Source organism: Carcharodon carcharias, chromosome 6 (assembly GCF_017639515.1).
Source record: "Carcharodon carcharias isolate sCarCar2 chromosome 6, sCarCar2.pri, whole genome shotgun sequence".
Classification (NCBI taxonomy): domain Eukaryota; kingdom Metazoa; phylum Chordata; class Chondrichthyes; order Lamniformes; family Lamnidae; genus Carcharodon; species Carcharodon carcharias.
Genome location: NC_054472.1, coordinates 144,725,784 through 144,869,962, shown reverse-complemented (window position 1 = coordinate 144,869,962; position 144,179 = coordinate 144,725,784). Strand labels below are relative to the sequence as shown.

General features: G+C 43.8%; 1 protein-coding gene across 3 annotated transcripts; it reads left to right on the top strand.

Annotated features, from left to right (window-relative positions):
- The first annotated feature begins 54,566 nt into the window (after window positions 1-54,566).
- Window positions 54,567-95,505, top strand: LOC121279048 (myosin light chain 1, cardiac muscle-like). 3 transcript variants are annotated; one of them, XM_041189861.1, is made up of 7 exons: window positions 54,567-54,765; window positions 56,927-56,954; window positions 65,992-66,141; window positions 68,666-68,839; window positions 84,759-84,836; window positions 89,555-89,595; window positions 95,278-95,505. In XM_041189861.1, exons 1-6 carry the CDS (start codon window positions 54,658-54,660, stop codon window positions 89,581-89,583), a joined length of 567 nt encoding a protein of 188 aa, XP_041045795.1. In that variant the 5' UTR covers window positions 54,567-54,657; the 3' UTR covers window positions 89,584-89,595; window positions 95,278-95,505. The 3 variants fall into 3 exon arrangements, with proteins under 3 accessions (XP_041045795.1, XP_041045796.1, XP_041045794.1); XM_041189862.1 differs by having other exon boundaries at window positions 89,555-89,599; window positions 95,252-95,505; XM_041189860.1 differs by having other exon boundaries at window positions 54,568-54,765; window positions 89,555-89,599.
- The last annotated feature ends 48,674 nt before the right edge of the window (window positions 95,506-144,179 follow it).

Sequence of the window (144,179 nt, the reverse complement as noted above, 5' to 3'; positions counted from 1 at the left end):
GTTTGTACACTGGTCACATTCTGTCTATCCGTTCAGTCTATTCCTAGACTCTTTTCAACACTGACTCTTTCTGGGTTTGAGCTACAATTTCAGTTTGATTAGAAAAGTCATCATCTACTATTCCTATTGTGAAGATTACGCCTTCATAGTCATCTTCTGAGTGCTCGTGTGGTAAAAATGACAGTGTGTCAGTAATAGTATTCTCATAACCAACAATATTCAACATTGTAGTCATACTGAGAGAGAAGTACAGCCCACTGCTGCATCCTTGACACTGCCATGTCGGTATGGCAGACTTTGGTCCTAGGATAGGTCCTAGGGGTCTATAATCTGTTACCAGCATCAAGTTCAACCCACCAAAAACTGATGAAACTTTTTGATTCTGAAAATGATTTCAAGTGCTTCCTTTTCTATCTGTGCATATTTGTATTCATGCTTGGTGAATATATGTGATGTGAATGCTATGGACTTCTCTTAATCGTCATCCATGACATGACTGATCACTGCTTCAACTCCATAGTTTCAAGTCACATACTAGATTTAGGTAGTGATTTCTATTATAATGAACAAATATCATTGGTCAAGCTTCTTTTCCATGCATCATAAGTATCCTGTTGTACTTTCATATCTTCCTTTAATTAATCTTGCAGTGGAGCTAACACAGTTGCAAGTTCAGGCAAAAATCGTGAGCAGTATTGGACTATGCCTAGAAAAGATCCATTCTCAAACACACCTTTTGACTTTGGGACATTGACTAAAGCTTCTATCTGCGGCTGTAGCCCCTGCTTTCATTTATTTTCAAGTCAAGATACACTACCTCAAACTGCTTTAAAGCACACCTGCCCTTGTCAATTTCACATTGCAGTCATTGAGCCTTTTTAAAACTTCAGACAACACTTGAAGATTCGTGATCAACACATCATCCTCATTGCACAAGCAATGCGGCACTCCTTGTAAAACCTTATATCTATTCTATTTGGAGAGCTTTGTGTAGGAGTATAAACTAATGTGTGTGTTTATATTGGGGTATTGCTCTCTCAATCCACATTGAGCTGTGCATAAATGTGGGACAAATCCAACTTTGTGAATAGCTCGGATTCCACTAACCCTGCATACAAATTTAGAGAAGTTGGTCATGGGTATTGTTTATCATCCACTTCCTGTTTGATTGTGACTTTGTAGTCTCCATGTAATCTTATATTATTGTCTGACTTGGGCTCCACTACGTAAGAAAAAAAAAATAGGAGCAGGAGAAGACAATATGGCCCGTTGAGTCTGCCATTCAATATGATCATGGTTGATCTTGGGCTCTGATTTCACTTTCCCGCCTGCTCTCCATAAACCTTGATTCCTGAGAGACCCAAAATCTGACTATCTCTGCCTTAAATGTATTCAATAAAGGCACATCCACAACCCTCTGTGATAGAAAATTCAAAATATCCACAACCCGTTAAGTGAAAATATTTCTCCTCACCTTGGTCCTAAATGATCAGCCCCTGAAATTGTGCCCCCTTGTTCTAGATTCCCCAAGCAGGGAGACAATGTTTCACTATCTACCCTGTCAATCCCAATCATGACCTTGAATGTTTCAATGAGATCACCTCTCATTTTTCTAAACGCCAGAGAATATAGACAATTTATTTAGCCTCTCGTCACAGGTCAACCCTCTCATCCCGAGGACCAATCTAGTGAACCTTCACTGTACTCCCTCCAATGCAACTCACTTCTGATCCCCACTTTCATATGAATTCCGCGGAGGCCAGCGAGGAATGTGTGGCACCATTGGCGAATGCAAGTTTAGTGTTAATTAAACCCAATTAGCTCAGACCCAGTCCCTACCCCACCCCATCCTGGGGCTAGTATGTCTCTCTCTCGCTCTGCCTCGTAAGCAAAAAGGCAAAAAAAAAATTGTTGGTGAACTCTGCTGCTTGACACATTTTAATGGGCATTTTTATTTATTACTCTTTTTTTGAAATTTATTGCCTTGACACCGATATTTTTCAAATTCATTTTTAATGTTGTATGAAAGCTTATCTTACTGAAATTTTATCATCGGCCCCCTGAGTGAGAAAAAAATTGAAATGTGGCGCCCCCCCCCCACTCTCAAAAAGGTTGGACAAACCTGGTATAGCGGAACAATTTTATGGACCAAATGTAAAATTGAATAAATTCAGATATTATTGAAGTAATTAATTTCGTTGTATTTTTCAATGCAGGTTGCTGAGTGCACTTGATAGCTTTGAGCACGCTGGATATCTTTTGAGCGCACTGGATAACTTGGAGTGCACTATCAAATTTGATGTCAAATTCATTCCAAATTAGAACTTTTGATATCAAATTGTAATTGAAAGCATTAAGTACACTTGAAAGCAAAGGTGATGTTAAAATTTTCAGATAGGGAAATTAGGATTTTGTTTGTTCAGTAACTTCAACTGGATTCTTTTATCAACAAATCCAAACACAAATCTTGTAATGAATGGTCCAAGAATGTGCCAAAGTTGCAATGTAATGATAAATTATTTAATGCCACAATATACTCACCAACTGTTTCACTACTTTTCTGATTTCTGGTTCCAAATTTGTAGCTTTCTTCTATCTCTAGTGGCTTAGCATTGAAATTCCTCCAACTTGATAATGATTGTTTTGAATGGCACACCTTTTGCCTTGTTGGGAGCGTGCCATACATTTCCAGGCCAATTTCCATTAGCAGAATTGTTTTTCTGCGCTCAAGTAATGCCTTATTCTGAGTATTGACCTCTTCACTTTCACCTTTAAGTTTCAAAATGTTATGAGCTCTAAAAAACATGTCCATTCTTCCATAATACAAAATGAATACTTCTCAAGCTCTCTCATATGTTCTGAGCCTTCCAATGTATCCGTGGGTACAGCCTTATTGTCCTGTTCCAAATTCAAAAGTAACACAGTAAACACTTTACCGTCGCTGTCCATGCCAGTGATACAGAGTCTCATACACAGATACTGTAGATATGAGGCAAACAAGGTTCAACATGAGTGTTTGCGATAAAACGTCTTGGTAAATCAATTTAGGAAGAACAAATTCACCTAAAATCAAATGAAAACATCCCGCAATGATCCAATGAAAGTGAGTTCTGCTAGTTCTGTTGAGGAGTATTTAAACTAGTGTGGCAGGGGGATGGGATCCCAGGAGCAGGATAAGATAGGTCGGATTCAGATCAGAAAAATGGAGGTAGAGCATTAGCTAGGGACATTATGATAGACATGGAGTTACAGGGGATGCAAAGTTTAAAAAGTGTCCAGCAAGGGAAATTGACGGGGTTAAACTGTTTATACTTCAATGCAAGGAGTATTATAAATGGGGTAGATAAGTTAAGGGCACAGGTAGACACATGGCAGCAGGATGTTATTGCTATAACGGAGACCTGGCTAAAGGAGGGACAAAACTGGCAGCTTAATATCCTTGGTTATAGAATCTTCAGACACAATAGAGTAGGAGATAAAAAAGGAGGGGGGGGGTGGGGGTTGGTGGTAGCACTAATGGTTAAAGAATCAATTCCAGTGTGAGAAGAGATGATATACTAAATGGGTCAACAAATGAGGCTTTACGGATTGAGCTTAGAAATAAAAAAGGGGCAGTCACACTACTGGGAGTATACTACAGACCCCCAAATAGTGAAAGGGAGATAGAAGAATAAACATGTAGGCAAATTTCTGCTTGTAACAACAAGAGGGCAATAATAGTAGGAGACTTCAACTATCCTAATATCAACTGGGATTCAAACAGTATAAGGGGCACTGAGGGAGAAACGTTCATGCAGTGTGTCCAGGAAAATTTTTTCAACCAATTAATGAGAGGAGATGCAATTCTAGACCTAGTCTTGGGGAACGAAGAAGGGCAAGTGGGTGAAGTGACAGTTGGCGACCATATCAGGGACAGTGATCACAATTCACTTAGATTTAGCATTACCATGGAAAAGGACAGAGATAAGGCAGGAGTAAAAGTCTTAAACAGGGGGAAGGCAAGTTTTGCGGAAATGGGAAAGGACTTGGCTGAGGTGGACTGAATAGCACTGCTGGAGGATAAAACTGTTGGAAACCAATGGGAAGCACTAAAAAGTGAGATCCTAATTGTACAAGGTAGATATGCCCCCTACAAAAATAAGAGTGGTATGGCTAATTCTAGACCCCCCTGGTTGTCTAGAGGAATAGAGGGAAAGATCAAACAGAAAAAGAAAGCGTACAATAGGCACAAAGAACTAAGCACTGCAGATAGCCTAGATGAATATAGGAAGTGCAGGGATGAAGTAAAAAAGGAAATGAGGAAATCAAAGAGAGGGCATAAAAAAAGATTAGCAAGTAAAGTTAAAGATAACCCAAAGATGTTTTACCAATACATTAATGTTAAGAGGTTAGTTAAGGAAAAAGTGGGACCTATCAGCGATGAAGATGGGAACTTGTGTGTAAATGCAGAGGCTGTGGGAAGGGTTTTGAATGAATATTTTGTCTCCTTGTTTACAAAGGAAGATGTAGATATAGTAATCCAGGAGGAACACTGCGAGATATTGGACAGGACAGTCATAAAGAGAGAGGAAGTACTCGAAGGGTTGAAATCCTTGAAAGTTGATAAGTTAGCAAGTCCAGATGGATTGTTTCTGAGGCTGCTGAAGGAAGTCAGGGAGGAGATAGCAGATGCTCTGAGGATGATTTTCCATTCTTCACCAGATACAGGGGAGGTATCGGAGGACTGGAGAAATGCAAATGTAGTTCCATTGTTTAAAAAGGGATTAAAGGAAATGCCAAACAATTATAGGCCAGTTAGTCTTACATCGGTGGGGAACAAATTAGTCGAATTAATCCTGAGAGATAGGATTAACTGTCATGTGGAAAGGTATGGACTAGTCAGGGATGGTCGGCATGGATTTGTTAAAGGAAGTTCTTGCCTTACAAATTTGATTCAATTCTTTGAGGAGGTGACGAGAAGGGTTAATGAAGGTAGTGCAATGGATGTTGTGTACATGGATTTTAGCAAGGCATTTGACAAGGTCCCACATGGCAGATTGGCCAGGAAAGTAAAAACCTATGGGATTCAGGGTAACGTAGCAAACTGGATAAAAGGTTGGCTTTGTAACAGGAAACAAAGGGTAATGGTTGATGGGATGCCCTTGCGAATGGAAAGTTGTCTCAGGTGGTGTTCCACAGGGCTGGGTGTTGGGACCCTTGCTGTTTGGGTTATATATTAATGACTTGGATGTAAATGTGGGGGGTACGATTGGGAAATTTGCAGATGACACAAAGATTGGCCAAGTAGTGGATAGTGTAGAGGATAGCCATAATCTCCAAAATGATATAGATGGGTTGGTGGAGTGGGTGGTAAAGTGGCAGATGGATTTTAACATAGAGAAGTGTGAGGTCATACATTTAGGGAGGTCAAACAGTTACAGGGATTACAAAATAAATGGGAATATACTAAATATACTAAGTGGGGTAGATGAAGTGAGAGATTTTGGAGTACAATTACATAGGTCCTTGAAGGCAGCAGTTCAAGTAGACAAAGTTGTAAAGAAGGCATATGGAATGCTCTCCTTCACTGGCAGAGGTATAGAATATAAAAGTAAGGATATAATGTTGGCATTGTATAAAACACTGGTGAGGCCACAACTGGAGTATTGTGTGCAGTTCTGGTCACCACATTACAGGAAGGACGTAATAGCTCTGAAGAGAGTGCAGAGGAAGTTTACAAGAATGTTGCCAGGGTTAGAAAAGTGTAGCTACAAGGAGAGATTGGATAGGTTGGGGTTATTTTCCTTAGAACAAAGAAGGCTGAGAGGTGACTTGGTTGAGGTGTACAAAATTATGAGGGGAATAGATAGAGTGGACAGGATAAGATTGTTTCCCTTGGTGGAGAATTCTAGAACCAGGAGCCATAGATTCAAGATAAGTGGCAGAAGGTGTAGAGGGGACATGAGGAAGAACTTTTTAATGCAGAGGGTAGTGGATGTCTGGAATTCGCTGCCCAAGTTGGTGGTAGAGGCAGAAACTCTAAATTCATTTAAAAAGTACCTGGATCTGCACCTTAAGTGCTATAAAGCTGCAGGGCTATGGGCCGGGTGCAGGAAGGTGGGATTAGAAAGGGCACCTGGGTGTCCTCGGGCTGGCATGGAGAAGATGGGCCGAATGGCCTCCTTCTGTGCTGTCACTTTTCTATGGTTCTAAATCCCAATCTCATCGCCAATGTTGTCACATATTGGGTGCCACAAATAAAGGGGCCACAAAGAATGGCCAGTTCATTTGTGAGTTTATTGCATCATTGTGTACTGCGCATGCGCTGACATCTCTTATTAACATAATATCTGAATACATTACTGTTATGATAGCGACATTGACAGTCTTTCCAGGAATACATTTAATCACAGTTGGCATCCCTATTCTTGATGGTCTCAGGATGTGTGTAGTCATCTGGGATGTGTCCTTTTGTTTCTATTAGACAGTGAGGCAGTTTTTGAATGTACAAACCAGGTCATCTAACTTCTGGCAACTATTTTTGCAGCACATTGTCCCCTTTTTAAAGGAAAAATCAATTTCAAAGAGTTCACATTGAATAAAGTTCATATCCTGCAAGTTAGGAAAATTATATACCTTTACAGGGCATATAAACACATTATTCAAAAAAGAGCAAGATAGTACTTGTGTCCTGACCAATTTTTATCACAACCAAAACCTATAAGTAGATAATCTGCTCATTCAGGACCCAAGATGAGGAGGCATATCTTCACTCAAAAGATCTTTAGTTCTCTGCTCCAGAGATATGGGTGCCTAGTTGTTGTGAATATTTTAGACATAGATCAATAAATTTTTGGATAATAAGGAATTAAGCGATTTGGGGATAGTGGAGTTGATGTAGAAGATCATGCAGCCATGATCTTAATGGCAAAGCAGGCTTAGGGTGCCAAATGGCCTATTCATGTTCTTATTTCTTATGCTTTTACTTATTTCAAATATCAAAATATCAATGGGATTAGGCAAAGCCAACATGGACTTATGGAAGGGGAATCATGTTTGACAAACCTACTGGAGTTTTTTGAGGACGTAATAGCAGAATGGATAAAGGAGGACCAGTGGATGTGGTGTATTTGGGTTTTCAGAGATCTTTTGATAAAGTCAAGGTTAGTGTGCAAAATTAAAGCACATGGGATTGGGGGCAATATATTTGCATGGATTGAGAATTGGTTATTAGACAGGAAGCAGAGAGTAGGAATAAATGGGTCTTTTTCAGAATGGCAGGTGGTGACTGGTGGGGTACCGCAGGAATCAGTGGTTGGGCCCAGGCTATTCACAATATATGTCAATGATTTGGATAAAGGAACCAAATGTAATATTTCCAAGTTTGCTGATGACAAGAAACTTGGTGGCAATGTGAGTGGTGAGGAGGATGTTAAGAGGCTTCAAGGCAATTTAGAAAAATTGAGTGAGTGGCAGATGCACTATAATGTAGATAAGTGTGAAGTTATCCACTTTGGTAGGAAAAACAGAATAGCAGAGTATTATTTAAATGGTGATAGACTGTTGATGTACAAAGGGACCTGGGTGTCCCTGTACATCAATTACTGAAAGCAAGCATGCAGGCGCAGCAAGCAGTTAAGAAGGTAAATGATATGTTAGCCTTCATTGCAAGAGGACTTGAGTACAGGAGCAAGGATGTCTTACTGCAGCTATGCAAGGTCTTAGTAAGACCACACCTGGAGTATTGTGTGCAGTTTTGGTCTCTGTACCTAAGAAGGGATATATTTGCCATAGAGAGAGTGCAGCAAAGGTTCATCAGACTGATTCCTGGGATGGCTGAATTGTTGTATGAGGAGAGATTGGGCTGACTAGGCCTGTATTCACTTGAGTTTCGGAGAATGAGAGGGGATCTCCTTGAAACGTATAAAATTCTGACAGGGCTGGAAAGACTGATGCAGGGATGATGTTTCCTCTGGCTGAGGGGTCTAGAACAAGGAGTCACAATCTCAGGATATGGGGTAGGGAGATAAGGAGAAACTTTATTCAAAGGGTAGTGAACCTGTGGAATCCTCTACCACAGAGATCTGTGGAGACCAAGTCACTGAATATATTTAAGAAGGAAATAGATAGATTTCTGGACTCTAAAGGTGTCAAGGGGTATAGGCAGAGAGCTGGATTATGGCGTTGAGATAGATGATCAGCCATGATCATATTGAATGGTGGAGCAGACTCGAGGGGCCGAATGACCTACTCCTGTTTCTCTTTTTCTATATTTTTAACCGCTGTGTTTCCTGTGTCACAACACTTTATAAGTACATCACTGGCTGTAAAACTCTTTGGACATCCTGAGGTTATGAAAGACACTATATAAATGCAACTTCTTTCTTTCCTGGTTTGTGTTGACTTTGTTCATCTACAGTTGGCTTCAGAGCTCCTTGTCAGGAAGGGAAAAAAATCACCTAATGTTCTTGTCTGTGAAAGAAAGAAGTTGCATTTATATAGTGCCTTTCATAATCTCAGGATGTCCCAAAGAGCTTTACAACCAGTGATGTACTTATAAAGTGTTCTAACACAAGAAACACAGCAGCTTGTCAGTGATTCCTAACCAGTGATTAATGTATGTGAGTGTATCCCAGATGAGGACACAATAGGGACATAGCAAAATAGCCTGACCACAGTGACTCACGTGAAGAATATATTTGCTGGATAAGCAAAGTATTAAAATAGAGCTGCTATCTGTGGATAACCACAAAGGGGTGAGGACCTTCAGGAAAGGAAGGGAGAACACTGAAAAGTGAAGATTTTTTTTTGTCACTCTTTGATCCAATTATCCATAGAGTTTCTGCTCGTGGTGAATTTCCTCCTGCTCCACAGATGTAACTTTGGTGGAAACCTTGTTTATTCACTGTAAATGGGGTTTCTGCCTAAGTTCACTTGAACAGTAATGGAATGGAAGAAACTCCGGGGAAGATAAGCCCCCCCACTTCCTCCAGTCAGTAGTTTACAAGGAGTCTAGAAACTGGATCTTGTTGTTAATGTTGAACCAAATGTTGCAATTGTCTGGGCCACAAAGCAGAGGCGAGGGTCAGCAGACGAGATAAGCAAGGCAAGCAAGGAATTACCATGGAACCATGCACTGACTCTCCAAATTAAAGTCCAGTGATTTAAATTTAGGAACATTTAACTTTAATCGTCAGGCAGAAATGGACTGTCTGCCTGAGTTTCTGTTCCTGACTTACTGCATCAATCCAGGTCCCACTATCACATTATATTCCTGTTGACCTGCCTGATTTTCTTTATTGGCAATAATGCAGTGAGGGAAGAGTGTCCGGTGCCCAACTTGCCAGGCAGAATTTGGTCACTGTACTTAGACAAGCTGTGCAGCAATGTTTGTAAAACAGGCTGGTGATATTTCAATTAGCTACAAAGTTTTAAGTTCTTTTTTTAAATCTAAGGTTTAAAGGTTGTAAAGGCTTAAAGGAAAACAATCCATCGAGATATTCTATTAGAGAAAGGTAATATGCAGCTTGGAAGGTTAATGATGGGATTCCAATGGAATTAGGGCCAGTTGCTATGGCAGCACGTTGACTTGGTTTGGCATGTATCGCTGTTGTTAAAAAAAGTCACCAATCGCCAATAAAAACATGGTGCCTCTGTAAATTATCCGATCATATTCACAGGACTGGCTTTTGATTCAATTTTAGGGGATTAAGGTTTTTGCTTTCTTTTGAATTATAAATAGCTTGCTGATTTGTACTACAGATCCACACACACCTTAATTGTATTCAGCAGACCAGGCTTCAGCTTAACACCTCACTGTGTTGCAGAGTTTATGTAGAGTTGGTGGAGCATGGAATACTTTGCACAGGGAATTTTTGAGGTAGAGACCGTTGCATCTGTTAATGGAAAAGGGAATAAATATTTGAAGCAGTGGAATATCACAATATAGAAACATAGATCCAGGCGACACAGATTTAAAATAATTGGCTAAAAAACCAAAGGCACCACAAGAAAATATTTTTTACACAAGCAAGGGGTTAGGATCTGGAAAGCACTGCCAGATAGAGTGGCGGAAGCAGATTCAACTTTGACTTTCAAAAGCAAATTGAATAAGCAAAAAAATAGATTACAGGGTGGCATGAAAAGGGCAGGGGAGTGGGACCATCTGAATTGTGATGAGGGTTTCTGCCTCTACTATCCTTTCAGAAGTAAGTTCCAGATTCCCACCAACCTCTGGGTGAAAAAATGTTATGGCACAGCCGATGGTAAATGTTGAGTTGCTCAAATTCCAGAGGGAAACTTGAAACAACTGCCACCACTTGTTTTGCAATTTGTATAAATTTTGAGATGCATGCCTTGAATTCAGTAGTAATAAGACCACAAAGTCTTATTGGTTTTTACAAAACTAGATTAAACATTTATTAATAAAAAAAATGATTTTCAGCACATACACATGTCTACAACTTACTACTATAACAACATCTAAATCCTCATATTAATCTGACTCCCAGTTACACTTTCATTAAGGCAACAGTAAGACACATAGATTTTAAAAGACCCAGGCAAAGAAACATGATACCCTGATAATCCAATTCAAAGTGACTTTCCTTAACTTCAGTTCTTTGCAGACAGCAGCCTGAAGCATAGATGCTGAAGGTTTTTCACACTTGTTAGATCTTAAAATGCCTACCCTTACACACAGCCTTCACTCCTTTATACATATTTTCCCCTTTGAATGCAAATTCCCATTGTTTGACCATGTCTTTGGACTTTATCTTTCTGATAATAAAAATCTCCCATAGTACTAAGTTTTACCAGTAATCTTTGGGAAAAAGTAAACACACTTTCTGAACTTCACTTGTCTAGGTGACACATTCCACTCCCTCTTTTGAAAACCAGCTAGTCTGGCATATTTAAAAATGCAAATGTTCCCTTGACACCTATGTTTACCTACCTAACATTTCAAACCTAGCTCTTCTTCTACTATATCAAAGCCTTCAGACCAGCTTCTTTTAATCCAATTAAGTCACACACACACACACACACACACACACACACACACATACACACACACACATATAGGGCAGAATATTCCCCCTGTCGGGGGGGAAGTTTAGGAGTGGGCGCATGGAGGTGCGCCTCCGATCGGTGCCCCCAATTGGGGGCGAACTGCCATTTTACATGGGCTAAGCACTCCCTGTGCGGGTTGGGGGAGAGATTCCCTGAGCCAAGAGTGTGCTCTTTCATATGTATATCTCCCTTAGGGAGATCGGCTCCTATCTGAAAAAATTTTAAAAATAGAAGAGATAAATTTCCCTGACGTGTCCCCTTATATGACACTGTCACATGAGCTGGAACATGTCCATCACTTTCATTAACACTTTAATTAAAAATTTTAAAACCTACATGAAACCTCATCCCACCCGTGGATGAGGTTTCGTGCTTTTTCTTAAACCCGCCAGGACTCCTGGCCTGCCCGCCAACATTAAGGTTGGACGGGCAGATCCATTAATTACTTTAACTACTTTGTCAATGGCCTCAATTGGCCATTGACAGGTCGGTGGACGCACAGCTGATTCTGCTGAGTCCCCACCAACCTGAAAATTGAAATGAGGCGGGGTGATGTCGGGAGTTCCGCCTGACGTCATCCCACATCATTTTACATGTAGGCGAGTGGGCCCCGCCCCCCACTTGCTGACCGGGAAATCCTGGTCATAGACACAGATACCGCTATTTTACAATATATTCCAATAACATTATGTGAATTATTATATCTTCCTGACAATGCCTCTAATCCTTCTACCAATTACTTTAAATCTAGCTGTGTTCCCTGGTTATTGACCTCTCTGCAAAAGGAGATAGGTCCTTCCTATCCACTCTACCTAGGCCCCTCATAATTTAAACACCTCAATTAAATGTCCCCTCAGCCTTCTCTGTTCAAAAGGGGAGATGATGACATCGTGGTAATGTCACTGGACTAGTAATCCAGAGGCCCAGGCCATTGCCCTGGGGACACTGGTTCAAATTTCACCATGGCAGCTGTTGGCATTTAAATTCAATTTATGCACCTGGAATATAAAGCTAGTCTCAGTAATAGTGATCATGAAACCAGTGCTGATTGTCATAAAAACCCATCTGATTCACTAATGCCCTTTAGGGAAAAAAATCTGCCATCCTTACCTGCTCTGGCCTACCAGTGACTCCAGACCCACAGCAATGTCCTAACCACCCTTTGAAATGACCTTGCAAGCCATTCAGTTCAAGGGCAATTAGTGAAAGTATAAAGAAAAAAAATTCAACCCTAGGTTGTCCAATATTTCCTCATAATTAAAATTCATTGTTAAAATCAAAGGTTACTGGGGGTAGGCAGAATGTGGAATTGAAGCACAATCAGTTCACCCATCATTGAATGGTAGAGCAGGCTAGTAGGCTGAATGGACTACCTCTGCTCCTAATTCGTATGTTCTCCAGTCCTGCCAACATTCTCCTTAATCTCCTATGTACCCTCTCTAATGTGATCACATCCATCTTATAATGTGGTGACCAGAACTGTACGCAGCACTGTGGCCTATCTCAGCATCAACTCTGGACCTCATGAAGTCTCATGAACATACGAACAAGGAGCAGGAGTGAGCTATTTGGCCCCTTGACCCTGCTCTGCCATTCAATAAGATCACGGCAGATCTGATAGTAACATCAAATCTGCATCTTGCCTACCCCCGATAACCTATATACCCCCTTGCTTACAAATAATCTATCCACCTCTGCCTTAAAAATGTTCAAAGACTCTGCTTCCACCACCTTTTCAGGAAGCGAGTTCCAAAGACTCATGACCTTCTGAGAGAAAAATCTTTGCCCCATCCCTGTTTTAAATGGGCGACTCCTTATTTTTAAACAGTGATACCAGTTCTAGATTCTCCTGCAAGAGGAAACATCCTCTCCACATCCACCCTGTCAAGCCCCTCAGGATCTTATATGTTTGAATCCAATCGCCTCTTACTCTTCTAAACTCCAACGGATACAACCTTTCCTCATAAGACAACTTGACCTTTCATGGTGTTAGTCTGGTAAACCTTCTCTGAACAGTTTCCAACATATATATATCCTTCCTTAAATAAGGTGACCAACACTGTACACAGTACTCCAGATATGGTCTTACCGGTGCTCTGCATAACTGAAGCATAACCTCCCTACTTTTGTATTCAATTCCCCTTGCAATAAATGATAACATTCTATTAGCTTTCCTAATTACTTGCTGTACCTGCCTACTTGGCTTTTGCGATTCATGCACTAAGACACCCAGATCCCTCTACACCTCAGAGCTGTGCAATCTCTCATCATTTAGATAATTTGATCTATTTTATTTTTCCTGCAAAAATGGACAATTTCACATTTTCCCACATTATACACCATTTGCCAGATCTTTGCCCACTCACTTAACCTATTTATATCTTTTTGTAGCCTCCTTATGTCCTCTTCACAGCTTTTATTTTCTGCAATAGCCTTTGATGTGGCAGTTTATCAAATGCCTTCTGGAAATCTAAGTACAGTACATCCACCAGTTCCCCTTTATCCACAGCACATGTTACTTCCTCAAAGAACTCCAATAAATTGGTTAAACATGATTTCCTTTTCACAAAACCATGTTGACTGATTAAGATTTATCCAAGTGCCCTACTATAGCTTCTTTAATAATAGCTTCTCACATTTTCCCTTTAAGTTAAGTAATTGGCCTGTAGTTTCCTGCTTTTTGTCTCTTTCCCTTTTTGAATAAAGGAGTTACATTTGCTATCTTCCAATCGAATGGGACGTTCCCTGAATCTAGGGAGTTTCGGAAAGTAAAACCAATACATCAACTATCTCAGCAGCCACTTCTTTTAAGACCCTATGGTCACAGCATCCAGTCAAACATGGGCAAGGAAACCTCCTGCTGATTTCTAGCAATCACACTCCCCCCTCAACTGATGAATCAGTGCTTTTCCATGTTGAACACCCCTTGGAGGAAGCACTGAGGGTGGCAAGGGCACAGAATGTACTCTGGGTGGTAGACTTCAATGTCCATCACCAAGAGTAACTCAGTAGCCTCGCTACTGGCTGAGCTGTCCGAATCCTAAAGGATATAGCTGCTAGACTGCATCTGCAGCAGGTGGTGTTTATATGGATTTCAGCAAAGCCTTTGACAAGGTCCCACATGGGAGACTTATAAAGAAGGCAAATGCACATGGGATACAGGGTAATTTGATAAGGTGGATTCAAAATTGGCTTGGTTGTAGGAGACTTAGGGTGATGACAGAAGGCTGCTTTAGTGACTGGAAGCCAGTGTCCAGTGACGTACCACAGGGATCTGTGCTCAGTCACCTATTCTCCGTCGTTTATATAAACGACATAGATAACTATGTCGGGGGTAGGAATCGTAAGTTTGCAGATGACACCAAGATTGGCCGGGTGGTTAAGAGTGAGGCTGAGTGTCTTGGGTTACAGGAAGATATAGACGGGATGGTCAAATGGGCAGGTAAGTGGCAGATGGAATTTAACCCTGAAAAGTGTGAGGTGATACACTTTGGAAGGAGTAATTTGACAAGGAGGTATTCAATGAACGGCATGACACTAGGAAGTTCTGAGGAACAAAGGGACCTTGGCGTGTGTGTCCATAGATCTCTGAAGGCGTAGGGGCATGTTAGTGGGGTGATGAAAAAGGCATATGGGACACTTGCCTTTATCAATGGAGGCGTAGATTACAAAAGTAGGGAGGTCATGTTGGACTTGTATAGAACCTTGGTGAGGCCACAGCTGCAGTATTGTGTACAGTTCTGGTTGCCACATTATAGGAAGGATGTGATTGCACTGGAGGGGGTGCAGAGGAGATTCACCAGGATGTTGCCTGGGATGAAACATTTAAGTTATGAAGAGACGTTGGATAGACTTGGGTTGTTTTTGTTGGAGCGGAGAAGACTGAGGGATGACCTGATCAAGGTGTACAAGGTTATGAGGGGCATGGACAGGATGGATAGAGAGCAGTTGTTCCCCTTAGTTGAAGGGTCAGTCACGAGGGGACATAATTTCAAGGTGAGGGGCAGGAGGTTTAGGGGGGATGTGAGGAAAAACATTTTTACCTAGAGGGTGGTGACGGTCTGGAATGCACTGCCTGGGAGGGTGGGTGGAGGCAGGTTGCCTCACATCCTTTAAAAAGTACCTGGATGAGCACTTGGCATGTCATAACATTCAAGGCTATGAGCCAAGTGCTGGTAAATGGGATTAGGTAGTTAGGTCAGGTGTTTCTCATGTGTCGGTGCAGACTCAATGGGCCGAAGGGCCTCTTCAGCACTGTGTGATTCTGTGAAGAGAGAATCTAAACATCGCCTTTTGATATTCAATGGCATTACCATCACTGAATCTGCTACTATCAACATCCTCCGATTCACTATCGACCAGAAACTGAATTAGACTAGTCATATAAATATTCTGGCTACAAGAACAGATCAAAGGCTAGGAATGCGGTGAGTAACTCACCTCCTGACTCCCCAAAGCCTCTCCACCAACTACAAGGCACAATTCAGGAGTGTGATGGAATACTTTCCACTTGCCTGAATGAGTGATGCTCCAACAGCACTCAAGAAGCTCAACACCATCCAGGACAAAGCAGCCTACTTGATTGGCACTCCATCCGCCACCTACAACATCCACTTCCCCCACCACCGACACACAGTGGCAGCAGTGTCTGCCATCCACAAAGTGCACTGCAGCAACTCACCAAGGCTCCTTCGACAGCACCTTCCAAACCCGTGACCTCTACCATATTGCTTGTGTCAGAAGGACAAGGGCAGCAGATGCATGGGAACACCACTACCTGCACGTTCCCTCTTAAACCACACAACATCCTGACATGGAACTATGTCAACGTTCCTTTACTTTTGCTGGGTCAAAATCCTGGAACTCCTTCCCTAACAGCACTGTGGATGTACCTACACCAAATGGACGGCAGCAGTTCAAGAAGGCAGATGACCAACACCTCCTCAACGGCAATTAGGGATGGGCAATAAATGCTGGTCTAACCAGCGACACCTACATTCCGTAAAAGAATAAAAAATAGCAAATTAAATCTACAGTAGTTAGCTTTCTTTGAATAGAGAGCCTTAGTGTCTTCTCATACAATAGTGACAATCAAGCTGCGAGGTTTTGAAAAATCTCCAGGTCCAACCTGAAAGAAACTAGATGCATAAAAGTTCGTGGCCACAATCATCTTCACAACCACTGGCAATGCTGCCCTCGCCCTGCTCTGGGGTTGCAGGGAGGTGGCATATTTCAGTGAAGACCTCTTTATTGAAGCACAGATGACTCACACAATGTGCTTTGCTGAACTTCAGATAGGGGAATTGCTCCCTGAACATGGAATGGAAATGGCTTTCTGCTGTGAGCCCTTCTCCCCCCACTTACTTCTCCCTCCTCCAGCAGATTGGCCTGCTCTGTGCAGCCTTTGTTCATTCTTCCAGTCGTGCTTGATTCCAAGAGGAAGGCCTTGTGGTGCACCCATCTCTAGGAGCAATTTATTTGTGCAAGAGCCTTAAAGTCAGTAAAAAAAATCCTTCAGTACCTGCTGCACCATTGCCTGAAGATTTTTGCAACATGAAAGAACTATGGAAAGCACCCAACGCTTGTTAAAATCATAGCAGCAGCCAGAAGAAATCATTTAGCAAGTAACTTGTAAGTAGTTGATAATCCCTTTAAATATTACTGGGGGCAGAAGGGTTGGGGGTGTCCTTCCTGTTGATTAATGCAAATTTAGCTATGTGAGTTAAAGAAAATGTCAACTGGAACGTTGAACTCCAATATGGCACTGCAATTGCACACGGTTTATATTATGATATGTTTGCTCTGTTTACTTACTTATATGTGCGCTAATGCGTCATCAAAATGGTATGTTGCATGCTTAGTTCGCAGCAGAAATGTACACATACATATACATCAGATGCCTTTTTTGTCCTCAACACACAAAACATGTGAATTAGGAGCAGAAGAAGGCCACTTGGCCCCTCGAGCCTGCTCTGCCATTCAATAACATCATGGCTGATCCAAATGTAATTTCAACCCTACATTCCTGCATGCCCCAATAACTTTTCATCCCCTTGTTTTTATAAAATTAATTCACAGGATGTGGGCTTCGGTGGCTGGGCCAGCATTTATTGCCCATCCCTAGCTGCCCTTGAGAAGGTGGTGATGACAACTGAGTGGCTTGCTAGGCCATTTCGGAGGGAATTTTTTAAGAGTCAACCACATTGCCATGGGTCTGAAGTCACATGTAGTTCCGACCAGGTAAGGACGGCAGATTTCCTAACCAGGACCAGATGGATTTTAACAATCAACAATGGTTTTTATTGAACCCGGGTCCCCAGAGCATTATCCTGAGTCTCTGGATTACTAGTCCAGTGACAATACCACTATGCCATTGCCTCTCCTTAATCAAGAATCTATCTAGCTCTGCCTTAAAAATATTCAAAGACTCTGTTTCTGCTACCTTTTGAGGATGAGAGTTCCAAAGACACACAACTCTCTGAGAGAAAAAAACTTCTCCTCATCTCTGTCTTAAATGAGCGACACCTTATTTTTAAACAATGACCCCTAGTCCTAGATTCTCCCACAAGTGGAAACATCCTCTCCACATCCACCCTGTCAAGACCCCTCAGGATCTTAAAGGTTTCAATTAAGTCACCGCTTACTCTTCTAAATTCCAGTAGATACAAGCCTAACCTGTCCAACCCTTCCTCATAAGGCAACCCGCCTATTCCTGGTACTAGTCGAGTAAACCTTTTCTGAACTGCTTCTGATTCATTTACATCTTTCTTTAAATAAGGTCACCAGTACTGTACACAATACTCCAGATGTGGTCTTACCAATGCCCTGTACAACTGAAGAATAACCTCTCTACTTTTGTAATCAATTCCCCTCACAATAAATGATAACATTCTATTAGCTTTCCTAATTACTTGCTGTACCTGCATACTAACCTTTTGTGATACATGCACAAGGACACCCAGATTCCTCTGAATCCCAAGGTTCTGCTTTGGAAAATTAAAACCAATGCATCAGCTATCTCACTAGCCACTTCTTTCAAGACCTTAGGGTGAAGTCCATCCAGACCTGGGGATTTGTCAGCCCGCAGCCCCAACAATTTACTCAATACCTTCCTTGGTGATTGTAATGTTCCCGAGTTCCTCCTTCCCTTCCATTTCCTGATTTAGCTATTTCCGGGATGTTACTTGTGTCCTTTATGGTGAAGACCGAAGCAAAATATCTGTTTAATTCATCTGCATCTTCCTACTTTTCATTATCAATTCCCCAGATGCACTTTCTATAGGACCAACGCTCACTTTGTTAACTCCTTTCTTATTTAAATATCTATAGAAACTCTTACTATCCATCTCTATAGGCAGAATTTTACATTTGGCGTGCAGGTGCGGACCCAACACACCAGAACGTGAAATGATGCGTAATGACATCGGGCGTGCAACTCGATGTCGTTGCGCTGTATCACAATATTTCATTCGGCGGACGCATGCTGGAGTCAACTGCGCACCCGCCAATAATTGAAAGGCCTCTTAAGGCCATTAACTTGGTAATTAACCTTAACTTTATACTGCCCGTCCAACCTTACGGTTGGCGGGCAGGCGAAAAGGCCAAGCGGCCTTGAGTGGGATAAGGTTTCCTAAAGCTTTTACAAATTAAATAAAAAGTTTCTTTGAAAAATAAAAAAATGTCCCATCTCATGTGATACAGTCACATGAGGGGACATGTTTCATCAAATTTTTAATGTTTTCATTTATTTTTTTGAAAAGCGCTTCAATCTCTCTGAGGCAGCTCCGTGTCTCAGGCAGATTGAAGCACTCTTTCGCACGCATGCGTGAAAGAGCACTGGATTCAACTGTCCCTTCTCTCCCCGCCCACATAGGTTGTGCACTACCACTCGCTATCCACGCTGGGCGAGCCTTAATTGGCCTGTCCGCATAAAATCGTGGTGCCGAGTCGATCGCGGGCTGTGGTCGGCTGTGTGACCACCCCTGCCCGCTCCCACCAAGCCCACCTGACCAATGAAAAGTCCTTGCCCATATTACAAGCTAACTTTCTCTCACCTCTAATTTTTCCATTCTCATTAATCATTTCATCACCCTTTGGTGTTCTTTACATTCTTTCCCATCTTCTGACCTGCCACCAGTCTTTACATAATTATATGCTTTTTCTTTAAATCTGATACTGTCTTTAACTTTTTTAGTTAACTATGGATTGTGGGCCCTCCCCTTGGAATTTTTCTTTCTCACTGGAATGTATATATTCCGTGTATTCTGAAATATCCCTTTAAATGTCTGCCACTGAACCTCTATTGACATCTCCCTTAACTTTATTTGCCAGTTCACTTTAGCTAGCTCAACTTTTACACCCTCATAATTGCCCTTATTTAATTTTAAAATACTAGTTTTGGATGCACTCGTTTCTCCCTCAAAATAAATTTAAAATTCCATCATATTATGATTGCTGCTACCTAAGGGTACCTTCACTATGAGGTTATCAATTAATCCTATTTCGTTGCTCAATACTAGGTGTAGTATAGTCTGCTCTCTGGTTGGCTCCAGAACGTGCTGTTCTAAGAAACTATCTCAAAAACATTCAATGAACTCCTCATCCACACTACCTTCACCCATCTGATTTTTCCCAGTCTATATTTAGATTAAAATCCCCCATGATTATTGCTGTCCCTTTCCCATATGCTGTCCCATAATGGCAAGCTCCCATTATGTCTTTTTTTATACTCTGTGTATTTACAATTAGGGGGCCCATACACCACTCCCGCAAGTGACTTCTTGCCTTCATCATTCCTCACCTCAACCCAAACCACTTCTACAACCTGGTTTCCTGAACTTAGGTCATCCCTCTCTAATGTGCTAATACTATCATTAATTAACAGAGCCACCTTTTCTTAACTTCCTGTCCTTCCTAAATGTCATGTACCTTTCAATATTCAGGTCCCAATCTATGTCATCCTCTAGCCATGTCTCTGTAATGGCTATCAGATCATATTTACTTATTTCTATTAGTACTATCAGTTCAACTGTTCTGTTTCTAATGCTACATACAGAGCCTTTAGTTTTCTCCTTTCATTATTTTTGTAGTGTCTAGCCTTATCTGCTGATTTATTCTTAGAATTGCATTCTTTGTCCCTTTCTGTCACAATCTGTTTATCATTTCCCACATTAATATCTTTCTCTCTTGCCTTGTCTCTGCTCTTTGGTTTACCATATCTTCCCAAATTTGATCCCTTGCTCCAACTATACAGTTTAAAATCCACTCTACTTCCCTAGTTAGGCCCCAGCATGGTTCAAGTGTAGACCGTCGCAATGGTACAGATCCCACTTTCCCCAATACTGGTGCCAGTGCCCCACGAACTGGAGCTGACTTCTCCCACACCAATCTTTCAGCCACGCATTCACTTCTCTAATCTTATTTATTCTATGCCAGTTTGCATGTGGCTCAGGTAATAATCCAGAAATTTTACCCTTGAGGTTCTGCTTCTTGATTTGGTGCCTAGTTCGTCATACTGACTATGCAAAGCCTCCTTCCTCATCCTGCCTATGTCGTTGGTACCCACATGGACCTCGACCACTGGATCCTTGCCCTCACATCACAAGTTCCCCTCCAGCCCTGAGCAGATGTCCTGAACCCTGGCACCGGGCAGGCAACAAAGTTGTCTGGGCTCTCGCCCTTTGCTACAAAGGACAGTGTCAATCCCCTCACTATAATGTCCTCTACTACCACTACATTTTTTTTGCTCCCCAAACTTGGATGGCTTCCTGTACCACAGTGACATGGTCAGTTTGTTCATCTGCCCTGCAGCCCCCACTCTCATCCAGTCACGCTGAGAGAACCTCAAACCTATTGGACAATTGCAGGGGCTCACACTCCTGCCCTCTGGGTCCCCTTACCTGCCTCACTCACAGTCACACCCTTCAGTCCCTGGCCACTTACCAAATCAGAAGACTCTAGTGTGACTGCCTCCTGGTATAAAGCATCCAGATAACTTTCCCCCTCCCTAATGTGTCGCAGAGTCTGCAGCTCAGCCTCCAGCTCAATAACTCTGAGCCAAAATTCCTCAAGCAGCAAACACTTATACAGGCATTTTTGCCCTGGATCGCAGTGCTATCCAAGAGCTCCCATATGCTGCAGCCTTGACACATCACCTGTCCTGCCATCCTTTAATGTGTTTTAAACGTTTGCTTAATTATATTAATCACTTATTTATGTTGCTTTTTTATATATTTTATTAACTTTACCACTGATATGTGTACTAATTTAAACCTTAGGGATAGAATAGAACTTACGCACTTACCAGATACTCACCAAACAGCCAGCTACTTTCCCTGGAGTCGAGCAAGAACCAATTTCTATGGGGTGAGAAAGATAGAAAAAGGAAATGAAAAAATCCTTCTCCCCCTTCACTGAACTCCCCTCTCACCAAACTCCAAGTCTTCACTCAGTTATCTCAGCTGCACTCTGTTTGCCAAGGTTGCACTAAAGGGTCCTGAATTCATGATAAACTGAACTGCACCCATTGCACTCAAAGGCCAATTTCACACAATTGGGGGAAGATTTATGGGACCTGTAAGAGAAGGAAATGTGGTAGATTTCATTAGGCACGAGCCAAAATTTTGGCTTCCTGATGGCGGGTTGAGATAGAAAGATGAAGTCAGCGGCATGGCAGTGTTGGCTCAGGCCTCACACTGTCCTGTGGCTGGTTCCTACTTGTCGTACATTTGTATGCCAAGAATACTCACTATATTAAAACTTTCTGTAATTAAGTTCTACCTTCAAGATTAAGTCAATAGCGCATGGGAATCTCATGATATCCAGTTCATGTTGGTTTAAAGGTGGCATGCACCAGTTGGTTTTGTGCAGTTGTGTCTGAGGTTAGCAGTTTTCTTTGTTGAACTCTGTGGCACAAGAGAGGAGAGCAAGAGAATGGCGGCTTGCATGGAGGGTTGGGATCAGCAAGGGCAAGTTAGGGGTGAGGTGGGTATGGGATTGGGAGCATGGAGGACTGGAAGGGGGATCAAAGAGAGTACAGAGAGTGTAGCTGGGAGCATGGAGGAGTGGAAGAGGAATCCAAGGAAGGACAGAGGCTGGGGTTGGGGCATGGAGGAATAAAGTCGGAAGGGCCTGGAATTCTGGGTGTGGTGAGGGGGGTGGGTGGTGCAGTTAGCCAGACAAGGTAAGAAAATGAGGGGTCTAAAGGGCAGGCTAAGTACTGTCTAAATGTGAGTCCATCTCAGGGTATTGGTTAGCAAAAGGAACACTTACAGTCATAATGGGGAGGTGGAGTTAGTGAAGTGTGGGGGAGGCAGGTCCAATCTGAGGCTGGGATAATCAAAAGCCTCATAGGGATCTAACAAAAACTCTAAGAATGAAGCGAGGCGGGTATAGGATCAGAGGGGGAATGTCAATGGGGACGGTGTTGGCTCAAGGGAGAGAGATGGGGGGAGATTGAAGGTTTATAGAGGAAAGGCACAAAGTGATTTTGAGAGGGTAAAGGGTAATGGGGACAAGCATGAAGGTGACAAGAGGGGATGGAGGGTAACAGGTTTTGTAGTATAAAGGGTTAATGTTAAATATGTAAATATATCATCTACACATAAGATCACATGACAACAGAACATGGCGAGAGAGATAGTTCCATGTAGAGCTTCCTCTGAGTCTGTATTGTTAGCCTAAAGTTAAATAAAAGGTAGAGTTTACCAATAGTCTAGCCTCCAGTCAAATCTGTAAATCCAGATCCACGGCTACCACATCTAAGACCTACAACAATGATACCAGGTGGTGACAGCAGTTAAACACAACAAAAAGAGCAACTTGTGAAGAGCCCTGCGACTGGAATAAGCAGCAAGAAAAACAACTGCAGGACAAGGACAGCATGGGAAAATCCTTAACTGAGCTCCAGAGAAACTAACAGTATAAGGAAGACATGGAAAAAAGCCTTACCATTACTAGAATGCTTCAATCATGTGGAAGGCCCAGATCAAGTTGAGAAGTGACAGAATTGGCATTGCAAGTTTACCAAGTGCAGAACAGCATCACAACTAGCAGAGAAAACTAGCAAGGAACAGATCAGTACCTTACACTATGCCACAGGCAGAAGTGCAAATGACATAATGGTCAGATATATACAAAGACACAGCGTATGAAGAAGTTATCAAAGCCTTTGATACTTATTTTATTCTTCATAAAAAACACCATTATAGCAAGAGCATAGATTTCTTTATTAATGAGTTAGATTGATTAGGCAAAAATTGCAAATAAGAAAGACGAATTAATTTGGGATCGCATGATTGCATGAGTCTTAGAAGAGACATAATCGGATCTTTTGCAGTCAAGAGAAGATTTGACTCTATTGAAGGCTGAGCATATAACAAGGCTGGCAGAAGAGAGAAAGCAAAACAAAATTATTATTCAAGGCGAAAAAGAAATGTCCAAGAAAAGAACAGCTGAAACAGTCCAGTTTATAACACATAGAAATTGCAATGCATCTAATCCCAAACAGAGAAAAAGAGAGGTAGCCGCCATTATTCAATGTTCTTGTTGTGTCAGGAAAAGGCTGCATCGGCGTGAAGAAAGCCCTGCCAAAAATACGGAATGCTATTCCTGTAAGAAGAGAGGCCATATTAAATTGGTTTTCCGCAGCAAACAGCTCACAGCAAAACAGTTAAAGGAGAAACAGCCAAGATGAAGGATCAGTCAAGAAGCTCTGGTCTTCAAGAAGTTGAAGAAGAAAAAGAGACAGAAATTCTATTCTTGGGAGAAATTGCAGAATCAAATGAGAACTATTTCAGTGCAGACATTATGGACAACAGACATAAAACAAACTCCAAATTAGACACAGGAGCTGGTGTTTCAATTCTTTCAGACACTAATCAGTGGTTAAAACCAGACTCACTCCAGCCATCGACCATAAGAATCTATGATCCTGGAGGCATTCAGCTGAAAGTCAAAGGACAGTTGACTACTAAACCACAGTAGAAAGGAACAGAAATAACATAAACTTTGTATGTGATCTACAATCAAGAATGTTCACTGTTAAGTCAAAAGGCTTGCACAGATCTACAAGTCATACTTAAAGGAGATTGATTGGAAAATCTTGAGGAAACCAGACAGAAGATTTTCCTAGAACAGCAGGTGAAGGGAACCAGATGAATATGTACAAGGTAAGCAACAAACAACAGCAGATGCAGTGTCACACATTCCTGTTGGAGAGCCTAAATAGGGGGACATAAAACTCATTGAGGATGTAGAGTCATACAGCTCATTGAGTGCAAAATTCCTAAGAGCTACCACACAGAGGCTGAACAAAATACAGCAAGCACAGAAAACTGAAATTAGAGAATACTGCAAAAATGGATAGCCAGAATATGTTCCACACAAACTCATCCTGAAACAATACTTTGAGCAATGTAGACATCTCATAGTATAGTGAATGACTTATTAAGCTACATTGAGAAGTTCATTATACAAAGAATCCTCAGACTGGAGATACTTCAGAGGATACACCAGGGCCAACTAGGCATTACAAAGTTTTGTGCTAGGGCGCAAAATTCAGTTCGGTGGTGTTAGGAACCAGAGATAGTTTAAGTAAGTTATATTTGTTTTTGTGTGTATTAAGAATAAGGTATATCTTTAAGTTTAATTTGTGTTTCTGTATTGGTGTGTTAAGGGAGAACTTGAGGTTAAATTTCACTTTAAAAGTTGCCTGCATTTTAATAAGGTGTACAACTCTCAAAGGAGAGTTAAGATAGAAGAAAAAAACTAGCAAAGGGGCCAGAGAGAGAGGCCCCATACAAACACAAAGAAACTGAAAACAGTTTGAGCTCAGTTGGTCATTCTGCTCCAAGCTGAAAGGAGCAGTTTAAGTCTCTCTCTAGCTGATATACTAGCAGATTGCTGAGGAGAATAAGTCTAAGAATCTTAGATGAGTTACTCTAAAGTTAAAGTAACAGTGAATATCATGTGAGTTCTGGTTCTCAAGAGAGATACCAAGTTGTCAGCAAAATACTGGGAGAGGGAACGTCAGGGAGCAGGTCCTAAAGGAAAAAGAAAAAGGCCCAAAAAGTACTTTAAGTTAAGTCAAAGGACAAAGACAGGAATCTGCAAAAGGTCCTGTTAAGTGAAGTTAAGAGTGAGGAGCAGAGAAAGGCTCCAAGCTTAAAGGGAGGAAGCTGCAGGACGCAGACTTAAAGCAAAATGGGCTTGCGAGAATCCAGAAGATCCAAGGAGACAGCCGAGGATCTGTAACTCTTTACTATGGCCATGTGAAGCAGTGGTGTTCTGTTGACATAACTGGGCACTTGAGAGGGAGAGCGTGGAAGACAAAGCTTGAAATCTTGATCCAGGGAGAGGAACATCAGAGGGATAGTTCGAAATCTTGGAGGTGGACCCTTGTGGAAGATATCCAAGAGAAAGCGTCATTTGGAAGAAGATTCCAAAGTGGGTTCTTCGAAAGTGCAGATTGGAAACCATCATGTGAAAGACGGAGTTCAGTGAGACTGGTTGGCTCATGGTGTGACAAGCGTCTGGGGGGAGTTGATGAGGGATCCATAGCATCTGTTTGGTGTAGCATCTGTCACTTAGTTTCAGAGCTGCTGTGCCTGACCACAGGTTGCCTATTGGTTTGCATGGACTATGTACTTACTGTAAACATTAGAGTAAAGGATAGCTTTTGTAACTTGTGTTATCCATGCAAATTTGTAAATATCTGTAAAGGTTTAGTTGTGGGTAAAGGAGTATTGTAATATAGTTCACCTTTTCTTGTCTAATAAATGTTTTATTCTTTTGGTAAAAGTTAATCGGCTAACTCCTATGACTCTGTTCAGTAGCCGCCCTTAACGATTCTAAACAAAAAAATAAAATTTAGGATCTAACCAGCTGGGTTCCACCCTGGGATCTGGCTGAACATTGCTGGGAATATGAGCGATGAGGAGGGTGTTAAGAGGCTTTAAGGTGATTTAGACAAGTAACATCAGCTGGGATCATAAAGTGGCCAGGAATCTCAAAATCACTAGGGGAAATGATTTTGAGCTGAATCACCTTTACAATCCAGAACTTGGCCTTCTCTCTTCTGATCTCTAATCCAGACTGATTCACCTGGTGAACAAATTCTGGTAACAAATGCACTCTATAACATTGGTTCTTGTAAGTCAGGGGAAAACAAAGGCTAGCAGCAAATAGGACCATAGTACAAAAAAAATGTGTAAAAATGTTAAAGACAAGTCTAAAGACACTGTACTTGGATGCATAGAGAATTCACAATAAGGTGAACGAATTAACAGTGCAAATAGATGTGAATGGGCATGATATGATTATGATTATGGAGACATAGCTGAAGGGTGACCAAGGCTGGGAACTGAATATCCAAGTGTACTCGATATTTAGGACTGACAGGCAAAAAAGGAAAGGAGGTGGCGTGGCATTGTTAGTTAAGGACAAAATCAGTGCGATAGTGAGAGAGGAAATTGGCTCAGAAAATCTAGATGTAAAATCAGCCTGGATGGAGATAGGAAGCAACAAAGGGGGGAACATTGGTGGGAATATGAGCGATGAAGAGGGTGTTAAGAGGCTTCAAGGCAATTTAGACAAGTTGAATGAGTGGGCAAAAACATGGCAGATGCAGTATGACGTGGATAAATGTGAAGTTAGCCACTTTGGTAGAAAAAGCAGAATGGCAGAGTATTATTCAACTGTGATAGATTGGGAAGTGTTGCTATACAAAGGGATCTGGGTGTCCTTGTACACTAATCACTGAAAGCAAGCATGCAGGTGCAGCAAGCAGTTAAGAAGGCAAATGTTATGTTGGTTTTCATTGCAAGAGGACTTGAGTACAGGAGCAAGGATGTCTTACTGCAGCTGTACAGAGCCTTGGTGAGACCACACCTAGAGTATTATGTGCAGTTTTGGTCTACTTTCCTAAGAAAGGATATACTTGCCATAGAGGGAGTGAGGTGAAGGTTCGCCAGACTGACACCTAGGATGGCAGGATTATCATATGAGGGGAGATTGGGCCAATTAGGCCTGTATTCACTGGAGTTTAGAAGAATGAGAGGAGATCTCATTGAAACATATAAAATTCTGACAGGGATAGACAGACTGGATGCAGGGATGATACTTCCTTTAGCTGGGGGCTCTAGAATAAGGGGTCACAATCTTAGGATACAGGGTAAACCATTTAGGACTGAGATGAAGAGAAACCTCTTTACTCAGCGGGTGGTGAACCAATGGAATTCTCTACCACAGAAGGCTGTGGAGGCCAAGTCATTGAATACATTTAAGAAGGAAATAGTTTTCTGGACTTTGAAGGTGTCAAGGGATATGGGGAGAGTGCAGGAGTACGGCGTTGAGATAGATGATCAGCCATGTTCATATTGAATAGCGGAGCAGACTCGAAGGGCCAAATGACCTACTCCTGCTCCTATTTTCTTTGTTTCTACGGGAAAGACCTAAAGTCCAAGATAATATCTTGTAGAGACTGAGAATGGGATAGTGAGATGAAATAGAAGTGTAATCATATCTATCAGAAGAAGAGCATAAATGGAATGGACTAACTGCCCATATAATCAAAAAGACAAGCTGAAAAGAGAACCAATAGTCTTTGATGATTCACATTCTACTCTATTGAGTGCAACAGGGAACACAGACAATCTGAATCCTATGCAGCCTCTGACAGAGATGAGAGCAAAGTCGGGGAAATTGGTGAAACCGCCACAACGCTTACATCTGTGAAACGGAGATGAAGACAGAGACTTCGGAGCGAGATGTAGGATAATGTAAATAGCATTTATTGGAGTCAAAGACTCGGGGAAGATGTAGTGTAAAGGGTTAATGCCAAATATGTAAATATATAGACTACATTATCAGTGACATAAGATCACATGACAACAGCATGGAGAGCGATAGTAATATGTAGTATGTATTGTACATATTTAGCCTAATGTTTAATAAAAGATAAAGTTTACTCCAGCCTAATCTCTAAATCCAGATTCACAATTACCACTCTAAAACCCACAACGATAATAATAGAGTTTTATCGCAAACCATACAATGGCCATTTTCACAATCCAGTGTGAGGATTGGAGATCAAAGTGGGAGGAACCCACTGTGGTGAGTGGAGTTGTGGTTGTGGACATTGAAGGAGTTGAAACTCTCAGTCGTCAGTTCTATGGGAGAAATCCATGGACACCCATGTCTTATCTCACTGACTGCCTTCTTCGCACAGTTCAGTTGCTGGAATATCTATGGGTCTCATACACCTAATATTCCTGCAACCTTGGGAGCAGGAGAAAAAGATACAATGAAGGAGGGCTCTTGCTGGTCCACAACTGATGCCAGAATGTCAGCAGCAGGCACTAGAGTGGGAGGCTGGTCATGATGCAGCCATCCAGGGAAGGCATCATAGAAGACTTGGCAGGAAAATTGCAGTCATGATGAAGAGCCTCCCTCTTTGTCCAGGAGGCTCCTTTATAGCCCACCTGTACCCGCTGCATTGTCGGCTGATGGTGGGTTTCGCCAATGAAAGACTTCTCCTGCTGTGTTATTGCATGTATCTCCCCTGCACACTGTTGTGACACTTCAAATTTTAACTGGAATTGCGTGGGAACTGGCAAAAAGGAAGAGAGCGGGAATGCTGCCCACTTCCAATTCCGCTGTCGGGAACAGTATGCCACTGATAAAATATCTATCTTAATGTCTAAACAAGAGCATATACAGAGATCTGAACTATAATACACTTTCTGTTCCTGTGGGCAGAGGGCATAACATTTCTTTCCTCAGCTCTTCAAACCTACGTCTTTGCCCAGGCTTTTGGCTATCTGCCCTAATATTGCCTTACGTGGCTCAGTGTCATATTTTGATTTACAATGTTCCTGTGAAGCACCTTGGGACTTTTTATTAGGTCAAAAGCACCATATAAATACAGGTTGTTATTGTTGTCAATGTCCTTTGTTGGTGTCTCTGCACTAGATGCTGTTTTGTGCGTGTTTTTAGTCACACAAACCCAAATCGAACTATCAAAACTGTTGTAGTTAGCACCTTTGCAGTTTCTTCCCTTATTAAGCAGTGTGCATACTATCTGATTTATGACTTGGCTGCTAATCAAGCTAACCTTTATTTCCTACTCAGTATCTTGGAAGAACATGAGATATCTCACTCACAGCCGAGGCAGCAAATGTTATCAGCAGCCATCTGTTTACCAGTTTCTGCTTTTCCTATTGTTTCATATAATTGCAGATACTAGCACTTCCTTATCTAATAATGGCCTCCTAATGTGGTTAATCTTTGGCTAATATGTAAGTTCCAAAGGTCTTTTGTCCATCAGCAATTCTTTTAGGTTGAAGCAACGTCTGTTTGGATATAAAAACAAAAAAACTGCGGATGCTGGAAATCCAAAACAAAAACAGAATTACCTGGAAAAACTCAGCAGGTCTGGCAGCATCGGCGGACAACTCTTTTCTTCTCCGCCGATGCTGCCAGACCTGCTGAGTTTTTCCAGGTAATTCTGTTTTTGTTCTGTTTGGATATGCAAGCATTGGTGGTATGACAAGTTGTGAGGGGGATACAAAGAGCCTGCAAAGGGATATAGATAGGTTAAGTGAGTGGAAAAAAATAGCAGATAGAGTATAATGTGGGAAAATGTGAACTTGTCTACTTTGGCAGGAAGAACAGAAAAGCAGAATATTATTTAAATGGAGAGAGACTGCAGAATGGTGTGGTAAATACATGTCCTTGTACACAAATCATAAAAGGCAACATGCAGGTACAGCACATAACTAGAAAGGCAAAGGGAATGTTGGCCTTTATTGCAAGGGGGATGGAATATAAAAGTAGGCAAGTCTTGCTACAGCTATATAGCGCATTGGTCAAACCACAGGACTCGAAACGTCAACTCTTTTCTTCTCCGCCGATGCTGCCAGACCTGCTGAGTTTTTCCAGCTAATTCTGTTTTTGTTGTGGAATATAGTTGACAGTTTTGGTCTCCTTACTTAAGAAGGGATACACTTGCATTGGAAGCAATTCAGAGAAGGTTAATTAAGCTGATTCCTGGGGTTAGCGGCAGGTCTTATGAGGAAAGGTTGAGCAGGTTGGGCCCATACTCATTGGAGCTTAGAAGAATGAGAGGTGATTTTATTGAAACATATAGGGCAGAATTTTACGATGGCAGGATTTCACGTTCCCACTGAAGTCAATGCGATTTATAACGGCTCACCGCATTTTATGGCCCCGTCCCTGCCGAAACGGGACCATAAAATTCTGCCCATAAGATTCTTAGGGGTCATAAACAGGGTGGATACTGAAAGGATGTTCCCCATTGTAAGGAATGTAGAACTAGGGGACACAATTTAAAAATAAAGGGTCTCCCATTTAAGACAGATGAGGGGAAAGAGCATTTTTGCCGCTGGTCGCAATGTCAGGTTTTTGCACTGTATTGTCCCAATCCTGCCTCATTAATCATGCATTCCCGGGAAACACATTGTTTCAATACGGGCAAGCTCTCACCACGCCATCACCTTGCCGCTTCCTCACGTTGGGCGCCATATTTAAAGTGAAGCCATGTGCACATCTCTCAGTGCTTCCAGCCCAGGACTGCTGCACAGAAGACGTGGCCCCAAAAGGTAAGAAGACTGCAGCCCGCAATTCAGTGATGCGTCCCTCGATCGCCTTTTGGACGTAGTGGAGGCCCGCCATGATGTCCACTGACCTCCACTCTGGCTACAGGAGGGCCAGCAACATCAGCATTTGGGCTTAGGAGGCAGCGGCAGCAGTGGTCAGTGCCAACGCCTTGCAAAAGAGGACAACCACCCAGTGCCACAAGAGGATAAATGATCTCCTCTGTTCTGCCAAGGTAAGTCACTCTTCTCATATCTTCCAACTCACATTATCACAAACCCATCATATATCCACAGGGATCTCACTCACTGCCAGTTCAAGGGACAGCACCATTCACTCTCTCACACACATCTTCATTGTCCTCATCTCGTCTGTGGGACCACCCACACATGCCAGGCATACTTATCATCCGGCCTGGCAGACATCCTACTTACACTTTCCCCATCTGTATTCATGCAGACAAGCTGGCACACAAGAGGGAGAGTTCACAGACTGGTGGAGGAATGCTTGAAATCAAGGTGCTCATGTACTTTGAAAATAGAGTCATCCAGCTGCCGGCGAGGATCTAGACTGTTCCTGTGCTTACAGTGAGGTCGGCAGTGCTCAACCAAGTGAGGAGCCAGCAGTGCAACATCCAGTCACTTCCCCTGTTCTGCAGTCCCCTGCCATGCACTAATTTTCTCTCCTTGCTTTAGCAGGCACACCTGGGAAACAGCCACACAGAGTCCACGACCCAGGGCCTCCAATCAAGCCCTGAAGAAACCTCTGAACAGTAATCTGAAGGCACCTTCATCGAAGACCCATCACAGTGCTCATCCATATCCTCCAGCAAAGCAGAGACACGCACCTCGATGGGACCTAGCTTTAGAGTGCCTCGGGATCACAATCTGGGATGAGCACATCGCACTGTCTGATCCACAGCAGGCAGCGGCAGGGACTTCCCAGGTCCCAGCAGGACTGTTGGAGACCAGAAATCTGCAGTGTCCGAGTCAGATGATGAGACTCTGGACTCGGACATATCTCAGTTGCTGGAGCTGCAAAGGCAAGTCCAGGAATGGATGTCCACTGCAGTTCTCAGATTGCAAGGCATGATGGAGGAGTCCATTCGCCTTCAGTCTGAGGTGATAGCACTGCCATGCCAATGCACTGAGGTGAACACTGGTAGGATGGCGGCCACCATGGGGACCTTGGTCCAAGACATCGATCCTGCACTATGGTGTAGGCTGAGATCTATCACTGATGCCATAGTAACCTCCAACAGTGTGTACAATGGAGGGATGCTCGATCTCACTTCAGCTTCCCCTTCTCCTCAAGGAGTCAGCCAGGGGCTGTCGGGCACCCATAGGGAGGAGGACCAGTAACTCCACACCCCGGGCCATTCACCAGGTGACCCCAGGAATATCCATCTCATTCGAATGCCCTCTTAATGTGACCCCAGCGGCTCCAGCTCCACAGGCCAAGGAGGGTGCCACTGCCACACAGCAGGGCCCTGAAAGCAGACTGGAGCCCTCCAGGTCTTAGTCCTCCAGAGGACCACCTCATCCTCATCCCAGTCGATGGCCTCCTTATTGGAGGAGACATGCAGTTCCTCCATCTCCTCCTCAGCCAGCTCCTCTCCCAGTTGCAGCACCAGGTTGTAAAGGGCGCAGCAGGCAACGACATTGCATGATACCCTATGTGAACTATATTGCAGGGCTCCACCAGACCAATCCAGGCACCGGAACCTCATTTTCAGTATCCCCATGGTTTGCCCCACCAAGGTGCGAGTTGCAGCATGAGCCTCATTGTATTTTCACTCAGCTGCACTCTGTGGCCACCTCATGGGTGTCATCAGCCACGTCCTCTGTGAGCAGCCCTTCTTCCCGAGGAACCAACCCTGCAGCTTCAGTGGACCCTGGAAGACGTCAGGGATCTGAGACCTGCTAAGGATGTAGGGGTCAGTGACACTCCATGGGAACCGTGTGCACACCTGCAGGATGCATTTGTGGTGGTTACACACCACTGAACATTCAACGAGTGGAAGCCCTTATGGTTATCATAGTTGATCGCTTGCTGCCAAGGAGATCTGAGCGTCACATGAGTGCAGCCGATGGCACCCTGCACCTGTGGGAAACCTGAGATCTGGGCAAATCCAATCACTCTTGCATCCTGGCTTTCCTGGTCCGGAGCGAAATGCACAAAGTTGTGTGCCTTCGAGAAGATGGCATCCGTGACCTCATAAATGCACTTGTGGGTGGAGGCTTGCAATATTCCACAGAGGTCACCTGTGGAGCCCTGAAAGAAGCCACTGGTGTAAAAATTGAGCATTGCGGTCACTTTCACGGCCATTGGCAGTGGACGCCCTCCATGTCCCCATGGCACCAAATCCTGCAGTAGCTGGCAGATGTGACCAGCCAGTTCCCTTGATACACTGGTTCTCAGTCATCTGCAGGAATGAAGGGTGGCGTCCATGGACCCTAGGCTTAGCTAGGTGCCAACCAGTGTTGGCTCACTGTGGCTCTTCAACGGCATGTGCAGGAGCCCCAGCTACTCCTTCTTCCTAAGGATGCTGTTCCTCCCTCTGCCCAGATAGGTGCCTCAGTCAGTCTCTGCTCTGTTGTCTCTGCTCTCTGTAAGCTACAAGTCATACAGCTGGGTCACCAGTCTCCATGCTCATTATGTACTCCTGTAGGTTGAAAGGGAGAGAAGCGTGGGCTAGCTTGGGTGTTCTGAGAACATCTCTTGGTTTAGTCTGAAGGCCCCTTAACGCATCCCAGACAGTGCTGGCCATCACTTCAATGGCTAGAGTTTAGTGCGCTGCATGGCTGCCTGAATCCCTACCCACCTCTGCCTCACTCCACTTAACTGACTGGCGGCAGCTTTGCCCACTGGACTGTATGCTGTGCTCTCAGTTCAGGCACAGGTATTCTCCTAACCTGCACTGCAAGGCTGCACTGTTAGATTGAACAATGGGAGAGACTAGTCCAAACCTGAATGATGACGTTGTGAGGGGCTGTTAGTCAGTGACTGCTCAATGGCGAACTTTAGCAAGGAGATTGGACAACATGACCAATCGTCCAACTGTTCTGCATTCCACTAAGACACTCATTAGTTTGCAGTCTGTGCCCAAGGAGTGCAACATTCAGAAGCACTTGCTGCCACTTTCATGCATCTGTGTTGCTTGAGTGGGCAGATAAGCTAGAGGCCCGACTCCAATCTTGTCAATATGGCTGTGCCTGAACTGTCTCAGATGCGGAGGAATGGTCACTTTCCACCAAGATTTCCCTAATGCATGGCTACTTCCCTAACACCCCCCAACCCCATACTACCATCAAACACAGTGCAGCCCTCGCCTGCCCAACTCACCTTAGCTGCAGTGCAGCTTTTGACCCCACCAACTCGCTTCAACTGCAGTGCAGCACTTGCTCCCCCAAAATCGTCTCGACCACAGTGCAGCCCTTGATCCCCCACCAACTTGCCTCAACCACAGTGCAGTACTTGCCCCCCAAACTCGTCTCGACTGCAGTGCAGCCCTTGCCTCCAAAAACTTGCCTCGACCGCAGTGCAACCACCCCTCCCATCCCCAAACTCACCTCAACTGCAGTGCAGCCCTTGGCCCCCCTCCACCCACAAGTCGCTTCAACCTTGAAGTCCAACAGGAGACTCTGGCGAGCTCTCCGCAACCTTACTGTGCACTCACCTATGAGTTCCCCTCAAAGTGCAGCCCACCAAGTGCACACCTATATGTTGTTGTGAAACACATCCGTGTGCAATCACACCAACGTGCTCAGGTGATTCAGCGTAAGGGAAGAATTCTGGCAGGCTGGGCTTATGATGATATGCAGATGTAATACAATGAGGTTCACGGCATCCAACAGTGGGAAATGCGGCCCATCATTGAGTGGCAGAGCGGATGATTGCAAATTGGTTTCACAACGTTGTGAAACCGATTTTTGACCTTCTCACCATATTGTTTGCTCCACACTGCCGAACACACCCAAAGCCAGCAGGCATGGAAAGTTCCACCTATGGTCTTACACAACAGACAGAGCTTTTCAACCTGTCAGCCTGTCTGTGACAGCTGTTTGCGAGAGTTATCCAATTCAAACTCACACCCCAGCTTTCTCCCCAAAACGCGGCAAGTTAGTTCTCCTCAAGTATATATATTCAGTTACCTTTTTAAAGTTCCTATGGAATCTGATTCCATGAGCCTTTGTCCCAACATTAACAACCCTATGTATGAAATAATTTCTCCTAATTTCTCCATTAGTTCTTTTGTTAATCATTTTAAATCTACGGCATCAGGTTATTGACCTACTTCCCAGTGGAAATAGTTTCTCCTATTTGCTCTATCAAAAACCCTCAGAATTTTGAATACCTCTCTCCCTTTAACCATATCTGTTCTAAGGTGAATACTCCCAGTATCTAATCTCACCACTTAACTGAAGTCATTGCTTGAAAGGTGCAAGTATAGGTGGGGAGTAGAGGAATAAAGGGATCTTGAAATTCAAATACATCGGGCAGGATTTTACGTCCCACGGGCAGGCGTGCACCTGACCCAATGGGCTTGCCTCCTTGCCTTGCTTGTTGAGTGATGCCCCTCGAGCGTCCCGACGTCATTGCGCATTCGTGTAATATTTCGGTTGGTGGGCATGCCCGAGAGTCGGCAGCACGTCTGCCGATAATTAAGAGGCCTATTAAGGCCCTAAATCAATTAATTTAAAAATATTTATCACTGCCCATCCAATCAAACAGATGGTGGATGGGTGAATCGGCCAGGCGGCCTTTTGATCTTTTAGCAAACCTCATCAACGGACGGGATGAGGTTTCCACAATTAAATAAAAAATAAATATAAATTTTTGGAAAGAATTTTTATTCTGTTCATGTAATTATTAATGAGTCCCATATTGGGACATTTTTTTCAGATTGTAAAAATATATATTTTTGATTATAAAATTGTTCAGCTCTCTGAGGCAGCTGCGTGCCTTCAGGGAGCTTTCAATGTGCACTCCCCCGTGCATGCACAAACCTTTGCTCTTGCACTCCTCCTGCCCCCACCCTGGCTGCGCTGAGCTTCTCGGCACATCTTTCACACTGGCTGGCTGTTAATTGGCCAGCTAGCGTGAATTGCAGTCGGGGGCCGATCACAGGCAGTTGACTGTTTCCCGACTACTCCTGGGCCCGCCCACCCCGCCCACCCCGCCCACCCCACCCACCCCACCCAGCCGATGGCTTGATAATCCTGCCATCAATCACTGAAAGTTGCACTACAGGTTAGCAAAGCCATAAAAAAGCAAACAAAGCAATATTTCTAGAGGGATAGAATTGATAAGTAGGGAAGTTTTGCTAAACCTGTATCAAACCTTGGTTCAACCACACTTAGGGCAGTATTTAATGGAGGCAACAGCAGCCTTGTTTACCAGCTAGAGAGCAGACAAAAATCACATGTTACCTCTCTTAGGGAAGGCCCGCTGCATCATGTGCCACTCAGGCACTTGGCAGGCCAGCAACAGGCCTTACACCTTCCCCAGAGGTCAATGATCTTGGGGAAGGAAGTCCACCCGCCAAGAGCTGCCAGCCAGTCAGAGGTTGGCATCTCCTGGGGCTACCACAAGTTGGTTAAGCATCAGAAGGTAAAGGTTCGCTCCAGCTTGGAGGGCGTTACTTATGGCACTGGTCTGAGTCTTTGGCTAAATTTACCCTACCCCATGGTGACGGGTTTGATGGGGGGACAGGAAAGAATTTGAAATCCCAGTTAGAGTGATTAGTTCAGTTGGCTGGATGACTAGCATGTGATCAAGAATGATGCCAACAGTGCAGATTTAACCCCTATACTGGCTGTGATGGCTCATGGAGGCTTGCCGCCTTGCTTTGCTTGTTGAATGATGCCCCTCAAGCTATATGTATGCAGTTGTCCCCCTCTCTCTAATAGCAAGAAATGCCATTGGTCCTTTGTAGACTATGGCTAATTCCTCTTGCTACTCTAGGTCAAACCCATGATCTGTCTGTTGGGGCTGATTGGCCAATGTTGTGTTGTTCTGTCTTCTACAAAGTAGGCCTGGGCCCAACTTCTGCTATTTTCTGTGCACAAAAAGTGAACCTAGGAACATAATGATTGTTCCTTTAGTGGTGGTTTTCCTGAAAACATGCATTTGTGCTCAAGACCAGTGAAATTGAATTTGCCACTAGACAGTTTATTGTGTGTTACTCCCCATAGTGTTGACTGGCAACTTGTCAGGCCAATGTTTTATTATTCTTTCATATGATTTTCAACCAGAAAGGTCTGGCCTTCAATTATGGCTTCAGTGCTTCAAGCTTTAGTCAGAATGAAACCTTGCAGCTCCTGCTTTGAGTTCCTGAATGTGGACCAGATTAAACAGTTCTGCAGGTCAGACCCAGCTTGTGGACTATGCATTTCACACCCCTGGTTCAGTTCTTGGCCCTCCATCATCACAATACTTCATTACAAGATGAGGACATGGTGGTATAGTGGTAATGTCGCTATACCACCAATGCTCTCAGGATACGGGTTCAAATTCTACCATGGCAGCCGATGGAATTTAAATTCAATTAATTAAAAGGTCTGGAATTGAAAGCTAGTCTCAATAATTTGATTGCTATAAAAACCCTTCTGGTTCACTAATGTCCTTTGAGGAAGGAAATTTGCTGTCCTTACCTGTGCTGGCCTACATATGACTCTAAACCACAGCAATGTAGTTGACACTTAACTGCTCTCAAGGACAGTTAGGGATGGGCAACAACTGCTGGCCTTGCCAAGACACCCACATCCCAATGAGCAATTAAATCCTCTGTATTAATTGTTTGACTCCATTGTTCCCTCTCCTCCACCTTTGATGATCCAGTCCCCACCATTACATTCTCCCACTCCGGTTGTTTCCAGGCATGCCAACTCTCGCAAATTATCATGAGAAATGCAATTTCTGTCAAATTCAGCCTCCCTCATGATCTCCAAGCTGGAGACAGTGCACCTAGAGGACCTTGGGCCCCAGAAGTCCAGATGAGTAGCATAACATTTTCAGGTGCCAAGTACCACACTTTGATTTTTTCCAGCTTCTCCCCCACAATACCCCTCAGGACAAAATACTTTGCAGCTCCACTTAAGCTTTCCCTGTAGGCACCTTAGAGCAGGCAACAGACACACTCACTCTTGGCATACCCATGATGATAACCTTCCTTCCTCTCAACACAAATCATTGCAAATGCCTCACTGCTTTCTCTCCTTGCAAGACAAAAAACACACAATTTGGTGACAGGCACAGATGTAGGGGTGTGGGGGAGGGGGCCTGGCAGCGTGGGAGCAGTCACCTCCAATGACAGACACATTGTTGGTCACTGGCAATGTGTGTCCATCTGGTCCACCGGGAAGGTGGTCCTGTTCCAGAAGGCTCCAGATATTAGCAATGACCTGCCATGAGATCCGGAGCCTCCTGAGGTATTGGTGCTTAGACATGTTGAGAAAGATGGTCCTCTGCCTGCAGAACTTGTGTTGGGGATCTTGCCTCCTTCCAGTTGAAATCCAGTCTCCATCCCATCAGCCCTGTGGAGGGGCATGGCACTTAGAAGAAGGCAGCTGATATTGCTGCATTTGGCACTGATGTGGCCTCTGCTCTTAACCCTCAGGAGAAGCAAAAGGTGGAGCTGCACAAGCTGTTCCCATGCTATGGTGAAGGCTGGCAGCAAGGAAGTGCAGCAGGAGATGAGTGAAATGCAAGAAAGGTGAAATGTCTTCCAAGAAGTTGGCAATCACCTGTCAAACAGTGAAAGTATTCTCTGAGAGAAGAAGTGCTGTGAGCAGTAGCTTCCCATTGGCCATGACTGGAACTCTTCAATACAACAGATCAAAGCCTTCTCTGTTCATCATATTTACTGAAGAAGATCTTCACACTGCACACTTGCCTCAGGGGCCCTTGCAAGTTGCTGACAGATCGGAAAACGGGTTCCTTTGTTGAGAAATCCAGGATTTAGCGTTAAAACAGCTCATGACAATCTTAACCACTTAATTACTTAACCAACAGATCCAAGGGGTTTTCCTGCTTTCCTTCAATCCCATCCCAAGGAAAACTAGAAAAGGGCAAGTTCACATGGGAATCCCAATGCAACATCAATTTCTGGAACTTTCCACCCCACTCATCACTGAAAATTCTACCCAGAATTTCAGACCGATGACTTTTCATCAGGGAAAAGGTAGAGGTGTAACAAGTCTTAAGCAAGTAAGTACAGGGAAAGTGGGAATAGGAGGTAAAAACAAAAAAGAAAATCTGTGAGAGTGGAAGGCAGGAGAGTTTAAATGACAAAATGATAGTGAAAAGCAAAAGAAGATGGTAATGGGACAAGTAAAGAAATAAAAGATGGGTGTAGAGGAGAGAGAATCATTACCAACAGCTGCCTTCAGAAAAAAATGGAGGCAGAGGTTATGATCTTGAGCTATTTGCAGGATTTAGAGAGTTCAGAGAAATACATAATAGTATGTCAGTCGAATCAAGAAATGTAAAAAGCCTGGAGGAATCTGTTGGTGCTTGAGTTCTAAATTCTTTACTTTCCATCTACTTGAGACAAGACAGAACCTGTGCATACAGTAAGCTCTGGAATTTTCTATTTAAAAGAAAAGGTCATTTACAGTGGGGGTGGGGGAGTAACCACTGTTGCAATCAATCTCAATGCCTTTCAGAGGACAAATACCAGGTGCCTCCCAGGGGAAATGTCCAGAATTGGTCTGAGGATGTGGAACAAGCTATTTAAACAGCTTTCATCAGGCATGTCATAGACACCAAGGGAGGGGAAGGAGAGAGGAGGGGCATCTTGTGCCAACATTTTGATGATTCCAGCTGTCTTTGAATGACTTTGGTGTGACATCACATTGAGCTGAAAGAGACTTAACAACTTTTAGGTCTCTAGCTTAATCATGCTGCGAGAGGCATTAGCCATTGCAGGACTGGCTGGTTGAACCATTTGAAGTGTGTTTTTCGTCCTACAAGATACCAGGACATGTATATTTGAACATAATGTTCTGAATATTCTGTGCAGGTTTGAACGTTTTAGCCTTTGAGAAACCATTCTTCATTGGCGAAGGTTCAGGGACCAGGTGACTCCAGGATTCAGTGCTCTAAATTGTAAGGAGAGACTCACAGAATTGAACTGTCTAGAAAATAGATGGATGACAGGGGCATGATCCCAGTTATTTTGGTGTCTGAGAAGAATGTAAATGCAAGTAAGTGATTTAACTGGGTCTCTGAGCACAAAACAAGAGGACAGGATCTAAAATTAACAAACACTAAATGTAGCATGAAGATTAGAAGGCTTTTTTTTATCTCCACAAACCAACAAATGGAACAGAGTCTCAGATAAAACAGTTCTTGCCATGTTGATTAACAATTTCAGTAAAAGATTTAGATGAGTATCTAATTAGGAATTGGGTTTGATGGCAATAAGAAAAAGCACAGACAAAGGTGACTAAATATCACTTGGAACGTGTGGGTTGGAGTCAAATTTTGTTTGAGTATACTCCTGTGAAGTGTCTCAGGATGTTTTCATATGCTAAAGATACTTTTTAATTGCAAATTTTTGTTGTTATTGTTGCTGCTGCTGAGAGTGTAGAAATGTTGTGTCAAAGGCAAGAACTTGTCTGTGGCAAATAATGCAAGCTGCAAAGTTAGATAGGTATTCCTAAGTTTTGCTTAACTTGGTACTATATCGCCCGCCGTTCCTTAATCACTGTCACTGGGACAAAATCCTGAACTCCCTCCCTAAGAGCACTGTGGTTGCACCTACACCATATGGACTGTAGCAGTTCAATAAGGCAGCTTAGCAACTGTAGCAGTTCAATAAGGCAACCTTCTCAAGGACAATTAGAAATTTGTAATAAATGTTGGCCTAGCTAGCAATATTCACATCCCAAGAATGAATATAAAAAAATCTGTGATGTTTTCTTGGCATTTTCCTTCTTAAGAAGAAAACGTAGGTTGCTGCAGAGTCCAGATCGGAGTAGATGACCTTTGGAATTAGGCCTGATGAACCGTGTAGCCGTTTCTCATTCCTTGATTTATATTCAGACAGAATTAATGATCCAAAAAAGTTCAACATCAAATCCCAATCCAGTCCTACACTGTTGTAATATGCCTTTAAAGGATAGCAGCATGCCATCACTTCAAGACATATTACAATGTCCCCCTTTCGTTACTTCGGATGGCGAGATGGCATCTGTGTTTTCCACGATATTGATGGTGTGAAATCTGTACTCATCATTCTTCGTCTTGTGAGGTTGGGAGACCGGAAATGATGGTGTTGGGGGAGTTGAGGGTGGGAGGGGGGAATGATGGTGTCGGGGAGTTGAGGTTAGGGAGGGGAACGATGGTGTCAGGGCGGGTGAGTTTGGGAGCAAGGAATGATGGTGTCGGGGGGGGTGAGGTTGGGGGTGTTGGGAGTAGTGGGGAGGAGGCTATCGTGGGGGAGAATGCAGTAACACAGGCAATAGGCGTAAGGTGCGATGAAGGTGTAAGGGAAGGAGTTTGGAGGGGGCAAGGAGTTCGGAGTGGGGCAGGAATTTGGGGGGAGGAAGGAGTTCAGAGGGGGCAGGACTTCTGGGAGTTATGTGGACTTCACTGGCTAGGCCAGCATTTATTGCCCATCCCTAGTTGCCCTTGAGAAGGTGGTGGTGAACTGCTTTCTTGAACCACTGCAGTCCATGTGGTGTAGGTATACCACAGTGCTGTTAAGAAGGGAGTTCCAGGATTTTGACCCAGCAACAGTGAAGGAACGGCGATATATTTCCAAGTCAGGATAGTGAGTGACTTGGAGGGGAACTTCCAGGTGATGGTGCTCCTATCTATCTGCTGCCCTTGTCCTTCTAGGTGGTAGTGGTCGTGGGTTTGGAAGGTGCTGTCTAAGGAGCCTTGGTGAATTCCTGCAGAGTCCAGGGGGGGAAGGAGTCCAAGGGGAGGAAGGGGTCTGGGGGAACAAAAGGAGTAAGGGTGGAGGAAGTGGCAAGGGTGGAGGGAGGAGTAAGGGAGGAGGAATAAGTAAGGGGGTAGGAAGGAGTAAGATGGGGGGGGGGTGGTGAACGTGCATGGGAGGAGTCTGTGGAGTCGATGACTGCCTTCCGGGAAATGAAATGTGGGTGGACATGGTAGGAGGGAATGGTGAGAATCAGAGAGGTAGGATGAGCTGGTAGGGTGGGAGGGTGATGGCGCAATGGTAGCAGTAGAAGGGATGGCAAGGGTGGTTGGTGGAGGCTCGAAGGCAGACACGGACCATGGGAGTGGGAAGGAGGAGGTCGGGGAGGTCAATGTAGATGGGGGTGGGATTTTCAGGAATATAGAGAATGTGCATGTTCACCTGGATAACCCAGAAAGAAAAAGGTTCTGGCTGGTAGGTAACAGTGGGGAGGTGGAAGGTGATCCAAGGGGATCAACAGTCATGGGAAAAGGATATGGGTGACCGGGGGAGGAAAAAGGATTGGGTAGCTGAACACATATTTCACTACAACCATCTTGCAAATTCAAAAGTGAAAGAAACATAATGTTGGGCAGGAACAGGTGCTGCATGGGAGCACGATCAGTGGGTGGCCGGAGATGCAAGGTCAACTGAGATGAAAAACTGAAAGAGAACCCCAGCAGGCAGCATTAAAAATGCTCATGATATTGAGATGAGTGTGATGAAGGAAGGATCCACATGCATGGGAGAATGCTTGCACCAGGCTCCGAAAGGCCCTTCCACACACACACTTCTCCCTCCAGAATCACTCATGGGCCAGCTGCATGCAGCTGAACTGCTAGTGGTGAGGGGAATGCAGGTGGAGGACTTGCAAAGCCTGTAAATGAAGCTGAAAGACACCATTACACATTATTCAATGAAAGTAAATACATTTTTAGATTATAAAGTGACAAAATATGTTCACTCTTGCAACCACTTGTGATCAGAAATTCTTAAATTTTCTAGGCCTGCTACTTCAAGGTGTTCCCTGATATCCACAAGACGGGTGGAGACAGCTTGTGCAATGGTTGGCCCTGTTGCCTCTGATGATTTTGCCATGGATCCTTTGGAGACCCAAGGCCTTGGGGGCCTTGGCTTGCTTTGGCTGCCCTCCTGTGGGCCAACTCTGCAGTGAGAGAAGACGAGGTTGAGGGCGGGTCACAGGAAAAGGGGACTCAAATGGGGAGAACAGCCTCTGAGATTCCTGAGTGGGTGACCCAGGGGTGTCCAGCTGCCGCTCCTCCTCCCTTCAGGTGCCCAAGAGTGCGGGCCTGACTCCTTGAGGGGAAGGAACACCTGGAGGGACTTCGAGGTGCTCTGTTCCCTCTCGCATTGCCACTGTGGGAACTCACCCATGGCTACTGCGATGGAGTGTAGGTCTTCACGGATCTCCATGTTCTGCTGGACCAGGGTCTCCGTGGGATCTGCCATCCTTCCCATGGAGGCCTCCATACACGTACATGTGGGCACCACTTCATCAGAGAGCAGGTGGACGCACATGCCACTCTGCCGAGGGCTTCCAACAGCTCTGTGTGATGTTCCTGCGCCTTGTGCTGACTCTCCACAATGAGTTGGAAGGCTAATTCTAGAGGCTCATCATCTGACCTGGACTCCACAGATGCCTCTTCCCCAGCAGTGCACTGAAAGCTGGGGAGTGCAGCTGAATCAGCCTCCTCTTGCTCTGGACATGTATCCGTGCGGTGACCACCACATTGTGAACCCAAGCCTGCTATAGATCTAGGTCCTACCAAGGTATGTGTCTCTACACTGGCAGAGGGTGTGGGTAAGTGCTGTGACGGGTCTGCCAGGCTGCTTATTTCCAGCTCTTCAATAGAAGAGGTGTCCTCTTGGCTGGAGGTGAGGATGTGGATGGAGCTGAGGGACTGGCCGGCTGAGGGTTTCGATCACTTGGCAAGGCTCCCTGTGAACCAAAGTAGAGATGATTAGTGCATGGCAGCAGAATTAAAAGCAGGAGAGAGAGCACTTACAGTTGCGTTGAAAGAGGGATGATGTGGTGCAAGATCCTCACGTGGGTGTTCGCCGCCAACCTCACCATTGCCGCAGGCACGGTCCATGTCCTCACCAGTCAGTGCGATGGCACACTCCTCAAATGAGTGAGGGGCCTAATGTCAGCCACTCCACCCCACGATCTGGGACCTCTCCCTGCTGTTGTGCGTCAGCTTCTCCTGCATGAAAATAGATGGAGAGAGTGTGAACAGGACATATGGCACTGCATGGAATGTTTGTGCAATGAGCGGAGCCATGGACAGGGTGAGGACACAAGCACCAGAGGATATGAGCCTGATGGAGATGTGAGGGTGTGTGTGAGAATTAGTGGTGTTGTCTCTTGATGTGTGAGATCCCTGTGGATGTGTAATGAGTTTGTGAGTGTGTGAATTGAGAGTGATGAGAAGAGTGACTTACCCTGGCGGAACGGATGAATCCATTCGTCCTCTTTCTGAACAGTGGCGACCTTTAAATATGGCACCTGCTTTACTGAAAGATTGAGGTGATGGCAGGGCAGACGAGTCAGAGGGTGCACCGCCAGCGACCTGGCGTATTTCCCAGGAATGTATGATCAATGAGGTGTGATTGGGACAATATGACACGAAAACCCACCATTGCGGCCAGAGGGTAAAGCGTCCTTTTTCCCGCCCACTACCACACAGTGCAAATCTGGGACAATTCCACCCTATATGTTTTGGGCTTGTCTAGCAGATGTCTCTGGAATGCTTCCATGGGAGTTGCGATTGCCAACTCAACAATTCTGCCTGCTAGTTCTGCATTTGAAAAATCACACTATGTACCCTTTTCTTTGCATCTGCTGATGAAGTGGTCTATGGATTCTATAGGCTGCTGTTGAAATTACATGAACTCTAGTCGATGAATATGGAACAAAAACAGAAATACCTGGAAAAACTCAGCAGGTCCGGCAGCATTGGCGGAGAAGAACAAAGTTGACGTTTCGAGTCCTCATGACCCTTCAACAGAACTAAGTAAAAATGAATACTGAAAGATGAAAACGGAAGTTTAGCCCGATACTGAACCTGTCTTCCAATGTAGTCCATATCTTCTGGGGATCCTTTAGCACTTCTGCTGTTAATCCTGACATATTCTGCCTGTGTAGGCCTTTGTTTCCTATTGCTAGCCAAATTTTTATGGCTTACATTTCTGGTTCAGACACACGTGAATCAAGAAACCATAGCTCCATAAGCTGTTTAAACATTTTAAATTTGGTTACGAAGTCAGCTGTATCCCAATTTAAACTGGGAAATTTAGTGTATATTTTGACAATATCCCTTTGACCTTCCTTCTCCTATAGTACCTGAGAAAAATGTCACTTTTCCAAAGCTCCACCCTTTATAATCGCAACCTTCTCTGGCCTGATTTTTATGAGTTTGTTTGTTGTTGTTTTTGTTTGACTTTGCCTCGTTCGCTATCAATCCAGCCCACACCCTGATCACTCACCTTTCCCAACAGAGCTAACCCAGTGCTGGTTCACTCACCGTGCTGTCTTACTCACCATGAGGGATCCATATGCTTACCAGCTTTTTATTTGAGCACTATCTTGGCACCGTGTCCTCAAAGCTTTGCAGCGCAGTCACCACACTGCGATTTCAACTCTCCGATGCTGCAAGTCAGATGTGGACTGATCAAAATGTCAAGAGTTGTCCCATGTCAGCATGATCTAAGACTGTTCACCATGTCGTACCTGTACTGAATCTTGCTGCCAGGCCGAGCATTATGTCATTTATAAGGAGCCACTGTTGCACACCATGTTGTGTGCGTTATAATGATATAAAGAACACCAATCGCTCGTAAGGGATTGTGCAAACAGGTTGTAGGTTCATTATTGATAACAGGCACATGTGAACAGATATACATGGACAGAAAGCTTGAGGTTATCAGAGCTGTGTTCTGCTCCAGATTGGAATGAAACTGAAGCTAGATGACAGGACAGACTTTCCTCAAAGTGATGGCATGCCGCTACCCCTCAACAATATACTCATATTCAGATTTGAAAGTCCACTGACTGAATTCTGTCACTGCACTCACTATTATAACTTGGAGACTTTTAACCATTGAGAAAATAGGATCAACCAAATTCATGTGTTGAGTACGCTGACCTGCAAGTTGCCCCTTCTGCTACCCTGAGGTTGCTGGCTTTTAACGGGTTATGATTCGATGGGACCTGGCAAACCTCTGATATATTTTCCAAATGGCCATTCTCCATGTGTGAGACTAGATGTGTTGGCAGGATATTCAAGCATTGACGGAATTAGCTCTATTTCAGAACATAGGAACGGGAGTTGACCTTTTAGCCCCTCAAGGCTGTTCCCATCATTCAATGAGTTCGTGGCTGATCTTCCAACTAACTTCACATATTCACCTTATCCCTTAATACTACTGTTTAACAAAAATCTATCAATCTTAGATTTAAAATTAAGGCCTAATCTATAATCACTTGTCATTTGTGGAAAAATGTTTATAACTTCTACCAGACCTTGTTTATAGAAATGTTTACTAACTTCAATTCCGAATGGTGTGGCTCTAATTTTTAGAGTGTTCCTCCTAATCCTGGTCTCTCCAATCAGCAGAAATAGTTTATCGCTATCTATCCTGTGTTTCCCTTAACGTTTTAAAAGCTTTGATCAAATACCCCTTAATGTGGGAATGCAACCCTAGTTTGTGTAATCTCCTCATAATTTAATTTATCCAGATTTGAACCTGGATCCACAAATCTCTCTGGACCTCTACTGTTTCTAGCTTTTTGTCATTTAGAAAATACCTTGACCTACCCATTTTAATCCAAAGTGGATGATCTTACATTTGCCTAAATTGAAATCAATTTGCCACAGTTTTGATCATTCAATGAATTTATCAATATCTCTGTAATTTTATGCTTCAATCTATATTGTTTAAAATGCTGCCTATCTTTTTGTCATTGGGAAATTTGAATATGTGGCTTTCTATTCCATCATGTGAGTAATTTAATAAATAAGGTGAACACAAAACGCCACTAGTCACATCCTGTCAATTCAAGCACCTGCCCTTATCTGTCTCCTGCTCAGCCAATTTTCTAACCAGGTCAATAATTTACCTTCAATTCCATGAATTTCAACTTTAGCTAACGGTCTCTCATCCTATACTTTAGCAATTACCTGACAACAGATGTTAGGCTTACTGGTCTGTAATATCTTGGTTCTCCCCTCTTACGTTCCTTAAATAGTGGAATGATACCCACAATTTTCCAATCTAGATGAATGGTTCCTGAATCAACAGAGCTTTGAAAGATTAAACCCCTTGAATAGAGACCATCTGGTCCTGAGGACTTGCCACTCATTAGTGGCATTGTTTTCTTCATTGCTGTTACTTTGTTTACATTAATTTTGGTGCAGGCCTTTCCTGATTCAGTATTAGTTTCCTCATGATGTCTAGCATGCTGACCTCTTCCTCTACTGGAAATACTGATGCAATGTAATTATTTAGCATGTTCACCATTTCCATATTTTCATTGGTAATATCATTATCAGTTTTCCTGACCACCCTCTTTTCCCTAATATAATGGTTAAAAAAAATGTTGATTTTGATATTCCTTGCAAGTTTCTTTTCATACTCCCTTTTTATTGCTCTTATCAGTTTTGTCACACTTTGCTGCTATTTGTATCTTTCCCATTCACCATGATCTGTGCCTTTTTTTATATTTTAATATGCTTTTTCTTTCAGTTTTATGTTGTCTCTTTCTTTAGTTGGCTATAACTTTTTTTTATCAAGTAGAGCTATTGCACCTTAGAGTTGTAAACTGGTTCTGTTTCACCAATTAGCAGATTTGCCCAGTTTACTGTTGACATTAGAACCAAGATATTACAGACCAGTAAGCCTAACATCTGTTGTCAGGTAATTGCTAAAGTATAGGATGAGAGACCGTTAGCAAAAGTTGAAATTCATGGAATTGAAGGTAAACTCGCAGACACTTCCTCCTACCTCTCCCTGGACCATGACCCCACCACTGAACATCAAGCCATTGTTTCCAGGACTGTCACTGACCTCATCTCCTCTGGGGATCTCCCTCCCACAGCTTCCAACCTGATAGTCGCCCAACCTCGGACGGCCCGCTTCTATCTCCTACCCAAAATCCACAAACAGAACTGCCCCGGTAGACCGATCGTCTCAGCTTGCTCCTGCCCCACAGAACTCATTTCTCGTTATCTTGACTCCCTTCTCTCTCCCCTTGTCCAGTCCCTTCCCACCTACATCCGTGATTCCTCTGACACCTTACGTCACATCAACAATTTCCAGTTCCCTGGCCCCAACCGCTTCCTCTTCACCATGGACGTCCAATCCCTCTACACCTCCATCCCCCACCAGGATGGTCTGAGGGCCCTTAGCTTCTTCCTCGAACAGAGGCCCGAACAATCCCCATCCACCACTACTCTCCTCCATCTGGCTGAACTTGTTCTCACGCTGAACAATTTCTCCTTCAACTCCTCTCACTTCCTCCAAATAAAAGGTGTGGCTATGGGTACCCACATGGGCCCCAGCTATGCCTGTCTCTTTATGGGGTATGTCCCTCCGGGACACCCTGGTCCACTCCTCCATCAACCCCTACTCCTCAACCCCCTCCTATGGCACCACCCAATGCCCACGCAAAAGATGCAACACCTGCCCCTTCACTTTCTCTCTCCTCACCGTACAAGGACCCAAACACTCCTTTCAAGTGAAGCAGCATTTCACTTGCATTTCCCCCAACTTAGTCTATTGCATTCGTTGCTCCCAATGTGGTCTCCTCTACATTGGAGAGACCAAACGTAAACTGGGCGACCGCTTTGCAGAACACCTGCGGTCTGTCCGCAAGAATGACCCAAACCTCCCTGTCGCTTGCCATTTTAACACTCCACCCTGCTCTCTTGCCCACATGTCTGTCCTTGGCTTGCTGCATTGTTCCAGCGAAGCCCAACGCAAACTGGAGGAACAACACCTCATCTTCCGACTAGGCGCTTTACAGCCTTCCGGACTGAATATTGAATTCAACAACTTTAGGTCGTGAGCTCCCTCCCCCATCCCCACCCCCTTTCTGTTTTCCCCTTCCTTTTTTTTCCAATAAATTATAAAGATTTTCCTTTTCCCACCTATTTCCATTATTTTTTTTAAAAAAACACCCCCACTAGAGCTATACCTTGAGTGCCCTACCATCCATTCTTAATTATCACATTCGTTTAGATAATATCACCAACTTTAACTTTAACACCTATGTTTTCTTTTGTACCATTGTTGTTGACATCTTTTGATGATCTGCTTCTATCACTGCTTGTTTGTCGCTACAACCACACCGCCCCCCTCCACCTCTCTCTCTCTCTCTCTCTCCGCCCCCCACACACACACCTTAACCCAGCTTATATTTCAACTCTTTCTTGGACACGAACTCAAGTTCTGTCGAAGGGTCATGAGGACTCGAAACGTCAACTCTTTTCTTCTCCGCCGATGCTGCCAGACCTGCTGAGTTTTTCCAGGTAATTCTGTTTTTGTTTTTGTTACTGTTGACATTCTCTGTCTCATCCCATTGAAGTCAGCCTGACCTAAATCTAGAATCTTAGCAGCTATTTCACATTTCCCTCTTTCAAACACAATGCTGTATTTGGTCATATGATTGCTATTAGATAAATGTTCATGTGCCATTAGGTTGTTAACTAAATCTGGGTCATTATTTATTTCTAAATCTAATATGACCTGTCCCCTTGTTGGTTCTAGGACATATTGCTTCAGAAAACACTCAAGAGGTTCTCTACCATTCTGACATGTGCCAAATTGCTTATCCCAATCTAAACATAAGTTAAAATCACCCATTGAAACCACTCTGCCTTTACTACATGCTTGTCTAATCTCTGTGATTGTACAATTTAACACTTCACAACTGCTAACAGGAGGCCTATACATAACTTCCACTGCAGTATTAAATGCTTTTCTATTTTTTAATTCTGGCCTCTCCTGTATTCTACAGACATGTTTCCAAGAAGGGTCCACTAGATAGTTATCAGGAGTGGGAACCTTGGTTGAATCTTCGCCTCTCTTGTTCCAGTGAAGAACTCTGGCTATTGACTCCTTGGAGGACAATAACTTTGCACAGAGCATAGGACTTTTGGTCTGTGAAAATTAGCACATTAATCTCTCAGTTATCAAAGGATCCATTTAACCAACAGTTCGTATTTTGTTCATTGATGTTGCAGAGCGACTGATGTCTGGGTTGAATAACCATGCGACATAAAAAAAAACACTTGCAATAATCACATCAGAGGATCTTTCCACCTTTCAGAGTTTCAAACTATTCTACTATTAGAGTACTTTAGTGTACTATATATTAAAAATACTATTATTGAGTTAAATAGAGCTCTCAAAGAATTAAATATCATAGACAACAGGTCTTCCAGGTGACTATTCGATTTCAGGATTGAATGTCTGACCCAGTATTCTTGAGACACTGAAGGGTAATTTTACACTTAAAGAATTCTTTCATGGGATGTAGGCATTGCTGGCTAGGCCAGCATCTCTTGCACATCCCTAACTGATCTTGAGAAAGTGGTGGTGAGCCACCATCTGAAACTGTTGCTGTCATATGGTGTAGGTACACCCACAGAATTGGAGGGAGTTCCAGGATTTTGATATAGTGACAATGAAGAAACGGCGATAAATTTCCAAACAGGGAAGAGGAACAAAAAGAGGTATTAGTAATGGTGGATGACGAGAAAGAGGTAGAAGTGCAGGATTCTGAAATTGATTTCCCTCTAATCAAATTGGATAATGAGGGAGTGCTTGAAAATTTAAATGAAATATTGAATTACCTTCCAAGCAAGTGTCAAAGTGATTTGGAAATGCTATTGCAGTCACACAGACCTATTTGTGGGAATAAATTGGGAAAGGCAGGTTTGGCCAGGCATGATATCTCTGTACAGGTTTCATCTTCAATATGGGAACATCCTTATAATTTTGGTCTCCTTATTTAAGGAAGCATGTAAATACATTGGAGATGGTTCACAGGAGCTTTACTAGATTGATACCTGGAATGAATAGGTTGTCTTATGAGGAAAGGTTGGACAGACTGGGCTTGTTCCCACTGGAGTTTAGAAGAATGAGGGTTGATTTGATTGAAGTATACAAGACCCTGAACGGCCTTGACAAGGTGGACGTCAAAGGATGTCTCCTCTTCTGGGTGAATCCAGAACTAGGAGTCACTGTTTTAAAATTACGGGTTGCCCTTTTAGGACAGAGATGAGGAGAAATTTTTTCTCACAGAGGGTTGTGCGACTTTGGAATTCCCTGCCTCAGAAGGTGGTGGAGGCGGGGTCATTGAATATTTTTAAGGCAGAGGTAGATAGATACTTTTTAGGCAAGGGAATCAAAGGTTATCAGGGTTAGATGGGAATGTGGAAATCAAAATACAAGAAGATCAGCCATGATCTTATTGAATGACGGAGCAGGCTCGAGGGGCCGAATGGTCTACTCCTGTTCCTATTTCTTATGTTATTATGTTAAGTCAGGATGGTGTGTGACTTGGAGGGGAACTTGCAGGTGGTAGTGTTCCCATGCTTCTGCTGCCCTTGCCTTTGTAGGTGGTAGAGGTCGCAGATTTGGAAGGTGCTGTCAAAAGACACTTGTTGAGTTAATGCAGTGCATCTTGTAGATGGTATATGCTGCTGCCACTGTGTGTCAATGGTGGATGGAGTGAATGTTGAAGGTGGTGGTTGGGCTGCTGATCAAGCAGGCTACTTTGTCCTGGATGATGTCAAGTTTCTTGAGTGTTGTTGTAGCTGCACTCTTCAGGGCAAGTGGAGAGTATTCCATCACATTCCTGACTTGTGCCTTGTAGATGGTGGACAGGCTTTGGGGAGTCAGGAAGTGAGTTACTTGCCACAGCATTCCTAGCATCTGACCTGTTCTTGTAGCCACAGTATTTATATGGCTAGTCCAGTTCAGTTTCTGTCAATGATAACCCCCAGGATATTGATAGTGGGGGATTCAATGATGGTAATGCCATTGAACATCAAGGGGTGATGATTGGGTTCTCTCTTGTTGGAGATAGTTATTGCCTGGCATTTGTGTGGCGCGAATGTTACTTGCCACTTGTCAGCCCAAGCCTGGATATTGTCCAGGTCTTGCTGCATTTGGAACTGACTGCTTCAGTATCTGAGGAGTCATGAATGGTGTTAAATATTGTGCAATCAACAGCGAACATCCCCACTTCTGACCTTATGATGGAAGGAAGATCATTGATGAAGCAGCTGAAGATGGTCGGATCTAGGACACTACCCTGAGGAACTCCTGCAGTGATGTCCTGGAGCTAAGATGACTGACCTCCAATAACCACAACCATCTTTCTTTGTGCTAGGTACGACTCCAACCAGTGGAGAGTTTTCCCCCTGACTCTCATCTCTCATTGACTCCCCAAGGGCTCCTTGATGCCACACTCAGTCAAATGCTGCTTGATGTCAAGGGCAGTAACTCTCACCTCACCTCGGGAGTTCAGCTCTTTTGTCCATGTTTGAACCAAGGCTGTAAAGAGGTCAGGAGCTGAGTAGCCCTGGCAGAGTCCAAACTGAGCTTCAGTGAGCAGGTTATTCCTAAGCAAGTGCTGCTTGATAGCACTGTTGATGACCCCTTCCATCACTTTACTGATGATTGAGATCGAGAGTAGACTGGGGTGATAATTGGCCAGGCTGGATTTGTCCTGCTTTTCGTGTACAGGACATACCTGGGCAATTTTCCACATAGCCAGGTAGATGCCAGTGTTGTAACTGTACTGGAACAGTGACAGTAGTCCAGTGACATTAGCACCACCACCCCCACCCAACTCCCACCAACCACCCCTCCCCATGGCAATCCTATTCATTTGAATTCAGCAGGGGTCATTGCCAAGCTAAGGCTGGTGGATTCTGCTCTACGATAAGTGGAGGAAGGGGGAAACTTAGTTTTGAGTAAATGTTGACACTGAAGTCAGACTTAAAAAAAGAGAAAGAAAGCGAAATTTACTTAAGGTGAGGGGGGTCCCGCACACCGGTTGGGGAATCGACGGGAACCCCATGTTGCCTTTCTACAGGAGGCCTAACGTTATTTATGTCCAAGCAGACATTTATTTGGATAGTGCAGGCCTTCAACTTGATCAAGGTCCCAGTAAGCAGGAATCCCACCCACAAGAGCTGTTGCCAGCAATGCACTGAGGCCTTCATCGGGGATCACTGCTGGATTCCTGAAGGTGGGTAAATGAAGTGGGAGGGGGTTTGTATGAGGGGATCGCCATTGAGGGGAGTTGGATGCAAAGGAAGGGGGATGGTTTTCAGCCGGTTCAGCCCCTTTCGATTGCTGTGTACCTTGATCGAAAATTGAGTGACTGTCAACAAAGGAGTTCCCTATGAGGCAATAGGCCAATCTATCAGGGATTGCTAGGAAATTTTCAGGAGGCATGGGAGACCTGTACATGTCCAATTAAATCCCTGATTCACCATTAAATTTCAGCAGGGGATCTACCACTAGACCTCCCTCTTTCAACTTCAATTTGCAATTCCCGCAAATCTTTATATTTGAAGTATTTATCCAATTCCCTTTTGAAGGCCAATATTTGCATCCACCACCCTATTAGACAGTGCATTCCAAATCCTAACTTCTCATTGTAGAAAAATATTTTTTTTCATATTGCCTCGGTTTTTTTGGCAATCAGCCCTTCAGCCAAATGAGACATTTTCTGTTTATTACTCTAAGTAAGCCCTTCATGATGTTAAATAACTCTATCGAGTCTCATCTTAGCCTTCTCTGCTCTAAGGAGAACAATCACAGCTTCTCCAGGCTATCCACCTTAATGTAGAATACAGCAGCTTTCAAATCAAAACAAATGTTGCTTTCTCTAGTGTCAGTCCGCCTTTGGACAAACTGAAGAAACATACATGTAAAACTGTAAGGAAATGTTCTTGTTACATGCCTGAGTCACGCAAATGAGCAAGTAGATGTGGGGCAGTGTGAGTCAACTACTATAAAAGTAAAACACTGACACCGTCTAAGGGAGCAGCTAATACTACTGAACCCAAAAAGGTATCTACAGCAGAACTAAATTTGGAACAATCTTACACAACACACAATGAATGTAGTAAAGACAGCAGCATTTTACACACTGCAAGATCCCATAAATTGGACTAAATTGAATGGCAGTTAATTTTGTTTTTTGTTGGTGCAGGTTAAAGGAGGAATGTTGATCCATACATTGGCAAAATTTCCCCGCTCTTCTTCAAATAGTACCATGGGATCTTACATCTACTGGAACTGCTGGAATAGGCAACAGATATAAAGGCGTGACCTAAAGATGGCACTTCTGAGAGTGTTACACTTCCTCAGTATTGCACTGCATTTTTGACCTGGATTATGTGCTAAATTCCTGGGCCTGAATCCACAACCTTTTACCCAGAGAGGTCAATGCTACAAACCAAGATAACACTCACAGTATAGTCTTATCTGAAAAGAATGGCCAGGAGGTACCGGAAAGGGACTTTCTGAACTGTGGAACTGTACCCTAGTTAAATCAGGAAAGAAGGGGACAAAAACTAGAAAAAAAGCACCATTAGGTTCAAACTTTACTTTGCAGGATGCTGCTGTTTAATGAGTACCATTAAATCTAAAAGGATCTGAATGGTCTGCTGTTTAATCAGTATCTTTAAATCTAAAAAGATCTGAAGAGGCTGCTGTGACTGACAATCTGGATTGTGACTTTATCATCTCTGTGATTTGCCGACTCAAAGTCTTTTCTATCCCAAGGCTGGTGGTAACAATACTAAGTCCAAAGCTTTTAAATAGCAACAGATGCTTTTTCCATTTATAGTGAAGGCTGCATTGTCAGGCCTGGAATGTATGGACAAATGATACTGTGGCATGCCTGGGAGAGCTGACCAGAGATAAAAGGCCTCTGTCCCAGACATCGTGTGCCCGTTCTCTGCTCAACCTCTGTCCCATCCCCTTGCAGTCCTCTCATCTCTTTCTGACACTCAAACATGGCGCCCAAGAAACCTGAACCCAAGAAAGAGGAACCGAAGAAGGAGATGAAACCTATTGAGCCAGAGGTTCCCAAAGAGCCTGAATTCGACCCCAAGAAAGTAACTGTGAGTACACCTCCCCCCACCGGCAAGATCTGTCTCTTTCAGTATGTGATATAAAATAGCCTGCCTAATCAAGGGAAAACTGCAAACAAATAGAAAAATTCATGCAGGCATGTTTAACATCTAGAAATAAAAATAATGAAGATTTCAGGTAGAGATCTTTCCTTTGGATGCTTTGTTTCAAGTGTTGCAGGAGTGAGGAGGGACCAGGCACTGAGGGACTTGTAGTTGAGGACAAGGATTTTGAAGTCCAGGACAGGTGCAGAACTCAGTGAGGGATAATTTGTAGACAGCAGAGTTCGACAGTTTATACGGTGAGGTGGTTATGTTGGACTAGCAGCCCAGAAGTTCAAATTCTACTATTGCGAATTGTGAAACAGAATTTAATAAATTTGATAACTTGTATTATGCAACTACCAGGATGGTAAAAGGTGAACCAGATAGACCTTTCATCTTCTCATTTAGTAATTCCCATGTTCCTATGCTGTGAGCTGGTGCTAGAAAAGTTAACATTAAAGCTGTCAGAATACTATGAAAACCCAAATGGCTCACTAATACTCTGCAAGGAAGGGAAGCTGCCACTACTCAGTCTGGCTTACGTGTCTCCACTCCAATTCTACCTTGTTGGCTCTTAATGCCCTTTGACGTGGCTGATCCATCAACTCATTTGCAAAACTATTGTTGCTGTTCAATAAGAAGGGGCCCCACAACTTCCTCAAGGAAATTAGGCAATTAATGAGATTTTGTGTCATTGCTCTCATATCTAAGAACAAACTTTTAAAAACTAAAATTACAGATGCAGGTTGAGGCAAGGTGAGGGGAGCATTGGGGTAGTTGTGCCTGTTGATAGAGAGGAGTAGATAAGGGTTTTAACAGCGGTTGTAATGCAATATGGGAAGAATGGACAGAATTTGCAGCATTGGAAATATGAGGTATTCTGTGGTTACATTGTGGGATTTCAGTTTGAAGATAAGCTCAGCCCTGAACAGGACATTAGAAAATTGAATGCTAAAGCAGTACTAATCTATTGCTTTCCATTGTTCCTCCTTTGAGTTACCTTGGGATGTTTTGTTGCACGAAAGGCTTGATCGAAAATGTGACAAGACAGAGGAGCATTTGATGGGACAATGTAGAAGGTGCTTTATTCTGTATCTAACCAGTGCTTTAACTGACCTGTGGGTATTTGATTGAACAGTGTAGCTGGAGCTTTATCCCATACTTTACATCTGCAGTATCTGCACTGGGAGTGTTTAGTGCTACCTCTGGGTGCCTGAAACAGATAAGTATATATGCTTCTGCTTGAGAAGTAGAAAATTCACTTAAAATATATTTTGAACAAAACCAAGAGATCTAGTTTTGTTTTATTGTCCCATCTGAAACAATCACCTTATTTGCAAAGCTAATAAATTTGACTTTTTTCCAGATATAACAGCACCTTGCATTTATATGGCTTTAAAGTAGCAAAATGCCTGCTCTGTGGATGAGGTTCCAAGAAAAATGTGAAGGCTGCCTGGGCTCTTTGTCTGCCTGCCAACATTAAGGTTGGACGGGCAGCTCAGCTAATTGATTTACTGGCTTTTTAAATGGCCTTAATAGGCCTTTGACAGTTTGGTGGGTGTGCAGTTGAAAATCTAAATGAGGCACAGTGACGCCAGGACACACGCCCGATGTCACCATGCGTCATTTTACACCTTGGCGAGTGGGCCCCACCCGCACTAGCAGAGCCGAAGGTTCTACCCTTGGATTAGGTCCTGTGGCTCTTTTTTATACTTTTGTTGTAATCTCAGTGATAACAATGTGATTCAGACTTCATGAGTTCAAGCCCCATTCCAGAGATTGGAATGCATAACCTAGACCGACACTTGAGTGCAGTACCAAGCGACAGTTGAACTGTCTGAGGTGCTGTCTTTTGGATGAGCCATTAAATCAAGGCATTGGCTGTCCTTATGTGTCTCAGTATCACATTTCGTTTGGTAACCCTCCTGTGAGGCACATTGAAATGTTTTATTACATTAAAGGTACTAAATGCAACTTCTTGTTGTTATTAGTCAGGAACACAAATATCATTGTGCTATTGGGTATCTTTTCCATTTTTAAGAAGTTTGATTTCTTTTAGCAGGTCTTGTAAAATTTCCAACTGACACAAATATTCTTTCCTTTCCAGCTTGAATTCAATGCCGATCAGATTGAAGGTAAGGATGTAGACACTACCAACACTACAAAAGCTCATTTTTATTATAGGAGAAAGTCAAAAAAGTGTGGTGAACACAGTACTGAAATCCCAGGATACACAAATGGGCAGAATTTTACTTTCTGCGGGTGATCGTGCGCCCGCTGACAATTAAGCGGGCAACTAAGCCCATTAACAGTGCAATTATCTGCTATTTTCTGTGGCGCATCCAACCTTATGGTTGGTGGAGAGGCGAATCAGCCAGGTGGCCTTTACATTTTTGATGAAACCTCGTCCAAGGGCGGGATGAAATCTCCCTTAGGAAATAAAATAAAAAGGAATATCTGGGGACAGCATTTTTATGAGGTGTGCTTTTGTTATGACGCAGCAATTGGTAAAGGCTGAGCTGTTTAAATTCCAGAGGGAAACTTGAACAACTGTCATAACCTATATTTTCAATTGGTATGTTTGAGATGCAGCTCTGAATTCAGGAATAAGACCACCGAGCCTCTAAAGGATTTTTATATAAAACTAAATTGAACATTTATTAATTTAACAACAAATTAAACACGTGCACATGTCTACAAATTACTACCATAATAACTTTTAAACAAATCCCCAAATTCATCACTCCCAGGTAAATCTTCACCAAGGCAACAGTAACCCATGTACTTTAAACAGACACCAGGCAAAGCACATTTAACCTTATGAATTCAAAGTGAGGTTCCTTTCAATTTGTTTCCTTTGCAGATACAGTTGTAGGCTTGCAGGCTGGTTAGACCTTAAATGCCTCTGACTTACACACACAAACTCCTTTCTGTTTATACCTAGCTTTTCCATTGAATGTAAATTTTCCATTGTATTACTAGGTTTTTTAATTTTACCTCTCCTTTCATTCCACCAATTTTATTAGTAATATAAACATATTGTTTGACGTCTTCCAGCTAGGTGCAAGATTTTACCCATTCTTTTGAATGGTTTATTCAACAAATGCAAATTTACACTTTACCTTCTCCTTAAGTTTATCTAATTAACATCTCAAACTACAACACATCAAAATACCCTGACTAGCTGGTTTTAATCCAATTAAAACACACACAGACACACACATAGAAACAGACCCTACTACAATTGCAATTTAACAATAATTTCCAATAACATTATAGACATTAATATCACTTCATGACAGCTTTCAGGTATGTGATTGTGCTGCATGAACATTCTTTTGCAGCTTTATGTGCTTTATTTTATTATTTGCAGTTCTGCAGTTCCCTGAGGCAGCTGTCTGCCTTCAGGGAGCTCTCCAGAAGTGCTCACCAGCACCGTGGTGATGTCATCGCCCTTCCCGCCCCCACCCCGGCAGCACTGAGCTTTTCGGCGTGCATTTCACGCTGGCTGGCTGTTTCCCGACTGCTCCCAAGCCTGCCGATTGAGCGCACACGACAAAGAAAAAATTCAGCCTTGGTCTATGTTGAATCGAAAGACCTTTATAGTGCCTTTCAAGGTCTCTGGGCATCCCACAGCGATTAACAAACAATAAATTACTTTTTGAAGTACTGTCAGTGTTGTAAAGTAGGGAAATTTTGCAGACAATTTTCACACAGCAAGCTGCCACAAACAGCAATTCACAAAATGACTAGATAAACTGTTTTGGTGGTGTTTGGTGGTTGAGGGATAGATCTTGGCCAAATACCAGTAGAACTCATCTGTTCCTCTTTGAATGACATCATGGGGTCGTTTATATACATCTGAGAGAGCAGACAAAGTTAAATGCCTTACTTAAAAGATGGCACCATTGATAGTATAGAATTCCATTAGGACTGCACTCATTCTAGATTAAGTGTTGAAGTCCTGAAATAGCGCTTAAACCCACAACTTTTTGACTCAGAGGTGAGGGCTATCACTGAAACCATCCCTCCCCACCCCCTTTAGTTGGTCGCAACTACAATAACAGTTAGGTTACTGCCTGTTGACCTCTGCCTGCAATACAAGGAAAATTAACTAGGATTCCACTCCTAATCATTATACAGTGACTATATTTAGAAATCAAGGAACAAGGAGATGATTGGGCTTGATGGTGATACATACCCACTGTTAAAAAGCCTGGCAGCACAGATTGCTTAGGGTCACAACAACAATAGCAACAACTTGTATTTGTATAGTGCCTTTAATTTAATACAAAAGGTTGGCTACTTGGGTGAGGCATGGAAGGATTGCTGAGTAACAGCTAGAGTCAGCAACTTAATGGGACAGAAGGGAACTAATTGGAGAAAGAAAGGAGTAAAATGTTTGCCATCAACATTTTTACTATTACTCCCTCCAGTTCATTTTTCTTTGATTCTCTCTTCTGGTACAAAAATAGTGGATGGGAGGTGGGTAACAGTAAAAATGACTAAAACATCAAAGATAAAAACAAAAAACTGCGGATGCTGGAAATCCAAAAAAAAACAGAATTACCTGGAAAAACTCAGCAGGTCTGATTCTGAACAGTTCTGTTGAAGGGTCATGAGGACTCAAAATGTCAACTCTTTTCTTCTCCGCCGATGCTGCCAGACCTGCTGAGTTTTTCCAGGTAATTCTGTTTTTGTACCAAAACATCAAAGCCACCTCAGTCACTACCTCAGTCAGCCGAGAGTCGGGCTATGGAAATACAGGGCCCAAAATCCTTCTCTACCTAAGATAAAAACAAAAAACTGCAGATGCTGGAAATCCAAAAACATTAACTGTGTTCCTCTCTGCAGATGCTGCCAGACCTGCTGAGTTTTCCAGGTATTTTTATTTTTGTTCCTTCTCTACCTAGTTTGGGACGGCCACAGTCAGAGAAAAATTGGTGGCCGGGGGTTGTGGCAGTGCTAGCAAATGAAAACTGAGAAGAGCGGAAATGCAACCACTCCGCTGGTGCCCAATGTTCAGGTGGGCAACAGCATGCCTGCCTGTTTCAGGCAGAGATTGCTTAATTATTCAAATCAGCATACTAGTTTGCAGTGTTCAAGTGTAATTGCAGATAGCCATTTTCCCACATCTCCACTGCTAACATGTGTAATTCAGAGTTATAGCAGGCACAGCTGGATCTACCTGTGTGCTTTCCATTTGCCCCACGATTTCTCTCACAGACACTGACGCCATCAGAAATCTGATGCAAACCACAGACCTAGGGTGGAACTTTCAGTGCCCGCTGGCATCAGGTGTATTTGGCAACATGAGCAGACAATATGGCGAGAAGGCCAAAAATCAGTTTCATGAAGTCATGAAACCATTTTGCAATTGCCCGCTCTGCCCGTCAACGGCAGGCCATGTTTCCCAACATAGCATGTAGGAACCTCATTGTAATACATCTGCATCTCATTATAAGCACGTCTGCTTACAATCATGCTGACGTGTTTCACAACAGCATATTTAAGGTGTGCACTTGGCAGTCTGCACTACAAGGGGAACTCGGAAATGAGAACACAGTAAGATTGCGCAATGCTCGCCAGGATTGCCTTTTGGAATTCAAGGTGGAGGTGACTTGGGGCTGCACTGTGGTCAAATGACTTCAGGGGATAAGGGCTGCCCTGCAGTTGAGGCAAGATGGTGGGGAGGGGCAAGGGCTGCCCAGTGGTTGATGGTAGTGCACAAGCACTTGAGGGGTAGGGGAAAGGGAAGTGGCCACACATCAGGGAAACCTTGTATAAAGTTACCATTTCTCTGCAGCTGAGACAGTTCAGGCACAGCTACATTGACATGCTTAGAGTCGGGCCTCTGGCTTAACTGCCCACTCAAGCAACGCGGAGGCATGAAAGTGCCACCAAGTGCTCCAGAGCTTTTCACATCTTGGGCACAGACTGCAAACTAATGAGTGTTTTAGTGGATTGCAGAAACAGTTGGACGACTGGGCGTGTTGTACAATCTCCTTGCTAAAGCTGGCCAAGTCACTGGTGGAGGCACTCACAGCATCTTGCAGTGTCATCATTCTGGTTTGGACCAGTCTCCCCCATGGTTCAAGCTAACAGCGCAGCCTTGCAGTGTGGATTAGGAGAATGCCTGTGCCTGAGCTGAGAGCACAGCATGCAGTCCAATGGGCAAAGCTGCTGTCAACCCGTCAGGTGGAGTGGGAATGAGGAAGGTGGTGTTTCGGGCAGCCATGTAGTGACTAAATTCTGGCCAACCAAGTGCTAACCAGCACTCTCCGGGATGCATTAAAAGGCCTTCAGACTTAACCAAGAGAGGTTCTTAGAACACCCAAGCTAACCCACATGTCTCACTCTTTCATCCTTCAGGAGGAATACATCAGGAGCATGGAGCCTGGTGAACTAGCTGTGCACAGGGATGGAGAAGAGAGTGATGGAGGCACCTGGCTGTGCAGAGGGAGGAGTAGCATTCTCAGGAAGAAGGGGCGGCAGGGGCTCCAGCACGCACCACTGAAGAGCCACAGTGAGCCTGGCTAGACCCAGAGTCTATAGACGCTGCCTTTCATTCCTGGAGATGACTGAGAACCATTTTTACCGAAGATTGCGCACATCTAGGGAACTGGTCAGTCACATCTGCCAGCTACTGCAGGGTTTGGCACCACATGGGCATGGACGGCACCCACTGCCAGTGGCCGTGAAAGTGACCGCAGTGCTCAATTTTTATACCAGTGTCTCCTCTCAGGGATCTACAAGTGACCTCTGTGGGATATCGCAAGCCTCCACCCAAAAATGCATCCATGAAGCCATGGACGCCATCTTCGCAAGAGCACACAACTTTGTGCATTTCGCACGGGACTAGGAAAGCCAGGATGCAAGAATGAATGTATTTGCCCAGATCTCAGGTTTCCCACAGGTACAGGGTGCGATCGAATACACTTACGTGGCACTCAGATCTCCATCGCAACAGGCAGACAACTATGTCAACCTCAAGGACTTCCATTCACTGAATGTGCAGCTGGTTTGCAACCACCACAAATGCATCTGGCAGGTCTGAGCTTGTTTCCAGGGTGTGTCCATGACTCCTACATTTTCAGTCATTCACAGCTCCCTGACATCTTCCAGGGTCCACAGAGGCTGCAGGGATGGCTCCTCAGCGACAAGGACTATCCACAGAGGACATGGCTGATGACATCCATGTGGCAGCCTCAGACTGCAGCCGAGCAAAGGTATAACAAAACTCATGCTGCAACGTGCATCTTGGTGGAGCAAACCATCAGGATGCTGAAAATTAGGTTGCCTGGACCGGTCCGGTGGAGCCCTGCAATATAATCCACAGAGGGTGTCACGCATCATCGTCAGCTGCTGCGCCCTTTACAACCTGGCGCGGCAACGGGGAGAGGAACTGGCTGAGGAGGAGATGGAGGAGCTGGACATCTCCTCCAATGAGCAGGATGTCGACAGTGATGAGGGTGAGGAGGTCCTCAAAGGCGACAATGATGGCAATGAGGCCTTCGCACTGGCCAGGCAAGGCAGGCACGCTCGGGAGGCCCTCATAGCTGCTAGATTTGTGGAAGATGATGGCGACATTCAGTGAGGAGACACCATAGATCCTCACATCACATCTGTGAATGTTTGACTCCTGTCTAGCTGACAGCAGCACACATACCCACTGTGATAATGCTCCTATCATGGAGATGCAGCAGAGACCCTAATAGTTGCTCAATCCCAGGAGGACGACGATGACATGCAGTGAGGACACTCCAGAGATCTTCACATTGCCTCTGTGAATGCTTGCCTCCTGTCTGGCCGAGGGCAGCTCACTGGGCTCCGTGATCAGGGTCATATCATAGAGATGCAGCCTTGGAACTTTAAATGCACCTGATCCTTTGTCAGCTTTCAGCATCTGACCCCTTCAGGAGCACAGCATCACTGGTCACAGATGCTGACGAGGTGGGTGTTAGCCCCACTTTAAAGGTGCTGAGACCACACAGGGAGAATGACCGTGCCCTGTGACATCCACCAACGACATTTTGACAGCAATGACAAGCACCATCAAGGTACAGACCATCACTTCGGTCTGAAGGCTACACAAAGTACAGGGAAGAGGCCCTGGACTGAGACACTTGTCTTTGTCTTGTGCAGAAACCATGGTCTCACACCTGAGACACAGCAACACTGCTCATCAGAACAAGGAGCCAAAGGCAGGGAGACATTCTTGGGAATTTATGTACAATAGTTAAAATTACATAGAAGTGATTAACACCCATGCCCTAACTGTGCAACTATATCTTTTTAACTTTCCTAACCCTGTCGCTACATCTTGGTGCTCCCCAGATATCCAAAGCGGAGGTGGAGGCAGCTTGCTGACTGCTACACCCTATCTGTGATTACCTTGGCGGGCGTCCTCTGGCAGACCAAGACCTGGAGGGCCCCGGCCTGCTTTCAGGATCCTGCTGTCAGGCAGTGGCACCCTCCTCGGCCTGTGGAGCTGGAGCTGTTGGGGTCACAGGAAGAGGGAATTCGGATGGGCCAGACATTCCCAGAGTCACCTGGGTGGATGGCCCCAGGGTGTGCACCTGCTGATCCTCCTCCCTATGGGTGCCCAAGGGCCCTGGCTGACTCCTTGAGGAGAAGGGGTAGCTGGAGTAAGATCGAGCTGCCTGCACCCCTCTCACATTGAAACTGTTGGAGGCCAACTATGGCGTCAGCGATGGAATTCATCCCGTGCAGCTGTGCACGACCGATGTCCTGGACCAATGTCTCCATGGCGGCCACCATCCGACCAGTGTTGACCTCGGTGTGTAGCAATGCCGGCGCTATCACCCCAGCCTGAAGGCGGACGTACTCCTCCATCGTGCCCTGAAATCTGAAGAGTGCAGTGGACATCCCTTCCTGATGTTCCCAAGCTTGCCTTTGCAGCTCCAGCAACTGAGGTATGTCCGAGTCCAGAGGCTCATCATCTTATTTGGACTCTGCATATTTCTGGCCTCCAGCAGTCCTCCGAGTGCTGGAGACCTGGGAAGTCCCTGCCACTCCCTGCTGTGGATCAGACAGTGCAACGTGCTCACCAGATTGTGACCCCAAGGCGACTCTAAAGCTAGGTCCCACCGAGGTGTGTGTCTCTGTGTTGGTGGAAGGGGTGGTTGAGCACCGTGACAGGTCTTCGATTAAGGTGTCCTCAGATTCCTCTTCAGAGGTTTCTTCGGGGCTTGAGTCGAGGACCTGGGTCATGGGCTCCCCCTTGGCTATTTCCCAGATGTGTTTGCAAAAGCAAGGAGAGATAATTAGTACATGGCAGGGGCCTGTGAAACAAGATACATCACTCACAGCATGGTTGTCTGACGGATGTTGCACTGTTGGTAGAGCACCCTCAACCTCACTGTCAGCACAGGAACAGTCCAGGTCCTCGCCAGCCAGCTGGATGACTCTATTTCCAAAGTCTGTGAGGACCTTGATTTCAGGCATTCCTCCACCAGCTAGCGACCTCTCCTTCTTGTTGTGTGCCACCTTGTCCTGCATGAATAGAGATGGAGAGAGTGTAAGCAGGACGCCTGTCAGGCCAAATGATAAGTATGCCTGGCATGTGTGGGTAATGAGTGGTCCCATGGACAGAATCAGGACAATGATCCTGGTACCAAAGGTGTGTATGAGAGAGTGAATGACAATGTCCCTTGAACTGGCAGGGAGTGAGGGCCCTGTGGATGCATGATGGTTTATGAGTGTGTCAGTTGAGAGTGATGAGAGGAGTGACTTACCATGGTGGAACGGAAGAGATCATTCATCCTTTTTCGGCACTGGGTGGCAGTCCTCTTTTGAGGGCATTGGCATTGACCACTGTTGCCACTGCCTCCCAAGCTGGATTGTTGATGTTGCTGGCCCACCTGAGGCACAGCAGGGGTACAGGATATCATGATAGGCCTCCACAGCATCCAAAAGGCACTCAAGGGACACATCACTAAACCGGTGGGCTGTAGTCTTTTTGCCTTTTGGGGCCATGTCTTCTGTGCAGCAGTCCTGGGCTGGAAGCACCGAGAGGTATGTACGCAGTTTCACTTTAAATAAGGTGCCTGACATGAGCAAGTTGCAAGGTGATGGCATGGCGGGTGAATGAGAGCCCGCCCACCAACAAAAAGGTGTGTTTCCCAGGAATGCATAATTAATGCAGCAGGATTGGGACAATACGGCGTGAGAAGTTGCCTTTGCAGCCAACGGGTAAAATGTTGTTTTTCCTGCCCGCTACCACACTTTGTGCAAATCTGGGATGATTCTGCCCCAAGACACACAAAACACACCCACCAAATCACTAATTCATTTAGACTGAGACTCACTCTATTTGGGTCTAATATAGTGTCTATCTTGGCTCATCTTATTACGTAGATTTACATATAGAGTATAAGCACAGAAACAGGCCATTCAGTTTAACCAGTCCATGCTGTCACTTATCCTCCACTAGAGCTCCTCTCATCCTTCTTCATCTAACTCCATCAGCATAACCCTATATTTCTTTCTCCTTCATATGCTCATCCAGCTTCCTTAACTGCATCTACACTAATTTCCTCAACTACTCTCTGTGGTAGTGAGCTCCACATTATCACCACTTTCTGAGCAAAGGAGTTTCTCCTGAATTCCCAATGTTATTTCTTGGTGATTATCTTATATTGATGCCCTCTAGTTTGCTCCTCCTCACAACTGGGAACACTGTGTCTACTCTATCAAAACCTTTCATGATTTTAAAGAAGGTCACCCCTCAGCCTTCTCTGTTTAAGAGAAAAGATATGCAGGTTGTTCATCCTTTCCTGATAAGTATAACCTCACAGTTCTGGTATTGTCTTCATAAATCTTTTTTGTTCTTCCTCCAGTTCCTCAATATTCTCATTCTTGAAGTTAGACGTTGCCAACAGAGCTGTTGCAAGACAACCGTTAATCTCAGTGGGCACTAATTTGAGATAATGAACAAGAAGCATGTGAGAGTAGTTTGGCATGGGAGGCAAGTTTGACACCAATTTGCCTTCCCCTCTACTGTGACATGAAAATGGGCTTTGAATCAGTAGCATCTTGCATCAGCATGACTCAGTGTCTTAGTTGTGAGTAGGTAATCAGAACCATTGCACGGAATGTCCATGTCTCCACATGACATGTCACATTTCTTTGATTGTTTTGTTCTTTCAGATTTCAAGGAGGCATTCACCCTGTTTGACAGAACACCCACCTCAGAAATGAAGATCACTTATGCCCAGTGTGGTGATGTCATGCGTGCTCTAGGTCAGAACCCAACCAATGCAGAAGTTATGAAGGTCTTAGGGAGACCCAAACAAGATGGTAAGTGTTTAAAAGAGCATAGATTAACAAAGAAAAGCGTTTGGTTAAAGAATAATCTTTGATATTATTGAGGTGAGGTGAGAGTGGCGATTCCTTACATTAAGGCAGCATTTGACTAAATGTGGTATCAAGGGGCCCTTGTAAAATTGAAGTCAGTGGGAATTGGGAGGTGAGGGACTCTCCATTGAATGGAATCATACCCATGTTGGAGGCTAATCATCTCAACCCCAGGAGATTACCTCAGCCCAACCATCTTTGGCTGCTTCATCAATGACATTCCCTCAATCAGAAGGCCAGAAGCGGGGATGTTCACTGTTGATTGCACAATTTTCAGTAGCATTCACAATTATTAAGGTAATGTCTGGGATTTTCAGGTCCTGCCCACTGTTGTAATCTTCCAGTCCCTCCAAAAATCAATGGACTTTTAGCTAGCCTGCCACATTCCCTGTGGTGGGTCCCGCCCCAGTGGGGCAGGAAAATCCCAGCCAATGAAATAGACAGCGTCCACATATAGTACGACCTGGGCAACATTCAGGCTTGGGTTGATAAGCAATAAGTAACATTCATGCCACAGATATGCCAGGCAATTAACATGTCCAACAATTCAGAACGTACCCACCTCCCTTTGACATTCAATGGTGTTACTATAGCAAAACTCCCACCATCAACATCATGCAGATTCACCATTGACCAGAAACTTAACTGGCCCAACCATATAAATACTGTGGCTACAAAAGCATGTCAGAGACTGGGTTTTCTGCAACAAATGACTCATTATCTGCCTCCTCAAAGCCTTTCAACTACCTGTAAGACAAGCCAGGAATGAGATGGAATACTTTTCTATTGCCTGGATAAGTGCCATTCGAACAACACTTGAGAAGCTTGACACCATCCTAGACAAAGTAGCCTGCTTGAATGGCACCCATTCCACCACCTTAAATTTAAATATTAATTCCAAAGGTGCTGCAGTATGTATTATTTACAGGATGCACTGCAGCAACTTGTTAAACCCTCGACTTCTACTGCCGAGAAGGATTAGGGTAGCAGGTACATGGGAGCACCACCAACTACAAGGTCCCCCTATGGCTAACACCAACCTGACTTGGGAATATATCACTGTATTCATTGTCACTGGGTCAAAATTCTAGAAGTCCCTTTTTAAAAACTATAGAAGAAGCTTCACCACACAGACTGCAGCTGTTCAAGAAGGCAGCTCACCAGCAATTTCTCAAGGCAATTAGAGATGGGCAATAAATACTGGCTTTAATGACACATCCCATGAATTAATAAAAATGATGAAACTATTAATTTTCTTTCTTGGGGTGATTGTATGATGTACTTTTTAAAATTCATCTTTGGGATGTGGATGTCACTGGTACGACCAACATTAATTGCCCATCTGTAATTACCCTTGAGAAGGCGATGGTGGGCTGTCTTCTTGAACTGCTGCAATCCATGTGCTGAAGAAGCTCCCACAATGCTGATCAGTAGTCCTGTCCACTGAAAACGTATCTACCATCCTCTCAAAATTAGAACATTCTCTGCTGCGGTATTGTATGAGTATTTATAAACATCATCCGATTTTAGTTAAATGCCAATGTTATAGTCTGAGCATATATAGATATCCTCCTACCTCAGTTAAGTGTCAATGTTTTAATTTGAGTATGAGCATTAAGACAGTCATTTAACAATCGACATCGGACAATGTATCAATTAGACAACAGGTTAGGTCTAGAATGGACAGGACAGGTAATCTGTAAAATGGCATTTGTAAAGCAACAGTAGAAGGTTGTGCATGTAGTTGTTTAAATCTTAATAAAATAAGGATTATCATGTAATGTTGGATTTTTAAAGTACTCGAAAACTAATTCAAGTTGAGAACTATTCAGGAGAGTGTCAGGTAACAGTGCACACTTGTAAAGGAGAACGTAATTTGTGCTTGATGTGATTTGGTCAGATACCAGAGGATCAGAGGGTCATGAGTCTTTGGAGCTCTCTTCCTGAAAGGGTGGTGGAAGCAGAGTCTTAAATTTTTAAGGCAAAGGTGGATAGATTCTTGGTAAGCAAGAGAGTGACAAGTTATCGGGGGTAGGTGGGATGCAGATTTCAGGCTACTATCAAATCAACCATGATCTTATTAAATGGCAGAGCAGGCTCGAGGGGCTGAATGGCCTACTCCTGCTCCTTGTTCGTATGTTTGTATGGCCATGCACTAAATTTGCTACCTGAGCAGCCAAATTCACTCCAACTGGGAGGTGAAAAACTCCTCAGAGATGTTGGAATTTTCCGCAGCTCAATCTTGGCCAGAAATCTAGTCTCAGAGGTCTTGATGTTTAAGTCGGAAACCATTGTAACTGACATTTTCACTTTGCAATGTTTTAAGTGAACTTACAGTACTTGGTCAGTGATTGCTCAGCATGCTAATGGAGATATTTATGGGATTCATGATGCACGTTGCACCTAGTTATATACTGTCATAGTATTTTTTTAAAATAAAATAATTTTAATTTCCTTTACTTTCCAGAGATGAATACAAAGATGTTGGACTTCGACACATTTCTGCCCATGCACCAACATATCTGCAAGGTTAAAGACCAAGGCACATTTGAGGACTTCGTTGAGGGTCTGAGAGTGTTCGATAAAGAAGGAAATGGCACAGTAATGGGGGCTGAACTTCGCCATGTCTTAGCTACACTGGGTCTGTATCTCAGGACTAACTGATTTCTAGTGAAGGGTGTGACAGTTATAAGTCCAAAGCCTTGACTGTCACTGTGCCCTCATGGGATTAAGAGGGAACAAGATAACATTGATTGCCCCTAGTCGAGAGTCCTTCAGATCGTAAACCTTATTGTCAATTCTTTGGCTGTCATTACATGTTCTATTCTCCTTCTTTAAAATTTTCCTGAACAGTTTCCTAATCAAGAGGATTAAGATAATTGTAATCATTATGGGGGCAATCAACTGCGCTGAATCATTCCTTTGGTTTTGCAGGTTTATTGCACTTATTCTCTATAGTAGTGTCCATTATTCATGTTGCAGACTCAAGCTGGACCCACAGGAACACCCACTTCTGTAGAGTTGAAGCTAACTGAAGGAATTATTTGCCACCAGAGCTGCTGAAATTTGTGTTAAAGGTCTTACTGACAGAGTTGGAGGGCCTTGTTCATGGGCCTGGATGTCCCAGTTGGTTGAATTGGTGTTTCTGATTAGTTGTGTTGGTGTTTCTGGTTGGTTGAGTTAGTGTTTCTGGTTGGTTGTGCAGACCCTTGCTGATGGAGCTGATGCCAATGGGTGAGTTGGGAGTCATATTCATGGACTCGGAGATTCTGGTCCCAGAAGAGGCAGATAACAGACCAAGGGAGAGAGAACATTTAATTGAAATGTGACACAGATATGACAATTTATAAGCTCTCTGAATAAGTTGAAGGTTTATTGATTTAAGTGGAGATTGTTCTTGGTTGCTTTGTCATTACAGAACTTCTTTGGAGTCTACAATAAGTTTTTTTTTTGTTTCCAATTTGCTTTCGTTTCATCCTAAAGGCTCTTCCTGTAGTTTTTTTTTATTCATTCATTGGAAGTGGGTGTCACTGGCTGGGCCAGCTTTTATTGCCCATCTGAAATTGCCCTTGAGAAAGCGGGGTTGAGTTGCCTTCTTGAACTGCTGCAGTCCATGTGGTGTAGGTACACCCACAGTGCTGGAGGGAGGGAGGGAGGGAGTTCCAGGATTTTGACCCAGCAACAGTGAAGGAACAGCAATATATTTCCAAGTCAGGATTGTTAGTGGCTTGGAGGGGAACTTCCAGGTGGTGGTGTTTCCATGTATCTGCTGCCCTTGTCCTTCTAGATAGTAGTGGTCATGGGTTTGGAAAGTGCTGTCTAAGGAGCCTTGGTGAGTTCCTGCGGTGCATCTTGTAGACGGTACACACTGCTGCTACTGTGCATTGATGGTGGAGGGAGTGAATGTTTGTGGATGGGGTGCCAATCATGAGTCTGATCAGCTACACACCGCGTGTGGGTGGGTAGCCCTTCCTGCCCCAATCAAGCCTCCACAAAATTACCTAAAAGCGGGGTAGAGCCAGGGAACTAGTGTGCCAGTTGGCAGTGCTAATTTTTAACCCCAATTCCAGCGGCCTGAAAACCCAGCCCCTAGTCTCTGCCTCACTAATCATTGGTGGTTAAAACACCAATTGAAAATCATTTAAGAAACTCACAGATTTTCTATGAATGCATGAATTAGGATGCGCTGAAAGATCTTATTCATTGTTTACAATTCAGAAAGAGGCCTTTAGACATCAGCCCGACTTTTAACTGCTGACGAGAGTTTTGTGGGTAGTGAGCTGAGGCATACCATCCACTGCACAGGGCCTGGGAGAATTTAGCTCCCTGGGCCTCATCTGCTTGGCTGCCATCAGTGTCCTGCCAGGAGTCCAGGGCAGGTTCTAGGATCTGGATCTGTTTGCCAGTAGGTTAGCCTGGTGGAGAAACCACAACAGTTTACTCCGAGCAGGCCTCAGGCTAAAATTGTGGTAGGGCCTAGATAACATCCTTGGAGCCTGATTTGCATTTTTAAATTATTCATTCACGGAATATAGGCTTCGCTGGCTGGGTCAGCATTTATTGCTCATCCCTAGTTGTCCTTGAGAGGGTGATGGTGAGCTGCCTTCTTGAACCACTGCAGTCCATGTGGTGTAGGTACACTCACAGTGCTGTTAGGAAGAGAGTTCCAGGATTTTGACCCACTGACAGTGAAGAGACAGCAATATATTTCTAAATCAGGATGGTGAGTGACTTCACAGAATCACAGAGCAGACTAGGCCCTTCGGCCCATCAAGTCTGCACGGACACGTGAGAAACACCTGACCTACCTACCTAATCCTACTTACCAGCACTTGGCCCATAGCCTTGAATGTTATGACGTGCCAAGTGCTCATCCAGGTACTTTTTAAAGGATGTGAGACAACCCGCCTCCACTACCCTCCCAGGCAGTGCATTCCAGACCGTAAAAAAGTTTTTCCTCACATCCCCCCTAAATCTCCTGCCTCTCACCTTGAACTTATGTCCCCTCGTGACTGACCCTTCAACTAAAGGGAACAGCTGCTCCGTATCCACCCTGTCCATGCCCCTCATGATCTTGAACACCTCAATCAGGTCACCCCTCAGTCTTCTCTGCTCCAACGAAAACATCCCAAGTCTATCCAACCTTTCTTCATAACTTAAATGTTTCATCCCAGGCAACTGTGTTCCTGTCTATTTTCTGCCCTTGTCCTTCTAGATGGTAGTGGTTGTGGGTTTGGAAGATGCTGCAGAAGGAGCTTTGGTGAATTTCTGCAGTGCATCTTGTAGATGGTACACACTGCTGCTACTGTGCATCGGTGGTGGAGGGAGTGAATGTTTGTGGATGTGGTGCCAATCAAGCAGGCTGCTTTGTCCTGGGCAGTGTCCAGTTTCTTGAAGGTTGTGGGACCTTCTCTCATCCAGGCAAGTGGGGAATATTCCATCACACTCCTGACTTGTGCCTTGTAGATAGTGAACAGGCTTTGGAGAGTCAGGAGGCGAGTTATTTGTCACACGATTCTGACCTGCTCTTGTAGCCACATTATGTATATGGCTAGTCCAGTTCAGTTTCTTGTCAACGATAACCCCCAGGATGTTGATAATGGGGGATTTATATTTAAAGAAACACCCACTATTTCTATCAGGTGCCCTACTCACCTATTCGATAGAACAGGGTAAAAATGCAACCCACAGGAAGGCAACCAGATGCAGAGGGGTATACATTGCTGCATTTTAACTGCTTAATCATACGGGTTAAAATCAACCCTACCATGTCTATACCAGCTCTCTGCTGCAGCCTGAATGTTACTAAAAATAAGGCACAAGTAAAAAGTAAATTTAGAACAGATACAGAAAGAATTTCTTCATGCAAAGGCTGATAAATGTCTGGAATAACATGCCAAGTAAGGAAATAAAGGAAGACTTTAACATCCTCTAGGGACTTTAGGGTGTTTGGTTGGGATGGACTTTAATGGAGCTGATGGCCTTTTCTTGTCCCTGGTCCTTCACATGAAAAAGAAACAAGGGGGAAAAACACATCAGAAATAGTTAGCACAGTGGCAGCTTCAGTCTTTGGTATAGTGAGAGATTAATCTGGGTTGGGCACTATTTCAGGCATCCAAGGGTAGGTCTATTCCTGGTTGTTCTAAGAATTTAGCTCATTCAGAAAACTCCCAATATGGATGAACAACACTGTAAGATATGCCCTTGAATGGGCTGAGTGGGCTGTCTCATTCTTTGCAGCTGCCTGGGAATCTGCCAATTTACTGGTGGGGGAGGGGCTGGAGGGACAATGGCTATGGAAATTAGATCAGAGGAACTAAAATGGAAACACATCACTACAGACATAAAGATAAAGTGACCTCCAGCAGCATGGACAGGGGCATGCAGATGATCTTCTCAAGTGTTTGGCAAACACCAAAGGGCCTACTTATCAACAACAGTTTGCTGTTAATATCATTCCTTTTTCCCTCTACCTTTCTAAGTTCTGACATTGTAACTCTTTTATAAGAATATTAACATTTTTAGGAACAAGAAACACCACTAACTTCAATAAGCTTGTTCTTTTCTCATAGCTCAACCCTACCAATCCTCTTTTCACTATATCCCTCAAACTGTTTTCTTCAGAAATACACTTAAATATCTACTGTCCACTGCACCTTTGTCACAGCAATATTTTTCACAACTCAAATCTCCTTCAGATTGGCTGAAGAGTAGGAGTACTCCTAGCATTCTGGTCAACATTTCTCCAAACAAATAAGTTAACTGAAACAAAAACAGAATTACCTGGAAAAACTCAGGTCTGGCAGCATTGGCGGAGAAGAAAAGAGTTGACATTTCGAGTCCTCATGACTCTTCAACAGAACTGAGTGAATATTAGGAGAGGGGTGAAATATAAGCTGATTTAAGGTGGGGGGGGGCGGTAGGTGGGGAAGAGAAGTGGGGGGTGGTGTGGTTGTAGGGACAAGCAAGCAGTGATAGGAGCAGATAATCAAAAGATGTCACAGACAGAAGAACAAAGAGGTGTTGAAGGTGGTGATTTATTTAAAAGAATGTGCTAATTAAGAATGGATGGCAGGACACTCAAGGTACAGCTCTAGTGGGGGTGGGGTGGAAAGGCTAACAGGGCATAAAAGATATAGGCTTAAAAATAATGGAAATAGGTGGGAAAAGAAAAATCTATATAAATTATTGGAAAAACCAAAAGGAAGGGGGAAGAAACGGAAAGGGGGTGGGAATGGAGGAGGAAGTTCAGGATCTAAAGTTGTTGAATTCAATATCCAGTCCGGAAGGCTGTAAAGTGCCTAGTTGGAAGATGAGGTGCTATTCCTCCAGTTTGCGTTGGGCTTCACTGGAACAATGCAGCAAGCCAAGGACAGACGTGTGGGCAAGAGAGCAGGGTGAAGTGTTAAAATGGCAAGCGACAGGGAGGTTTGGGTCTTTCTTGCGGACAGACCGCAGGTTAAATTGAACTGGCAATTAAACTGGCATTCAAAAGTGGGATGTTGCTGGTGAATAATGACTGTCACACTGGTCTACATAACAACAGTAACTGTTTTTCCATAGTAATTTGCTGTATTTTTTAATGTCACTGGGAAGGCTGGCATTCATTAGCCATCCCTAGTTTCTCTTGAGAAATGCTTTCCTCTTGATCTGCTGCAGTCCAAATGGTGAACATGTTCCTACTCTGCTGTTGGTTAGGGACCTCCAGGATTTTGATTCAATGGCGATGAGAGATCAGTGATACATTTCCAAACTGAGGTGAAGCATGATTTGAAGGGAAACTTGGAAATGATGGTTCTCCCATGCACCTTCAATCCTGGTCCTTCTATGGGATGGAGCTCAAAGGTTTAGGTGAAGAAGCCATAGCTATATGCACTCCCACAACAGAGTGTGAGAGTATTGATGAGTTGAGGGAATCTTAAATCGCTTTACAAAAATCTAATATTGCATAGATTCAACATTTAACTGCAAATGCTGCTTAAGTTCTAAGTCTCATCCAAGGATCTAAACAGGGAGATAGAAGCTATTCAATGGCAGCAGCTAAAATACTTAATTAAGGGAACTAGCTCAAACTTTTTTTTTCTGTACCTGGGTTCAGTCCCTTCGTTTCAGAACATATAAATTCAGGCATTTGAGTGACTTTAATGGAGTGGGAGAGTGTGGTGAGATGAGGGAGTTCAGTGAGGAGGGGAAGGAGGTACCGCTTTTGTTTTTTTTTCATCCTACAGGAATTGGCTCTTGCTCTACTACAGGGGAAGAAGCTAGCTGTTTGGTAGGTATCTGTTAAGTGGCTAAGTCTATTCTATTCCTAAGGTTCAATATAGAACAGGAATTTGTGGTAAGATTTGTAAAATACATAAAAGAAAATAAATAATTAAATAAAATTATTAAGTAGTTAATTAAAACATATAAAGATGGCAGAACAGGTGATGTGCCATGGCTGCAGCATGTGGGAACTCCTGGATGCCAGTGTGATCCAGGGCAAACACTTCAGCAGCAGGTGTTTGTGCCTTGAGGAGCTTCGGCTCAAAGTCATTGAGCTGGAAGCTGAGCTGTGGACACTGTGTCACATCAGGGAGAGGGAGAGTTACCTGGACACGTTGTACCAGGGGGCAGTCACACCACTTAGGATAGGGCCTTCTGATTTGGAAGGTGGGCTGGGAAAACCAGGCTATGACTGCGAGTGAGGCAGGTAAGGGGACCCAGAGGCTAGGAGTGCAGGAGTGTCAGCCTCAGTAACTGTCCAACAGGTTGAGGTTCTCTCAGCTTGTTTGGATGGGATAGGGATCTGCAGGCTGGATAGGCTGACTGACCATGGCACTATGGCACAGGAAGGCTTTCAAGTAGGGGGAGCAAAAAGGAATGCAGTGGTTGTAGGGGACAGTATAGTGAGAGGCATTGACATTGTTCTCTATAGCAAAGAGCAAGATTCCGGATGTCTGTGTTGCCTGCCCAGTGCCAGTGTTCGGGAAATTTGCTCAGGGCTGGAGAAGGACTTACAGTGGGAGGGGGAGGATCCAGTTGTCATGGTCCATGTAGGTACCAACAACATAGGCAGGATGAGGAAGGAGGTTCTGCATAGTCCATATGAGGGGCTAGGCACCAAATTAAGAAGTAGAACCTTAAAGGTAATAATCTCTGAGTTATTAACCTGAACCACGTGCAAATTGGCATAGGAAAATAAAATTAGAGATTGGCTCAAAGACTGGTCTGGGAGGTGGGTTCTGGTTGTAGGACAATGGCACCGGTCCTGGGGAAAGTGAGGGCTGTACTGTTGGGACGGTCTACACCTGAACCATGCTGGGACTGATATTCTAGCGAGCTTCATAACTAGGGAGGTGGAGAGGGCCTTAAACTAAATAGTGGGGGCAAGGGATCACATTTGGGATGATGTGGTAAATAAGAGAGTAGAGACATTCAGTTTGAGGGAGAGAAGAGTGGGTCCAGGACCCAAGAGTTAATTGAGCGTTGGTCCTATAGAAAGTGGGTCTGGGGAATTAATAATGGAAAATAAGGAGATGGCAGATGAATTGAACAGATATTTTGTATTGGTTTTCAGTATAGAGGATATGAGTAACAACCCAGAAATCGCTGTAAATCAGGAAATGGAAAGGAGGGAGGAACTCAGGAAAATTACAATCACCAGAGAAGTGGTATTGAACAAATTGTTGGAGCTGCGGGCTGAAAAATCTCCGGGTCCTGATGGATTTCATTCTAGGGTCTTGAACGAAGTGGCTAGTGAAATAGTTAATGCGTTGGTTTTAATTTTCCAAAATTTCCTTGATTCGGGGAAGGTTTCATTAGATTGGAAAATAGCAAATGTAACTCGTTTATTAAAAAAAAGAGGGAGGCAGAAAGCAGGAAACTACAAGCCAGTTAGCTATTATTAAAGAAATTATAGCAGGGCATTTAAAAAAGTTTAAGGCAATCAGATAGAGTCAACATGGTTTTGTGAAAGGGAAATCATGTTTAACCAATTTATTGAAGTTCTTTGAAGGTGTCACATGTGCTGTAGATAAAGGGGAACCGGTGGATGTATTGTACTTAGATTTCCAGAAGGCATTTGATAAGGTGTCACGTCAAAAGTTATTGCAGAAAATAAAAGCTCATGGTGTGGGGGGTAATATATTGGCATGGATGGAAGATTGGCTGGCTAACAGGAAACAGAAGGTGGCTATAAATGGATCTTTTTCTGCTTGGTAGGTTGTAACGAGTGGTGTGCCACAGGGATCAGTGCTGGGGCCTCAACATTTTAGAATTTATATAAATGACTTGGATGAAGGGACGGGTGGTATGGCTGCTAAATCTGCAGGTGACACAAAGATAAGTAGGAAAGTAAATTGTGAGGAGGATGTAAGGAGGCTACGAAGTGATATAGATAGGTTACGTGAGTGCAAAAGTAGAGAATATAAAAGTTGGGAATATAATTTAATATAAAAGTATGGAGGTTATGCTTCAGTTATACAGGGCATTATTGACGCCACATCTGGATAACTGTGTACAGTATTGGTCTCTTTATTTAAGGAAAGATGTAAATGCATTGGAAGCCATTCAGAGAAGGTTTACTAGACTAATACAGGAATGGGTGGGTTGATTTATGAGGAAAGGTTACACAGATTAGGCTGATATCCACTGGAGTTTGGAAGATTGCGGTGACTTGATCTAAACCTTTTAAGATCCTGAGGGGTCTTGAAAGAGTGGATGTGGAGAGAATGTTTCCTCTTGTGGGAGAATCTAGAACTGGGGGTCATGGTTTAAAAATAAGGGGTTGCTCATTTAAGACAGAGATGAGAAGTTTTTTCTCTCAGAGGGTCATGGGTCTATGGAACTCTTCCTCAAAAGGCAGTGGAAGCAGAGCTATGTAGATTCTTGATTAACAAGGGGGTGGAAGGTTATTGGGGTTAGGTGGGAGGTTACAATCAGATCAGCCATGATCTTATTGAATGGTGGAGCAGGCTTGAAGGGCCAAGTGGCCTACTCCTGCTCCTAGTTCATAAGTTCGTATGATATGTTGCATTGTATGTAACATTCAGCTTGCTGATCCTTAATTTGCGGCCCCTAATTTTTGAAACCTTTTTTTAAAAAACCACTTTAGTAAAACCTATAACAGCTAAGATGGCAAGTAACAATATAATATAAACACAAGGAGGCCCTTTACATACAAAAAGTCTAAGTACTTCTTGAAATGGCAGCCATTTTAACGCTGATTTGGCTGGCCCTGAAATGTTTTTGGATGTAACAAGGCACTATGTAAATATAATAACGTAAAGGGTTATGGGGATAGTGTGGGTAAAGTGCAATGAAGTGTTTGATGGACACTTTGTTCTTTGTACATGTGAAGTAACATTAACATTTATTTGACTTAAATGGGCTGAGTTGGCCGGATGGTATGAATAGGTGCCACATGCAGCACAGGCTGATAAAAGTATGGCGTTGTGTGGTGCTGGCGTACTGGGTTGTGTTCTCATTTATTGATTGTTAGTAAAGGAGACAGTGTCATGGGCGTGACGAGACATCGATGCCTTGGATGCCTGGCAGAAGATTCACTGTATCAAAGCATCCCTGGTGTCCCTGCCTCCATGGAAGTTTTTATCCTCTGCCTCAAGGTCCTCGCCCTGCGCCTCTCCAGGCCCTTCCTCTGACCCTTCATGAGTCATCCACCATAGCCTGTGGAGTTGCCTTGCCTTCCTCAGCTTCCAGTGGGTCCCCCTTTGCCAGAGCCAGGTTGTGCAGGGTGCAGCAAGCGACAACTATGAGGACGATACCGCAATGCTCCCCCTGACTGGTCCAAGCGCATCTTCAGCAGCTCGCTGTCTTCTCCACTGCCCTTGTGGAGGCATAGCTCCTGTTGTATCTCTCCTCTGCCTCAGTTCTTGAGTGATGGAGTGGGATCATCAGATACCTCTTCAAGGGATAGCTCATGACATCCAGGAGCTATTGGAGGGCAGATTGCTGTGAGACCCTGCAAGCCCCTTTGCACACTATCCATGAGTTTTCATGGCAGCAAACTGACCTTGCATGACAGCAGTCTGAGCTTCCACTCAGACATTGGGTGGTTGCTGCCTGTATTGCAATTAAAGTTGCAACATTGGCCGTCAGAAGCTGCATCATGGTTGAGTCCACAAATTTGGAGATGGCATTGGCTGCCACTTTCATGCTAGAATGGATGGGAACCAAGCTACGTGCCTGTGCCAAGCTGGTGCTGGACTCCTCCATGCCCCTTCTTATTGATTGTAGGTTTTCTGGAAGGCTTCCCAATGCATCAAGCATTTTCTTGTGCATACCCATTGGAGCTGCTCCATTGAAGTCCTCAGCTGAGTCCTCTGAAGCAGAACTCATGTGCAACCTCTGCCTCTTGTGAGCTGGCACATGCACCATTCTTGCCCCCACCCTGGCTGCAGTCCACTTGTGTCTGGTGTCCACCATGTGCAAACTCTGCCTCTAATCTATCCTTTAATATTCATGCAGTGTTATTATCTAAGCTGGTGGGTGCAAGTACAAAATCAAGTGATGATGCCGTGTCTTCATCATTGCTGTCCTCTTTGTGTTCCTCCACTGGTTGGCCAGGTCATACCTCTTGTGCACCTGAGAGGGGTAAGGCTGTTGTGTGGGGGAAATTAAAAGATGCATGCTTATACTAACTGCAGCTTGTAAATCAAACAATTGTATGGAATGAGGGAGGAGTGGGATGTGAAAAGGAGGAATAGCTCTGAGGATACCATCACCAAACAATATACAATCATTATTATCAAAGGTAATAATCTCTGGATTATTACCTGAGCCACGAGCAAATTGGCTCAGATAAAATTAGAGAGATGAATGCATGCCTGAAAGACTGTGGGAGAAATGGGTTTTCATTCATGGGGAAAGTACTGGGGAAAGTGGGAGCTGTAGCATTGGGATGGTCTTCATCTGAACTGTGCTGGGACCAGTGTTCTGGCGAGTTATATAACTAGGGTGATAGAGGGGGCATTAAACTAAATAATGGGGACAAGGGATCACAGGAGAGGAGATGGGATAAATCAAATGGTAGCAATTTGGGTAATGATAACCAGAGTGTGGCAGGAAGGGACAGAGAATATAAACTTAAGAATGCACCAGCGGATAGTGCCAGAGATTGCAAAAATGGTAAAAAGACAGACTTAAAGTCTCTGCATCTGAATGTACACAGCATTCATAACAAAATAGATGAATTGTTAACACAGGTTGAAATAAATATGTATTTATCACAGTGATATGTTGTAAAGTGACCAAGGCTGGGGCCTGAACATTGAAGGGTATTTGACATTTTGAAAAGACAGGAAGCTAGGAAAAGGTGATGGGGTAGCTCTGTTAATTAAGGATGTTATTAGTACAATGGTGAGAGATGACGTAGAATCAGTTTGGGTAGAGATAAGAAATAGGAAGGGTAAGAGGCCACTTGTGGAGGCAGTTTATAGGCCCCCTAATTGTTGTTACACTGTAGGACAGAGTATACAAGAAGAAATAAATGGGGCATGTAAGAAAGGTACCGCAATAATCATGAATGACTTTAATCTACATGTAGATTGGGCAAATCTGATTGGCAAAGGTAGCCTGGAAGATGAGTTCGTTGAGTGTGTTTGAGGTAACTTCTTAGAGTCATACATTCATGGTAAAGGCTTTAGGTGACAGCGATCATAACATGATAGAATTACACGTTCAGTTTGAAAGGGAGAAGCTGGTGTCTAAGAATAGTTTTTTAAACCTAACTGGAGGAAATTATAAGGGTATGAAGGCAGAGCTAGCTAAAGTGAACTGGGGAAATTAGTTTAAAAGATAGGACAGTAAAGATGCGGGGGCAAACCTTTAAGGGCTTATCAAATAAGTCTCAGCAAGAATTTATCTGGGGAGACTGTGGCTTAATTGTAAGTGTTAATGTGACTGGACCAGTAATGCAGAGGCCTAGACTAATGCTACGGGGGCACAGGTTCAAATCCTACCACAACAGCTGGTGGAATTTAAATTCAATTAATAAAGTCTGGAATTAAAAGCTAGTCTCACTAATATTGGCCATGAAATGATTGTTGTAAAAGCCCATCTGGTTCACTAATGCCCTGATGTCTTTACCAGGTTTGGCCTATATGTGACTCCAGCTCCATAGGCATCTGGTTATCTCTGAAATGGCCTAGCAAGCCACTCAGTTCAAGAGCAATAAGGGATGGGCATCAAATGCTGGCTTTTCCAGGAATGTCCGCATCCTGTGAAAGAATTTTTAAAAAATCTGTGAGAAAGAAATCTTTGAGAAGGATGCATCATCCGTGGCTAAATAAGGAAGTTAAGCAGAGTATCAAATTAAAACAAATACTATACAAATCTGAAAAGATTAGTGGTAGGTCAGAAGATTGGTCAGATTTTAAGAACCAGCAAAGAATGACTAAAATAAATAATGAAAGAAGAAGAAAGTAGAGTATGAGAGAAAACTAGCTAGTAATATAAAAACAAATAACGAGAGTTTCTACAAGCATTTGAATAGAAAAGAATAAAGCTAGTATTGATCCTCTAAAGAATGAGTCTGAGGAATTGGTAATGGAAAACAAGGAAACAGCAGAAGCATTCAACAGGTTTTCAGGTTCAACATCTTCACTGCAGAGGACTTAGAAAACTTCCCAAAGTTACTTGAAAATAAGAGGCGAAAGGGAGGGAGGAACTTATAAACAAGAAAGTTATTATACCTAAAGGCTGACATGTTCCCAGGGCCAGAAGGCCTGCCTCCTAGGACCTTAAAAGAATTGGCTGCAGAGAAAGTAGGGGCATTGGTAATAACCTTCCAAAGTTCCCTAGATTCTGAAAGGTCCCAGTGGATTGGAAAATAGCAAATGTACCACCTTTATTCAAGGAAGGAGGGAGACAGATAGCAGGAAACTACAGACCAATTAACCTAACATTTGTCATAGGGAAATTGCTAGAATCTACTATTTAATGAGGTTACAGTAGGATACTTAGAAAATCATAATGGGACCAGGCAGAGTCAACATGGTTTCTTAAAAGGGAAATCATGGCAGAATTTTGCCCTTGGAGTGCAGGATCGGCGCCAGGGGGGTGGTGGGGGGGGAGGGAGGGCGGTGTTGGGAAGCCAACTGCTGCCCGCAATTGGCAGCGCTCCATGAATTTACATGAGCGGGCCAGTTAAGGCCTGCCCAGCATGATACATGAGCGACAGCACTGAGTGCTGCCAGTGCTGGTGCAGGGAGCATGGTGAGCAAGATTAGCATGAACTTTGCACATGTATGCGAGAGAGTGCTGAATAATTGCCCTGAGGCATGGAGCTGTTTCAGGGAGATGAACAGATATTTTAAAAAATTAATAAAGAGCAGAAAAAATTATTGATACATGTTTTTAATTAAAAATCAAAATTTTTATTTCATTTGTATTTGATTTTGGAAACCTCACCTGGCCCATGGATGAGTTTTCCAAAAAAATTGCAAAGGCCGCTTTGCCTTTTCGCCTGCCCATCAACCGTTAGGTTGAACGGGCAGTGAAAAATTCAGCACAACTGATAACTTAACGGCCTTAATAGACCTTTTAATTGTCGGTGGGTGCGTGCCGACTGAACTATCGTGCAACTGCATGTTGATGTTGGCACGCTTGGCTGACGTCATCACACGTCATTTCATGCTCAGTCGGGTCGGGCGTTCACTCACCCTCCAAGCTGAAAATCCTGCCTCATGTTTAATTAATTTATTAGAGTTCTTTGAGGAAGTAACAAGCAAGGTGGATAAAGGGAAACCTGTAGCTGTGATGTACTTGGATTTCTAAAAGGTATTTGATAAGGTCATATCAAAGGTTACTACACAAAATAAGAGCTCATGGTCTAGGCAGTAATATTAGCATGGGTAAAGGATTGGTTAGCTGACAAGAAGCATGGAGTAGGAATAAATAGATCTTTTACAGGTTGGCAAGCTGTACTTGTGTAATGTCACAGGGATCAGCGCTGGGGCTCAACTATTTACAATTTATATCAATGATTTGGATGTAGGGAGCGAATATATGGTAGCCAAATTTGCTGACACCACCAAGATGTGTAGGAAAGTAAGTTGTCAAGAGGAGATAAAGAGGCTACAAAGGGATATAGATAGGTCAAGTGAGTGGGCAAAAATCTGGCAGATGGAGTATAATGTGGGAAAATGTGAACTTGGCAGGAGGAATAGAAAAGCAGTATACTATTTAAATGGAGAGAGACTGCAGAACTTAGTGGAGAGATCTGGGTGTCCTGGTACATGAATCACAAAAGGTTGGTATGCAAGTACAGCAAACGATTAGGAAGGCAAATGGAATGTTGGCATTTATTGCAAGGGAATGGAATATAAAAGCAGGTAAGTTTTACTGCAAGGCCTTGGTGAGATCACATCTGGAGTAATGTGTACAATTTTGGTCTACTTGTTTGAAAAAGGAGACCAAATTAAATCCATAATTGCATTAGAAGCAGTTCAGAGAAGGTTCACTTGACTCATTCCTGTGATGAAGGGCTTATCTTATGAATAAAAGTTGAACGTTGGGCCTAGGCCCTTTGGAGTTGAGAAGAATGAGTGGTGATCTTATTGAAGCATACAGGGGATTTGACAGGGTGGAAACTGTGAGGATGTTCCCTCTTGTGGGGGAGACTAGAACTAGGGGGACACAGTTTAAGAATCAGAGGTCTTCCTTTTAAGATGGAGTGGAGGAGAATTTTTTTCTGTCAGAGTTTTGTTAGTTTGTGGTATTCTATTCCCCAGAAAGTAGTGAATGCTACCATTGAATTTATTCAAGGATTATTTAGATTTTAGATAGACAAGGGAGTAAAAGGTTATTGGGGGGCAGACAGTAAAGTGGAGTTGAGACCATAACCAGATCAGCCATGATCCTATTGAAAGGTTAAGCAGGCTTGAAGGGCCAAAAGGCCTAATCCTGCTCCTAAATCCTACGTTTCAATCACCTTTGATGATTTCAGCCCTGTTGCTGGCCACAGCTCAGGAATGAGCATTACAATATAATGTCTAGCACCATCTTCTCCAAGGGGCTTAGAACATGCAGGTGAGTCTGTTCCCCTCCAGTTAACTCCTGTTACCTCAACTGTGTGCCACCTTGCCCTGCAAAGGACAGAAGTGTGTCAGTGAATGCTGTGCAATCTATTCGGCTGACATGCTTGTCATAGTTGAATAGCTGCCAGCATGTGCAAGCTGAGATTTGGCTATGAGGCATGCAGCCATACTAAGTGTGTGAGGAGGAGATGGAGCATATGAATGGAAGCTTTGAGTTCTGATTGATAGAGATTGTTGGTAGGTGCGTGATGGGGACCTGCTGATTTGTGTAGTGTCTGAGGCTAGTGGTGCAGTTGGTGCAATATTATATTTGAAAGATGCATTCACTGATCTTGAGCACTCATCTGAGGTTATTATGTTTCTTGTGCCACAGTATCCAAGTCAATGGGGCTTGACTCCTGGCAGTAATCTCCACAGCTATCTTTAACTTTTGAACGTGTATATGGAGGGCCTCCTGGTCCCCTGCTGATACAGGGCAACTCCTATTTTCCATCTCCTCCACCAGGGCCTCCAGTGCAGCATCCAAAAACCTTGGAGTCTGCTCACCCCCATGTTGTGCCAGTCTACGCTATTTCCTAGGTCAGATATACTTCTTGCAAGACTGTCAGTACATGCTGCAGCCACAATGCACCTCCCCTTTTAAGAATGCAGACTAGCTTTAACTAGCACTAGCAAGTTAGTCCTTTGGTCCCCCGCTGATGCTTGCAGCCAATGAACAGTGTAGTTAGTGCTGACTGGTTACACCAATCATTCAAATGAGCAGGCAGTACCAAGTTGGTGTACTGTCTGCATTACATTGAGTGGGTGTGGGTAAATTGCCTATTATGACCCCTCTGCCCGTTTTCCGGCCGCCTCTCACCTGCATCTCAACACAAATGTCTGTCGTTCTGCTCTTGGCTTCTGTCTGGGGATTAGCAAGTTCCCTTCCTTTTAATTTTTTTAGCTCATTCTCTGGATGTGCGTGTCACTGGAAATGTTGGCATTTATTACCCACACCTAGTTGCCCACTATAGCACTTTAGAGGGCAGTTTAGAGCCAACACTGGACTCACTATTTGGCTGCATATGAACCAGTCAAGTTTTAATGACAAACCATTTGTTTTTTTGTCACTTATACTGATACCAGCTTTTATGTTTTAAGTCTTAAACTCTAATTAAATTCTTAAAAAACTACAGTTGGATTTGAACTCTTATTCTCTGGATTACTAGTCCAGCAACATAACCACTACAGCCTCATATTCATTTTTCTTGCCTTTGTCTACTCCTGTCCCTGTACAGCTAACAGGTCAGATGCCTGACCCAACTCTAGGCTTCCCCTGTCTCCCCTTCACACCTGGGCACAAAGAGATGTTAAGGACTCTTCCCACTAACAGGGGCACAGTTCAGGATTAATGAGATAAGAGTGTAAATGGAGAAGAGGATAGGAGAGTGAAAGAGGGAGTTGGAGCCTGCAACCATTAATCACAGTGAGGGTTTACCTTTGCTCCTGATGCTAACATCATTCTTCCCGGTTTTCCAACAGGTGAGAAGCTGACAGAGGATGAGGTAGAGCAGCTGATGGCTGGACAGGAAGATGCCAATGGATGCATCAACTATGAAGGCAAGTTATTAAAATCAATTTCAAAAGCTGGGCCCCATGGCACCGTGGATAAGAGCAATGGACTTTGTGGTACTGAGTCATACAGCACAGAAAAGTCCCAGTTTTGCACACCTGCGGTTTGTGTTACATAGAAGTATTACATTTGGCCTGTACACTTCTAGGTGATGGAAGGACAAATATCTCCCAGATTCTCAGTTCTGATTGATATTGGTGACTCCCAAGTGTGCATGTGTGAATCAGGCTTGGCTGTGACGTCCTTCCATAGTCATACAGGCTGCTGACACGCCCCATCTTGATTCAGACACGGAGGAGTAGCCACTTAGCTTAACATGAGGCTATGTGGAAATATACCTAAGCATCAGTCAGCAACTTCAGCAAAGAAGATGAAAAAACTGGAATAATTGAATAGTTAGATGGAACAAACTGAGTGGGCAGAAACATAGCACATTAACTGGCTTGGTTGGGTAGACACTACTGATATTATCATAGTTACACACAAACTTTTAGTAGCAACATCTAACTCGATCATTATCCTTGGGGGTTTGGTTGGTACTATCCTGTCAAATCTGGAATGTTTTTGGATCCAGCCCAGATTTATGGGATGAAAGTTTCTTTTATCAGCTGGTTGTAAAGGCCCGACATGAATTAACTTTCTTAGCTGTTAGAGAATGAGAATGTTAGAGAATACATAATATCACAGGTAATTCATTATCCCTCAGAGACCGTGGGCTCAATATTCCTGGCTAGGTTGCAATCCCAACATCAGGATGAATTCCAGGTTGGGAACCCAGAAGAGCAAATGGCGGAATGACGGATGTGATTTTCCTGGAGGTAGCCACTTAAGAAGTCACTTCCGGTAACACTCAAATTGGGAATGGCAACTGGGTTCCAGCACTCGGGGGTCCAAACAACATGTTCCATAGAACTGCCAGCCACTTTTGCACTTTGGCCATCAGCAGGAGCCTTCAGTGGGAGGGAAGCAGCTGCCAATGAAGCAGGGCAAGCATTAGCAGAGATATCAATCTCTGAAGTGGCTGCAAAGGCATGTCTGTTGCCTGGATTTGGAACTACTGGTGGCAACTACATTTAAACCCTCAAATGAGATGTAGCTTTAAACCTCCCACTGCCAAGCTGCCCTGATTCTATTTCGGTCTTCTGATACCACAGGGGACCATTCGTCATGGGGAAAATCTCTTGTGGCCTAGAAAGTTGAGAAGTGGCTCATTACCATCCTGCATTGGATTCTTGCCACTTCTGAGTGAGTTGATGTCAAATCTACTAGTCCACCTCTGGGAAAAGTACATTGAGGTGGGAATGTATCCAGGAGAAAGTCTGACGTGCATCTTTCCAGATTCCTTCATGCTCTCGGCGCCAAAGCTGCCTCCATAGGCCTGGGAATTTTTTTTTAATATTCATTCACAGGATGTGGGCATCACTGGCTAGGCCAGCATTTATTGCCCATCCCTATTTGCCCTTGTTAAGAGGGCATTTAAGAGTTAAGCACATTATTGTGGATCTGGAGCCACATGTAGGCCAGACCAGGTAAAGGCAGCAGATTTCCTTCCCTAAAGCACATTAGTGAACCAGATGGAGTTTTACAACAATTGACAATGGTTGCATGGTCATCAATAAACTTTTTTTTTTAATTGAATTCAAATTCCACCATCTGCTGTGGTGGCATTCAAACCCAGGACCCCACAGCTTTATCCCAAATCTCTAGATTACCAGTCCAGTGACAATACCACTATATCGCCACATCCCCAACAGTGTGGAAAGTAGCATTCAATTCAGACTAGGTCAGTAGGGCATGGTGGGGCAAAAAAAGACCTTGAATTTAACCTTTGTTGGATCTGACCTAGAGGTACCTAATGCTGAATATTCCATTCCCAGGACTTCCCTTCATTACCAGACAGTATAGTAATTTGGGAGGTCTTGTGGCGCAGGGGTAGTGGGTACTGGGCCAGAAACTCTGGGTTTAAGACCCACTTCAGGACTTACCATGGAAGGTGCATTCATAATGTGACCAAACATTTGATTATCAGCCTGTAAATCCTTCCAATACGCCTGATGGTAGGTGGTAAAAGCTGGAGAGTTTCCTGGTCAGCCATACTGCAGAAGGCAATGTAAACCACTGGAGTACTTTGCCAAACATAAACATGGACCAATCCCATGGAAGTCCATGGTCGCAAAGGCCCTCTTACAGCATGGTACCTGAAGGAGGAGGATAAGTAATTTACTAGTGAATTTATATTAAAGAGTCCAGTGCAAACCAGACTTGATGCCCCAATAATATCATGAGCTAAAAGTTTCCTCCACACTGCTGTGTTAGAAAGAGAGAAAGAACTTGTATTTATGTAGTCTTTCATAACCTCAGGATATCTCAAAGCACTTTATTGCCGATTAAGTACAGTCATACAGTGCAGTACAGTATCTGAAGCACAGTCACTACTGTAATCTAGGAAGCATGACAGTTGATTTCCGCATAGCAAGATCCCACAAACAGCAAGTGACAATACCCAGGTAATCTGTTCTTTAGTGACTTTGGTTGGGGGATTGGCCAGGACACCAGTGGAATTTCCCTGCTGTTCAAAATTTCCATGAAATTTTTATGTTCATTTCATCTGAAATACAGAACAGCACTCCCTCAGTATGGCACTGTAGTGTCTGTTCAAATATCCTAGCTCAATACTATCCACTGGTCACATGGCTCCCTTTGGAGCCCAATATGATCTTCACTGGGGACTTCAGAGCTCCACACTATCCATGGACCTGGGGCCCTCTAAAGCTCAATGCTAACTTTACTGGCTACCTGTGTCCCTGTAGAGGCCTATAGCCTTATCTATGGTCCCTGACAACATTCTGGCAATAATAGTGAAAACTTATGCTCCAGAACTTGCTGTGCTCCTAGTCAAGTTGATCCAGTACAGCTACAATACTGGCATCTACCCGGAAATATAGAAAATTGCCCAGGTTTGTCCAGTACACAAAAAGCAGAACAAATCCAACCCAGTCAATTACTGTCCCATCAGTCTACTCACCATCATCAGGAAAGTGATGGAAGGAGTCATGAACAGTGCTAGCAAGTGGCACTTCCTTAGCAATAACTTGCTTACTGATGCTCAGTTGGGGTTCTGCCAGGGCCAGTCAGCTCCTGACCTCATTATAATCTTGGTTCAAACATGGACAAAAGAGCTGAACACCTAAGGTGAGGTGAGAGTGATTGCCCTTGGCATCAAGGCAGCATTTGAACGAGTGTGGCATCAGGGCACCATAGCAAAACTGGAGTCAACGGATATCAGGGGAAAAACTCTCCAGTGGTTGGAGTCATACCTAGCACAAAGGAAGGTGTTTATAGTTGTTGGAGGCCAATCATCTCAGTTCCAGGACATCGTGTCGGTGCAGACTCGATGGGCTGAAGGGCATCTTCAGCACTGTGTGATTCTGTGATTCTGTGATCTCTGCATGAGTTCCTCAGGAGTAGCACCCTAGGCCCAACCATCTTAAGCTGCTTCCTTCCTTCCAACATAAGGGCAGAAGTGGGGATATTGCTGACGATTGCACAATGTTCAGCACCATTCACGACTCCTCAGATACTGAAGCAGTCCATGTCCAAATGCAGCAAGACCTGGACAATATCCAGGCTGGGGCTGACAAGTGGCAAGTAACATTGATGCCACACAAATACCAGGCAATGACCATTTCCACTTGACATTCAATGGCATTACCATCGCTGAATCCCCCAGTATCAACATCCAGGGGGTTACCATTGACCAGAAACTGAACTGGACTAGCCACACAAATACTGTGGCTACAAGGGCAGGTCAGAAGCTAGGCATAAAAACAGAAAATGCTCATAAAACTCAGCAGGTCTGGCAGCATCTGTGGAGACAACAATACAGATGCTGCCAGACCTGCTGAGTTTTACCAGCATTTTCTGTCTTTATTTCAGATTTCCAGCTTCTGCAGTGTTTTGATTTTATCAGAAGCTAGGAATCCTGTGACGAGTAGCTCATCTCCTGACTCCCCAAAGCCTGTTCACCATCTACAAGGCACAAATCAGGAGTGTGATGGAATACTCTCCACCTGCCTGGTTGAGTGCAGCTCCAATAACAGTCAAGAAGCTTGACACTGTCCAGGACAAAGCAGCCCACTTGATTGGCACCTGTTCCACAAACATTCGCTCCCTCCACCACCATCGAACAGGGGCAGCAGCGTGTACCATCACCAAGATGCACCGCAGGCTCCTCAGGCAGCATCTTCCAAACACACAACTGCTACCATCTAGAAGGACAAGGGCAGCAGATACATGGGAACACCACCACCTGAAAGTTCCCCTCCAAGCCACTCACTATCCTGACTTGGAAATATATCGCCATTCCTTCACTGTCATTGGATCAGATTCCTGGAACCCCCTCCCTAATAGCACTATGGGTGTACCTATGCCACATGTGCTGCAGCGATTCAAGAAGGTAGCTCACCACCACCTTCTCAAGGGCAATTTGGGATGGGCAATAAATGCTGGCCTAGCCAGTGATGCCCACATCCCATGAATGAATATAAAAAAATCTGTAGACCTGTTTACAACATTGAAATCCCAACAGACTAGATACTAGTATTGATAAACTGGAAACCAAAAGCTATAACCTCACCTCAGGTACAAGCTAATTTTCTACATTTAAGGTTATCAAATAATTAACTTCCTTTTTGTTATTTTGCAGCTTTTGTAAAGCACATCATGGCTGGCTGAAGATTGGAAGTGGTTGGTGAGCATGTTTTCTTTGCTGAGAAAATTGTAATAATATTATAATTATAGTTCTTAATCAAGTTTGGTGACTCATATCACAGGATTTGGGATTAAATATTATTGAGGGTCTGCCCAGTGCCAGTGAATCATTTAAATTTGACCTATTTAAAAATTACCCCACTGGTTTTCAGTTTCTTAGAGTGAGCAGGTGCCTAAGTTTTTATAAATTATTCAATCACAAGAGGTGGACATCATTGGCAAAATCAGCATTAATTGCCCAAACCCAATTGCCCTTGAGAAGATAATGGTGAGCTTCTTCTTGACAAACAAGAGGATTTCTCAGCTGTTAAGAGTCAACAATGTTGCTGTGGATCTGGAATCAAATATAAACTAGACTGTATAAGATCAGCTAATCTCTTCTCTAAAGGACATAAACTGAGTCATTATGAAAATCCAGTAGTTAAATGGTTACCATTACTGATCCCAGCTTTTTAATTGCAAATTAATGTAATTGACTCAATTTTAAATTCACTTGCTGTCATGGTGGGATTTGATCTCATGGCCTGAATTTTTCACTCATCAGGCGCGTGCGATCAGCATGCCTGGAAGCAGACGGGAAATGGGCCTCTGGCCGTGATCGACCCCGACCGCGATTTTACGCTGGCTGGCCAATTTACAGCCAGCCAGCGTGAAACGCACGTTGGGAAATGCTCAGCTTGCCAGGGTGGGGGCGGGACAGGGCGGGTGCCGATCTAACTGTGGGGGTGGGTGAGTGCTTCTAGTGAGGTCCCTGAAGGCAAACAGCTGCCCCAGGGAGCTGCAGACCTGCGCAGAATAAAGGAAACGACAAAGATGCTGCAAAATATGTCCATGCAGCACAATCAAGCATCTGAAAGTATATCTCGTAAAAAATCAGTCCCCAGATATCTCTGACACTTCCCTTCCCTTTCTTGACCTCTCTGTCTCAATTTCTGGTGATAGACTGTCCACCAATATTCATTACAAGCCTACTGACTCCCACAGCTACTTCGACTACAGCTCCTCACACCCCGCTTCCTGTAAGGACTCCATCTCATTCTTTCAGTTCCTTCGCCTCCGTAGCATCTGTTCTGATGATGCCACTTTCCAAAACAGTTCCTCTGACATGTCTTCCTTCTTCCTTAACCGAGGTTTTCCACCTACGGTGGTTGACAGGGCCCTCAACTGTGTCCGGCCCATCACCCACGCATCCGCCCTCACACCTTCCTCTCCCTCCCAGAACCATGATAGAGTCCCCCTTGTCCTCACTTATCACCCCACCAGCCTCCGCGTTCAAAGGATCATCCCCCACCATTTCTGCCAACTCCAGCATGATGCCACCACCAAACACATCTTCCCTTCACCCCCCCAGCAGCCTTCTGCAGGGATCGTTCCCTCCGGGACACCATGGTCCACTCCTCCATCACCCCCTCCACCTCAACCCCCTCCCACGGCACCTTCCCATGCAACCGCAGAAGGTGCAGCACCTGCCCCTTTACTTCCCCCCTCCTCACCGTCCAAGGGTCTAATCACTCCTTTCAAGTGAAGCAGCATTTCACTTGCACTTCCCTCAATTTAGTCTACTGCATTCGCTGCTCCCAATGGAGTCTCCTCTACATTGGAGAGACCAAACACAGACTGGGTGACCGCTTTGCGGAACACCTTTGGTCTGTCCGCAAGCATGACCCAGACCTCCCTGTCGCTTGTCATTTCAACACACCACCCCGCTCTCATGCCCACATGTTCATCCTTAGCCTGCTGCAATGTTCCAGTGAAGTTCAACACAAACTGGAGGAACAGCACCTCATCTTCCGATTAGACACTTTACAGCCTTCAGGACTTAATATTGAGTTCAACAATTTCAGATCATGAACTCCCATCCCCACCCCTTTCCGATCCCCCCTTTTCCAATAATTTATAATTTTTTTACAAATATATTTTTCTTTTCCCTATTTTTAAATTTATTTTGATCTATTGTTTCATCTCCACCTTTTAGCCCATTTCGATCCCTTCCCCCCTCCCCCACTAGGGCCATCTGCCACATGATCATCCTGCTTCCTACTCTTACTTTATTTACTCATTCTTTAGATAATATCACCGCCGTCAACACCCCTTTGTCCTTTTGTCAATGACATCTTTGGCAGTCTCTTCTTGGCTTCCACCTATCACTGGCCCCCTAGTGAGCTCTACCTGTCCCACCCACCCCCTTCTACCAGCTTATATTTCATCTCATTTCTATGTGTCTTAGTTCTGATGAAGGGTCATACGGACTCGAAACATCAACTGTATCCCTCTCCGCCGATGCTATCAGACCTGCTGAGTTTTTCCAGGTATTTTTGTTTTTGTCCCAGATATCTCTTTTTATTTTATTTCCACGCGGAGATTTCATCCCGCCCTGGATCGAGGTTTGAGCAAAAATGTGAATGCCACCTGGGAGAATGTCCCGTCTGCCAGCCATAAATGTGGAGGAGTCACGTAAAATCGCTGCTAATTGCATCATTAAGGGACTTAATTGCCCGCTTAATTGTCAGTGGGCGTGCTTCCAACAGCACTCGCCCACCGAGTGAAATATTGTGTGTACACACAATGACAATGGGAGGCTCACCCAATGTCATCTTGTGCTATTCACATCCATTCAGGCCAGGCACACACCTGCCCATGGGACCTAAGATTCTGGCTCATGGCTCTGGATCATTAGTTTAGGCCTCTCACTTAACCATTATGCTACCATTCTATTGTATCATGGGAACATGGCTCCACACTGGGGGTATTTAAATTAAGGAACTCTTCCAGATCTCTGGTGGAATTAACAAAGAAGGTCCTGGATAGATATATCCCAGCATAGGCCTTGAATTAGTTCAATGAACCAGATGGTCAGGCAGTATGCTCCCAAACAAATGCTGCCCTGCCCAGCCAGTATGCTCCAAAACCAACACAGCCCTGGCCTGCTTGTAAAGAGGTAATCGTAAAGGGAAATCTCTCTACTGGGATCTCTCCATGCAATGTGATGAGTCTGGGTCATTAGTGTAGCTGAGGGAGGGATCATGAAGTGGAATCAACATCTCACTGATCTACATCTTTGCTTCAATGCAGTGCCATACATGAGGAATGAGAGAAAATTAACAATTATGTTATGTTTTAGACATCTTATACTACCCAACACTTGTAGACGTTTACAAACAAATTGATGGCTGACCCCATCTACCAGCTAACTATTGTCTCACAGCGAAGGAAAAATTGATAATGGCTGGTGCAGCACTGAGCCATATAAGCCATTAAAATCCCATCTGTGCTAAGTTAACTGGTTTCAGCCAAGATGGTATGTAAGCTTTGAAGATCAGCACTCTGTGCTAGGGGGAAATGAGCCAGGGTTCCTGTTCATAATCAATATCCTTCTGGAAGTGCATATCTGTGGATATCAGGGAACAACAGTATTGGTGTTGGTTTTGATGCTTTCCACAAGGAAAAAAAAACAGCTAACATATTGTCGGGCTCACACACAAAGAATGGGCATGTATCAGATACAGTGCGTTGGTTATTGTACGGGACTAACAACCAGAGATCTTGAGTCAAATCCTATCGCAGCAAGTTGTGAACTTGAACTCAATAAACCTGGTCATTTAAAATATTTTTAAAAATTCATTCTCAGGATGTGGTAGTGTTCCCTCTTGTACCACAGGATTTTATACAACTGTGTAGCTTGCTAAACAATATCGGTGGGGGAACTATCGGTTAGACCATGTAAGAATGGCAGGTTTCATTCTCTGGAGGACATGTGTGAACCAGTTTGGTTTTTACAAAAATGTGACAGCTTCATGATCACTTTCACCATCAAATTTTAAAAACTGAATTCAAATTCTCAAATCCCCATGGTGGGATTTAAACTCATATTCATGGGGATTACTAATCCATACATAATCATTACACTATCTAGTTTGTGGGCTAGCACAGAAAGTTCTTGAGGAAATTGACATAAAAACACAACTGGTTCACAATCATCCTTCAGGGAAGGAAACCAGCTGTCACTATCTGGTCTGGCCCGTCAATGACTAAAGTCTCACACAACTTGGTTGACTCATAATGGCTTCTGAAGTGGCTTATCAAACGGCCTATCTGTAAAAGCAGTGACTAAAAGAAGGCCCATATACATTTTTATGAGCAATGATAAGAGACAATGGCAGGAAGAATAAAAAAGCAGAGTATTAAATGAAGAATGACTGTAGAATTCTGAGGTGCAGAGGGTTATAGGTGTTCTAGTGCATGAATCACAAGAAGTTAGTTTGCAGGTACAGGAAGTAATTAAGAAGGCTAATTGAATGCTATCCTTTATTACAAGAAGAATTGAACATAAAAGTGGGGATGTTATGCTTCAGTTAGGCAGGGCATTGGTGAGACCACATCTTGAATGCTGTGTGCAGTTTTGGTCTCCTTATTTAAGGGAGAATGTAAATGTGTTGGGGTGGTTCAGAGGGGGTTTACTAGATTGATACCGGGAATAAGTGGGTTGTCTTATGAGGATAGGTTGTCAGACCAGGGGCTTGTTTCCACTGAAGTTTAGAAGAGTGAGGAGTGATTTGATTGAAGTACAAAAGATCCCAAACGGTCTTGACAAAGTGGACGTGGAAAGGATGTTTCCTCTTGTGGGTGAGTCCAGAACTAGGGGGCACAGTTTTAAAATTAGGGATCACCCTCTTAGCACAGAGATGTGGGGAATTTTTTTCTCCACAGAGGAACTCTCTGCCTCAGAAGGCAGTGGAAGCGGGGTCATTCAATATTTTTAAGGCGGAGGTAGATAGATTCTTGTTAGGCTAGGGAATCAAAGGTTATTGGGGGGTAGATGGGAATGTGGGATTCAAAATGCAAACAGATCAGCCATTATCTAATTGAATGGCAGTGCTCCTATTTCATACGCACGTATATAAGTATATATGGACAAGAAATAAATGCCTCTCTATCATCATGGGCCACATCCTTTGAACAAATTTGAGTAGGAAACTTAAAGAAGAGGCATCTACACTCAGGACAAAGCAGCCTGCTACACTGGTATCCAATCCACTAGCTTAAACATCCACTCCCTCTCCTATTGATATACCAAGGCTGCAGTTTGTACCACCTACAGGATGCACTATAGCAACCCGCTAGAGGCTTCTTCAGCAGCTCCTTCCAACCAAAGACCTCTGCCAACCAGAATAACAAGGGCAGCAGGTGAATCGGAATGCCATAATTCCCAAGTTCCTCACCATCAGAACTTGGAGTTACAGCACTATTCCTTCATCATCCATGGGTCAAAATCCTGGCACTCCCTCCATAACAACTGTGTGGGAGGCACTTTCACCACATGGAAGAAGAAGGGTCATCGCCATCTTCTCAAGGATATTTAGGAATAGGCACTAAATGGCAGTGTTGCCAATAATGCCTTACACTCTAAGAATGAATTTAAAGAAAAGGCTATCCAAAGAGAGAACGAGACACTTCACCTCCATAGCAATAGTCACTGATATTCATTTATTATATGTGAAGCACTTTAACATGTCTTTGAAGAAATGTATAATCTGTAAAGTGGTGTCATTTTTTTTCTTTTCATTTCCTTTACTTCCATTCCACATTTTATGGCTCTAATTTGTTCCCTTCATTTTTCTTTTCTTTATAACAGCTTTTCCATTTGATTTCATTTTTCAGGGCTCCGGCCTCAGACTGAATCCCTCTCTTTTGACTGACAGGACAGTTACCCAGTGAAAATGTTCCCTCTTATAGCCCCTGGTGATCTTAAACAGCCCTTGAATCCCATGGAATGTTTAAAATTGTCTTGGTTTCTCTGTAATCCTGTCAGTAACTAACATCAAGGATCTCCTTGTCATGGCCCAAATGTAATTATTTTCTGTGTAATAAAATCAACCTTTCAAATGGTTTAATGAGATTACAGTCATTTTTCTAAAACAAATAATTGAAATACATTATGTTCAAAAAGGTGTGTTAAGAATGAAATCTACACAATGCACTTAAGACTTCAAAGCCTTTTCAGGAAGCTGAACAGACAGGATCATAGAGTCGTTACAGAACAGAAGGAGGCTATTCAGCCCATTGTGTCCATGCTAGCTCTCTGCAAGAGCAACTCACCTAGTCCTACTCCCCCACCTTTTCACTGTAACCTGCAAATCTTTTCTCTCCAGATAATTATCCAATAAATTAGAGCCTCTCCATCACCGTCCATTTCTCCAGGCTACAACATGCTTCCTAAAGTGCATGTTGCCACAGCAATTCAGAATCTTTGGAGGACGGGTTAGCTCTAAGGTTGCCAATTCACCAGGATTGTCCTGGAGCCACCAGGAATTGAAGATCAGTCTTCAGGACACTGCTGTGTGCAACCCTGGAGAAAAATCATCAGGACATTAAAAAAGATTTTTTTTTCTGTTAGTTTCTTTGAATATTTACATTAACAGATATTAAAATTTTGAAAATGGGGTAAAAAGGCTGTTTAGCTGACAGTCAAGCATCATCCAATTATGTAATGAGTCTCTTTACTTTCCAACTGGCTTAGGAAGGCAATGTGTTACCAAGATGGATGTGTTAGCTGAATAATGGCTGGAGTGTGGGGGCAAGTCATGTGATGAAACCTCCAGGAATACACTTAATCACAGCTGGAGACCCTTGTTGGCTCAGTTTGCTGGATGGCCAGTATGGAACAGATTGGTGCTAAGATCATGAGGTTTGATCCTTGTTCCAGCTCGTGTGGATTGGGACCTGCTTCCTTGTCCTAACTGTGGTAGAGGTCATGGTGCTGTGGATTGGACCTGCCTTTGGGCAGAGGACTGAAGAAAAATTAACCAATACCTATTTAAAAGTCGTGAATGAATTTACGTCCACCACAATCTCAGGCAGTGCATTCAAGATCCTAACCATTTGTTGCATAAAGAGGATTTTTCTCATGTCGTCTTTGATTCTTATTTGTCAGTCACCTTAAGTCAGCATTCTCTGGTTGCTGATCCATTTACCAATGGGAAAAATTTCTCCCCATCCACTCCAACCAAACCTCTCATGATTTTGAATGCCCCCATCAAATCTCCTCTCAAGCATCTTTTCTCTAAAGCTCCAGTTTCTCTAATCTATTCTTATAACTGAAGTCCCACTTCCCTGGAAGCATTTTTGTAAATCTTTTCTGCCTCCTCTCTAATGTCTTCACATCCTTCTGAAAGTGTTCCTAAATTCATAGATTCATAAAGTCATTTAGGGCACAGAAGGAGGCCTTTAGGCCCATTGAGTCCATGCTGGGACTCTGCAGAGCAATCCAGTCAGTCCCATTCCCCTGCTCGATCCCCATAGCCCTACAGGTTTAATTCCTTCATGTGCCCATCCAATTTCCTGTAGAAATTATTAATTGCTTCCACTTTCACTATCCTCATGGGCATCGAGTTCCAGAAGTAACAAGGAGGATTGATGAGGGTAGTGTAGTAGATGTTGTCTACATGAAATTCAGTAAGGTGTTTGACAAGGTCCCATATGGCAGACTGGCTAGGAAAGTGAGATCTCATGAGATAAATAGGAAGGTGGCAGGTTGGATCCAAAATTGGCTCAGTGACAGGAAACAAAGTGTAATGGTTGATGGATGTTTTTGCGAATGGAAAATGGTTTCCTGTGGTGTTCCACAGGGGTCAGTGTTGGGGCCCTTGCTGCTTGTTGTCTTTTAATGATTTAGACTTAAGTATGGGAGGCATGATTGGGAAATTTGCAGATGAAACAGAAATTGGCTGTGTAGTTGATAGTGAAGAGCAAACTGTTGACTCCAGTATGATATCAATGGTTTGGTTGAGTGAGCAGAGAAGTGGGAAATGGAATTCAATCTGGAAAAGTGTGAGGTAATGCATTTGGGGAGCGCAAACAAATCAAGGGAATACTCAATAAGCAGGAAGTTATTGAGAGTGGTTGAGGAAGTGAGAGACCTTGGAGTTCATGTCCACAGGTCCTTGAAGGTGGCACGACAGGTGGTCAAGGTAGTCAAAAAAGCATATGAAATGCTTTCCTTTATTGGGCAAGGTATTGAATACAAAAGCAGGGATGCAATGATGAAGCTGTATAAAACGCTGGTTAGGCCACAGCTGGAATTTTGTGTACAGTTCTGGTCACCACAGTACAGGAAGGGCATAATTGGTCTGGAGAGAATGCATAGGAGATTTACAAGAATGTTGCCAGGGCTTGAAAATTGAAGCTATGAGGAAAGATTGGATAGGCTAGGATTATTTTCCTTAGAACAGAGGAAGCTAAGGGGTGACCTAATTGAGATGTACAAAATTATGAGGGGCCTAGATAGGGTAGACAGGAAAGACTTGTTTCCCCTAGCTGAGGGGAAATTACCAGAAGACATAGATTTAAGGTGATTGGTAGAAGGATTAAAGGGGACATGAGGAAAAACTTTTTCACCCAGAGGGTGATGGGCATCTGGAACTCTCTGCCTAAGTTGGCTGAAATGCTCAACTCATTTAAAAGGTACCTGGATCTGCATCTGAAGTGCTGTAACCTGCAAGGCTACGGACCAGGTGCTGGAAAGTGGGATTCAAATGAGCGGCTAGTTTCTTTTTTGGGCTGGCACAGACATGATGTGCTGAATGGCCTCTTTCTGCACCATAACTTTTCTATGCTTTGATGGTTCTATGGCCGTTACCACTCACTTTGTGAAAAGGTTCTTCCTTATATTCCCCCCTGCATCTCTTTCCCAAAATCTTAAATCCCTTATACAATCAGCTAATGGGAAGAGTTTTTTTGGTCTACCATATCCAAACCTGTCAGAATCTTGCACACTTTTATCAAATTTCCCCTCAATCTACTTTGTTCCAAGGAGAACAGCTCCAGTTTTTCCAACCGAACTTTATAACTAAAATCCCCCATCCCTGGAACCATTCTGGTAAATCTCTTCTGTACCCTTTCTAGGACCCTCATGTCTTTTCCAAAGTGTGGTGACCAAAACTGAATGCTATACTCCACTTGGGGCCTGAGCAGAGCTTTATAAAGGTTCAGCATACTTTCTCTGCTTTTGTGCTGAATGCCACTTTTTATGAAACCCAAGATCCTATATGCTTTACTTATCATTCTCTCAAAATGCCCTGCCACCTTCAAAGGTGGATGCACATTCGCTCCCAGGTCTCACTGTTCTTGCAGCTCTTTGAACTGTTCTATTAAGTCTATATTGCCTCCCTTCTGTCAAAATGCACCATTTTACACTTCTCTATACTGAATTCTATTTGCCACTTGTCTGCTCATTCTGCTAGCCTATCTAGGTCATGTTACAGGCAATTCCTATTGTGCTCATTGTTTGCCTCTCCTCCAAGTTTGGTATTATCAGCAAATGTTGAAATTCTACTCTGCATTCCAAGATCTAAGTCATATCTATATAGCAAAAAAAGCAGTGGTCCTGGCACTGACTTGGGTAACACCGCTGCCTACCATCCTCTGGCCTTAAAGATAAACAGTAACCACATTTGCTGTTTTCTGTCATTTTTTTAATCCAATCAGACACTGACCCTCCTATCTTATGAGCTTCAGTTTTGTTAACCAGCCTTTTAGGTGGTACTTTGTCAAATGCTTTCTTAAAATCCAAATAGACAACATCCACTGCATTCCTATCATCAAAACAATTTGATTAGATTAGTCAAGCATGATCTGCCTTTTCCAGATCCTTGGTAGATATCCTTAATTAACTCAAACCTCCCAAGTGCCTGTTGATTTTTTTCCCTGATTATTTTTTTCCTAAAACCTTACCCACTATTGATATTAAAGTAGCTGGCCTGCAATTGCCAGGACTATCCTTACATCCTTTCTTGAATAAGGGTGTCACATTTGCCACTCTCCAGTCTTTTGGCACCTCCACCTTATATAACAAAGATTGGAAAATTATGGCAAGCCCTACTTCTGTCAATGACCTTGTATGCAAGCCATCCAGTCCAGGTGACTTATTTACATTAAGTATAGCTAGCCTTTCCAGTACCTCCTCCCTCTCAATTTTCACCCTATCCATTGCTTCTACTATCTCCGTTTCTATTAGTATTTTGTCAGATTCCTCCTGCTTAGTAAGCACTGATGCAAAGTACTCGTTAAGCATTCTAGCCTTGTCCTGCGCCTCTAAGCATATATGATCTTCTTTGTCCCTAATAGGATGCATTCCAACTCTTAGTACCTGCTTACCATTTACATACCAGTAGAAGATTTTTGGGTTTTCTTTTATGTTGACCACCATTTGAACATAAGAACTAGGAGCAGGAGTAGCCAATTCAGCCCCTTGAGCCTGCCCCGCCATTCATTACGATCATGGCTGATATCATTTCGGCCTCAGCTCCAATTTCCCGCCCTCTCCCCATAACATTTCAACCCATTACTAATTAAAAATCTGTCTATCTCCTCCTTAAATTTACTCAGCATCCCGGCATCCACTGCCCTCTGAGGTAGTGAATTCCACAGGTTCAGGACCCTTTGAAAAAAGTAATTCCTCCCCATCTCTGGTTTAAATCTACCACCCCTTAGCCTAAAACTATGGCCTCTCATTCAAGAATGCCCCACAAGGGGAAACATTCCCTCCACGTCTACTTTGTCTATCTCCTTTAGCATCTTATATACCGCAATTAGATCTCCTCTCATCCTTCTAAACTCCAGTGAGTATAGATCTAAACTGCTCAATCTCTCGTCATAAGACAAGACCCGCATCTCTGGAGTCAATCTAGTGAACCTTCTCTGAACTGCCTCCAGTGCAACTACATCCTTCCTCAAGTAAGGGGACCAAAACTGTGCACAGTACTCCAGATGCAAGTCTCACCAATGCCTTGTACAGTTGCAAGAACACTTCCCTGTTTTTATACTCTATTTCTTTAGCAATAAATACCAAAATTCCATTTGCCTTCCTTATTACCTGTTGTACCTGCATACTAGCTTTCAGCAATTCATGCACAAGGACACCCAGATCCCTCTGCACTGAAGCATTCTGAAGTTTCTTTCCATTTAAGTAATAAGTCGCCTTTTAATTCTTCTGACCAAAATGGATAACCTCACACTTATCCACATTAAACTCCATCTGCCAACTTTTGGCCCATTCACCTAACCTGTACATATCCATTTGTAAATTTCTTATTTCTTCCTTGCAACTTACTTACCCACCTATTTTGGTGTCATCTGCAAATTTAGCTATAGTACATTCTATCTCTGAATCCAAGTCATTAACATAGATTGTAAATAGTTGGGGCCCAAGGACCGAACATTGTGGCACCCCACTAGTTACAGTTTGCCATCCAGAAAAAGACCCATTTATCCCGACTCTCTGCTTTCTGTTGCTTAGCCAATCCTCTATCCAAGCTAATATATTACCCCTAACTCTGTGTGATCTTATCTTGTGTTTTAATCTTTTGTGTGGCACCTTATCAAAGGCCTTCTGGAAGTCCAGATATACTACATCCCCATTATCCACTTTGCTTTTTTCTCATACTGTCTCCTAGCTAGTCTTATTTTCCTCATCATCTCCTCTCGCAACCTAATTAATTTGACCTTGTTCTCACTTGAAGAATTTGCCTGTCAGGCATCATACACATTTTTTTGCTTCATCATAATCTCTATCGGCCTCATCGTCTATGTTTCCTACATTATAATAGCGAGTACACTTCAAAAGTGCTTCATTAACTGTGAAGTGCTTTGGGACATCCTGCGGTTGTGAAAGATACTATAGAAATGTAAGATTTTCTTCTTCTGCAGATTTCCTCCAAGGATGTCCATTCCCTTACAACCCCGTCATTATGATCTTGTATCATTGGATTCCAGCAGTGGATGAAACTTGGTATATGAGTGGTGACTGAATGGGATGGGAACTGAACATCCAGGGGTATTCAATATTTAGGAAGGACAGACAAAAAGGAAAAGGTGGTGGAGTTGCATTGCTGGTTAAAGAGGAAATTAATGCAATAGTGAGGAAAGATATTAGCTCCGACGATGTGGAATCTGTATGGGTAGAGCTCAGAAACACTAAGGGGCAAAAAACGTTAGTGGGCGTTGTATACAGACCCCCAAACTGTAGTGGTGACGTTGGGAATGACATTAAACAGGAAATTAGGGGCTCATGCAATAAAAGAACATCCGTAATTATGGGTGACTTTAATCTGCATAAAGATAGGGAGAATCAAATTAGTAACAATACCATACAGGAGGAATTCCTGGAATGAATACGGGATGGTTTTCTGTACCAATATGTTGAGGAACCAACTAGAGAACAGGCCATCCTAGACTGGGTATTGTGTAATGAGAAAGGACTAATTGGCAATCTAGTTGTGCAAAGCCCCTTGGGGATGAGCGACCATAATATGATAGAATTCTTCATCAAGATGGAGAGTGACGTAGTTGATTTTGAGACTAGAGTCCTGAATCTTAATAAAGGAAACTACAATGGTATGAGGTGCAATTTGGTTATGATGGATTGGGAAACGTTACTTAAAGTGATGCCGGTGGATAGGCAATGGCAAATATTCAGAGGGTGAACTGCAATAATTGATTATTACTGTCTGGCGCAGAAGTAAAACAGGAAAGGTGGCCAAACCATGGCTTACAAGGGAAATTAGAGATAGTATTAGGTCCAAGGAAGAGGCACACAAATTGGCTAGAAAAGGCAACAGATCTGAGGATTGGGAGCAGTTTAGAATTCAGCAAAGGAGGACCAAGGATTGATTAAGAAGGGGAAAATAGAGTACGAGAGTAGGCTTGTGGAGAACATAAAAAACTGACTGTAAAAGTTTCTATAGGTATGTGAAGAGAAAAAGATTGGTGAAGGCAAATGTAGGTCCCTTACAGTTAGAAACAGGAGAATTTATAATGGGGAACAAAGAAATGGCTGACCAATTAAATACATACTTTGGTTCTGTCTTCACAAAGGAGGACACAAATAACATACCAGAAATGTTGGGAAACATAGGGTTTAGTGAGAGGGAGGAACTGAAAGAAATCAGTATTAGTAGGGAAATGGTGTTGGGGAAATTGATGGGATTGAAGGCCGATAAATCCCCAGGGCCTGACAATCTACATCCCAGAGTACTTAAGGAAGTGGCCCTGGAAATAGTGGATGTATTGGTGATCATCTTCCGAGGTTCTATTGATTCTGGAACAGTTCCTACAGATTGGAGGGTAGCTAATGAAACCCCACTATTTGAAAAGGGAGGTAGAGCGAAAACAGGGAATTATAGACCAGTCAGCCTGATGTCAGTAGTGGGGAAAATTCTAGAGTCCATTATAAAAGATTTAATAGCTGAGCACTTGGAAAACAGTGGCAGAATTGTCAGCATGGATTTACGAAAGGGAAATCATGCTTGATAAATCTACTGGAATTTTTTGAGGATGTTGCTAGTAGAGTTGATGAAGAGGAGCATGTGGTTGTGGTTTATTTGAACCTTCATAAGGCTTTTGACAAAGTCCCACATAAGAGATTAGCGTGTAAAATTAAAGCGCACGGGATTGGGGGTAGTGTATTGAGATGGATAGAAAACTGGTTGGCAGACAGAAAACAAAGAGTAGGAATAAACAGGTCTTTTTAAGAATGGCAGGCAGTGACTAGTTGGGCATCGCAGGGATCGGTGCTGGGACCCCAGTTATTCACAATATATATTAATGATTTAGATGAGGGAACTAAATGTAATGTCCCCAAATTTACAGATGACACAAAGCTGGGTGGGAGGGTGAGCGGTGAGGAGGATGCTGAGATGCTTCAGTGTGATTTGGCCAAGCTGAGTGAGTGGGCAAATGCTGGGCAGATGCAGTATAATGTGGATAAATGTGAGGTTATCCATTTTGGTAGCAAAAACAGGAAGGCAGATTATTATATGAATGGCTATAAATTGAGAGAGGGCTATGTGCAACGAGACCTGGGTGTCCTTGTACACCAGTCGCTGAAGGTAAGCATGCAGGTGCAGCAGGCAGTAAAGAAGGCAAATGGTATGTTTGCCTTCATAACGAGAGGATTCGAGTACAGTAGCAGGGATGTCTTGCTGCAATTATACAGGGCCTTGGTGAGACCACACCTGGAAAATTGTGTGCAGTTTTGGTCTCCTTAACCGAGGAAGGATGTTCTTGCTACAGAGGGAGTGCAGCGAAGGTTTACCCGACTGATTCCTGGGATAGCGGGACTGACATATGATGAGAGTTTGAGTCGTTTAGGATTATATTAGCTGCATTTCAGAAGAATGAGGGGGGATCTCATAGAAACCTATAAAATTCTAACAGGACTGGGCAGGGTAGATGCAGAAGGAATGTTCCCGATGGTGGGGTCATCCAGAACCAGGGATCACAGTCTGAGGATATGGGGTAGACCATTTAGGACTGAGATGAGGAGACATTTCTTCACCCAGAGAGTGGTGAGCCTGTGGAATTCGCTACAACAGAAAGTAGTTGAGGCCAAAACATTGTATGTTTTCAAGAAGGAGTTAGATATAGCTCTTGGGGCGAAAGGGATCAAAGGATAAGGAGAGAAAACGGGAGCAGGCTATTGAGTTGGATGATCAGCCATGATCATAATGAATGGCGGAGCAGGCTTGAAGGGCCGAATGGCCTACTCCTGTTCCTATTTTCTATATGACACTTTGATTTTATAGTCAATAAAGTACTTTCGAATTGCAGTCACTGTTTTAATGTAGGATACACAGCTGCCAATTTTCACATAGCAAGCTTCCACAAAGAGTAGCAATGACTGGATAATCTGTTGTAATGATGTTGGTTAAGGGATAAATATTGGCCAGGAAACTCTGCTGCCTTTTTTTTTGAAACAGTGCCACAGGATCTTTTACATCTACCTGAATTTAGGCTTTGTACTCAAGTCTGTGGCGTGGAACAACCTTCTGACTCAGACAAGTGCATTATCCCTGTGCTACAACAGGCATTTTAAATTATGTGACTTCCCTTGACCACACGGATCTTGGCACAGTCAATGCTAGAAGCGACAGGTGGGTGCGTCCTGCCACTTAAACCAGGATCCTTGGACAATGGACCTTCCCCCTACACCATGGGCAGAATCTTGTGGAGATGATGGGGGTCTCAGCTGCCCCTGAAGAGCTGGCACCACTTTTAGGGAAGGCCTGCAGCAACATGTGCCAGACATTGACAGGCCAGTGGCGGGTATTCCTGGGATCAAGGACACTGGGGAAGTAGAAATCCCACCCTCTGGCAGATCTTCTGTACTCAGCAGTGTCACCAGGGAGGTGGCTGCTGGCGGTACTACACCTACCCTAGGATGGAGGAACGACCGAGGCACAGGTGAGTGATGGCGGGAAGGGGATTGTGGGTTAGGGGCTGCAGGGGAGGGGGTAATGAGGTCAGCAGCAAGACCAGGAAGATAACTTTCAACAGCCTCCCAAGCCCCCTTCCTGATGCTGGGTCCCTCAATCAGGCACTGAATGCCCTTGACAAGGGACCCCCACCCAACCCCATCAGAACCTGCAAGCAAACACATCAGTGTTTGCTTGTCATACTCCCTGCATGGTGAGCCCCCTGCCTGCGGCTGGGTCAACAGCAGTGGGATGAAGCAATTAAGCGGGCATTAATTGTCTTCTTAAGGGCCTCAATTGAGATGGGGTGAAAAGACTGTCCACCAGCCTTTCTGCCACAGTCTTAATTGGGATGGAGGCAGGAAGGTGGCAGGGTCCATGCCTGCCATCTTCCTGACCAATTAAATACCCCCACCACCAAATTTGCCACGGGACAGAGCACAAGATTCTACCCCACTTCCTGAAACTAATTTATGACCTTCCAGCATATATGGTTTATTGGATAATAGAACCTCTTGTAACAAGGTCGCTCTCCAGATTGCTGGCGAGCTGCAGCAAGTTTACAACATTTTCTGACTTTATTTCAGATTTCCAGCATTTGTGACTTTCCTTTCTTCTCAACCACAGGCTGTCCTCATCTGCATGGTCAAATCCCTCTGTGACCTCATCCTTCCCCATCTCATTAATCTCATCCAGCCCCATAAATCTCCTGGAACTCTTTGTTCCTCTAACTCTGGTCTCTTGTTCATCCGCTACTCATTTTGTCGCATCATTGGTAGCCGTGCTTTCAGCCATCTAGGTCCTAATCTGAGAAATTTCCTCCCTGAACCTCTCCACTATATTGATCCCCTTTAAGACATTCCTTAAAACCTACCTCTTTGACTGAACTTTTAGTTGCCCACCCTAAAATCTCCTACTTTGGCTTGTCTGATTATACTCCAGTGAAGCACCACAGGGCATTTCATTACTTTAAAGGTGTTATGGAAATGCATATTTCGTTGTTTGGTTTAAACATCAAATGTTTTGTATCACAAAACAAAAACAGAATTACCTGGAAAAACTCAGCAGGTCTGGCAGCATCGGCGGAGAAGAAAAGAGTTGACATTTCGAGTCCTCATGACCCTTCAACAGAACTAGGTGAATCCATGGAAAGGGGTGAAATATAAGCTGGTTTAAGGTGTGTGTGTGTGTGTGTGTGTGTGTGTGTGGGGTGGGGGGGTGGGTGTTGAGAAGTGGAGGGGGTGGTGTGGTTGTAGGGACAAGCAAGCAGTGATAGAAGCAGATCATCAAAAGATGTCACAGACAAAAGAACAAAAGAACACAGAGGTGTTGAAGTTGGTGATATTATCTAAACAAATGTGCTAATTAAGAATGGATGGTAGGGCACTCAAGGTATAGCTCTAGTGGGGGTGGGGGGAGCATAAAAGATTTAAAAATATTTAAAAATAATGGAAATAGGTGGGAAAAGAAAAATCTATATAATTTATTGGAAAAATCAAAAGGAAGGGGGAAGAAACAGAAACGAGGTGGGGATGGAGGAGGGAGTTCAAGACCTAAAATTGTTGAATTCAATATTCAGTCTGGAAGGCTGTAAAGTGCCTAGTCAGAAGATGAGGTGCTGTTCCTCCAGTTTGCGTTGGGCTTCACTGGAATAATGCAGCAAGCCAAGGACAGACATGAGGGCAAGAGAGCAGGGTGGAGTGTTAAAATGGCAAGCGACAGGGAGGTTTGAGTCATTCTTGCGGACAGACCGCAGGTGTTCTGCAAAGTGAAGGGGCAGGTGTTGCATCTTTTGCGTGGGCATGGGGAGGTGCCATAGGTGGGGGTTGAGGAGTAGGGGGTGATGGAGGAGTTGACCAGGGTGTCCCGGAGGTAATGATCCCTACGGAATGCCGACAGTGGGGGGGGTGGTGAAGGGAAGATGTGTTTGGTGGTGGCATCATGTTGGAGTTGGGCGGAAATGGCGGAGGATGATCCTTTGAATGCGGAGGCTGGTGGGGTGATAAGTGAGGACAAGGGGGACCCTATCATGTTTCTGGGAAGGAGGAGAAGGCTTGAGGGCGGATGCACGGGAGATGTAACACCTGCCCCTTCACTTCCTCTCTCCTCACCGTCCAAGGGCCCAAACATTCCTTTCAAGTGAAGCAGCATTTCACTTGCATTTCCCCCAGCTTAGTCTACTGCATTCATTGCTCCCAATGCGGTCTCCTCTACATTGGAGAGACCAAACGTAAACTGGGCGGCTGCTTTGCAGAACACCTGCGGTCTGTCCGCAAGAATGACCCAAACCTCCCTGTCGCTTGCCATTTTAACACTCCACCCTGCTCTCTTGCCCTCATGTCTGTCCTTGGCTTGCTGCATTATTCCAGTGAAGCCCAACGCAAACTGGAGGAACAGCACCTCATCTTCTGACTAGGCACTTTACAGCCTTCCAGACTGAATATTGAATTCAACAATTTTAGGTCTTGAACTCCCTCCTCCATCCCCACCTCGTTTCTGTTTCTTCCCCCTTCCTTTTGATTTTTCCAATAAATTATATAGATTTTTCTTTTCCCACCTATTTCCATTATTTTTAAATATTTTTAAATCTTTTATGCTCCCCCCACCCCCACTAGAGCTATACATTGAGTGCCCTACCATCCATTCTTAATTAGCAAATTTGTTTAGATAATATCACCAGCTTCAACACCTCTGTGTTCTTTTGTTCTTTTGTCTGTGACATCTTTTGATGATCTGCTTCTATCACTGCTTGCTTGTCCCTACAACCACACCACCCCCCTCCACTTCTTCCCCCCCACCCGCCCCCACCCCCCACACCTTAAACCAGCTTATATTTCACCCCTTTCCTTGGATTCACCTAGTTCTGTTGAAGGGTCATGAGGACTCGAAATGTCAACTCTTTTCTTCTCCGCTGATGCTGCCAGACCTGCCGGGTTTTTCCAGGTAATTCTGTTTTTGTTTTGGATTTCCAGCATCCACAGTTTTTTGTTTATATATATATATATATATATATATATAAATGTTTTGTATCCTTTTCTCCACCAGGTGGCGCCTGCAACCTATAATTCAATTGTGTTGCTGGCAAGGAGGCACTGATTAAGAGTAATATATGCAGGAGGTATTTTTAGTGCTATATTGCCTCATACTCATGGTCCTTAACGTAAAATACTATCCTGTAGCATAGATTAATTCACTGTCACTGCTCCCAAGCCAATGCTAAGATTTCCTTTTCATGAAATTACCAAAGAACAGCTATTGGCAGTTATTTGAAGGAAAAAATAGAAGTGGGCTGTTTACAAATTAGTTTTCTATGTCAGCTCATTGCCTGGAATTTCAGGTGGGAGATAGGTGGAAACCCAGCACAGCCCAGTAAAATTGGCCGTAACACTGTTTGTCTGAGAGTTACGCACATCTCCTGCTGAAGGTGAGATTGGGTAAATTCTGTGGAAATACAGGGCTCATTTGCTTAAATGCAGGTACAGAATTGGACAAATCTAAAGACCAAACTAGGAAAGAAGAGGAAAATTATGTAATAGAAAGGAATGAGACAATTAGAGGAGAGAGCCATAATAAGAGGACAAAAAAATCTTATGAGAGCCTCAAGGATCTCCATTCATCACTTTTTGTCAAGGTTGAAGGAATGGTAGGGTAATAAGAAATGGCCCAAAACTGAGGGGAAAGAAAATCCATGAGATGGGCACCTTGTAGGCTGTGGCTCAGTAGTAGCACACCCAATCAGAAAATTGTGGATTCAAGCTGATATCCCCTCTAAATTTTCTTTGTACTGGGAGGACTGCAAACTCCTTCGAGCACTACTTTTTGTACATGGGTAGTTTACATTTTAATAGTTACTGAACTTGCACAAAATTATGAGCCGGGCAGCCGGTTTATTTCAATGTGTGATATATTCCAGATTGCTGTGCAGCCATGCACGTGCAGACCATGAGAGGAAACATGGGTTCAAGCTCCAGTCCAGAGTCTAAAGCACGTCATCTGAGTTGATATTCCAGTGCAGGAAGTGCTGCACGGTCAAAGGTGCCGTCTTTTGGATGAGACATTAAACCAAGGCTCCACCTGCTTTCTCATGTGGTCATAAAAAATCCCGTGGCAGTTTTGAAAAAGATCAAGTGACTGCACTGTGTGCAAATTGGCTGCCACATGTCCTAAAATAGGTACTACACTTCAAAGTTGCCTAATTGGCTGTAAAACACTTCTGAATGTCTTACAATCATGAAAGGTGCCATTTAAATGCAATGTGGTGTTTCTTTATTCTTCATTAGTGTGCAAACAAGTGACAGAACAGGTACAAGTATGGTAACATAGTAGTTACATTAGTGGACTAGGAATTCAGAAGCCTGGATTAATGGTCTGGTGACAAGAGCTCAAATCTCACCCGGGCATTTGGTTATGTGAAATCAATCTGCAATTAAAAAGCTGCTAATGATTCCATTCTACCCTTTAGGGAAAGAAACCTCCCATCATTTCCTGCAGGCCTAGCCTATTTGTGACTCCAGACCCACAACAATGTTCTATCAAAACTGCTATAAAGAACTGAAATAGTTCAAGGTGGCTCATATCCTGTGAAGGAAAAGAAACCCTGCAACAGAGTGCTTCTAACATGACTACTAAAGTGGAGAAATGGCTGCATGGGATGGTAGCACGAAGGATTGCTACCACACAGTACCATCCTCTCATTGGGTTGAAAGCTGATCACTGCATTAATTAAGGCCCAGACCTCCCTGTCGCTTGCCATTTCAACACACCACCCTGATCTCATGCCCACATGTCCGTCCTTGGCCTGCTGCAATGTTCCAGTGAAGCACAACGCAAACTGAAGGAACAGCACCTCATCTTCCGACTGGCACTTTACAGCCTTCCGGAGTGAATATTGAGTTCAACAATTTTAGATCATGAACTCTCTCCTCCATCCCCACCCCCTTTCCCTTTTTTCTAATAATTTATATAGATTTTTCTTTTCCCACCTATTTCCATTATTTTTAAATATTTCCATCCATTGTTTTATCTCTACCTTTTAGCCTATTTCGATCCCTTCCCCCCACCCCACCCCCACTAGGGCTATCTGTACCTTGCTCATCCTGCTTTCTACCCTTAATGCCACCTATTAGCACATTCCTTAGATAATATCACCATCTTCAGCACCTCTTTGTCCTTTTATCTATGACGTCTTTTGGCTATCTCCACCTATCACTGGCCCTCTATCCAGCTCTACTTGTCCCACCCCCCACTTAAACCAACTTATATTTCACCTCTCTTCTATTTTTCCTTAGTTCTGTTAAAGAGTCATACGGACTCAAAACGTTAACTGTGTTCCTCTCCGCAGATGCTGTCAGACCTGCTGAGTTTTTCCAGGTATTTTTATTTTTGTACTGCATTAATTTTGTTGCAGACCATTCTGCTGATCCAAACAGTTCCCTGCAGTCATTGTCAGGTAGCTGTTCCAGGGCCTGCAGAATAGGTTGGAGGCATCAGGATGAGTGAGGTTTATCAGGCAATACTCTGGATCAAGGCAAAGGCAAACACTCCTGATCACCCTGGCATGACTTCTTCCATACAGTGTGTTTGTTTATTATTCTTTCACAGGATGTGGATGTCGCTGGCTAGCCAGCATTGATTGTCCAGCCAGCATTTGTTGCCCATCCCTAATTGCCCTCGAGAAGATGGTGGTGTGCCGCATTCTTGAACTGCCGTGGTCCATGTGGTGTAGGTTCACCCACAGTGCTGTTAGGGAGGGAGTTCCAGGATTTTGACCCACTGACAGTGAAGGAACAGCAATAAAATTCCAAGTCAGGGTGGTATGTGGCTTAGAGAGGAACTTACAGGTGATGGTGCTCCCATGCATCTGCTGCCCTTGTCCTTCTAGGTGGCAGAGGTCATGGGTTTGGAAAGTGCTGTCAAAGGAGCCTTGGTGAGTTACTGCAGTGCACCTTGCAGAGATCTCACTGAGAGCAGGAATATGAACATGATTCCCCCAACCACATTGTTACATGAGCATTCACATATCTTATTGATGTAATTGAGTCTATTATCCCAAATTCCTTTGGATGGCCCATGGACAGATGTTCCTTACATTGTTACGATCCCCCAAGAGATTGATAACTTCTAAAAACAAAGATTTGAATTCCCAATGACCAACTTAAAGGAATCGCATATCAAGGTTTCAAGTTTTAAGACTTTTACTGCCACAAACGAAAATTAACATCTACTCAACATTATGTTGTAGGCAACTAAAACCCTAGACTACAGAAAAGACGTCCTTATTAGAATTTTAACACTCTTGAAAACCCCAGGCTGCATTTATACTTCACAGCACACACTTTGCAGAATTGCAGAATGCAGGAAACAGTCCCAACTCACTCCCAGCTTCCAGCAGGCTCACTTCTCCCTGTTTCATTGAGTTATAACATCCAGTGACTGTTGAAGATTCTTTCCCTCAGGCTTCTGAGAATTCCCGAACCAACTTCTAGCAGCAAGGCTCACCCTGGTTATTTATTCTCCCAGTCTTGCCAGGCAAATCTTCTAGTGTCCTTAAGTCTCTGCCAGTTCTTTCTTTTAAACCAGAGGACCAGCTTGCACCAACATTTTGCTTGATAAGTAGCAGAAAACAGCTTTTTCCCCTGCTGTTTGCAACGGCTGCTACTTTCCTGACTCTCTCTCTGGGATTCACTCTCTCTCTCTCTCTGTCCAGGGTTTTTTAATCAAATTGCCTGGAAGTCTGTAAGACTGCGCAAAGCAAGGACAGCTGCCTCTTTTTTTGTGTTCAGGCATGAAATGTGACAGAGTCCAATACAACTTCAAAACAAAAACAGAAATACCTGGAAAAACTCAGCAGGTCTAGCAGCATCGGCAGAGAAGAGCAAAATCGACGTTTCGAGTCCTCATGACCCTTCAACTGAACTAACTAAAAATAGGAAAGGGGTGAAATATAAGCTGGTTTAAGGGGTGGGGGGGTGGTGGGGAGGGGGGGTTGTTGGGACAAGCAGCCAGTGATAGGAGGAGATAACCAAAAGATGTCACAGACAAAAGAACAAAGACATCTTTTGGTTCTCTCCATCTATCACTGTTTGCTTGTCCCAACAACCACCTCACCCCCCAAACCAGCTTATATTTCACCCCTTTCCTATTTTTACTTCGTTCTGTAGAAGAGTCATGAGGACTCGAAACGTCGACTTTGCTCTTCTCCGCCGATGCTGCCAGACTTGCTGAGTTTTTCCAGGTATTTCTGTTTTTGTTTTGGATTTCCAGCATCCGCAGTTTTTTATTTTTACTCATACAACTTCACACCATCCCCCTTTTCCAGGGCATTCTGTTTTACCTTAAGTTAAATGAGACAGTCCAAACATAACCAATTTATTAAACCTCAACTCGTAACAACATCAGGTGCGCTGCTGGCTAGAAATTAGGCAAATTGCATGAAGGACTCCCTCTCACTTCAAGTCCTGTTCATATATCACCACTCGCTGAATTGGCTCCTGTCCACCAATATCTCAATCTTAAAATTCTCACAGAGATAAAAGCAAAAAACTGCGGATGCTGGAAATCCAAAACAAAAACAGAAACAGAAATACCTGGAAAAACTCAGCAGGTCTGGCAGCATCAGCAGAGAAGAGCACAGTTGATGTTTAGAATCCTCATGACCCTTCAACAGAGCTAAGTAAAAATAGGAAAGAGGTGAAATATAAGCTGGTTGGGGTGGGGGTGGTGGTGGTGTTGTTGGGACAAGCAGCCAGTAATAGGTGGAGATAACCAAAAGAAGTCACAGACAAAAGGTTAAAGAGGTGTTGAAGGTGGTGATATTATCTAAAGGAATGTGCTAATTAAGAGTGGAAAGCAGGACAGATAAGGTACAGATAGCTCTAGTGGGGGTGGGGGAATACTAAAAGTGCCATAAGGTACAGATAAACAATGGGTGGAAATACATTTTAAAAAATGGAAATATGTGGGAAAAGAAAAATCTATATGAATTATTGGAAAAAACAAAAAAGAGGGGGAAGAAATGGAAAGCAGGTGGGGATGGAGGAGAGAGTTCAAGATCTAAAATTGTTGAACTCAATATTCAGTCCGGAAGGCTGTAAAGTGCCTAGTCAGAATGTGAGGTGCTGTTCCTCCAGTTTACGTTGAGCTTCACTGGAACATTGCAGCAGGCCAAGGACAGACATGTGGGTAAGAGAGCAGGGTGGAGTGTTGAAATGACAAGCAACTGGGAGGTCTGGGTAATGGTTGCGGACAGACCAAAGGTGTTCTGCAAAGCGGTCACCCAGTCTGCGTTTGGTTTCTCCAATGTAGAGGAAACCGCATTGGGAGCAACGAATGCAGTAGATTAGGTTGAGGGAAGTGCAAGTGAAATGCTGCTTCACTTGAAAGGAGTGGTTGGACCCTTGGATGGTGAGGAGAGAGGAAGTGAAGGGGCTGGTTGCATCTTCTGCGTTCGCATGGGAAGGTGCCGTGGGAGGGGGTTGAGGAGTAAGGGGTGATGGAGGAGTGGACCAGGGTGTCACGGAGGGAATGATCCCTATGGAATGCCGACAGGGGGGTGAAGGGAAGATGTGTTTAGTGGTGGCATCATGCTGGGGTTGGCGGAAATGGCGGAGGATGATCCTTTGAATGCGGAGGCTGGTGGGGTGATAAGTGAGGACAAGGGGGACTCTATCATGTTTCATTTTCATCCATCATTTTCACATGGTCCATCTCTGAGACTTCCCTTCCCTTCCTTGACCTCTCTGTCTCAATTTCTGGTGATAGACTGTCCATCAATATCCATTACAATCCTACCGACTCCCACAGCTACCTCGACTACAGCTCCTCACACCCCACTTCCTGTAAGGACTCCATCCCATTCTCTCAGTTCATTCGCCTCCATCGCATCTGTTCTGATGATGTTACCTTCAAAAACAGTTCCTCTGACATGTCCTCCTTCCTTAAACGAGGTTTTCCACCCACGGTGGTTGACAGGGCCCTCAACCGTGTCCGGCCCATCTCCCGTACATCCGCCCTCACACCTTCTCTTCCCTCCCAGAAACATGATAGGGTCCCCTTGTCCTCACTTATCACCCCACCAGCCTCCGCATTCAAAGGATCATCCTCTGCCATTTCCGCCAACTCCAGCATGATGCCACCACCAAACACATCTTCCCTTCACCCTCCCGGCAGCATTCCCTAGGGATTGTTCCCTCCGTGACACCCTGATCCACTCCTCCATCACCCCCTGCTCCTCAAACCCCACGGCACCTTCCCATGCGACCGCAGAAGATGCAACACCTGTCCCTTCACTTCCTTTCTCCTCACCATTCAAGGGCCCAAACACTCCTTTCAAGTGAAGCAGCATTTCACTTGCACTTCCCTTAACCTAGCCTACTGCAATCGTTGCTCCCAATGTGGTCTCCTCTACATTGGAGAGACCAAACACAGACTGGGTGACCGCTTTGCAGAACACCTTCGGTCTGTCAGCAAGCATTACCCAGACCTCCCTGTCGCTTGCCATTTCAACACTCCACCCTGCTCTCTTACCCACGTCTGTCCTCGGCCTGCTGCATTGCTCCAGTGAAGCTCAACGTAAACTGGAGGAACAGCACCTCACATTCTGACTAGGCACTTTACAGCCTTCCGGACTGAATATTGAGTTCAACAATTTTAGATCTTGAACTCCCCCCTCCATCCCCACCTGCTTTCCATTTCTTCCCCCTCCTTTTTGTTTTTTCCAATAATTTATATAGATTTTTTTCTTTTCCCACCTATTTCCATTACTTTTAAATGTATTTTCGCCCATTGTTTATCTGTACCTTTTAGCACTTTTAGTATTTCCCCACCCCCACTAGAGCTACCTGTACCTTATCTGTCCTGCTTTCCACTCTTAATTAGCACATTCCATTAGATAATATCACCACCTTCAACACCTCTTCGTCCTTTTGTCTGTGACTTCTTTTGGTTATCTCCACCTATTACTGGCTGCTTGTCCCAACAGATCCACCACCACCACCACCACCACAACCCCCCCCCCACCCCCCCCCCCCCCCCCCCCCCCCACCCCCCCCCCCCCCCCCCCCCACCACCAGCTGATATTGCTGATATTTCACCCCTTTCCTATTTTTACTTAGTTCTGTTGAAGGGTCATGAGGACGCGAAACATCAACTGTGCTCTCTTCTGCCGATGCTGCCAGACCTGCTGAGTTTTTCCAGGTATTTCTGTTTCTGTTTTTGTTTTAAAATTCTCAACTTTGTTTTCAAATCCCTCATGTACTCTCCCTTCCCTATCTCTATAATTCCCTCCAACCCTATAACTTTCCAAGATCTCTGCTTCAATTACGGCCTCTAATGCATCCCATTGTTATATAATTGACAGTCGTGCCTTCAGCTACCTAGGCTGTAAACTCTGGAATTGCCATTCTGCTATTCCACCTTTCAAGTACTCATTTAAGATGCTAATTCAAACTCTTTGATCAAGCTATTGATCACCTGTCCTAATATCTCTAGGTAGCCTGGTGTCAAATTTTGTGATTTCAATATGTTAAAGATGCTAGTTAAATGCAAGTTGTTGTTGATTTGTTGCCAATAAATTACATCTGTTGCTCTGCACCGTACTTTCAGTGAACCATTTCTAAATGCATAAAAAATACACATTTATCAGCCTGTGGTTATAGTAACAGCAGGACAGCTACTTGGGGTTGTCAGGAGCATGGTAATTACACCAGGTTATTAAATGGTACAACTGGACACTGGCCAAAGTTCCTTCTTAGTCTGAATGGGCTTCAGTACAGGTCAAAATGGTGAGCATTCAACCAAATCACTAACATATATTTAAGTGTAGGAGGTATAGGCTGGTTTGCCACATATCACTGCAGTGGGTTCCATTCAGGGGCTGAGTAAGAGCGGGAACTCCTTGAAATAATTCCTTTGTTAGCTATCAACAGAACCAGCTCTGAAATCAGCCATTCTGTCACTATCTAATAATAACCGATAATAACCTACTGTTTGGCCACTGTCTTTGTTTGTGAGTCATGTGAGATTGTTCAGCATCAATAAATTAAATCATTTATTTTCTTTTTGTCAAAACAACTGCAAAGAGGGATTGGGTTAATTGGGTTGAAACATTGTCCTTTCAGTGCTGGGCTCTAGCTTTGGACACAACCCAGATTAAGAACGTGATGATAGTGGTTTACTAGATGGCATAAAAACCTGACTAGTCCAGTAATGTCCTTCAACAGTGGGAACTTACCATCCCTACCTACTCAGGCCTACGTTATTCTGGCAATGTTGCCTCTAATTTTTCTTTGCTGTGCATGATTTGTTTGCTGCATGTGCGTTTATTCCAGAATGGTGCATGGCAATGTATCTGTGCAGCTTAGAGGGAACATTGGACTCCAGCCAATTTTATGTTGTCGACTGTTAATGGTCTCTCAAGCAGCGTAGCAGTTGTACAAAGAATCATTCAAAGAAAGATCTATCATCTTTTCACAGAAACTACAGAAGGAAAGCTATTTCAACTTTCAATGGCCTTTTGCTGAGAACAGATGTTTTAAAATTGTCCATTTTTATTTGTGGGCCATGATAGCATGATTCAATGGTGAAGCCCAATCTGAACGTTGTCCAGCACTCTCTCACACACACACATAATTTCCAGCAGGAACTACTGAATCACAGATGGGAAGCCTGGATATTTTCTCTTCTCATATAGCCTCAGCTGAAATCAACTAATTAAGCAGAGACCAGGAATCAAGTTCAGGACCTCAGTGGTCTGTACATATTAGTACTGGATTGAGTGAACTTATTCAATACACCATCAAGGAGCGGCTTCAAAATGATGGAAAACATACAGCAAATGGCTGACTCATAATTTATCACAACTTGCATCTACATGGTGCCTTAAATGAAGAACTCATCCCAAGATGCTTGCAAAGGGAGAGGAAAGAAAAGAAAAATCAATAAAAGCAACAGACAAACACTGTGGAAAGGATCAAGGAGGGGTGACTGAAAGTTTGGTCAAAAAGATACGTTTTTGGTGAAAGTTTTTAAAGGTGGAGAGAATAACGGAGAGGAGGAAAGGTTTTAGGAATATAGGACCGAGATGGTTGAAACATTTGCCACCAATTGCAGGCTGAATGGAAGAGAAATATGTGGACAAAGGTCATGGGAAAGGTTAAAAGGATAAAAAGAAAGATGCACAGGGAGTTAAATGAGGTAGCAAAGGAACTTGAAGAAGCAGAAAAAGATCTTAAATTTGATCCATTTGGGAATTGGGAACCAATTTAGGTTCATTAGGTTCTGACAGAAGGTTATTGACCTGAAATGTTAACTCTTTCACGCTACACAGATGCTGCCTGACCTGCTGAGTACTAACAGCATTTTCTGTTTTTATTTTAGATTTCCATCATCTGCAGTATTTTGCTTTTGTTTTAAGTTTAGCAAAGCTGGGAATCACCCAAGATATGATACTAAGGAAGAAACTGGGTGTGCTTTTTGAGCAGTAACTCTAGGAGCTGGGTTTGAATCTAGTTTGAGCAAGTAGGATAAATATTTTTAATAGATGTAAGGAACTGAGGTGAGAAACTGTGTCAATTGCTCTCCGAGAGGCCAAGGGTAGTGACTACAAATGGCATGCCCTTCTAAGGTTTAAATTAAAGAACCTTAATGGGACAAAATTAGGGAAGTAGGACTGGGTGATGCAGCAGGTTAGACACTGGGCTCTTACCTTTGAACTTGTGTTTGAATTTAGCTAAAACATGAGATGAAAATCTTTGCTGTTGGTTGTGAGGGTGTTATGTTGGAAAATTCACAGTTCAAATCCTAGCTAATATGAGCCCATGAATCAGAAGTACCCCTAATTTGGGTAAAATTGGCATCCTTACTTAGTGGGGTCATAGGGTGTCTGGTGTAGGAAATGGAAACAAACTGCATTGATGCAAAAAGAGATGCTTTTCTGGGGTTGAAGCTGAGGCACATTATTTGGGTAGAGAATCTGGAGTCTTATTCCGCATCTAGCTCATAATGACCTGACTTGGCTGTGTTTGATAGGGCAGTACAGAGAAAGTTTTGTTTATTTTGTAGCCAACAAGTACTGAATTTTACCATGGCATATTTGGGGAGGGGTGGGGGCTCAATGTAGATGAAGCTTTATTCTATATCTAACCAATGCTGTACCTAACCTGGGAATGCTATCCCATTCCAGGAACTTGAGCACAAAATCTAAGCTGACACTCCAGGACTGTCAGAGGCTCCATCTTTTAGGTGAAATGTTAAATTGAGGCAAGTCCTTAGCAATAATGTCTTTCTTTGATGAACACAAAATGAAATTATAAAAAGTAATTTTAGAAGAGTCGGAAGGACCAGATTAGGTCACATAACGCCCATTATTTAGGCACTATGCAGCCCAGTAAGGCTCAAAAATGGGGACCAAGATGAAGGAAAGTGTGCATGATGATATCTTAGTAACATGTACCTAATGACCACTGGCAGCATGCAGACCCACAAGATAATGACACAAATTAGTGTGCACTGTTGATTTGAAGCCAGTGCTGTCATTTTCCAACCCTCTCACTCTAGCCAATGCCTTGTCTTAACGTTGAACAGCTGGACATAATGTTAAATGGAATCAAGGACCTGCCAACTCTATTTAAAAGGGATCATGAAGCACTCACTTACAGGTTAGTTGCTAGATTATTTCTTCTGGCTGTTGGTGCAATTGTAGCCATTGTTGGAGTTTTCCTATGCCTGTCTAGACTTTTCAGGGGTCTGGCTGTCAGATAAAAAAGTTTCTCCGAGACATTAATCTGGTAGTGTTTCCTCTGGAGGCTGCACAGAGCAGGACAAGCTGCTAGAAGAGGGAGGTGGAGATAGGCCAGAAGGCACTCAGCGGGTCTTTGAAGAACAATTCACCTACCACAACTTCAGCAAGGAACAAGACATGAGTTGTATTTGCTTCACAAAAGGGATTACGAGTGAAATCTGCCAACTGCAGCCACAACTCCAGACTCAAGTCAGGGAAGAGACAACATTGCCTAGGATTGTCAAGGTGACAGTGGCTCTTAACTTTTATGCATATGGCTCTTTTCAGCCTGCTGGAAATATAAGCAACATCTTGCAGTTCGGAGAGCATAACTGTATAAATGGGGTCATTGAGCCTCTCTATACAAAAAGAAACATATTTATTTAATTTCCTCATACCAGAGATAAGGAGGAGGAGACAGCACAATGTTTTGTACAGATTGCAGGCTTTCCCATGGTGCAGGGTGCCATTGACTGCACATACAATGTCTTACCTGCCCCTCATCTAAACTTGGCCATTTTCATCAACGGAAAGGGATTCCACTCCCTCAATGTGCAGCTGGTGTGCAACAATAGGTAACACATCATGCAGGTGAACATCAGTAATCCTGCCAGCAGTAACGATTCTTTCATTCTGTTGCAGCACTCTGTTCCACCTGCATTTGAACCACGACATCAAGTCAAAGGGTCACTAGTGAGTGGCAAGGGTTATCCCCTCATGACATGGATCGTGTCTCGGGTCAGGAAACCACCCATGTACATGTGGATAGCAGTCATAAAGTGAGAGCCATACTACCACAAGGAACATTATAGAGCACAACATTGGAATTGCAAAGCAGCCTTTCCACTGTCTGGAGTGCTCTGGAGATCCCTAATACACAGCTGAGTGGGTATCGAGAATTGTGGTAATATACTGCATGCTGCAGAACCTGGCCATAATGAGGAAACACACCTTGTAATCTCCCAAGAGATTGAGGAGCAGGAGCACAAGGGGGTGGAAGAAGAGGGGGAGGAAATGGGGGGACAGGAAAGGAGACTATACTTAGGTAGCCCCTATCTGCTCCACCTGATCAAATTAATCATAAGCAATACCATTAAACTGAACTAAACTTCACAATTCACCAAAGTCCCAGTCCATACCTTTCCTCCATCTCTGACAATCATGTTGTTCTCTTTCTGATAACACAAATATAAAAGCCACCAGAAAATGCACATTCAAATCCAATGTATAAATTTACCCCTTAAATAATGCATACAAAATCAAACTAATCATCTGTGTGCATTCCTTTCATGTTGGACTTACATGCCTTTGGGTTAGTAGCGATTCTGAGAAGGTTAACTCAACTCATTTCTGGATGAGGGGCTTACCTTATGAAGAAAGGTTGAACAGGTTCGGCCTATACCCATTGGAATTTAGGAGAATGAGGGGTGATCTTACTGAAACATATAGGGGAGAATTTTTAGCTTGGTGGGAGGGTGCGCACTCAACCCAACCAAGCATAAAATGACATGCGATGACATCAGGCGAGCATCCTGACGTCATTGCGCATTCGTGCAACATTTTGGTTGGCGGGCGTGCAGAGTCAGCATTGCGCCCGTCGACAAGTAAAAGTCCTATTAAGGCCATTAACAAGCTCATTGAAACAAATTTTACGGTTGGCGGACAGGCGAAAAGGCCAAGCGGCCTTTGCATTTTTTAGGAAACCTCATCCATGAGCGGGATGGGTTTTTCAATATCAAATAAAAATAAAATAAGTTGTAAAAAATTTCATTTACAACATGTCCCTACTCATGTGACAGAGTCACGTGAGGGGACATGTTTTATAACATTTTAAAAATCTTCATTTCTAATTCTTAAAACTCTTCACCTCCCTGAGGCAGCTCTGTGCCTCGGAGATTTTCAAGCGCACCCCTGCGCAAAGTTTGTGCTCACCCCCCCCACCCCCACCTCCACCAGCACAGACAGCGCTGAGTGCTGCCGCTCACGTTTCAGGCTGGGCAGGCCTTAATTGGCCCACCAGCGTGAAATTGCGGTCCAGCCCTGATTGTGGGTGGCAGTCGGCTTCCTGACTGCCCCCGCTGAGCTCGCCCAGCAAGGGTAAATTCTGCCCATAAGGACCTGAGGGGATTTGATACGGTGCATTGCGATAGAATGTTTCCACTTGTGGGAGAGACTAGAACTAGGGGACACAGTTTAAGAATAAGAGGTCTACTGTTTAATACAGAAATTAGGAGAACATTTTCTCTCTCAAAGGGTTGTTTGTCTGTGGAATTCTCCTCCCAGAAAAGAGTGGAGGCTGGGTTATTGAATTTATTCAAAGCAGAGTTAGACAGATTTTTGATATACAAGGAAGTCAAGGGTTATGGGGGGGCGGTGCAGGTGGCAAAGTGGAGCTGAAACCACAGCCAGATCAGCCAAGATCTTATTGAATGGCAGAGCAGGTTTGAAGGGCTGAATGGCCTTCTCCTGCCTCTAAGTCCTATGTTCCTACTCTAATGCTCCTACAAGATGCTTCCACTTTGGCTGCAGCATGAATAGTGGAAGACCTTCAGTTGAGGGAAATGCAGATAGCTAATGAGGATGACCTTGAGCATTTCTTCAGAACGTACCATCTGCACCATGGGTGTAGCAGTCTGGGCTGGCTGGCTGGAATACTCTCATGCAGAGATAGGTCAGCATAGACCTGGCACTGCTTTGGGGCAGCATCTCAGCAATCCTACTGAATTTTCTGGAGAACAGATTGATGAACTGCTGTAGTGCCCTGAAAGCCACTTTGAACAGTGATATCCAAAGCCATGACAGCAGCTTTCTAAGCTTGCAAGGCATTCATCTGAGCTTCCACTGCAGTATCAGACCCCTTATTGAGTATAAAAGCTGGGAAGTCATGCTGCAGCTGTATAGAACCTTGGTTAGGCCAAACTTGGAATATAGCATGCAATTCTGGTTGCCACATTACCAGAAGGATATGGAGGCATTGGAGAGGGTGCAGAGGAGGTTTACCAGGATGCTGCCTGGTCTGGAGGTTATTAGCTATGAAGAGAGGTTGGAGAAACTCAGATTGTTCTCACTAGAGTGACAGAGATTGAGGGGCGACTTGATAGAAGTTTACAAAATTATGAGTGGCATGGACAGAGTAGAAGTTGAGAGGAGAAAACTATAGAGGATATGTGCGGGGCAAGGTTTTTTACGCAGAGGGTAGTGGGTGTCTGGAACTCGCTGCCAGAGGAGGTAGTGGAAGCAGGTACAATAGTGGTGTTTAAGAGGCAGCTTGACAAATACATGAATAGGATGGGAATAGAGGGATACGGACCCTGGAAGTGCAAAATGTTTTAGTTTGACAGGCAATATGATCAGCGCAGGCTTGGAGGGCCGAAGGGCCTCTTCCTGTGCTGTACGTTTCTTTGTTCTTTGTTCATAACAGCCTGTTTCTCCTTGTTCAGAGCAGTAGAGCTAGAGGAAATGGCCTGCACTTAAAATGGGGAGGGGGGTGGAGAGGGCTGGTGGTGGGATATGATCAAACCTAATTTTTGGAAACATTAAATCTGATTTGTGAAAACATTAATAATATAAACATTATTTCAGTGAGTGAAGAGCCAATCTATGGAAGATGGAAGAAACACTTTTTATTAATTCGATAGCAAATTAGATTGATTTATTCAGGAAAATTAAATTTTGGGATATAGTATAATTTGAGACATCATGTGGTAAGAGGCATCATTGGCTGTCCCTCAGTTCAAGGATGACACCTACAAGGCCGTGAGTTTCTGTCATGGGTCTTCATGTGACCGAACAGGCCAATTCCAACCCACAGATTTTTAGGAACACGGGGCAAAATGTACATGAGGTAGTGCAATCTGGAATGCAGGATTTGGTTCCTTTCCTTTCCTCCTCTGCCACCGCTCTGCTTCATCATTAAGGCACTGTGGCTCAAAGCATGATGCAGCTTGACGGACAAGTTGTTGCCATTTTGAATGATTGGCAGCAAATTCCTCCCAGTCATTAATGCCAAAGCTGCCAGACGTCAAAGAGAACTTCAGAGTGTTTTTGAAGCATTTTCTTTGTCCTCCCTGGAACACTGGCAATTTGAGAATTGAGAGAACAGGACCTTGTAGGGGAGATAAAAACAAAAAAACTGCGGATGCTGGAAATCCAAAACAAAAACAAAAACAGAATTACCTGGAAAAACTCAGCAGGTCTGGCAGCATCGGCAGAGAAGAAAAGAGTTGACATTTTGAGTCCTCATGACCCTTCGACAGAACTTGTAGGGGAGACTGTTTTCGGTCATCCAGACAGTGTCCAGTACTTCCAGCATCCGCAGTTTTTTTGTTTTTATCCAGTACATCAAAGTTGATTTTGCAGGAGTTTTGCCTCAATACATATCGAGCTGTCTGCCTCACAGAGGTTATTCACCTCATCAAAGATCAACTGCCCTTTGGTATCAGTATTAACTATCGCTTAGATGGAAATCTCTTTAACCTCAGCCAAAACCAAACTGACCACCATAGATATATATGGTCTCCAGTTTGCGGATGACTGCAATGTTATTGCATACTCTGCACCAGGTTTGCATGCCACTCTCAGTTCTGCACACAAGAAGCTTGGCCTGTACTTGAATGTTGTCAAAACAAAAGTCATATGTCAACCCACACCTGGTCAGTCAAACATTCCACCTCCCATAAATGCTGAAGGAGAGAGTCGGGAATATGTTGGACACTTCCCATACCTTGGCACCCACTTCTCTCAAAACCCACCATTGATGAGGAGATCCAACATTGGATCAGCTGTGCCAGCTCAGTCTTATACTGACTATGACCTCCACAAGTCCTAGGGTAGAATTGTCCCCAATTTGCACTGTGTGGTAATGGGTGTGAAAATGGATGTTTTACCCACTGGCTGCAATGATGGCTTTTCATAAAGTATCCCATTCCCAGATTGTCCTGCCTCATTAATAATTCACTCCTGGGAAACACACCGGGTTGCTGGTGGTCTCTGATCCGCCCACCCCGCCATCACCTCAGGCCTTCAGTAAACTGGGTGCCATATTTAAAGGCTGTCCCTGCACAGAGCTGGCACTCTTCAAGGGATAGTAAGTTGCTGGGAACTGATGGCTGTCAATGGGAGGAAGCATGCTGCCCCCAAATTTAGCGACTCCTCCCTTGAGTGTCTACTGGATGCAGTGGAGGCCCGTCACGCTTCCTCTACCCCCACTCTGGGCAAAGACCAGCAAGCGAGGTCACCAATCCAGCATGGGAGGCGGAGGCAGCAGTGGTCAGTGCCAATGTCCTGCAAAAGAGGACAGCCATTTAGTGCAGGAAGAGGATGAATGATCTCATCTGTTCCGCCAAAGTAAGTCACTCTTCTCATCGCTCTCAACTCACGCACTCTCAAACCCATCACACATCCACAGGGAGCTCACACCTCAAGGGACAACACCACTAACTCTCACACACACCATCAGGCTCATATCCTCTAAAGCTCACGTCCTCATCCTGTCCATGGCTCCGCTCATCACACAAACATTTCCATGCAGTGCCATGCATCCTTCTCACACTAGAGATCCCAGGCTGGGGGTGGAGTGGCCCACAATTGACGTCTCACTTACTTTGAGGAGTGTGCCATCCTGCTGACTGGCGAGGATGTGGACCGTGCCTATGGCGACAATGAGGTCTTTGGCGAACACCTATGTGAGGATCCTGCAAAACATCCTCTCAATGCAACTGTGAATGCTCTCTCTCCTGCTTTTGACTCTGCTGCCATGCACTAAGCATCTCTACTGTGGTTCACATGGAGCTCTGCCAAGCAACCGGCATCCTCAGCCAGCCAGTCCCTCAGCTCCATCCAGGTTCTCACCTGCAGCCAGGAGGACACCTCCTCCATTGAAGAATGGAAATAAGCAGTCTGGAAGACCTGTCACAGCGCCTGCCCACACCCTCCACCAGCACAGGGACACACACCTCAGTGGGACCTAGATCTAGAGCAGGTTCGGGTTCACAATCTGGTGGTCACCACATGGACACGTCTCTGCAGCCGGAGGAGGCAGGTTCAGCCGAGCTCCCTAGCCCTTGGAGGACTGCTGGGGAAAAGGCATCTGTAAGATCCAAGTCAGATGACGAGCCTCTGGATTAAGCTTTCCAACTCATCCTGGAGAGTCAGCAAAAGGCGGGGCAGCATCACACAGGGCTGTTAGGAGCCCTCAACAGAGTGACATGCAAGTTGGAGGAGTGCAGTGCCTGCTCTCTGAAGAAGTGGTGCCCACATGAACACGTATGGAGATCTCCATGGGTAAGATGGCAGATGCTGGTCCAGCAGAATGTTCCATCACGGTAGCCATGGGCGAGTTCCTGCAGTGGCAACATGAGAAGGAACGGGGCACTTCAATGTCCCTCCATGTGTTCCTTCTCCTCAAGGAGTCAGGCTGGGGCCTTCGATCGCCCAAAAGGAGGAGAAACAGCAGCTGGGCACCCCGGGTCATCCACTCAGCAATCAAAGGCTGCACGCAGCCAGTCCATGAGTGATTCTGGGGGAAGAAGTGTGTGTGTGGCAGGTCCTTTCAGAGCCTTGTGCAAGCATTCTCCAATGCACAGGGAGCCTTCCCCCATCACACTCCATCTCAATGTCCTGAGCAGTTTCAATTCTTGCCAGCAGGGTTTCAACTGCCCAATACAAGGCACGGCTCACTTTTGATTTCAAGAACATGGCTGTAGTAAGTTTTTTTCTCACCTCCCCTGTCATTTCCCCTCCCCCAGTCACCCATGTCATTTCCCCCTGGCATCATCTTCCACCTCCCCACTGTCAGCTACCAACCAGAACCCTTTGCTTTCCAAGGTGTCCCAGTGAATGTGCATGTTCCCTACCTTCCCGAGAATCCCATCCACATTAACCTCCCCGGCATCCTCTTTCCCACCCCCAAGGTCTGTGTCTGAGTCTGAGTCCCCACCAACCATCCACACCGTCCCCTCTACCACTACTGTTGCACCCTCACCCTCCCACCATTCTGGCTCGCTCTGTCCCCACTCATACTCACCATTCCCACTGACCACATTCACCCTCAGTTCGCTACCCAGGAGGCAGTCATCGACTCTGCAGACCCATTCCTTGCACGTTCACCTGGATATCCCCCACGCCCTTACTCCCTCCTCCACCCATACACCCTCCTTCCCACTGGACTCCTTCCCTCCCTCCGAACTCTTCCATCCCCCTGGACTCCTTTCCCCCCCTACCCTCCCCAAAATTTTCCATCCCCCTTGACTCCTTTCCCTCCCCCCACAACCCCGCCTCGAACTCTTCTGTCCCCCTGGGCTCCTTTCCCCCCACCCACCCCAGAACACTTCTGTTCCTCCGAGTTCCATTCCCCCCACCCCACCTCTCTGAATTCTTCCGTCCCCCAAGGACTCCTTTCCCCTCACCTCCGAACTCTCCCATCACTGTGGACTCCACTGCCCCTATCTCCGAACTCCACTATCTCCATGGACTCCTTCTCCTACTGCACTCCCTCCCTTATAACTTCCTCCCCAGTTGCTGCATTCTTCTCTGTTACACCTTCCTCCCACTGTACTCCTTACCCCACCCCCCTTTCAACCTTACCCCTTGACACCTTTGTTCCCCCCCTGCCAACCTCACCACCTAAACCCCGGTACACCTTCCTCTCCCAGTCAAACTTAAACCTACCTCTCCCCACCTCGACGATTATCTGTAGCAGCCCATGGTCAAGATCCTGATGTCCTGAAGCAGACCCCCAGACAACAACAGAGACCTCCCACCTTCCGAGAGCTGCTTCATTGTGGAGCCATGTCCATGAGAATCCATCCAGCATGCGATGCACATGTTCTTCCAGGGTCCAGTTGCTGTAGGGCTCCAGCATCTTCTGCTCCTTGGATGTCCGCAATGTGAGCAAGGCATTAACGGTAAGTCCCAACTTCTGCACATCCCACTGAGACACAGACACACTTGTCAACACATGATCTGGGCTGGCGTGTTTTCCCGCCGACACAAGTAGTAAATTTGACTTGGGGGGGGGTGATGATTCCAGGAGTAGGGCTTATAATTAGATGCAAGTGTATTAGAATAACATTTCCAACATGTGACAGTGGGAAAGGCGACCCACGATTGATGGGTGGAGCGGACAATCACAAACTGGTTTCATGAGGGCATGAAAGCGATTTTTGGCCTTCTTGCCATATTGTCCGCTCACGCCCGCCATAACACCTGGTGCCAATGGGGATGGAAAATTCCAGCCCTAGCGTGGAGAGCAGTTGAAGTCGCTACACTGCTGTACAGTAGTGAGACCTCAACTGTGTATTCACAACACACAAGAGTGCCTCTGTCGCATCCTCTAGATTCAATGGGAGGACCATCAAACTAACGCTAGTGCCCTTTCTCTGGCAAATGCAACACAGATCAAACAGGTAAGTTTGAACTTATGGTTCCAAAGACTTTCTACCATTGGGTTATGCATGCGTCAGCTGTAGACTAATTGAAAGATTGATTGGTAGTATTGGTCAACAACTTATTCTTGTTACATCATATGACTGCCAGGATGGTTGAACTTGATGGACCATGGTCTTTTTCCATCTAGTAACTCTTATGAATCAATGTTGACATCTTAATCAGAGCAGCAATTGGGGCATTTCAAATGGCCTCTGCATGGGGGCGGGGGGGGGGGCGGTGGGTAACAGGGAAAATGCGGCAACTGGGGAGGAAGGTGTCAGGAAAGGCGTTCGAAGGGGGAGAAGATAGAAAAAAAATCTGCCAGGACTTGGTTCCATCTGGTAACCCTTGCTGGAATATGAGTGTATGTGAAAGATAACAGGAGACAACAGAATCGGATTCAGCGGTGATGAGCTATGCAGTCAAATAACTTGCCAAACTTGTCTGCAAGCTCACGCAAGGCATTTTGAACAAAGTGTTGGAGTGTTGCTGTGCCTGTGGAAGAACAACCCACCAACAGTAGGTACATTTAGGAGAGCAGAAGGAGAGGAAATGCGGGGGATTAAAAATATATCTGTATCTGTGTACACAGGAAGCCACCAAGAAAGCTTTAGCAAGATATTCAGTAGGGCAGACTGGCACATTCCTGTGTCTCAGTTCTTTTGCATTTCAATCATTTAGATTGGATTATTTTTAGCCCGAAAGCAATATGTGGCTTTGGCGTGTTTTTGTCAGGTCAACAGAATAAACAATGCCTCCCCATGATGGAGGACAATATTTCAGCTGAGCTTAATCTGTGTAGAAGCTGTCACTGGGAATCAATCGTTTTACAACCAAGCAGTCTAGAACAGTGAAACTTTGAAATTATCAACGCTTTACTATTTTGCAATGAAGTTGTACATGGATGCAAGTGTACATAGGCACTGCTTGAAAGCTGTTCTCCATGAGAAGCCCTCAGCGTGTTTTATTAAAGCTGAAAATGCTGGAAATATTCAAAAGGTTAAACAGCATCCGTGGAGAGAAAAACAGAATTAACGTTTCAGATCAATGTCCTTTTGTTAAACCTAGAGAAAGTTAGAAATGTAACAGATTCTAAGCAAGTACAGAGGCAGGGAAAGGCGAGTAGGAAGAAACAAAAGGGAAGGTCCTACCTTCCACCCCATCACAGCCCCTCCCTTTTGTTCCCCATGATCCTTTCTCTCTAGCTCAGGGGTGGGGAACTTTTTTCTTATCACAGGCCATTCACGCATGGACAAAATCAGTTGTGGGCCACACATAAAAATCAACTTAATTTAGCTTTTCTTTTAGAGGGAATATAGAAACGTTCAACTCACCGGCTGTTTTAGTGCAATGGCTGAATTTGAATATTATATTGTTAAATATCTTTATAGTAATTTAGCTTAAGCTTTTATCCAAAGCAAATTCATGACAATGATGATAAATGCTATTTTGAAGGCGTTACTGTCACAGGCCTATATTTTTTAGAAATCTTGCTGTGGGCTGGATGAAATTGAGCAATGGCTGGATCCGGCCCACGGGCCGTAGGTTTCTCACCACTGCTCTAGCTGTTGCTAGTCCTGATGAAAAGTTATCACCTGAAATATTAACTCTCTTTCTTTGTCCACAGAAGCTGCCAGACCTGATGAGTAATTTCAACACTTTTTATTTCACAATTCTAGCATTCACAGTATTTTGCCTTTGTTTTGCCGCTGTATGTTTTACTTAGTAAGGGTCTTACAATTGCTTCAGCATCACAACTAAGTGGCCAGCAGCAACATTACAGAAGCCATTACAATATAGTGTGATGATAACCTTTTGCAATGGCTTGATGGTTAAATGCAGTTTTTTACTGATCAATGCAGGCCAGGAAGATCCCACGTCCACTGCTTGATATGTGCTGATTGGACTGATGTTTCAGTGCCCTTGAGCTACAAGGAGGTAAATCAGACAGAATGCCCCATCCTGATCTTTGCCCATAATTCTGGTCTGAAAATAAGCAAATAGGGTAGACTTTCAATGAACAGAACAGGTTTGACTATGATCCCCTATAGTTCAGATTAATGGTACTTTTTCCAAGTCATAAGGTGTTTGGTTCAAATCGTAAAGAAAGAAAGACTTGCATTATTATATACTGTATTGCCTTTCATGATCTTCACAGCCAATGAAGTACTTCTTGAAGCATAAATCACACTTATAATGTTGGAAATGAGGAAGTCATTTTGCACACAGCATAGTTCTACCAACAGCAATGCAAAGAAGACCAGATAATCTGTTTTTACTGATGCTCATTGAAGGGATAAATATTAGCCAAGAGAACACTTCTGCTATTCTCCGAATGGTGCCATGTGATATTTTACAGCCACCTGAGGGGGAAGATAGGTCCTCAGTTTAACATCTCATCCAAGAGACAGCACATCCAACAGTGTGGCACTATCTAAATACTGAACTGGAGCGTCAGCCTATGGTTATGTCTGTAGGATAATGTAAATAAAGGGCAGTACTGAGAAAGTATTATCTTTTGGATAAGACATTAAACCAATGCCCCGTTTACCTGTTCCACTGGCAACTTTTAAGATCTAGTCTTAAAAGACTTTTGAAGAGCAGGAGGAAATCTCTCTTGGCCTGTAACTGACCTGCAGTCTCTTTAACAGACACTGGATGGCAGCTGTAAGCAGAGGCAGGGATGGATCTGAGTGGTGCAGCACTCCACAGTCTCAACCCAGCTGACTCATTCCTGTTTTTATTAAGTAAGACTGCAGAATATTATGATACGTTTGTAGGAACTGAGTAGTAATCCAGAATTGAACAGTATTCTCTCATTACTCAGACATGAGGCTGGAGCTGACAGATACCATAAAAGTCTCCGCTCTCTCTGACACCTGTTCAGAATCCTAAGAGGAAGCAAGCTTTAGACAGTTTCAGCCTAGTTCAAATTGACAATTCTGCAGCATGAAACTGTACTTTTGTTGCTCATCTTCATGAAGACAAATTTAGTAAAATGCAATAATAAACAGACATAGCAGCAGCACACAAGCCAAAACATTTCTGTTGGACCATAAGCTTAACTAATTCAGAGAGAGTTTTTTTCTCCCCATCTTCCTCTCTTGAAAATTCAAGTCTTATTCTTTTGGTTATTCTTATTAATATTATTTCAGTGTTCTTGATTTAGAGGGAGGTAAATCAGACAGAATGTCCAATCCTGATCTTTATCCATGATTCTGGTTTGAAAATAAGCATATAGGGTAGACTTTCAATGGACAGAATCAGGTTTGTTTATTATTATATCCTGTCATGGCAGCAGCACACAAAACATTCCTGCTGGATCATAAGTTTAATTGATTCTGAGAGTTTTTTTCACCCCATCTTCCTCTCCTGAAAATTCAAGCCTGATATTATATATTAAAATAAATGGGTTAACACTGGTGTTTAAATAATAAGGTTAGAGTTCCCTGGGTCCCAGATGCTCTCCAATATCTATGTCAATTGACCATTCTCCACATGTAAATTTCGAAATTGAGTATCATCAGGATAGTCACAGATGGCATTACAGCCAGATGCTGATATGGTCCCCAGCCAATGTCCATACCAGAACAATTTTCAGTGGGAGATACCTTACATCCTGGTTGATTTTCTCTTAGCCCACGAACATTAAACTCAATTAAGCTGCTAACTTTAGTTCTCCCCAGCACCTACCTAACGGTGGCTTGGACTTAATAAATCTCTTTGATTGTTCCTTCTGGCTAAATCTAGAGTTACAGTATTTTGGGAGTCCTGGTTGACCCTTGACTGAGCTTCCTCTCACAGCTAAAACAAAAACAGAATTACCTGGAAAAACTCAGCAGGTCTGGCAGCATCGGCGGAGAAGAAAAGAGTTGACGTTTCGAGTCCTCATGACCCTTCGACAGAACTTGAGTTCGAGTCCAGGAAAGAGCTGAAATATAAGCTGGTTTAAGGTGTGTGTGTGGGGGGCGGAGAGATAGAGAGACAGAGAGGTGGAGGGGGTTGGTGTGGTTGTAGCGACAAACAAGCAGTGATAGAAGCAGATCATCAAAAGATGTCAACAACAATAGTACAATAGAACACATAGGTGTTAAAGTTAAAGTTGGTGATATTATCTAAACGAATGTGCTAATTAAGAATGGATGGTAGGGCACTTCCTTGACCTCTCTGTCTCAATCTCTGGTGATAGACTGTCCACCAATATCCATTACAAACCCACCGACACCCACAGCTATCTCGACTACAGCTCCTCACACCCCACTTCCTGTAAGGACTCCATCCCATTCTCTCAGTTCCTTCGCCTCCGTCGCATCTGTTCTGATGATGCTACATTCAAAAACAGTTCCTCTGACATGTCCTCCTTCTTCCTTAACCGAGGTTTTCCACCCACGGTCGTTGACAGGGCCCTCAACCGTGTCCGGCCCATCTCCCGCGCATCCGCCCTCACTCCTTCTCCTCCCTCCCAGAAACATGATAGGGTCCCCCTTGTCCTCACTTATCACCCCACCAGCCTCCGCATTCAAAGGATCATCCTCCGCCATTTCCGCCAACTCCAGCATGATGCCACTACCAAACACATCTTCCCTTCACCCCCCTTATCGGCATTCCGTAGGGATCGCTCCCTCCGGGACACCCTGGTCCACTCCTCCATCACCCCCTACTCCTCAACCCCCTCCTATGGCACAACCCCTTGCCCACGCAAAAGATGCAACACCTGCCCCTTCACTTCCTCTCTCCTCACCGTCCAAGGACCCAAACACTCCTTTCAAGTGAAGCAGCATTTCACTTGCATTTCCCCCAACTTAGTCTACTGCATTCGTTGCTCCCAATGTGGTCTCCTCTACATTGGAGAGACCAAACGTAAACTGGGCGACCGCTTTGCAGAACACCTGCGGTCTGTCCGCAAGAATGACCCAAACCTCCCTGTCGCTTGCCATTTTAACACTCCACCCTGCTCTCTTGCCCACATGTCTGTCCTTGGCTTGCTGCATTGTTCCAGTGAAGCCCAACGCAAACTGGAGGAACAACACCTCATCTTCCGACTAGGGACTTTACAGCCTTCCGGACTGAATATTGAATTCAACAACTTTAGGTCGTGAGTCCCCTCCCCCATCCCCACCCCCTTTCTGTTTCCCCCTTCTTTTTTTTTTTCCCAATAAATTATAAAGATTTTCCTTTTCCCACCTATTTCCATTATATAAAATAAAAAAAAACCCACTAGAGCTATACCTTGAGTGCCCTACCATCCATTCTTAATTAGCACATTCGTTTAGATAATATCACCAACTTTAACTTTAACACCTATGTGTTCTATTGTACTATTGTTGTTGACATCTTTTGATGATCTGCTTCTATCACTGCTTGTTTGTCGCTACAACCACACCAACCCCCTCCACCTCTCTGTCTCTCTATCTCTCCGCCCCCCACACACACACCTTAAACCAGCTTATATTTCAGCTCTTTCCTGGACTCGAACTCAAGTTCTGTCGAAGGGTCATGAGGACTCGAAACGTCAACTCTTTTCTTCTCCGCCGATGCTGCCAGACCTGCTGAGTTTTTCCAGGTAATTCTGTTTTTGTTTTGGATTTCCAGCATCCGCAGTTTTTTTGTTTTTTTTCCTCTCACAGCTAGTCTGTTTCCAGTGATTCCGCCTCCAGAATCTTAGCTATTTATGTTTTCACAGCTCCTTCACCCTAATCCATGCAATTAACACCTCAGGATTGATACTCATGCTGCCTGTGTCCTTCACAAATTCCAGCTCAGTAAGAACACTGCAGCCTATTCCAGTCTCTCTGCATAATTCACATACATTCATGAACCTTATCCTTGGTCCAGTGAATTAACTTCAAATTCATCCCCATAGTCGTTCTCTCAAAATTACTCCACCTCGCTATCTCTCCACCTTTTGAAAAGACTCCTAAAACCCTTTTCCTTGACCACTTCTTTGGTCTTTCCTTTCCCAAATCTTTCCCAATCAGCTCTATCTTTTCCAGCTTGTTAAGTGGTCTGAAATACCTTTGCCATTGTTGTTGCCCTGGCTGAGACCAGTTTAATCAGTATGGACTGGAGATCAAACCCAGAGTCTTCCTGGTCTGTATGGTTTAGTTCCCCACTGCCTTTTCTTCTGATAAATTATTTCATTAAATTAAGTATCTTATGCTCCCTGAAGTATCTTAAAGAAAGATTTGTTAGCCCTTTCACTTGGGTTATACAAGGTGTAAAATAAATCACCCTCATTAATCAGTTCATTGTATTATATCAGGTATATTCTTCTACCTACTTCAGATGAGATGCAAGGTACTGTCTTTCAGTTCCTGTGGTTAGGTATCAAAGATTCCCATAGTTCAGGAGGCTGTTAAAGATCCTCCAGTATATGTTGAAGAAGAGCAGAAAGCTGTCCTGCCCAACATCCTTCCCTCAATTAACGTAATCAAAAGCAGAGTAACTGGTCCACTACTGCTCTCTATGGGATCTTGTTGTATTCATCTACAAAACACAAATAATTAATTGCATTGAAGTAATTTGGGATATTTCTGAGAAACTATATAAATAAAATTGTTTTCTTTTAATTTAAGGTGTTTAATTTACACTAAACGTTTGTTTGCCATATATTTTTAAAACAAATTTTGTGATCAATATAAGGGATGTTAGTGGTGAGAAATGGAACATTCACCATTTCAGGCAATCTATACTGTGATCAAGCAGTTCCATGTCAGATACAGCAGTGATGCAGAGTAAAACCATTCAATTGTCCCCCAACATTGTAACTCAGCCCTAATTTCAGAAGAGCAGCTGTTCTCCATGGATGTGACATTTTGCACACCAACCATTGTGTGAGTATTCTGAGATTACTAGGGGCTGTTTTATTTCCAGGGATCATTGCATACTAGAACTGGAAATGATAATTACAAAAGTAGCTTCCGATAGAGAGCTGGTACATTGTCCTAGAACTTTGAGTTCAACCCAACCTGATTAAAGTTAATTCCTTTCCCTTTTTGGCTTTAAAATTGTTGGGCAGAATTTAATGCTTTGGCACATTGTGAGTTTGGTGGCAGGGGCAACTAATCAGGAGGGAGGATGATGGGTAGGGACCCCGCCACCTTCCCGCCTCTGACCCATTTAAGTCCACGGCAGGAAGGCCCATGGATGGCCTTCCAGCCTCTCTGTCAACTGAGGTCCTTAAGTGGGCAATTAATGCCCACTTAAGGGCCTCATCCTACCGCTGCTGGTATTTCCCAGTGGCGGGCAGGGGACTCACCATGCAGAAAGTCTGAAAAGCAAACCCTGTCAGGGGTGCTTGTAGGCACGCAGTTGGGGGGTGGAGGGGGTTCCTTGTTCAAAGGCACTCAGTGCCTGATCAAGGTACCTGGCATCAGGAAGGGAGATGCATCACAAAGGGTGGGTTGCCCGCTGACAGCCACGCCCCTGCCCCTGCCCCTGAACCCCCTCCCATATGACCTGCTTCTTATCTGTCTCCCACCCAGCCAATTTGTGAACCAAGTCAATAATTTGACTTCAATTCCATGGGCCTCATCTTTAGCTAACAATGTTTTATGAGGCACTTTAACAAATGCTTTCCAGAAGTCCCTATAAATAACATCCTTAGACATTTCTCTATCTACTACTTTGGTTACCCCTTCAAAAAAATCAATCAGGTTCATCAGGCATCGCTTATCCATTACAAATACAAACATTATCATGAAGGATTCCTTTTGGAAATAAATAGAATAAGTTTTCATCCCATCAGGCCAAACAAGGGGAACAAAAGTATTTTAATACAATGCAAAGCACCCTTTATAACTCTATAAATTAGGGGCAGAATTTTATGCCTGTTACACAGGCGGGCCCAACCCAATCTCCAGCAGGTGGGGAGCTGATCCCCGCCGGAGAAGCGGGCCCCACCGCCATTTTACGTGGGTGGGCCAATTATGGCCTGCCCAGGGTGACATCCGGCAGTGCGCTTCCTGTGTGGGCAGGGGGGGATTCCCCAAAAGCCAGAGTGTGATCTTTCATGCATGTGCATGAAAGAGTGCACATCTCCCTCAGACTAAGTGCTGCCTGAGGGAGATCGCTTACACTCTGAAAAATGTTAAAAATAGAAAAAAATAATTCCCTAACATGTCCCCCTCATGTGATAATGTCACATGAGATGGGACATATTCATAATATACATACTAACTTTATTAAATTGTTTAAAACCCTGCATGAAACCTCATCCCGCCAGTGGATGAGGTTTCATGTTTTTCTATTGCCCACTGGGGCTTCTGGCCTGCCCGCCAACCTTAAGGTTGGACGGGCAGGTCCTTTAATTGTTTTAATGATCCTGTCAATAGCCTCAATTGGCCATTGACAGGTTGGCAGGCTCGCAGCTGATCTTACTGTGCCCGTCTTCCAGAAAATTTAAATGAGGCGGGATGACGTCGGGGGCTCCCCCTGATGTCATCCCGCGTCGTTTTACACTTCGGTGAGTGAGCCCCGCCCCCTGATTGCTGACGGCAAAATTCTGCCCTAGGTGTCTTAGGGTTCAGGTTGCTGGGTTGGCACTGTAGTATAAGGGTGTTCGAAATAGCAAGGGTTAATATGAGGCTAGAGAACAATACCGCCCATGGTATGATGTAGAGAGTCACATGATGATAGACTGAGCACAGTAGTAGAGTCTGGAAGGAGACAGCATGGAGAAAGCAGAGCTGTACCTTGGATACGTATATAATTATGGGTTACCATTAAGTGGTTTATGTTCAACCGTACAAGCCTCCAGACTTCACAGTGAGACACCACACAACCTTACAACATGGTGTCAGTGAAGGATGGACCCCGAAATTCCACAGTAGCTGGAGAAGGAACCCAGAATCTCAAAGCATGAAAATCTAATGAAACTGAAGCCTGACCTGAGTGAGGTGCACCTAAATTAAAGACATAGTTGGAGATCGCCAAAAAAGAAGCTCCAATGCATACATGGAGGCTGAAGGACTCCACCATGGCATGTGGCAGTCCATTGCCAGATGTGATCAAATGCAGAGTCAAGGGACCTAGCTAGATCACAAAAGGCTAAGCACAATTCAAAAAAGAGGGGATAAAAGACTGAAAAGCAGTATAAAAATCCACAGTGCAGATGAGAAGCCAGGCCTGATCGAACGCAGAGGCAGATTCAAATGACCTAGCTAGTTCACAAAAGGCTGAGAAAAATTCAGGAAAGAAAGAAGGCTGAAAGTCAGACAAAGAATCCACTGTGCAGATGGAAAGAAGAACCTAAGTGAACACAGAATCAAGAGACCTAGCCAGATCACAAGAAGGGTGAGCAAAATACAGTAAAAAGGCAGAAGTTACCCTTTAAAATATGCAGCAATGAGGGTCAGCACTAGCATACCAGAGCACAGCTGCAAGAAAGCTGTGCCAAGGGTTCACAGCTGGCACCATAACATGTGGTCGCCGAACTCAACAGAATGAAAAAAAAAGTTTTTAAAACAGCAGGGAGAACCTAAAATCACCTCCATTTGATTCCCAGGCTTTAAAAAATTGGTGCCCCAAACAACTTGTTTTGAAGGTTTTCTGCAGAGAGAATAAGTTTGAAAAAAATGGCCCCAGCAGTGCCATGGGAACCCGCCAAAACCTGGCAAGTGCAGGAAAAACAAAGAGAAGGGGAAAAAAAGGCAGCTATAGAGACATCTTGAAGAAAACAAATTAAAGGGGTATTCAAGTGTTAAGAAAAACGGCCATGGCTAGTCAGTTAAAACTACCAGACCAATTTGAGCTCATGCAAGGGCCAAACTAGATGCAAAATTGGGTATCATGGAGAAGAAAACCTTTAGATTACAGGAGTACATCAGGATTAAGTAGGAAATCAGAAAAAGTGCAAGTTAATGTGTTTTTATACTTGTTTGGCATATTTATGAAGTAATCCTAAAATAAGGTATAGATGAATCCTCAACCACATTTGGTGAAATATTTTTGTTTGACAAGTATTTTAAACTATTTAAACTGGTGGAGTGTGCAGACCTTAAAAGGTCCAGAACACCCCAATAAAGCCCTGAAGGAGACCCCGGAGAAATGGGGGGGGGCGGTGGGGGTGGTGGTGGGGGACCCCAAGCAAACCACAAGGTGGTCACAGACCATCACAATGAAGAGCATAAGCTGAAGAGTTTAGTGCAGAGGAAAGAAGATGCTGAGAAGCAGTTGAAAGGCTTAAATGTAGAGCTTTTTGAAAATGTCGACACATTAACCAAAATGCAACAGGAGCTGGCAGTGCAGAACGAGCACTGGCTATGAATGAAGGAAAGTTATCTGAGGTAATCCAAAACCAACAGAAAGAAAATGAAGTCATTCCACAGGAAAATGTTTATATCAAAGTGGAGTTATAAGAACTCAACCAGTAGTATTGAATGAAGTAAAGAAATTGCTGCCTGGAAACATTCTTTGAAGAATCAATGTATAGTCCTGGATAAACATGAGGAGTTAAAAAATTCTGAAGAATATTTCTTCAGAAAAAGCTGCGTTGGAACTCAGTAGTGACAAAGCAATGCACTGAAGCATAGTGTGAGTTGGAAAGAAAAATAACAAGAAAATAAACAGTTGAAAGAACAGTTAATTGTCCTTCAAGGTCAAATGCAAAAGGAGTGCATAACCCTTTAGCAGCATGAAGAAATGAAGACCGTCTCGAACAGCAGAATGGAATAACAGCAGAAAAAAGATGAGAAGATTCTGTTGAATTACAAGAAACCTCAGGATGAAGTAATTGAGCTTCACAAAGAAAAGGAAAACCCAATGAAGGACCTTCACATGCTACAAGGTTCCCTCAGGTCAAAGTTTGTTCCTCTGGAAAATTAGGAGGAACAAAATTAATTTAATGTCACACTGACAAACTGAAGAACCAGTTAGCAGAGAACACTCAGCAATGTTCAATATTCCAGGAGGAAGCCAAGAGGTACAAGAAAGAAAGAAACTGAAGAGCTGAAGAACCATCTGAATGGAAAAGAGGAGGCACTGATAGGAAAAGCCGCAGAGCTTTCCAAGCTGCGAGCAAATAATGAAGCCATGAGTAGCACTATTACAGAACTGAAACAAGTGAGGCTTTGCCAGAGATAGATATGGCCAACAGTGAAAGCAAAAATGAAGGACAAAGACAAAATTTTGCTTCAGAAATAAAAGGAAATAAAGTTGGAAAATGCAAATCTGAAGCTGAAGATCAAGGAACTAGAAGGAAAAGCACTGGATGCCTCAAACTGAAAACCATTGAGTTGTTGAAAAATGAAATGGTTGAAATGAAAATCAAGAATCTAGAATGTAGGGAAAAGGTTGAATAGTTGCAAGACAAAGTAGAAGTTCTCACAAAAGAGCGTGAAGAGTTTCAGAAATAACTTGCAGAAGTAAAATTAAAGAACATGATCTTGATGGATAGCACATAGGATCTAGGCTCTGCTAAGGAAAAACTGTCCAGTGCAGAGAACCAACTTTCACATATGGAAGATGAGCTTGCTATTGAAAAAATAGAACTTGATTAACTTCAAGGATCAGAAGTATCTAGTAAGCATTGTGAAAAGAGCAATAAAATTCTTGAACTTCAATCCAATCTGAAGAACATGAAAGATGAGATGTGTACTAAGGAGGAGCAAATCCAGACTTTAAAAGCAGCTGATTCTGAAACAAAGACAACTGAACTCACCAGAGTGGTTGCTGAGGTGAATGAAAAGAATGAAAAGACTCATAAGCTTGAAAAAGAACTGGAAAATAAAAGAGTAAACATAATAACAAAAGAGTAAACAAATATTTGGCTGAAATTGTGAAGCAAGTGGAAATGAAGGTTCTAATTTTGAAATGTCAATGTACAGCAAGATCACGGTGGACCCCATGGAAAAAGAAAACCACTCTCCACTCTAGGAATGAACAGAGTGAACATTCTCTTTGGGAGGAACGGGACAAACCCACAGTGTCCGAACAAAGCAGATGGACTGTCAATAAAAAGAAACGCAACTGAAAGGAGCGCAAAAATCAAACCAATTGGAGGCAACAAAGTGTCAGAAACACAGAGTCCTACAATTTCAACACCAAACCAAAAAAGTCAACCCAAAACAACTGAGATCACCATTCCTCCAAAAGTGACAGAATGAGATCTGGAAGAATTTTCAGGCCTCCAGACCATCTGAATATAGAAAGTCACAGACTTGAGGGATGGGGAGTAGCAAGTAAAAATTGTATTGTAAATACATTTGGATAAGGACTTGGGGGGAGGTGTAGTCTGATGGTGTTTGGCAGAGAAAGGGTTAATATGGGATCAGAGAACAGTACGGCCCATGGTATGATGTGCAGAATCACATGATGGTAGAGTGAGTAAAGTTGGAGAGTCTGGAAGTAGCTAACAAAGAAACAGCACCCAGGTAACGCTGTACTTGTATAATGCTATGGGTTACCAATAAATGGTTTATCTTCAACTATACAAATCTCTAGACCTCTCAGTGAGACACCAACAACCTCACAAAGGAAAAGACACTGATTACACCTGGCTATTTTCCCTATAATGCATACCTAATCTTACCCAGGCCATTAACGTGAACATAAAGTTGAGGAATAGCAACCTGGAGGCACAATCTAATAATTAGTAATCAATTACAGACCGGAGTTGGCAGAGTCCTCAAGTTGTTTACTCGCCTCTCCTTTGAATACGAACATATGAATTAGGAGCAGGAGTAGGCCACTTGGCAGCCTGAGCCTGCTCCGCCATTCAATAACATCATGGCTGATCTGATTGTAACCCCCAACTCCACATTCCCGCCTTGCCTGATAACTTTCACCCCTCCACTCGCTTAACAAGAATCTATTTACCTCTGTCTTAAAAATATTCAAAGACTTTGCTTCTACCTCTGTCTTAAAAATATTCAAAGACCCTGCCTGTCCTGTCAGCCTGTAATAGAATGCAACGTTGAGAGATAGGCTGGGATTTTCTGGCCCTGCCTGTGGCTGGGATTTTCTGGTGGTGCTGAAAGTAAATGAACTTCTGGCTGACTCTCCAAATTTTCTGTTCTCTCCCGGGACAAGTCCCGCCTGGAAAATCCCAGCTGTAAAATAAGTTGGAGAAAATTGTCAGAGTGAGGATTGAACAATTCTAATGGAATTACTAAACCTATATCACTTATTTTGCTGACGGTGCTTTTAGAAAGTACTTTTAGGCCACAGTTTTCAAATTGAGGTTCCTGTATCTTTAGTGGCTGTGAAAGAATCCAGGGTATATGGGTGGCTATCAATTTCTTTTCTGTCTGTCATCAGATTTTTGTTCTCTGCTGCAAGCATTGACTCATCAGCATGTTATTTCTGTGTTCCACACTAATAAATATTTTATGCAGTGATAGCATTGTTTTATTTTAGGTGCTGACACTGTCTTTCTGAATTTAAGACAGGGAGTCCGTGGGAGTGTGTTAATATTCCTGAGCATCTCAGAAGCGTGTTAGTCTTGCAGGAAACATTCCCAAACCCAACTCCAAATGCAGAAAAGTTTGCAAATCACACTATAGTTGTGAGTTGAAAGCAAGATTAGGCTCAGCTGTCTTGGCAACTGCTGTCAAAGATCTTGCTGAAACTCAATGCCAAAGCTCAAAATACCCCCAGCACATTTGAAAGGTTGGGGGGGGGGGGGGTGCTGGTGGTGGTTGTTGGTGGTGGTGGAGAAAGTTTTCAAAATTAAACTCTGCCTCCTCTGAATACGAACATATGAATTAGGAGCAGGAGTAGGCCACTCGGCCGCCCGAGCCTGCTCCACCATTCAATAACATCATGGCTGATCTGATTGTAACCTCTAACTCCACATTCCCGCTTTGCCCTGATAACCTTCACCTCCCACATGCTTAATAAGAATCGATCCACCTCTCTCTTAAAAATATTCAAAGACTCTGCTTCCACCACCTTTTGAGGGAAAGAGTTTCAAAGACTCAAGATCCTCTGAGGGAAAAATTTCTCCTCATCTGTCTTAAATGGGCAACCCCTTATTTTTAAACAGCAGCCCCTAGTTCTAGATTCTTCCACAAAAGGAAACATCCTTTCCAGATCCACCCTGTCAAGACCCCTCAGGATCTTAAAGGCTTCAACCTTTACTCTTCTAAACCCCAGTGGTTGCAAGCCTAGCTTGGCCAACCTTTCTCATAAGATAACCCGCCCATTCCTGGTATTAGTCTAGTAAACCTTCTCTGAATTGTTTCCAATGCATTTACGTCCCTCTTTAAATAAGGTGCCCAATACTGTACACAGTACCCCAGATGTGGTCTCACCAATGCCCTGTAAAAGTGGAGCATAACCTTCCTACTTATGTTTGAAAGTAGGGTAGATTAGGGAAGCAAATAGCAAAACAATGTGGTTATAACGGGAGATTTTGGGAGCAATGTTGTAGCTTCACCAGGTTGGCATCTCATTTTTAGGTATGCCTGGTGCTGCTTAAACAAAATTTAAAAATGAGGTGCCAACCTGATGAAGCTACAATACATGCTAAACAGTAGAAGCAGCATATTATAGACAGAGCAAAATGAACCCACAACCAACAGATCGGAACAAAGCTCTGCAGTCCAGCCACATCCAGTTGTAAATGACGGTGGACAATTAAACAACTAATGGGATGAGACTACACAAACATTACATCCTCAAGGGGGAGCCTAGCATGTCAGTGCAAAAGACAAGGGTGATGCATTTGCAACTATCAGCCAGAAGTGCCAAGTGGGTGATTCATCTCAGCCTTCCCCCGAGGTCCCCAGTATCAAAGATGCCAATATTCAGATAACTTGATTCACTCTAGCTGATATCAATAAATGGCTAAAGACATTGGATACAGTGAAGGCTTTGGACCCTAACAACACCATGGCTGTAGCACTAAAGACTTTGCTTCAGAACTAGCTGCAAAGACCACTCTGCTCCAGACTTCATCACAGCCTTGGTCCAAACATGGGCATAAGAGTTGGATTCCAGAGGTGAGAGTGACTATTCTTGACATCAAGGCACCATTTGACCATGTGTGGTATCGGGTGTTCAAGCAAAATTGAAGTCAATAGAAATTAGGGGAAAACTCTTCAATCATTGCTTTCATGGCCAGATCACCCTTACTGAAATTCTTCCTTTCAATTCCTATACTTGTGTCTCATGACAATATTTCTTCTGCTTTCCTAATTTCCCTTCCTTTTAAAGATCCCATAGCCTGGAATAATCACCCAATTTATAGCCAACTCTATAGAATTACTACCACATCATACACATGAAGCTGAATTTATGCTTCTAACTCACTTGTTCTATTTCTTAAGCTGTGTGCATTTTGTAACTGTTCTCACTCGGTCCATGCGTTCTGTTGATCTTTTTCCTCACACTTTTTGACTTAGTGTGAATTTTTCCCTCTGCCCTATTTACCCTTTCTGCAAAGACAGATTTATCTCTCTCAATTAGATGAATGTCATCCCACAGGTTGGACAGGATTTGCTAAAACTTCTAGGAGATTTTAAGGTTTTTATGATCTATTGAATAGTTATTTTATAAAATAGAAGTCTTCCAAAAATTTTTAGTCAGTTTGCGATCCATACAAAGTAATTAAGTTGGACACAAATCAAAAAAATTCTGAAAAGGAAGCCGAACTATAGAACACATCTCCACCCTAGAAAAATTGTTTTAAAACAACTAGCACTGGCACAAAATGCCTTTGTGTGTTGTACACTATTTTTGTGTAAATCTGTTCTGATAATACATCTTATCCTGCCTATGACTTTATTTAATTTTAATTATATTAATTTAAAAAGAAACATTGTGCCATGAAATATTAAAGTTCCATTATTGGACTAACACAGTGCATTGAGCAATATCAAAGTTACTGAGTGTGCCAGGTACTGCAAATCAATTATTTCCTTCAAGTTTTCATTTTAAAAAGAAACAGAATGCTTCACTGGAGGCTTATTTGGCAAGTGCCCTGTTTAGAGTGATACAGAGCAGAAAGTTGCCCGATTTGATTGTTAGTCATGCTGAGTTGACCGATTGCAACCAAGAAGCTACAAATGGACTTTGTGGCATGAGCCAGTGAGGAAAGGAAACATTAGTCAGCATTCTCATCTTGCTCACTATTTGGTGAACCCTGCTGGAAAACACACATGATGCCAACGTTGATTGAATGTGGCTGTGATATTTTCCATGGTAAGTAGCTGGCTGACATTCACTGTGTGCACTCAGATATACAGAGCAGGCAATGGAGCAGGTGCTGGAGGTGGCCTGGCATTTGTACTTTATGGGAAGAGAGCACAATCTGAAAAAAAAGTCAGGTGATGGTCATCTTTTTCTTCACATCATTAACAAAAATCTATTTTTAGCTTTATCACATTAAAAAGCACATTGCTCTCTTCATATTACATCCTTGTTGCTAGAGTGTTGCTAATCATGGCTTATACCAAGGTATCACTATGGGGCAAGGCAAGGAGGCAGACCCCATGTCCTCAGCTGGTATAGAGATTGAACCCATGCTGTTGGCATTATTCTGCATCACACTCTAGCCATCTAACCAGCTGAGCTAACCTGCCCCATAAAACACAGCGCATACAATTAATTAGTGAACAAATGCAATTACTATTTATTGTGCACAACATGATCGCATAATGATAGGTCTATGCCACATGCATCTCAAGTGGCTTGTGGAGTCAGGAATAGAGGCTCCCAAATAATTCCTCCAAAAAAGTGTATAATTCCTTCTGTAGTTCTTAAGGATTCTGAACAAGAGTTAAAACTTAAAACAAGTGATTTACTAAAAAATGTGAAACAAATTGGCAGTATTTTCAGTGTCTAACTGTTTGATTTCCCTTTTCATTCATTCCTTTGATAGAATGTAATGCTACTATATTTTCCAATTTTCTTCCCACACTCCAACACAATGACTCATGTTGTGATTTGGCTCCATGATTACATTGACAGCCCTTCACTACTTTGCCAAAGAGGCTATTGTTCATGTGAAAATCTACACAATGTCAGTGGAAGAATCTGGTTGGCATCACATGAGTCTGATTGTGTTCTTCTGATACCTACATACACCACAAACATGTTCCACCTAGAGCCACAGGATAGTGATCAGAAGTGGAATTGTTACAAAGTGCAAATTGCGCATTAGGGAA

What these genes read in the sequence shown, in the direction of transcription:
- LOC121279048 (XM_041189861.1), top strand. Translation starts at nt 54,658, where the DNA reads ATGGCGCCCAAGAAACCTGAACCCAAGAAAGAGGAACCGAAGAAGGAG. An exon ending in TCGACCCCAAGAAAGTAACT is followed by an intron (nt 54,766 to 56,926) that starts GTGAGTACACCT and finishes TTTCCTTTCCAG; the next exon opens with CTTGAATTCAATGCCGATCA. An exon ending in CCATGTCTTAGCTACACTGG is followed by an intron (nt 68,840 to 84,758) that starts GTCTGTATCTCA and finishes GTTTTCCAACAG; the next exon opens with GTGAGAAGCTGACAGAGGAT.